The sequence below is a fragment of the Pagrus pagrus genome (assembly GCF_965226575.1).
Source record: "Pagrus pagrus genome assembly, chromosome: 11".
Taxonomy (NCBI): domain Eukaryota; kingdom Metazoa; phylum Chordata; class Actinopteri; order Spariformes; family Sparidae; genus Pagrus; species Pagrus pagrus.
Genome location: NC_140195.1, coordinates 26689160 through 26833338, shown reverse-complemented (window position 1 = coordinate 26833338; position 144179 = coordinate 26689160).

Below are 144179 nucleotides of genomic sequence, written 5' to 3'. Positions count from 1 at the left end.
TAGTCTTTCCTGTCAGTCTGTAAAGCTAGCTCAAGCTGCTACAGCGGCGAGATGTAGGCAGAAATATCTCTTTATTTTAATACGCGTTACTAAATTATAGCAACACTCGTCTTTTTTTCCATATCAAAGTGAAGTTGAGCACTCACTTGATGTTTTCTGTTACACTAATTGGAATATTTTAATAACGTATCATTTAAATAACCCAAGAAATGAGGCGCGCGAAAGGAGGCTACATCTGTTGTTTCAGCTTATCAGCAGCATATTTAACAAACACTAGATGTTTTTGTGCTGCTCAGATCTCAGGTTGTTGCTACAGGTTGTGAATGTTAATTAGGCCACGACCAAAAACTGTAATTTCTCCGTCTGCTCAGCTAGCACAAGCTGGTTATGGTTCTCTGCTGAAAGTGGATGGCTTCAAATTAAATATGAGGACAGTGTCGAAAAACTATATCATTTGTTTCTTCAATGATACATTTAATGTCTGACGCTTTTACTCGACCCTCACTCCTTAGCTTATCAAATGACACAGCAGGCTCACAGCTGTTGGCAAGACAGCTAGTTCCTGTTAGCTACAACAACCAAAGAGTGTTTTTGTTTCCTCTCTGTTAAGACAAATAAAGCCTTGTTAAGACAAATAAAAGGCACCCTTGGTGTATGTGCAAGTCTGACAAGTCACTGCAGCATTAAAATGATTTTGAAGCTGCTATTTAAGTAAGGTAAAATACTTATAGAACATTGCTTTTTTTGTGACTTCCACAAAAAACAACTCTGTCATGGTGTGATGGAAATAATGATTTCCTCTTAATTTTCGAATAAAATGACAAAAATCACATATTATTTAGATAATTTCCTCACAGCCACGATCAGAGACATTTCTGAACATGATAGAATAAATAAACATACCAATATATTTCTGTGTTAAACTTTTATAAACGTTTCCAGACCAAAATGGACCAGAGTTGAACAAATACCCTCACAGTTAAAGGTGCAATATGTAAGAACTGGCCACGTGTTGAATTCATACTCAAAACAAATACGGGGCAGCATATCAAAGCAAAACACTAGCTGCTGCCAACTATAGCTGCTATTCGCTAGTTAGCTATGTTAGCTGTGCAGCTAGCAGTCCAGACTGGGAGCTTCCATGTAAGTGTAGATGTTATGCTAGCACAGGCACCTTTGGACCGAGACAGGCTGTGGCTAGCTGGTTTGGCATGCTAACATGATTAGCAACACAATACATGGATACCATGATGTCAAAACTGTTAGTTGAGTTGAGTTTTGACTTTACTATTACTTACATACCGCACCTTTAAAGATTTTTGCTGCAGAAACCTGTATTATAAAAGTACCCAAACTAAACTTCAGAGATCACTTTCGAACTTTATCCTGTTGACCCCGTCTACCTGCGTTCGAACATAGACATAGTTTTGATAAAAGGAGAATGCAGAAAAGCAGGGCTCAGTTACAGGTGCAATGAAGAAAAGTAAGGTCAAAAACTGTCATAATACTTGGCAAACAACATGACCAGAGATGTTAGATGAAGGATAATGGCGGTCTGAATGGAAAAGGTAAACTGGAGCTCAAAGGAGGGCAGAGGGAAACAAAGAAGGGAAGAGAAAAATAACTGACAGCAGCGAACTGTTTGAGTTTACTTCACATCAACAAGCACTCGCACACACAAACACACACAGAAGAGACAGTATACACTAGCTGTCTGATGTTGAGGAGTGTTTGTATGTTGGGTCACGCTGAGTCTGAGTGCTGCAGGTGTTATTTACCCATGTCTGTATGGCCCGCCAATACGCCATGTAAAAAGCACTGATGGGCTGGTTTCAAAGAGCCTTACCTGCTCTTTCAGCATCAAAAAGTGCACTTAGGAGCCTCTGTAATTTTCCATCCCTTTCCTCAGCTGAGGCTGGGTTATATTATGATGAGCAATAGTCTCTCTCTCTATCTGTCTCTCTCTCTCATCCTCTCTCCAGCCACTAGTCTTTCATCCTCACCTCCCCCACTCCCCCAGTCTGCCTCTGTGCTGACGGTTTCACATACAACACCGAAGCTTTGTTGCATTAATAACAAGCACTGACTTTTACACACACAGAAAAATGTACGATTTGACTTTAAACTCAGTGTGCTCCTGGTGGTGGTTCGACTGTAATCAGAATTTTATGCAAAAATGCATTAGATTAAGGTGTTAATGTGCGGCAGACGTATTTAAGATGTAATCATTCAAAGCTTCTCTGTAGGTGGTCTGAAATGCATTTGGGCACATTAAAAACAAGCTGTATGTGCAGTGTGCGGCCAATCAACATAGCGCTATGATTACATTTAGTAGATAATGCTTCGCATGTGGATCTAATCAAAATCACACGTGGCTCAGATACAAAGTGGATTGTAAAGGCTTTCCACTCACTCATAGGGGACCTTACAAAGGCTTTATAGAATAAATCCTTTAATGTTATACTTCGGTGAAAAGAGTCCAAGTTCCCTCCCCTGTAAAAAGAAAGCTGGTACAAGGTAATTTATTTATTATTTTACAACACAGTTTTGCATAATGAAATGGAAGTTCATAAACTGCTTCATGTTACATAATGAGTATATACTGTATACAGTTATTTCTATACAAATACACAAACACACAGTGCATCTTTTGAATTTGCTTCTGGGTTAATGTAAACAGAATCAATATGATGGTGATGATATAGTCGGCATCTTTCATATCAAAAGTTCAACATCTGGGAAACACTGTCCATCAACATTGATTGTGTGTGAGCACCCAGCATCAGTGCTGTAAACACAGAGTCCACCTCTCCTTGTCCTGCTGTACTCTGGCACTCTGTCAGCTCCGAAGACGGCCCACCCGCCGAGCGCAACAGCTTGACCCCAGATGTTGCTGTGCAGACAGGTCCCTCAGGACACAGAAGCCTCTGATTTCCCGTTGCTTGGCCAGCCTCAGTCCCATCTGTCCATTTCTGTTTCCGACCAGACATTAGCACGGCTCTTATTCCGTCTCTCGTCCTCTCTGGAGCGGTCCAGCTGGTCAGGTTGGATTGAAAAATGCCATGAGCTGTCTCGAACACCACTGCTCCTAATACTGGACTCAGACGAAACTATGGTTTCTTATGATGTTATGATTTTACATGCATTCTCACTCAAGAAGCAGTAAATATGGTGAAGTTGGTTCTGCTACAGTACAGCACTCTGTCCAGCAGAACCAACTTCACCCCAGACCACATTTGTGCCCTACTTGACCTCTGTCTGACAACCACCTACTTCCAGTACAGTGAAGGTTTCTACAGACAGAAGCACGGCTGTGCCATGGGCTCACCGGTGTCCCTAATAGTGGCCAACCTCTACATGGAAGAAGTTGAGAGCAGAGCCTTCATTACCTTCACAGGAACTGCTCCAAGCCACTGGTTCAGGTATGTGGATGACACCTGGGTCAAAAATCAGAGCAAGAGAAGTGGAATCCTTCACAGAACATATAAATGCTTCAAGTTCACACGGGAAGATGTCAGAGGAGACAGTCTGCCCTTCTTGGACTGTGCAGTACACATTGAAGAAGACAGAAGCTTCAACATTGAGGTGTACAGAAAACCTACATGAACAGATCAATACTTGCTGTTCGACTCTCATCACCTGCTGGAACACAAGCTGGGGTCATCAGAACCCTAAACCATTGGGCTGAGACCGTGCCCACAAAGACAGAGGGGAAGGAGAAGGAACAGAAACACATCAGGGAGCACTTAAAACCTATGGCTACCCAAACTGGACCTTTATCAAAACCTCTAAATGATGCTGAGCAGACAGAGAGGAGGAGACGAGAAAACGTAACAACGTCATCATTCCCTATGCTGCAGGATTATCTGGATTATCATATCCCGGTTCACTTCAAACCTAGCAACACGCTGAGGCAGAACGTTGTCCATCCTAAGGACAAAACACCCAGTCATAAACAGAGTAATGTAGTTTTTGCTGTTCAGTGCAGCCAGGACTGCACAGATTTGTACATTGGGGAAACAAAACAACCTCTCCATAAATGAATGGGACAACACAGGAGCGCCAACTCCTCAGGTCAAGACTCTGCTGTCCACTTACATTTGGAGGCGAAACATCATTCCTTTAGGACAACAATGTAAACATCTTGGCCAGAGAAGACAGATGGTTTGAAAGAAGAGTAAAAGAATCCATCTATGTCAAACTGGACCGTCTTTGAACAGAGGAGGTGGCCTGATACATTACTTATCACCCACCTACAATGCAGTACTGAGTTCCCTCCCCAGACTGCTTAACAACCATTCACACCTGGGCTCACCTAGCCCTAGCAACCCACATGAAGGCCGGTTGGGTCAACGACCCACAAGAGGCCCTAACGACTCTGAAACTCAGAGCTCACACCTGTCCTTAACGCCTCTGTCAGGACACTCCCACACAGTTTTAAAGCCTGCAACTCCTCCAGTTAGTTAGAACTGAAGAAGCCACTTGGATGAGAGGTGAAAGGTCTTCAAGAAACTGAAAGTCCAGTTGCCTACGATGTAGCACTAAGAATCACCATGACCTGGATGACTGAGAACCAACACTAATTTCCACAGCATTGATACTGATACCAGCTGTACTTTCTCGCTCTCTCTTGTTTCTGACCCCGAGTTGACACACACACCTGCAGTGTCCCCACTGGCCCGCCTCCTCCCACTCTTCTCACCATGGTCAGAAGTAATTGATCTTAAATGCTGTTGCGCTTAACGCTCAGTACACAAGCCTTGTTGCATGTATCTTCTATTAAAAGTAAAATTGCGAGTTAGTTAGAAATTCCAGTATCGTCACAACAGCAGTAGTAACTGCCTGGATGTAACTCCAGATCTGTCTGAGGTGGTGTGTAACCACAGACACAAAATATACTGTTGATACAACAATTCAACCTTAAGTTGATCAGAAATAAAGTTTAGACATCATTAAAGTGTAAAATGTTGAGCAGGACATGGCTGATCTTGAATGGAATATCTACGCAGGTATATAAAGGACCATCACTCCTGTGGTCTAAAGGCAAATCATGTTCGCTACTCCAAGTTTGTTTTGTTAAAAGTTGTTAATTGATCATTCACCCAATCACAAATTGTTAAGAGCATAAACAAAAAAAAGTAGTTTTTCTTGTTTATTCCATCACTGTCTTGGTCGTGGAGGCATGAAAATGCCAATATTTCAGGCAGTAAACAACAACAGTAAATTTCAGACATTAATTGCTTAATTGCTGAGAGTATTTTATCCACCATATTAACATAAGCATTTCCTTGGAAGGATAGTGCTAGCATAGCAGAAAATTGGCCTGCGGGGCTTAGGGGAATTAGAAAGGCAGATTGCATGACGTGGTGGAGGGAGCAGTCTAAGCTAGCGGAACCGACATTTGAAGCTTTTTTCCCCCTAATTATGATCCTTCTGTGCAATTTTTAGTCCGCTCCCTTTCCCTCAAAACTCTTTCAGAGCTCATTTCATTCACTTGGAAGGCATTTGTCATCTTTGATTTGTTTTTCTTTATTATTATTTATTGTGTTCTGATGAAGACACATCCCTTTTTAAATGAAATGTAAGTTTCTCTCTCAACTTAAAGTCTGCTTTTGAGCACAAGGAATCCCGTTTTAATAGTTTTATTTTAAAGTTCAAGGTCAAAGATGTACGACACATACTGTATTTTTGCGCCTCATTTCGCATTTCCCTCCCAGCTTGATTCATTCATTATTTAAGATTTGCCTCAGTCTAATGGTACATGCATAATTCTTGTGCTTCCCAGACATTCTTCAATCCTCGCTGTTTACTTTTTGTATTTATCTCTCACTCCTGTTCCTCTTCCTTCATTTCCCTCCAAACATTGCCCACCCATCCAGCGTGAAACAAAGAATAAAACCTCCTAAACGAGATCACCCACCATGTAATCTAGCCAAACAAATGACGAACGCCCGCTGTTTTAGCGAAACGCTGGCCGCCGACGGCTCCCGCTGTCCGTGATGGCAGCTTGTGTGCACGACTAAATGCACCACGCTGATGGCAGCCGCAGCACGGCGAGACGCTCCGCTTTCATTTCCATTTACCCTGCGCTGTTTGCTGACTCCGGAGATGCTTGTATTAATGGGAAATAGGAGGTAATGAAATGCTGAAGGAAATAAAACTCACCCCTCCTCCCTCCCCTCTCTCCTCGCTGCTCTATCTTCCCGTACCTGCTGCTGCGAACATGCACATTATCACACCGTCCTGCAAAGCTCGCCCCTTGTCCATTCTGGCTCATTACAATGATAAAGGTCCGTGAAAAAGTCCCAATCTTTCATTTCACAAGCTCGGTACCGTCAGCACTTTCCCCCGCGATATTGTTGGGGGGAAATCTGCCGACATTTTCTCCCTCGTCTGATGTAAGTTGACCTCTGTCTGTTCGTCTTCATGGTAGTCAAAGGCCACAATAAGAGCAGCTGTATTACAAGTGATTCTGACTCCAGACTTTAATCTGCCTGCTGGAGCTACAACTGCTGCTTCTTCACTGTCTCACTTTTAGAGCCTTATCTCTCTCTCTCTGCCAAACTCTCTCTGATTTCTTTCCTTTTCCATAATTATCCATCTTCTCCTTTCCCCAACTCATCACTTCCCGCTGTTTATTTCTGTTTGGTGACTGTTTAGCTGATCTGCAGGAGCAATTACCTGGTTTTTAAAAAGGAAATTCCATAAAACTAACACATTTTTCTCTAAAGACTGATACTGGTACGCTGGGAGCAGAGTTTGTTATATCCACGAGTACTGCCAGTACAACAGATAATACGTTGGCAGCTTGATGGCTTTATGTTCACTTCATTTTGTTGAATTGTACTGTGAAATATTTTATAAAACCTAAGTGTGAAGCTCTTTACACAGGATTACTGATGTGGGTAAGTTATCTGTAATTATTACCATCATTTGCACTAACCAACTTGATACAACTGGTATCTCTATTACAAACCCAATGGGATAGTATGGGCTCAGTCTTATCTCCACAGGAGAAAATGTTTGCTCTCATACTGTATGTATGTAAAATAGTTATCAGCGAAAAGAGCTCCAACTGAACAATCATGACGTGTAGTCCTGTATGTGCAGTTCGCTGTATTGTGTATTTCTGCAAGGAAATTAGAAACTCCTGGTGTGATCTCTTGATAGGGGTTTAACAATCCATCGATCTGTAATCAATGACCCAATGTCATTGATGCAAAGTGCCTCTGTTTCCATTCGAGTGCACATTCAAACAGTATATACAATATGCTAACGTTCGTTATCTGTCACTGGTTCTTCTTCAGTTTTACTGAAAACAAAAAAACTCTTCTGATGGTCTAACTGAGTTGAATTTACTCGGCAAAACTACTTTGTTGCTGCAGGAAGTTAGATTTTTTCCCCTCGTTCTCAACAACAACAAAACTGCGAGTCAGAAAAAAGCTCAACTTTATTGTTTGCCTTGTGAGAAGATAGGTAGCGATCAACCAGGCAGCAGGAGAGTGAGCAATGATTTTCTGTTTCACATAGACAGCCCTGTTGGACTGCTGGGAATTGACTGGGACCTGTTATTATTGCTCATATTTGAGAGTGTCGAGCCAAATGTGATTTCGATTTCAAAATAACTCACAGACCATTAAACGGAGGTGGAGGGCCGCACGTGGCCCTCAGGGCGTAGTTTGGACACCCCTATTCTATAAGCATATGGAGCCCCTTGAACAGAGATTCGCCTGTTCTGCCGTACTCTGAACAAGATTGTGTGGTGTCCTTAAATTGCCACAGTCTACCAGTCTACCTGCAATCCAAACTTTTTTTCATCCTGGTTAGCAGATGACAGCCTCTGCAAAAGGGCAGCCCTGTAACTACCAACAACAGTTCACAGGGGGAACAGCAGTATTGATCGAGCAGAGACTCATCACTCCCAGCTATCTTCTCCACAAATCTGATGTTATGACATTTAAGACTTGATGCCAGAAGGAAAAAACAGTTGCCCATAGACAGCCAAGTGACCGCAGATGATACTGTAGGTGGCACACACAGAGTGTTGATTGACACAGAGCCATGGCCCTGGTGTGGAAGACTTAAGCTGTTAATACGCCTGATAAATCTCCCACTCCATTAAAGCTATAGGCGGCGGAGGCCTTGTTAATTGCTGTGTTGACACATGACTGCTCTAATTTTAGTTCAAGTTATTTTCATTTTCCTCATCAGGTGTAATTTTCCTGCCCTGCTTAGAATATTAACCACTTTCAGAGTTTACTCCTGAAACATTCCTGTACAGGGTTATGTGCCATAGACAAAGCAGGTTGTGAGGGGTTAACCCTTTAATGCAAACTAAATATAAAAGAAAACACCTTCAGTATTGGCTCTAAAATAAGTAAGTGGACTTTTCTGGTCTACCAACCACTCATGTGCTTTACCACACGTCACATTCACCCATACACATACACATTAATGCACTGAAGGCAGAGAATGCCACGAGGGTTGCCGACCTGCATTATGAGCGACACAGCGCTGTAATATTTCTACTATACGCAGCCATTCACACATCAGTGTATACACCAATCGGGAGATTTGGGGGATCAAAAAAAACAACCCTACGAATAGAGGACGACCCGCTCCAGTCAACACATTGAAGGAATCCAGTGATGGTGTCCATACACAATCGAAGTCCAACACCGAGCTAAGTGCACAGCAGGCAACACAAGAAGAAGTCGTGGCCAGTGTAATTGATGCTGTCAGGGAACACGTGAGAAAACTGTGGAAAGTGAACAGAGCTCACTGGGGTTCAGGTAAGGAACGCTCTCTAGTTGTTGGCGACCGAGGCATTCGGTGTATGTTGTGGTAATTAAATCCTCTTGACCAAGCAACAAATTATTTTCCCAGTACTCCCTGTGCTGTAAGATGACCCTTTAACATTATCAGTTCCTCCAGCAGAATATGTGCTGCTACTTAAATGCACTGAGATCAGAGCCTTCTCTGACAAACCACGTAGCTATTTGCTATAAATGGTCAACTCCGTTGACGTTAAGTGTCTCTGACTCGACTGAATTTATTTGCCAAAATCGCCAGCAGCGTTTTGCCAGCATGTCCCCTCAAGCTCAAATTACACTCTCGCATCTGCATGGCCATGAGGGTCCCACGTGACGTGAACTTCATCATCCGACTGTCTCAGCAGGGGGGTCTTGTATGTAGTCAGACAGCCCACGTAATATAAACAGAACCGTTTTGGACTATATCCAGAGCCTCAGGGTGCAAGCAGTGTGAGTGAGATGAATATGATACAAGAAGCCACTGCAACTGGACCGCTGTTCAGCTGAATGATCGGACTGAAAACAGAACTGCGTTAAAACTGCACGCTAACAGTTTGAGCTTTGCAGTGAAGATTTTGGCTAAAGCAGTGTAAATAATGTCTTTTCATTACCACTGTAGACTTTGGTTATGTCAAGGGAGCTTTTATTATTTTTTCACATTTTAAAACAAGTCCCCATCTGCTTCAGTTGTTTAGGAGAATGCTGCAACACTGTTTTGCTGCGAAGGTCCAGAAATGTTCTGGGGACTAGGAAACCCGGCTTTCCATCAGCATAGGAGTGAGTAGATAGTGACTGAATTTTCCTTTTTGGGTGAACTGATGCAAGGGCTCTACGTTGCTTCAGGTTCTATTGTGATGATTAAGTCTTATCATTCTCTCCTTTGTCTCCATGGTTGCTCGGTAAGCGGCAGAATTACACTGTTCACATGGCAAAGAAATCTAGCAGGATGTGTGCTTGCACTCATTTGACTGACTTATTCAATGCATTGTAGCTTTGTGTTATGGCAAAGGTTGAGTCAGTCTCTACATTTTTGCTGGACGACCCTCATGTTCGGCCGGAGCCCTCTGCTTTTGCACCCCATCACAGTGGCCTCATTAAAGTGAATGTGGGGGCTGCAGTAATGTCTGTCTGGCCTTAAGTAGGCTTCAACTGAAGTGCTCGTCAGACGGTTGAACAACATCTGAAACACACCTCCTCCTACACCTTTCTGACATCAGAACTACAACCCACGTACCTGACGAAATACTTGCTTTTTGTTTCTTTACAGAAGGAATGATTTATATACAAAGATGAGCCCATATCCCAATCTTTTTGATATACAAAGATACCCCAAAGCAAAGTTAAAATCTCAAAGCTTTGTCAAAATAATAGAGGAGAATACCATTCTGACATTACCAAGATTAGGGGTTCAGTTGGCACTCGGGCCACCTGTGCTGAAAATATATGCACTCATGATGCTGCATGGCACTTTTGGTAAAAGCAGCCGTCAAATGGCATGTTATTAGTTTCACCTATTAGACCCATTTCTGTCATGAATAGGAAATGCAGCTGGAGCAGGGACAGGATATACTGTAGAGGGACTATTTAATCCATGAAAGTGAGACATGGATTGTGCTAATGGCTATTTTGCAGCACTTGTCATATTTTGGTACACTTTATATCCAGATATGGCGTGATTAAAGCCCTCACCTTCACACGGAATTACATTTCTGCCGATCATCTCTCTTGAAGCACTTAGCGACTGTCACACTGTCTCGTGCTGGAATCCATCAATCTGATTTTTTTTTTGAGGGACCTGCGATTGATGTCGATGGAATGAAACTGCGGACAAAAATAAAACATCTCCGCAGTGACAGATATGCACAAACTGGAACGGGTCGAAATTAGTCACAATATGATGCCGTGGCAGCTATTTTTGATTCAAAGGGCTCCATCTCTGTCTTTTCATGTGCACTTTGTGTGTGAGGAAAAGTTTTACGACAAAGAAAAAGATGTCAGTGACGCTTAAAGAGAGAACAGTACAAAATCAGATTCACAACCGAAACATGAAAGCAGTTTCCTCTTTGATTTGGCTATCTATCCAGCCATTATCTTATTTTGAAATATTTGGATGTTAAATTCCCAAATATTGATTTTGTCCCTGCAGTAGTAAGTTGTAGTTTTGACCGTGTCCTCCAATGATATTTTCCATCTGTTTTCTTCCATCATTCATCACAGCTCGAATAGAGAGAGAGAGAGAGAAAGGGGGATGGGGGGGAGGTATTCATTTGAAACGAGGGAGACCTCACACACCTCCATTATCACAGAATTTGTTTTGGTGTTTTAATACTTATACAGTGGTAAATTCAAAATTAATTATGCATGAATTTGATGCATAAATTACCGGTTGAGACACGGGGAAGCAAAACCCAGATGAAAATGGAAATCGGAAGCTATCAAAAGACAATGTCAAAAAATATTTCACTGTGTGCAGAAGATGGGAAAATAAATGTTTATCTCCGGGTCACTGGGGGTGTTAATTAGAATAGCGTTTTTTTTTTTTTCTTCCCTGTCTTTCTCCCGAGCATGAATGGCGCTGGGCTCGGAGCTGAATGGGATTGCCGTCGCAAGGCCGTCTCTGATGCATTGTAAATGACGGCTCGTCAACTTAAAGGACATTTCCAATGACAGGTTGCCTGTTCCTCTGAAGATCACATTGTCCGACCTGATGGCTCCAAGGAGACGTGATTGCGGCACGATTAGGGTGTACGCTACACATTAACCGGCGTTTACACTGATTGGATATGCAGGGACGATGCTTTAATAGCAGCGTGGTGCTCTTACATCTATGAACGTAAGCACTGCGGCATATTTCTTTCCATGTTAAGCTGCTAAAGCGAAAAATTAGTAGGAAAAGAAATCACAGAGGAGTTTGCAGATTGTTGTATTGGTTAAAGCCTTCATGCATAGTGAATGATTGCATAGCTCCATATTGTGTGTGTGTGTGTGTGTGTGTGTGTGTGTGTGTGTGTGTGTGTGTGTATGTTCCTAAATGGCCGCTTTATTTCAATTTCCATCAGAGGCTCTGATTGCAGCCATAACCTCTCAACGAGCATCCGAGGAGAACGCTCCCTCCCTGTTTGTCAGCTCCCAAATGTGCACTCCATCTGACAAACTGCTCACAGCAGCATTTTCACCAAACATGATGGTAATCAGACAACGTGTGTTTTCCACCGCTATGGCTCTCGCTTTTGCACCTGTAAAGAGATTTCAGATGTGCACCAAACCTCGGCTTTCCTGAGGAGGATGGAGGGAGCGCGTGTGTGTATGTGTGTGTGTGTGTGTGTTTGCTGTGTGTGGAGGACTGTAAACATGATTCACCGCAGGGGTCTGATCAAATCTCTACCGCAGTGTGGAAAGGAGGGGGAGAGGGCTTCTTTATACCGGCCAAAGAAGAACTACAGGGCAACAGAAGTCTCTCCTCTGCCTGCGACGAACGGTTAAAGTGCAGCATTTCTACGGGTGAATGCAAGCCAGGTCTTTACATGGTTGGTTAATCCAGTATACCTGCAAAGAATGATTTATCGAAGAGAAGAGCTTCAGTTACTCACCTATGCTTCAAGTGTTTCAGTGTAGCGGTCTTCCACCAACTGCTGGTCCATGGACCGTGTTGTGTTTAGAGTGCGCCTGCAGATTCACCATCTGTTTCAAATCTGCACTCTGTCGAAAGCATTAAATAGGCTGATTATAGACATTATCAGTAAGTGCCACCCATTGTGACAACAGATGTAAAACACGTTAGCAATGCTGCTGTAAAACGGTTCACTCTTTCATTCGGAAATCCAGTTCAGTTGGAAGTGAATGAATGTGAACACGTGCGTTATCATCTGGAGCATCCGTCAGCTGAACAGATGAGGAATAACAGCACACAATACATAAGCTGTTATTGTAAAGCGGACTTTAAAGCAGACAGAACAGCTCTCATTCTGACTTTCAGAATCAATGCATTTACTACAGGGAAAGAAAAACACGCCGCAGTGTGTATCTCCATCCTTTTCGTCGGGGAACATTGATTCAGCCACCTATCCCTTTCCCAGACACCTTAAACTAATTAGGCCCTCATAGTAGAGCAGGAGCAAAGTATCCGACAATTAACTCCAGCACTGTGCTCCTATGGCATTTAGTTTTCAACGTGTTCCATTGTTAGCTATTGACTAAATGCCACACGGGCATCGATCCCCCTCGACCATTAGCATGCCTCTGATTCTCATCTCATAATGCTGGTTAGATCGTGTTTACAGTCAGAACTCTTGTTGCACGCCTGCTGTTTGTCAGGGCGGACGGAATGATGATGTCTCAGCACCGCTGGAATGTTAAGTGTCTCTCCGACATTGCAGAAGACCCCCACGATGCCACCTTCATTTATTGGTAATGAGCGAATCGACTGTCACACAAATGCTGTCTGTGTGTCAAATAAAGTGGACTGCTGCAGATAATTCACTGCACTGATTTCTACCTAAACTGAAATAACCTCGGACACACACGACAGACTGCTAGTGATATTTTTCTTAGAGGCTAATGCAGTGAGACAGTTTGTCTTACAGATGCATTTCAACTGATCTCCCTTTAAATCAGGCCGATGCAATGACTATAGGCGGTCGGTTAAATACCATGGAACTCTGTGAGAGCCAAAAGTAAAAATCTCATTTATATAAAATACTGTACTTTGAATAATAATTTGTGTCTGCTATGGTTTTTCAACAAGTGTTCAATTCATTGTTAATGAATGAACATATAATTGTATATATAAATGATATCTATCCCTTCTCCCTAACATAAAATTCCAGAATATATGAATATGCAATTATTTTTCTTTGTTTAATTGTTGGAAACAAGATGTTTCCTGCTGAATGTAAAGTCTATTCAAGTTCCCACATCACAATTGTGCTGAATACTGGACCGGGATTGGCTCCCAAAATATTTGCAATGTCACAAATCATACTATTAAAGTGATAGTTGCGGTCTTTTGATGTGGGGTTGTATGAGGTATGAGGAACTGATCCCTTGTCAGTGTATCACCTGCATTAATGACCATCAGCTCTCCCCCTGTGAAGAGAAGCAGCGTGTAGCATCAACAGGGAAGCAGAGCATTGTACTGCTAAACTGTACTGACAGCAAGACGCATTTTAGCCACCTTGAAAGAAGGTTTGGTTTAAGTTTACACTATATAAATTTAGGTGCTTTACTTTGCTGGTAGACAGCAGGCACAGCTGTGCTTGCACGTACCAATATGTATGTTGTGTGGCTGAGGAAATGTAGAAAGGAAAGGTCTGTCTGACAGCTTTGTAAAGTGCAAAAAATGTTTGAAATAAAGTGTACACTTAAACGGATATATTTTTTTAGGTGGGCCTTCTCGTACGTCTTGCTGTCGGTGCCGTTTAGCAGTACAATGCTCTGCTTCCTGAGGGATAAGTACCTCATACGACCCGACACCAAAAGACCTCAGCTATCAATATAAAGTCCATTCTTAATGCATGTGCACTGGAGGCTTTGAGTTTACGCACCGCGTTGTATACGCTGAATATTGGACCAGGATTGGCTTCCAAACTATATGTGATGTCAGAAATCATGCTCAGAGACCCGCCCCTTAAAATCAGCACAGACATCAGAGAAAATGTACACGTTCAGCAATGAATGTGAAAACTAGTGTCAAACTCTGCACATACATCATTCTGCACAGTGAGGCTCAAACATTCAAACAGCTGTCGGGGAAGGAAAACATATTTTTGACTGGGGGGAGCGCAGAAACGAATAACAATATGCAGGCCAAAATCAACCATGTCACAGTTGTTCACAACACATCACAGTTAAAACACACACTGACAACTGTTAAATGCCATGCGATGTAAAATCACAATCTTTAAAATGTCAAAATTAGCATTATAATAAACTATTACTTTTGGTTAGATAAACATTTTGAAAGGCTATGTGTGGTATGATAAAAAGATATAGTCGAGCCTCTCAGGGGTTCTTCCCCCCTCTGGAAGATGCACATGTTCAGTCCAGTCCAGCAGTAGATTTCCACACTTTGTTGCTGCGTCAGCGCCAGACAAAGGAGCTCACTGGACTGCATCTCCCAGTCAGCACTGATGAAGTTCAAGGTGCAGTTAGCTTTTGTTTGTGAGAACTAATGTTTGCTCCTATGCTCCGGCTAGCTTGACATTCAGCCCCTGCTTGTCCATGTGTTAGTCGCACTCGCTCCCGATGGCTTAATGTACTTGGGCTTGAGGTACCGGACTATCCCTTTGAATCCCCCACTCTCTCCCTCACTGATGGGCAGCGTGATGCACTGTTCTCCCTGTATGAGCACATCACACTGTCTCTCACAATGCGGCAAAGCGTAGCGCTATAGTACGACCACTAAACCGAAGAGAAGCATCACACATTTTAACTTAAATTTGACTTTGCTGCCTTTCTGGAGGAAATGTTCCCACACGGAGCATCTTAACTGTTTACCTCAGGCCATGCTATCGAAGCGTTACCACACAGTGTGTCTGTATGCAAAAATAACCTTTAGACCAACATGCGTAACCGTTTAAAGATGATCTCGGCATCTAAAAGTTACAGAATCTGCCCACCAGCACGACTATAACTCACTAATTAACATGGAATATCTCGTTTGTTAAATCCATACACAACACTGTAAAATTTGTGGTTTTACTAACTGGACTCTTTGCTGGTTGCACCACATGACAGCACTGGTTCAAATGGGATGGCAGGAATGGAAGTGGTGGGATTTCTCAAATACATTCTTCTTCACCTGCAGTGATCACCACCAGCACTCATATATACACACACACCTAAATAGTGTCTGTATTATGTTGGTGCACGCACATAGTGCACATGCTCTCGCTGTCTTTTGCTACCATTTCCATGCACACGGATGCACATAAACAACTCGCAGCCAATTATTCTCTCTTTAATTATTTTGCATGCTGCCCTTTGTGGTGATTACCGTGACCTTTCCCTCCAGAGCATCTCCTCCACTCTGCCTCTGCCAGCCCACCATCTTGGAGGCTTTTAGCCCCCATGTTTCAAACGCGCTCCGACAAAGCCGGCCCCCGTAATCGACCAAGCGAAAGACTGAGACCAATTAAAAGTATTTTACCCAGCACTTAAGGTTGACAGGAGCTGGCGCACTCAGCTCAGCAAATGCCATTTTAACTGCAAATTCATGAATGTGTAATTGTTGGGCTAATGAACCTGATGGTTTGAGTGTTGTAATAGAGGGACCCCCCACCTGGGCCGTCTCTCACACACACACACACGCACACACACACTAGACGCAGGCATTTCTGCTGTTTTTATTCATTAGACCTGTTTATTCGGCTCGCGGGAACATCAAGCCAGCGCCTAATCATTCTGAGATCCTTTAACAGGGTTTGAATAGCTCTTTCTCCCGAGAAGAGAATTGTATAGAAGAGAAACAAACATACATTTAGTGCCCATATGCTCAATGTACATTTTGCATTGAAATCCACTGCACTGCTGCAACAACAGCTGCAACCAAATTGACCGTTTTCTCCACCCTTCCCCCCTTTTTCCTGTTGCTACACCTGTCAACATTTCTATTCCTGCATGCCACACGTGCACTTTACCCTGATAATGATGTAGTAGTAATTTTTGAAACAATGTGTCCCTTGATTGCAGGCAGAGTTTCACAAAAGAAGGCTTCTTCATTTCCAGCCGCCCACTGTCAATTCTACCTGCTGAAATTACAACTCTTGTTAGATATTATGCTTGCAGATATTATCAACTAAGGCTAGCTAGCAGGTCTGCCTAGCATTATCTTAATTAATTGAAACCGTCTCCAACCGACTCCTCAGTGTTTCCAGCAGACTTGTTTTCAAAGAATCCTATATACATATGTACTGTATATATATACATATATATGTATATATGTATGTATGTATGTATGTGTATATATATATTATCCTTACCATTATTTATTAGGCTTTGTTAGCTGTTGTATATTCCGGTGTCAAAACAAATTGAGAGGTTAAGTTGTTTTTGGCAAACATAATGCTATCTTGGATGACGTTATCTTAAGTTACTGCAGTGCAACTTCCCAATATTTTATGCAGGACAAACTTGTGAACATTAAACTAAACTGTGACAAAATACTCAGAGAAAGTTGCTTTTTTAACTCAGCCTCTAATCCAACAAACTAATTTAATCAGTTAATGCACTTTTTGGCCTGGGAAGTGACGCTTGCTTATACTGTAGGTGGCAGTTAGTCCGACATGCTTACGAATGCTGCTTACGTTAGAGCAGACAAGTGCAGTGTTTTATCTGTTGCTTTACAGCTTTGCTTTTGTGCTTTTGGCTTTGGGAAAAGCAACAGAAAGACCACATTTGTTTTTGGAGAGTGAGGTTTGACTTTGTAGAAATCTCATTCCCAGAAATTTCAATCCCATTTAATTTTTCAGAGTAAATACAACATAGATACCTCAATATTGGGGATTTGAAAAAGTTCTAATAAATATTGCAACATTTGGTTACATTTGTTTAAATTCTTGCAATCTCATCAGGTTTGTCTTGTTGGATGTGTAAAACAGCAACACAGTTATTAGCCTCAGCAGAGGCTCTGCAGAAAATTAACATACAACCCTCCCACCAGAGCTCATATGAGTGACAAAGGTCACGGCACCTGCATACGTTTGTAATAGAGTTGGTAGACGGTTAAACTCACTCCCATGGTGGAAATTCTAAATGCCACCTAATTTGAGAGCACATTCAAATTAGCTTGAATGCTGGTGTGGCTATCGATCATGCTGCCAGGAGGAGGACAAATGGGTTCAACAGTGGAGAAGTTAGCCATGGAAAGGTACTGTAAGGCTACACATAGATGCAGTGCAAAGACATTGTGAAAATGCAGAATTCTGTTTAATATTTTTGCCTCGTTTGTATTATATGTATGAGGGAAACTTCTCTTTTTACACTTCTAAAACACAATGCCTATGAGAGGGGATCAGTCAGTGCAGAAAGTCCATGTCCACCTTTCTTTCCCTCTCTTCAGCTGTGTGTTGTCCCTTCCTGTGGTTATTACACGGGCCTCCACCAGGCTTTGTTTGGCCTTCCACGAGGCTCCAGCGGGACCTAATGACTTTCATTATCAGATGGGGGAATTTAATTTGAGCTGCACCGCTGTCAGAGATGAGTAGCTCGATACGGAGCCACGCAGGAGAAAATAAAAGAGTGAGTAATTACTCTTTAGGGGTGTGGGTGGGGTGGGTGCAGTTTGTGGGTGAAGAGAGCACAGCGGGTCGGGACACTGAGAGAAAGAGCGGGAGCCAGGGAAAGAGAGACGCCGAGCGTGGTTTATGAAAGAAATCAATAGTGAGTCGCCACCGTCAGGTTATGAGATTTGAGTTGGGATCCGTTTCCTCATTGTGACCGGAGCAATGGTCCACGTTATTATCCACGAGTCCACTAGACGGGTTAGCAAACAAAAGGGGAGGCTGGGTGAGCGTGAGGAGCTGTTTGTGGGGACACGAGAGCGAGGCCAGATTAGTAATGTGTGATTAGGAAGCTATTCACTTGCGGAATTACTGCCTTCTACCTCTTGACAAACACCCCACCCCTCCCCCATGCAACACAAACCTGATGAGACTGGCTCATTTCTGAAACAGACTGAAGAGAGAAATGATGGCAGAAGATAAATATTCATCAATTTCATTTCATTTCAATTTCCCAAACAGTTTTATACATAAAAGCTATGGCTGTATATATGAAGACGTTTGCAAAATGTGCAAGATAAAATAACTGGCAGTTGATTGCGATGCACGCAGATAAAACTGCCGCCATTGCCACGCGGTTCACAGTCAAAGCAGATGTTGTGACATTGTCTTTCTCATCTCACTCGCAGCTCACTTTGGCAGCAGAAAAGTGACACCATTGCGCCAACCTTGATGAAGACAAGAAGCCTGTAGTAAATGGGGATCTCTCTGAGGTGTGCCATTGCCAGCTCCGCTCCCTGCTCTTCCAGCATTTGTAAATCTCCCATCTGTCTCCACAGGTCTCTCCAATAGCAGGATGCCTGCTCTGCTGCAAAGCATCAGTGTGGTAGCTTGTGCTTATAAGCCAAGTATCATAGGCTGCCAAACAACATGGGATGAAGGAAGCTTATAGCGTACAGCTCGTCGCAGCACATGCAGGCATGCGCTACTATTAAAGTCAAACTGAAATTATTATTGTTATTATTTTAGAAAGAAATCAGTAGATCCTTGTTGTTTGTTTTGGCATGCGTGGTCAGAATTGTAATTACCAAAAGAAAAGAAACTTCATTTTCAATATTTTTTCTGCAGTGCCTCTAACATTAGTGTCGTCCAGGGGGGGTGAATGTGGTGCCAACTGACAATGTACATTACTATGTGTTGTAATTCAAATCACAGTTTATTTCAAAGCACTGAGGTTGGCGTGCAGGCAGGCCGTCATCAGAAAAACAACCACATAGGTCAACTGTGAAAGCAGCTTATAATTACCCATATTTACATTTCCTGTGAGGCAGTAACCTCTTGTGGCCATAGTTAGTATTGCAGTAACAAAGCAGGAAGTCACATAGAGATGAAGTTGGGGATGGATTATTGGGTCAAAGAAGCACAGGACTTCACCCAGGAGACCAATGTTCATGTCCAGTGTGAGAGCAAAAGTCAGTGGTGAGGTATTTTAACCTGCTAATATAGTTAAGTTACATTTGTAACGTTGGTAAGTTTGTATCTGAAGTTACTTAAAGCTCTGGTCTACGATCTGAGAAAGGTTTGAAAAAAGCATCCCCCCCCCACACACCCCTCCCCTCTGTGCTCCTTAACCCCTCCCCTCCGAGCTTGTATCGCTCTCCCCTCGGAGTCCCGCGACACACCCCCTCCGGCTACAAGCTTTTTTTTTTTTTTTCTCATCAACGAACTTTATACGTCCCGCAACAAGCTTTTTTTTTTTTTTTTTTTCTCTTCAACGAACTTTATACGTCCCGCAACAAGCACCAAGAGCAACTAGCCGGCAGAAACCAAATACAGCCCAGCTTTGAATGCGGAGTAACGATGTCGGATTCACAGATAAAGTTATTACAGTGCACGTTGAAACTCACGTAAATCTTGTAAGTCATTACAATGTCCACAGCTAAGCTCCACAGCCAAGCTAGCGTAACGTCATTAGCATGCTACAGCTACGTTACCTTACAGCTACGTAATAAGTTACAACAGCTAAGTTAGCCACTTCTAAAAGTTACTGCGGGCCAAGAGACTAACAGATGCTGCCGTCAGCTTTCATCACAACGATCGCTTCCACATTGTGGCTGAAAAACAAACCTGTGTGTGTCCCAGCTGCTGTTCGGTGCTACTCAGACTTGTTGTTAGCTTACAATGCTAGCATAGAGGCTAACGTCTCCGTCGAACAAGTAAACAATTGTTGACAATACTGCAGCGACAGGCACGTCTAATAACAGAAACAAACTAAGGGCAGCTCTCACAGTCATAAGCAGCATCAGCATGAAAGTTATCTGTGTCACAACATCCACAATAAAGACGAAGGTTACCTGCTCAACAGAAACGCCGCTGTATCAGCACCGGGTCCATATCTTCACGGACCTTTCGCCACCGTTCAAACGATGACCCGATGTTTATTCTGTTTGAGTCCTCTTTGTTTCACATCTCGCTTTGTGTCTTTTCAGTGACAGACTTTCTTTCTTTGACTCTTTGTGGTTGGGCGAGCAGAGGCAGCTGAACTGCTCAGGGCAAAACAAACCTCTTGTCCGCTCGTAGTTTCAAATGCGGAAGTGGGTCGGGACCAGACGTGAGCAGGAGCAGGAGAGTGAGCGAGGATTGGATCGGAAAATTGATCCAATAGGAGCCATCCGGGCCGGATGGTTCCTATTGGTCCATTTCTTTTCAGTTTTACAGACACTAGAGAGAATGGATTTTTTTGGTTCCTTTTACTCTCCACATTGTGTAGGTGGTACTACTGGGTCATAACCACCATCTAAATGATGTTAATAATAATAACAAATCTTTCAAATCGTAGACCATAGCTTTAAGTAACATAGTTATTTTAATCCAAACCACAATGTTTTTCTAAACAAAACCAAGTACTTTTAGTACCTAAACCTAACCAAGTTGTTATCTAAACTTAACCAAGTATTTTTCTAAAGCTCACATGTAATATCTGGTTTGTTAAATCCATACACAACTCTAGTTTTGGGGATGGATGGTTGGTTTCTTGCCAAATGCTAATCAAGTGGTTTTCTTTCCTAAACCGGACCAAGTAGTTTCCATGCCCTAACTCTAACCAAACTGCAAGCATACGAGGAGTCCACCTGTTGCTGGTATGCTGCAAGGGTTATGACGTTTTGGAATGGTGATATATGGCAACTGACCTATTCAGTCATTAAAGTATAAGGATTCACCACTGGATCCACAAAACAGAAAATACTAAAGCCAGAAAGACACCTTGTATAATGTGAGAAGAACATGTCTCTATGTGGAAAATGCTTGAGATTCAGCAGGGGTTGAAATAACATGCACAAAAAGTATCCCCTAGTGTGAGTCATTGTTAACGTTAGCAGGCTAGGTAAGCTAGCATCCACATTTAGAGCTGAATACAAATGTAACAGCACAGAAGGTAGTCCCTATGTTGAATGTTGTGGGAGAGAGTTGAAAGACGTCCTAAAAACTTGTTGTATCAGCTTTGGATGGCCTTCAATGCTGAAATAGGACCTGATCCAGTCAGGAGCACACCACAAAAGTTGACAGTGCGTCTCCTAGCAACACTGGGTCTCGACTGTCAGTCAACCACTGCCCACACAGGGGCCTGAAGCTTAGACACTGTTTCCACAAAATGTCCAAAAACAGCCTTATCCTCTAAATATGATTAATATGCACAATAGCAGTAGTACCAGTGTCGTTCATGTTTCCCAGCTCAAAAAGTGAAGGTAATTCAAATTCACATTGTATTTATATATTAATAACAGCGACAAAGTTATTGTTGCATGAGAATGAAGCATTGATTCATGTAGATCAAAGCAAAGGGGAGAACCATCATTTAATCATTTATGGAAAACTTCTAATATGCTGTATTCTGCAAATTAATACATGTTGATCAAACGGCATCATCATTGCAGGTAATGTTCGGTCCACTTTGAAACCCTTCAGAGCCACGACAGCTGGGTTTGTTAGAATTTGTCAGGAGAGAATTTAAACTAACCCTTACAACAACAGTCACTGCAGTAGATGTTCATGCCTGACCCAAAGCAAAGTGACACAGAAGCTCAAATATGTGAATTTTCGCCTGGAGGAGGCTGAGCGCAATGCCTGTTCCACCCCCCCATCGCTCCACCACCGCCTTCAGCTGGTCCACTTCCTGCTCCAACACTTGTCAATCATTTTGATGAGCTGTCTACCTTGATACGGCATTTAGCCGGAGGCTGAGGAAACCTGTAAGTGTAAATCCAGCACAGGCATCGAAGAAGTTGACAGTGAATGCACCCAATGTGCAATAACAAAACCAAGAGCCACATGCTGGGAGATATACACATGAACCTATATCCATAAATTAAATATTTATTGTCATTTTAATGTGAATATCTTAAGTTTGGGAGGATCAATTCCTAAAATTCCAGTTGAAATGTACCCACTTTCTCTCCAGCTCCAGATGTTCAGATGGTAATAGCTTCATTTATATGGCCAGCAGAGAGCAGCATTGCTATCTGTTTAACACGAGTGAGGAATTTGTGTACAGCACCCTCTCACACTGTCTGTTACCTGCTACCGAGGCAGTCGTGGTGGTGTGTTGCTGGGTGGGGGGTGTCTAAACGAGGAGTTCTGGAAGAGGGAGAAGAGCGACAGGAGGGCGGATAACAGGAAGAAAGAGAATAAAGCAACAGTGACTGACAGATGGGAGAGAGGGGGGGAAACTTAAACATTATAATTCACTGCAGATCTGATGGGAGTCAGAAGATTAAAATCGAAATGCCTAATTTAATTTGTGTTACATTCACAGTCACTTTGCAGTGTGTTTCATTATCAGAGTGCCACATTCCCCAGTATGAGAGCTATCACCGCCATCACCTTCTTCACACATCAGCACATCCTTCCCGATCATATTTCAGTCTTTAATGGTGAGAAAAAGAAACGAGTGATTCATGCATTGAAACTCAAAAATAGTAAAGTTTTAAAATTGTTAACTTATATTTAACAGAATATACTTTCACTGTATTTCCTTAACTGACTTGTGAAAAGAACATTGAATGTCATCTTTTTAATTGCTGAGTGCATACTATAATACTGTGCAGCACCTAATTATGTACAATTTCTATCTGTATTAAGCCCGTAAAGGTCTTGTTTGACCTTTGTTCTGCTCTCCAACATCGCCATGAATCCATACGTACAAAAAGATGAAAGCTCTCACGTGGATTCGATGAGTCCTTCTATTCCATGAAAAGAGTAGGTGGTTCTAATAACTTGCAGTCAGTCTGTTCTGCAAATTGGCCGTGTGCCTGAGTACTGTACATCAATGGGAAAAAGCATGACGCACTGCCTGAATTGGGGCTGATTCTCACTTAGAGCACCGTATGAAAAACAAAAAAGTGGGCAACGGATATCTGTGTCCTCTTTTGAACCGAGTACTGGCTGCACATTTATTTTCAGCAACCGTGAAACCATGGTGGGTTGCTGAACATGCTTATAATGAGCGAGTGTTATGTCTTAACTGAATTGTCAGTCATATTCAAGGATGTCTGGGTAGTTTATTCCACCAGCTGAGACTCGAGTGGCTTGTGAAAACAAATCTAAAAAGATAGTGAAAACCATCTGAAAATTCCACCGAAGTGTGGTGATTTTGTTTTAGAATCTTAAACCGAATCAACAATAAATAAAATGGTACATGATGCAGAGTACGAGATTTTGGATCTGATCCGAAAAGCTACCTACTGTAATTAAATGGGCATGGATTTTCAAGATTCAAAATGGACCCAAGAATTAGTCAGGCCAGTATCCCTTGGAATTATGTCTGTGTTGGATGATTACTTTCATCACAATTTACGTCAAGCGCCATTACAGGAAGTAGTCTGCCATAAATGTAATAAAGTGGAGAATAAAGGTGCAGATGTTGCTACTGCCTCCAAATTGTTTCTTTATTGGCACAATGACAGTGGTGAGAGAGAAGGCAGGTGTTGCTGTCCAGCCCGTTCTCACTCCAAAATGCATCAAATACAGCAGCCTGGTCAGTGGCCCGATGCATCTAACTTCGACACCAGGTACCCCTCTAGCGCCCCTTTAGTGCTTATAAGGAGTGAGAAAAGTCAGATTTGGGGACTTTAACTCTGCAGGCTGGGGTTTGCGATCGAGACTTAAGAGTGATTTGTGTTTACGTTTTAGGTTAACATACATAAATAGATATATAGATATAAATACAAGTTATGTTATGCAAGTGATGAACGTGTTACATCACTTACTTAACTTACGTTACTGAAAGTTACAAGACGGAACGTAATTATTTGAACCCGAATTATGATCTTTTCCAAAACCTAACCACGTAGTTTTGGTGCCTAAATCTAATTGGCAATGTTATTGACAGTCCACAAGATATAACTTGTCAGAATATGTGACCTGTTAGTCTGCAAGCTTTATTTTGATAGGTAGGTATGTAGGTAGAGCGTCATAGTTTGAAGCTTAAGGCCCCTGACCAAGCTGTCGTACTTGATGACTTGAGTAAAAACATGTTGCACTGTCATGCATGTGCATCAGTATTTGTCTCTACCATCTGAGTTGATGGTGGTTCGACTTTTTCAATGTCCCCACAGTTCACCATATCACCATGGCAACCACAAAAACCACACCATGGGAAAAGATGCAGTCTAGTGCTAGATGCTAGTCTTATTCTGCTTTTGCTCCAACTGATTACCAGGCCTGGCCAATAAAGTTAGCAAATCTTACTGTAACAACCACGTAACAATTGCTTACAACATTCTCTATTTAAAAATATAATATGTAACAATTGCAATAAAATATCTAAAAATGACCAGACCTCTGTTTTATATTTTGTTAAGTGGTGTACTTACAGTCTCCCAAATGTTTCTAACAATGTTAAAACCCAGAAAAATCTGTGATTTTATTCAAGTTAATGGTGAGTTTAATTTACTCACCTGTTGCCGTGACTTCTGGGAGAATGAGAGTGAGGAAGTAAGCTGGTGAACATAACTAAACAGAACTTTTAAACATTACCTTCATTACCGTGAATAGTTGTGCCTGAATCACATGTAGATTTTCATCAGCAATGCTGGTTGTTTAACAATGAACACAACAACTCCTATGATCCCATGCTGCTTAAGTCTTTTGTGTTATTTGGATTGAGACATAATATGCGTTTAAAGCTACAGCCCATGATATGGCTGTGGTACGTGATGACATTTGAGCAGGTGGACATCAGCAACCCATTGTGCATTAGTATACCTGCCAACACTCCCAGTTTTCTTGGGAGTCTCCATATTTTTAACCCCCTTTTTCCTGCTTCCATTTTACTTTCAAATTCTTGTATTTACTCTATCAAACTGTGGTGCAGGGTTATATACAGTAGGTGCCCGGGAGTTTGCTGATAACCCTCCCTCCTTTACTCAGTCTAACATTGGCAGGTATGTATTAGTACAATTGCAGATATTGACTTATCTGATAATATTGGGATAATGAGGCCCATTATGGGGAAAGAGCACCAACACTGGCAAGGGAATGATGTGCCACCAATTAGAGAGCGTCCTTGGTCAAAAAGGAGAACGAGCGATCCATCTCATCTTTCTTGCACTTCAAAGTTACCTCTCTGCGTTTCAGGTCAAAAAACAGATCTGTGATGATGAAACAGATCCATTCAGACAGGAGGAGATGTGCTGCAGGAGAATGGAACCACTACCAACCAAACCCCAGCCAACTGGACTGAATACAGTTTGGACTGACTTGAGTGATTAGACCCATGAAGACCTCTACTGTATGAGGAGCCGACTGTAAGTGTGATTACTCACTGACACAGAAAAAGACTACTTTTCTTTCCTTTTTTCTGTGGCATAAAACATATTTTCTATACTTCCCCCCGCACTTTAGAATCTTGCAGCTGAACCGAGGGTCACTGCAGATAGCTCTGTGATGTATAATGTGAATGCAGAAAAGTTGTCATTCATTGCACACTGCGCGGTATAATATGACCTTGTTTGAGAGTTGTGTGTGAAGCCGAGATCAACAGTGCAACAGAGGCAACCCAGACTCGAGACTAGACATCACGTCAAACCTCCTTTTGACTTTTTCCCTTTTTTTTCCTTCCCTCTGCTCCTTGTCTACTTATTTATTCCAATCTCAGAACACCATGTTCCCAGAGAATATTTCACTTGAATATTTCACTACACGCTCTCTCTCTCTCTCTCTCTCTCTCTCTCTCTCTCTCTCTCTCTCTCTCTCTCTCTCTCTCTCCACCCCCCCTTCCCTCACTCTCTGTCTGCACGTTATAATACTTATTTATTTCAGGAATAATTTTTTGGCGAATTACAGCAAAATGGCTACAGCTGTAATCAGAGGATAAGTAGCAGCCGACATGGCAGGTGTTTGAGGGGAGATAAGGCGAGAACCATTGTGAGACCGTGCCTCACTTCCATTTAAATGTTTTGGGGCTTCGACTTCCTTGTTTGATTTGTTACCTACAGCTTCCCTGTGAGCTGTCAGGAGGGAGATAGCGAGAGTTTCTCCTTAATGTTGTTTCTTGGGCTGCCGTGTTTGTGCCGTCCTTCAGATGTACGGGGTTAGATTTTGGGCACGGCTGCAGCGGTGGGACTCAGATGAGTACATGTCATTGGCGGGGTTCATTATTAGATTACAATGCATCCTGGTTTAAGTCGTGTTTGCCCTCAACTTCAAAAGCAGGAGGAAATACAGGCTGCTGCACATGTGCGCATGCATGTGCAGAGGGGATGGGGTGTGTCAAGGACCATGCCCACACTCATGCAACTGTACACTCAGATATAGACTCTCATATATATATATATATATATATTACACCCACACTGACACACAGACATCGCACACACATACACACACACAAACTTGTCTCACAGGAGGCAGTTGTTAATTTTATCCCTGTGCTGTTTTTGTTCCACCAAGTCCTCCAGAGAAGCTAAAGCCAACGCGTTCATGTTTGATTTTTGGCTCCAGCACTCACAGAGACAAAACTGTTTCCACCATGCCCTTAGTCCTCTATTATTAAGCCAATAAAGAAGCATACAATGCTATGTGAGTGTGTTGGGGGTGGTGGTGGTAGCGGTGGTGGTGTTGGTGGGGGGGATCCTCTGCTGAAGCTGCAACTGCACAGCAGTCTCATTTTTATTAGCTCCCAGGACACAATGGACGCCAAGAGAAAACATCAGAGCCCGCACTGTCCTCCTCGCTTCCTTTCTTCTAAATTAAAGTGATATCTCATTGCTGTACAATAGACTAGCTGTCTAACAGCTGGGAAATGGAGAAGAATGATAGTGATGCCTGCCATCATTGAAAAGATGTGTCTCCTTTGTTTCAAGACATTTGTTTTGTGAGGAAGCGTACATGGGGATTTGGGGGAGGTGGATGAATGTTACTGGACAGTGCAGCTCAAAGTTGGAGCCATAATTACTTTGAGTTTAAAATCAAAACGCTGGCACATCACACTTACTGATGGAACCATTACAGAGATCAGTTACAAACTAATGCATTCTCCATGCATTACTGCAGCAAAGTGTGACTTACTTTTGGAAGAGTGGGTGTTGACATTTTCCCCAGCAGACTTCCTGGAGCCTTACAAACCTGCTGCACAGGACATTCACTTCTACCATTGGTTTTAATGCAGCAAAAGCCTGTCCAGACCATACCGCCTCTTAAAAGAGTTCTCTCTCCTGATTGGATAAAGTGGGCAGGGATACCAGAAAATGTATTTTCTCTTTCAATGCATGAGCCAGGGGAGGAGAGACATGGGCTACTGACCAAACACTCTATAACAGTGATTACTGTTAGATATAGAGCTATTTAATACACATTTTAATAAAAATACATAATTTACAGCAGAATTAAGCACATCTCCTAATTTGAGACACCAGTGTGTAGGTTTTAGTGACATCTAGTGGTGTTAGCGGCTCCCCTCGCCTTCCAAACGTGTAGGAGAAACTGCCACCAGAGAATTGGTCGCTAAAAATGAGAAAGACCGTTTCTAGAGCCAGTGTGTGGTTTGCCCCATTGAAGAGGGCCTGCTTCCTCTGTTCTAAGGTAACAAAAACACAATGATTCTTAGTTTTAGGTGATTATACGAGAAAAACTGTGATTATTACATTTCATTTCTGCCGGCTTAATTGGACACACTTGACCTTTAACCTCTCTGATAAACAAGACAAAGGCTTACCTTATATACTCAATATAAGGGTGTTAACATGCTGATGTTGAGCAGTTATAAGGTTTACGATGATCACCATCTTAGTTAAGCATGGTAGCATGTTAATATTTGCTAATTAGCGCGTATAACAAAGTACAGCTGAGGCTAGTGGCTATGTCTTTGGTTTTGCAGTTATTCATGAATTCATATCATATCAGTTCATAATACACAAAATATTGGCACGGTGATGGCAGCTGATGAAAAGTCAGGGGATCACTATGTAACTGGTGGAGAATTATGTACCAAATTTCAATGCAATCCATCACATGGTCATTTCACTTTGAACAAAAGATGCTAACTTCCTGGTGTTGGTCCTCCCGACTAGCAGGTTAACATTTTTTTATTTTTCCTTTTCCCAGAACTTTGCGGAATCTATTATGAGACATCATCTGGCCACCATCGATGTCTGTCCCTAATTTTGTGCCAATCCAATGGAGTAGATACAAGATATTTTACTGGGTGATTGAAAACTCTGACCTGATGATGGTGCTAGATGACAGACATGGATTCAGTCAAGTCATGAGGATTCATCCTCTGGTGGCCTTGAATATCTGTACAAATGGCAAATGACATGGCAATCCAATTGTCACAATCACTTCAGTCTGGACCAAGGTGGTGGAATAACCCAGACCAAGTCAACTCTTATTCAAGCCTGACATGCAACTACTCATATATAAATCATCTTACTCTGAGTCCAACAACATCTCCTGACCAGTTGCCCTCCCTCACCCACTCATGGCTACAGTGCATCACACTGCCAGTGATGGAAGCATTAAAACATTTATTCAGTGTTGCAAAACAATGTATTCTGAGTACATTACTATAGAAATGTGTGGCTTACTTTTGGAGGAGTGGGTGGAGACATTTTCCCACTGGAGTTCCTGAAGCTGTGCAAGCTTGTTGCTCAGAACGTTCACTTCTACTATCGGTTGTACTGCAGACAAAGCCTGGGTTCATCTGTGCTACGAGCATTCTTTATACAAATAAACCTGGAGGCACAGGTAATGCTTGTGCTACTGTTTTGTTTACTTAAAGGTGCTCTATGTAGATTTGGTGAAGACATTTTAATCAGAAGAGAAAGAGCTTCATGGACTGTTTGTTTATGCCTTAACAAACTAAACAAACTCTTTGTTTTCATGACTGAATACACAAACTGACCTTTAAGGACAACACAATTTCACACTGTTTTACTTTGTTTATATTTTGCGGACCCACCTTTCTAGCTTCAAACAGTGTTCTGGTGACTGCAGCTTGTTTATTCACTTATGGAAAAAAGTTTGTATTATTACCTCATTAATACTGTAACTTTTAAAATTCTGCATTTGAATGTATTCCTTTATTTGCATTTGAATCCCCAAAACCACATCGTGCAACTTTAATGGTTAAATGTCTCTTGATAGCCAATCTGTAGTTATCTAGTACAGATAATGGTTAATTATAAAATCATAATGATGTTTGTAGAAATTTTATTAAGGTCGATATCAATTTTGTTGAGTCACATTTCATAGTATGCCATCTCTATAATGTATGTATGAAGTGAGTATTTTCTCGTCAAAGACACTGAATGTAGGTGAAGCAAGCTCTTCAAGATTCAAGATTAATATAATTGTCATTATGCAACACAAGATTATATAATGATACAAACATTATAATGTAATAATCAAGCCACAAAAGTAAAGAGTGTTGAGGAGTGAAGCTGCTCTGTAGTCTGGTGCTACGGCAGCAGGTACTTCTGTATCTTTTGTCAGATTGCATCAGGGTGAACAGACTGTGGCTGGGTGTCTGTTGTCTTTTAGTATCCTCTGGGCTCTGTGCAGATGCCTCACTATCACTGATGATCTGTAGGTTGGTACTACTACTACGATGTTCTGGGTGGTTTTAATCACATGCTGCAGAGAACTTCCTGGCCTGGGCCGTTCACTAACCATGCCAGTTTGCGATTTTTCCAATCAGGATGCTATCTCTTGAATATTTATCTTGAATGTAAGTCATAAGTCACCAACATTTACAACTTAATTTAATGGTAGGACAATGAATAATATTTATTTTTTTATCTTGCTTTCTTGGTATCTTCAAGGCTTTCCTCTCTTTCATGGGACTACTTGTTTTGCTCTCTGGCTGCTTCCATTTATTCCAGTATTGGCAAAGATAATTTCATGAGGGAGTTTCCATTCAAAGAGTCTATTATCATAATGCATTATATACAGTATTTGTATTCCAATTGCAGGCAAAGTGCCAAGAAGAACAGTTTTCTGCTGGCCCCTAAAATGTAAAAATACTCCTCTCTGCTATAGTCATTTGATGTGAAAAAAATAAACAGGCCTTTGTGCTGAAATGTTTTAAATTGGAATAAGTTGCAGACAACAGAACCAGAATCAAAATCAAATCAAATCGACTGCTGACCTTTATTTGCTGCATCAAAGCAACTTCTTCAGACTATGGTTAAAAGAAAGACAAAGGCAGATGAGGACATTGAAAAGAAAAAAAAAATCCAATATCTCCCCAGTCTTCTGTTGCAATTATCTTTAATTTGCTGCAGGCTGTTGTGGTACATACTTTGTCATCTGTTGTCTGGCGATCACTGTGAGAGTTAACCAAAAACTAAGTTGGGAATTATTTCCTCACATGCTTGTCCTCTCAGCCAGTTCCCATTGGATCAAAACAGAGCTATTGTCTATTGTCTTTTCAACTCTTTGTAGCTCGGTTGTGACCTTTCTGGAACGTCTGAACGAGGATAAAAGATGTCTAAACGCTGCACTCGCAAAGTGCTAAAAAGAACGCTTGACAGTGTTGCCGCACTACAAACAAATCACAAGTGTCAGCGATGCTTGCCATGCAAATCTAACATGCATCCCCCCCTTTTGTCTTCCTCTCGTTCCTGTAATCCTCGCACCTCTGAAGTTGGAGCTTGAAAAGACAAAGGTTTGTTTTTCGTTGGCGGGGCTTCCTGATCTGCTGCCGCTAATTGACACTCACAAGATTTTGTAAGTCAGAGCGGAGGCAAACATGTCATAAAACTTTCATGATCAAACAATGTTGGCTTTGCCGTCTGACAGTTCAATGTGACGGAACTGCGACTACGCTGTGAGGCTCAGGTTCACAACTTTGCTGTTATAATTACTGTTTACTATTTTGCCTATAAGGCTGTACGGGAGTTAAGCAGGGAGTTTAGGAGATGTGTGCACACAGTATGTGCGTGCATGTAGAGGTAATCCTCTGTATCCTCTGTAATCCTGTGTCTTTAAAATGGTTCTCCCTCAGCCAAAACTGCTTGAGTCAAAAGAAATGTTTGCTCTGGTCTGTTCAGGTGTGTGTGTGTTAGTGTGTGTGTGTGTGTGTGTAGTAGCAGAGGAGGGTCCCTTCTGCACTAACCCCAAAAAGTCATCTTCACTGAGGCATCTACTCCTGATGAAGGGGAGCCAGATTTTGTTCCACGCCACCAGTCTCTTGCTTTTTCTCCCCTCTCCATCTAACCTGCTCTCGTACTTGTTCTCCACCTTTGGCTCTTCTCTCCTCCTCTCTCTCTCTCACCTGCTTCAGCTCTCACTCTCTGAAACCTCTTTGGACTCCCCTCTGAAGAAGCTCATCTGAGAGCGAGAAAACTAGATCCTTTTTCTGTGGTCAGGGGAGAGAGGGGGAGACTCTTTTGAGGCTCTTTGATGCAAAACTTTACATCTTCTCCCTTCACAGAAAGTTAGAGTACACTTCCATGGAAGCTGTCTGGAGCTGGGCGAGTAATTCTTTGGAGACTCATCTTTGGTGGAGGACTATCAAAGCGAGAGTCTTCAAAAACAGATATGATTATGTGTTGGATTTCACCGCGGCGCGACGCGCACAGATGTCGTTTTTTTTTTTACCCTGTAGCGAGTACGATGGACGGCCGTGCAGCGGCAGTAAGACAGACAGTGATGTATATATCATCAAGTCTGCTGTTTCTGTTTTTTTTCTTCTGTGTCGCATTTGTCATTTTGAATGCACCAAATAAACAGGGAAGAGTAGAAAGCAGCAGATCAGATACACTTCACCAGACTACATCCAGGAGACACAATTGGCAATAGAAATGGTCCTCCAGTGCCAACATTGGTGTTTTATGCTGTGATGTAATCTTCAAATGCACCATATCCCTGGAGCTGTACATCGTAAGATTAAAAAGTTGTGTAAGTAAGTCAACAGACAACAGAAAATGATAAAAGTATTTCAATTAAGTTTAAATACACTTAAGAATAAATGTTTAAATTTAAGAATATATAAAAATGGGCCAATTTTATTCAATAATAATCCCAAAGATTTCTGAATGCAGAAACATCATCGGAATTTTTCTAAACACTCCACAACTTATTTAAAGCATGTACAAATTTTGGTTTTGGAAATGTGTTCATTTTTAACAGCATTAGCATAGTTTTTTTCAGAACCACAGACTTTGGAGGAGCTAAAAGTGGTCTGATTTCAAGCAAGAGGCCGAAAGACCCACCTCTGTGCACAGTAAGAGTGTGCGAGCTACTATAGGAGGAGAGGGGATGCCCGTGCACTCTCTCCACTTGATGAGCGGTTATCATCTTGGGCCAGAACATCAGTACAGTCCTTGACAACTCGCTCTAGCCTAAACTGTGCATTGGCAACACCAAAGCAGCTGTTGTATCGTGTGGCACAGTTACGGACGGCTACAGCCCTTATAGTGCCGGTTACACCTGAAAGTTTCTTACTCCCGAATTATACAGGAAAGTAATCTTTATTTACTTATATAAAGATCATGTATTTATTTGTTTATTTAGCTAAGGATCATTATCATATAATTATCATAATGCACACTGACAAACATATTTACAGAAGACAGTAAAAACAAGGGTAAAAAATTTGTGCATCACTGTTTGATCATAGTGAAGGGTTTTTAAACTATAAATGTAATCCTGTAACACAATTCAGTGAAAAAAGTAGCTTTAAATAAAATGTCAACTTAATTCACACTTTTCAACTAATTGTTTGCCAACTTTCACCAACCATCACAATAATCAGACTGAAAAGACTGCGTGCATGGTACGCATGATGTTAAAGATGTGTACCAGTACGCACAGTCTCACCACTCGTAGATTTTTATACATTTGGAAACTTCTTGGAAAGTGGCTTAAGTACATTTTTAGCGTGCATGCATGGTTTATACAGTACCTTTGGCCCTAGGTCTGCACTGTCTGGATCAGATGTTGTGGCACCTCTGGTAATGATAAGCAATAAGCGAACCTCGGTTCGCTTGCCAACCTCTGATTGAGAAAGAGACGACTGTTCTGCATCTCACAGCTGTTGTGTTATTCTTTGTTGTTTGTTAAGCTTATCTTCTTTCCCTTTTACTAAACTACATACACACACATATCCACATATTCGGGGTGACGAACACACACAATCTTATGAGCGACTTGTTGGAGACTTATGGTTAATGACCTCGTTATAACATTAGATACGTGTCTCGTGGTATCTACCTTTATAACTTTAGATGCAGATGGCTCGTGGTAGCATGGCTACCTTTCTGAAACAATGTGTTACTGTTCCTCCCAATCCATCATGTGCACATGAAGTCAACGGTGTTGTAACCATTGCTGTTGTTCAAATCTTGCGCGTTTGTCCAAGTGACTACCTTTGGTTGACGTGTTCATGTCCACCATTTTTTAATTCAAGGTACATGATTCAACAATATCATTAGCATCATCTCTGAGTTCTTATCCGTACATGACTTCTCCAAGTCACGCCTGCCATTTTTGTAGTCTTACGAATGTGACTTCTCCAAATTATGTCTGCCATTTTTGTAGTCTTATGAACGTGACCACACCAAGTCATGTCTGCCATTTTTGTAGTCTTATGACGTGATTTCCCCAAATTACATCCACCATTTTTGTAGTCTTGCGAACGTCACTTCACCAGGTCACGTCCGCCATTTTTGTAGTCTTATGACATGACTTCACCAAGTCACGTCTGCCATTTTCGACACGCTGACAAGCTTTAATAAACACTGTTGATTATAACTGAGCAGTTTTCTGTGATTATTTTGCAAAATCTAATGTTAAAATAACACCTGGTTGAGACGGTCAGTGCTTGGATTTACGGCTTCTCTAATTATCGATATTTCTGTAATATTAACAATTTTTGATAAACTTCAGGCCTTGAGACTAAAAGCACATCACTTGATTATTGATCTCTGATTCCAGGGTGGTGCTCCGGTGATTATTAATGAATAGTAATAACATACATTTCATTGACATTAACATTAATAACTTAATTAATAGTCAATAATCAATTAATATTCCCCATTGATTTCAACAAAGGGATAGTTCAGGTCTGTTGATGTGGGATGTATGAGGTACTTATCCCTACAGTCAGTGTATTACCTGCAGAAGTATTTTAAACATTTTTGGTGCTTTACATTGCAGACTTGTCTGCAGCATAAATAGGAATACAGTCATTGTATGGCTGAAAGAATGTATTGCCAAAGTAAAAGTAACTAACTCTAAAGCTCAGACATCAACATGCGTCACTGCAGTGTTTAAATTAGGACAAAATGACACACTCCAATCTCTTAGCTTTGCAGGGTAAGAACTAACGTTAATGCTACACACATTAAGTGCCAATTAACATCATTCTCTAAAACAAAAACAGAAATAACGACTCAGCTAATGAGCACGAACTCGCTTAAATTCCTCCACGTTACAATACCTTAATTTGCTGAAAACCTGCTTTTAGTATTGTGTAAAAAAGATTCCTTGCACTGTGTTAAAACAGTCATTAGGAGCTGCAAATTAAACAAAGCAAAAATAGCACTCATCCAGTAAATTGGCCTGAAATGATGCAGCCAATGTTTCTCTCCCTCCACTTTCTTGCAGCAGGCAAACAAGTATGGGCAAATCTAGCCTTACTCAGCTTTTAAAGGATACTTACTAAATTTACAAGCCGCACTAACACCACTCTTGTTGAGCGGAGAAATGTCCATACAATAATGAGTTTAGACAGATTTCTGCATTTTAGTTGGACAGACTTCTTAAAATAAGATCAACTGGCTGAAACATGTACATGTAACAAACTTACCTTCTTATGTAGAAAAGGCTCTCAATTTCAAGCGTTACAAACTAACCCCATGAATATTTTTTATTACCTCTGCCAAAGAGGTTGTTTTTTTCCCCCCGTGTCTGTTTGTTGTTGGTTGGTTTGCCGGTCAGCCGGATTACACAAAAAACACTGAACAGATTTTCACGAAACTTGGATTTTCACGAAAAACGAAAGTTTAAGTCTCAGCTCAGAATAGACCCCCATAACCTTTGGTGCCGATCCAAATAAAGGGACGGATCTCATTATTTATAACATTGTGAGAAAAGATGTTTTTTGATGTTTTCATTAATTTCTCAGGGAGTAATGCATGGATCTTGATGAAAAAAATCAGACATATTTATGTGTCTATCTATGAGTGAGTAGAATTTGTTGCTGAATAAAAATCTGGATCTTGCGGATTTAAATATGATGGATATTGAATTAGGGTTGATAGAATCAAAAGGGATTGTTGGGCATTGGTGGAGGTATGCGCTCTTCTGAGAGCCATTATAGTTTTAGATTGACTTAAACCAGATCATGTCAACATTATTGTCACGGTGCCAGGTGAGGTCTTTTTTCATAGGAATACATTTGTTTTCAAAAGTCTTCATAATGATGATGACAGGATTAGCTAAGTAGTGAGACATCTTGTTTATTTCTCATCTCTGTTGAGAGTTGCACATGCGCAGTTCCAGTCGGGCAGCTGTGAACGATCAGGTGTTGGTCTAAAAGGAAGCCACTGACACTGGTTACTTTTCAGATATCCTTTACTTCCACACTCAGTCATGACTGAGCGACGTTCGAGTGCTGCTCAACATCCAACGCACATCATAGTGTCGCACCTGAGAAGGGGTGAAAATTAGTGTGTCCACCCAGATGTTGTGTTCACATGACAGTTTATCAGCGCTGAAGCCGATACACACCTGTGACTACTGCAGAGTGATTTGAAGCAGACATTGTACCCATTCACATTAAAGACATAAGCCAGGTGTTGGTGGGTTTTTTGTCCAGTGTGAAAGGGGTATTGTTGACATGAAACAGACAAATGCTATAACACACACACACACACAGACACTGAGCCGACCTGCATGGGGCTCAACAGCAGCACCGGAGCTCGACTGTGCAGGAATGTTTCTAATTGGAAAGCCTGTATCCAGAATTCTAATGATCCTGAAAGCCTTTTAACATGTGCTTGATATTCAAAGTGTCTCTCTGTAGGTGTTACCAAGCTGGGTTTCAAAACACCACCTATCTCTCTGCGTCTTTTGAAGAAATTATTGTCATTTGACGGATATTACTCTGTGAAAATCACAGAGGGAACATTAGGAGCCGTGTGGCTCGAGTCCACCTGCCTACCCGCTGACGAGAAACATTTTAGCATATCTGAAGGTTCAGTGAATGCAACGTGGGAGCTTTGGGTCTGTGTGATACAATATTATTTTTTTCACATTAAAGCCCAATCAGTCTGGTACTGAGCCCGGCTAACGGTATGTTGCTCACCGTGACGCTCTTCTTTCACACTCCACAGTGACCTTCCTCGCTAAAGGTCTCCACGCTCTCTTCTTTCAACTCTTTCTTTGAGCGTTTAAAGATGTTTTTCCAAGCGAGAGCTCCTCTTAACTTGGCATGCCACCATCCCCCCGCGCTCCCACGCTGTCCACACACACCTCCGCGCTGCATTTATTTGGCTTCTTTAGCTGTTTTAATTAGTGGCTTGTGTATAAGCGTTTGGATGCCGACGAACATCTGTCAAAGGTAAAAAGATGTGTGGGACGTGGTGTCGATGGCGCTCTCCTCTCCTGCGTCGAGAGGTGAGACAAAACAGATGCAGCGACAGAGAGGAAAGAACCAAGTAGAAGATGTAACTGTAAATTTGCAAGAGAAAGAGAGGAATCACTCAGGTTTCATTTGTTGGAGAGTCTGTGCACCTGTCGAGCGTTCGCAATTAGCCGTCAATTACCAGCGGTTGTTGTTTGGCCATCTGTCCATAAACGCTGCATCTCCCCTATTATTAGAGCAGACAATGTAGCGACAGGATGAAGTAATTCTATGTGCACACAGCCACACACACACACAGGGACACTCACTTTCCTGTTCTTTTCTGACCTCAGCAGGAGTGACAGTTTAACTGGCATAGATGTTGGTTTAACACACACCAGGGATGTTGCAAACGGAGAAGGGATGAGGGAGGCAGGGATGTCGGGGTCAGGCCTGCCTCCTCTCCAGTTAATTGGCCGAGCTTGTAGCGTGCGCTTGACAGATTGAATTATCAAGCTGCCTCCACGGTCTGAAATCCCCCCGCGGTACATCCTGGTTGACTATTAATGACCAGCTACAGCAGCCTCCTCTGTTCTGCCCGGCGCTGCGACTGTTCTCTCCGTTCTGCTCTCGCCCCCCTGCGCTCCGTTATTTAAAACCTTAAGCAGAGAATTTCTCTGCGTCCATGCCGCTGGATGCCCTTTGGTATTTCAAATTCGTTTTTCTCAAAGAAAAATAAAGTTTCAAATCAAAAACTTTTTGAATGCAGAAAAGTTGCATTCTGCAACTCGGAAGCTTAATTGCCTCCACACAGCCGCCCCCCCTCTGCTTTGCTCTGCAGATAGCCGAGTCTTGATGAGAAGGTATGGCCGGTGCGATGGAGCAGATAATGATAAACAGCAGAAACAGGACGGAGGTTGAGCTCTTCTCACTCCGCATTCTTTTGTACGGACAACTCTAATGAAGAATCAGCCAGGGTGAAATAGAAACGGCAGAACAAAGTTGCGACGTAGAGTTCATTACGATCCGTGTCCTAAAGGTTGTTACACTGATCAACCACAAACACAGGCCCACAATGGTTCATTTAAAGTGCACATTTGCTGCCTGACTGGTTTACTCCTTTGTATTTTTTTTTTTTTTTTTTTACAACTTCTGTCTTTCTTTTTGTTTGAGATTTGTTTTAAAACATTTTACTCTCTTTTTGTTATGTAGTTAACAATTGACACAGGACGGTACGTTTTAATTTTGGTAGTTTTAATCTCTAGTATCATTTTTACAATAAAATTAGCGTGTAAGTGCGCATTTAAAAAAACAAAACTTCATTCTTCAGGTGACCAGAAAAACATCCACAGACTGATGATGACATCGTTCCCTAACTGCTGGATATGGTAAATAAGCAGTTGCTCACCAAGAACGTTTGCCATTTTGAAAGGTGACAATGTGTGGATGATTTTGTCACTGCTGGTTAAAACTGCTCTGCTATTGGAGAAAACCTCCAAGCAACAAATTCTACATCAGTCTCAACTCACACACTTTCCTGTCAGCAGAAAGCAGTTGGAATGATTTTCTCTTGCTGATTTTCTCTTGCTGTGTTCGAGCTCTTTATCCTGACGTTCTGTGGTACCGGTAATTCCTGGCTGTGTGACGGACGACTCAGTCCCCTGTCCATTAGTGTTGTCAAGACATCAGGAAATGCTTGTGACTTGTTTTGGCTCATCAGAATTTTTTTTCCCCTCTGAGGCAGAAAAGCACATCACACAGGCAACAGAGTTCAAGAAAGTCAACAGTCAATAACATTTAAGCTTCAGTCAACATGTAAACCACATATTATGTAACACTCTGTGTGGAGGCCAGTGTTACTCCTGTGAGCACAGAATTGTCTGATGACTAATATAATTAGATTCCTGCTTTTCAATAGTAATTTCCATTCAAAATATTGTTTTGTATTTGAGCCAATAAAGGATGTTGATTTTTATTCATGGACTGTGACACAGGAAAAACAAATCATAAACATGTATCACAGCACATCATGTAAAGTACTGAGGAATCTGAAATTATTGTCAGGGAATTTTTTGGTGATTTCATTTGTTTCAATATTCAGAAGTCCTGCTATCAAAATTTGCATTATTCATAATTTTTTCATTCTAATCCAGTTCAGAATTTCATGCTGGAGTTCCCCAAAATAATTGCTGAGATCTGAAAAACAATCCTGTTTGTCAGTTCATTCAAATTAACCAGCTGTTCTGGGTGAATAGATTGGTTCTCGGATTGATTTTCAACACCAGCACATGACCTGTTGACTGTGGGCCAAAGACCCGGGTAAAGAAAAAAACAAAAACAGAAAGGACAATTTAAGAGTCTTGGACTGTAAATTTTATGTCTTTAATCCAACTCTCACTTGGATTTTTTATTAAGTTATATTTTAATATCTGAAAGAAAAATAAATAAAAAACAAGAATGATTCTTTTTTATGTCTCAGCTTATCATAATTAAAACTGTAGACAAGTCAACTTATAAAAGACATGCTGGTGTTGAGTTCTTTTTATAATAATTCAGTGCTTTGAGGACCAGAAATGAAATTCTATTCACTTCTATTGTGTCTCAGTATAGTTGATACACTGGCCCTGACAGCTCAACACTCTCTGACTAAAGAAAAAAAAATGTAAACAGACAAAGGAAAGCCAAATGAAAAAAAGTGCTGCAAATACAGACAACAGACGAGCTGCAAACTGATGAACATGCCCAGACACACGAGTTGTTGCCATGGTTATGGCTCATGGAGTTATGTCCATGCCTCTTTCACACATACAGTCTTTCTCTGAAATGATCAGGAACATTTCCTGTTTGGGTTCATGTGTGTTCCCACCTCAAGACCTCGTAAAATTTCAGGGAAAATGTTGGTCATTGAATATAAAATACATTAAAACAACTCTGACACGGGTCAAAAACAGCTCCCCAGCAGCCATGTTCCTCTGCCTTGCTCCATCTTCCTCTTCTTATCTTGAATTTTATGGCGATTGGCAACCGTAAGTGTTGTGTTATCACCATAAGATGCACTGTCCTCTGCCCCATGAGTCCTGCCAGAAATGTTCCTGAATGTAGCTGCATGTGTGAGTGGTGAGAATCACTTGTGGTATCTAAAAGATCATCCCCTTAGTTTACCAGGAATTTAAAGCTGATCTAATCTTAAGCCTCCTGAACTGCTCACAGATTCATCGGCAATGCCTCGATAATATCAAACATGTTTGATATTTACGATTTCAAATCTGGAGGATTACATCGGTTCTTCTCAAGTCAGACCACAACAATCAATGAGAGAAGCATCCCAGAGCAGCAGAACATTCTAGCCCTCAAGGCTAACAGTAGTTAGCATACTAGGGTTGACAGAAACTTAAAATGTCACCTCCAGTTCTTGTTGAAGAATAGAAAACCCTTGCCGACCGCGTCTCCCCACTCATCCAGACTGATTTAACCTTCTGCTCTTGTTTTATTCTAAGTTGTTTCACCACGCTAATCTCCGATTTGTTTAAGTCTGCTTCCCCATGAGGCCACGGGAGGTGGTGCATTGATGATGCCCTTTATGATTCCTGACCCTCCTCTTGGTTGTCCAAATTGGACACTGCACTTCCTTGGGTCCTCAGCAACACACCTGCCATATGAGAAGTGGATCAGATGAACGGTTCTTGAGATATGCGAATAACAGACAGACAGACAGAAACTCCTTGCTTTATAGTTAGATTTACATTTGCTATACTAGGTAAATAGCAGATGCCTGGGATGGTATCTGAATCATGAAGTCAGAGAGTTAAAACTGAATAAACTAAACTAAAATAAAAATAGTTTTCTCATTTTCCAACACCACTGATGGGTGGTCAGTGGTGGTGGAGATAGCATTAGGGCCATCGTAAGTGGAAACCAACAACCTTGTGAAATAAAAGCTACATGGCTACAAAGTGTTAAGTGCTCTTATTTGATTTCTGGGAACTAGCTCTATATCTGATGTCAACTCCTCTGTGTTTTTATACAGCTCACCCTGGCAATTAAATAGGAGTGAAATGCTTTTTACAGACAGTCTGGGGTTCCCTCAGAATAAAATAAAATAGGAAAGACACTCTTTTGTCCAGACTGGCATATTTCTCAGTTTGAAACTGAGGCTGTTATAATGGTGATGATGGTGCCACCTCCCGCTGTGGCTAAAACCAGGCTGCCTGCTGGCTTCCTGACAACCCTAGCATTACTGTATAATCAGTGCTTACCATCGCTTGCACCAGGCAGATACACACAAACACACATGCATGCACGCACACTCGCGGATATAAACAAAAATACATAAATAGTTACTTGCGTACAGTACGTGCACGCACACGCCGTCTCCAGCCCGAACATACAAACACACATCGCACCACATGAGCCCAACACAAGCTCAACCTGAGCCGATACACACACACACTCACACTTGCAGCCTGTGTGTGGGCCATTGTGAGTGACAGTGAGTAGTAGCGGCAGTTATCTGTGTATGCACCACGGTCGGTGTGTGTCGTCTTAAAATGCCATCCGTGGGCGTCTTACTTGAAGATAAGATATTTAGAGATGTGAAGGCAAGGCTTGCAGACCAACTTGGGTACACACTTGGTGCATCAAGATAAAAGTGCAGAAGAAGTGTGTGTGTGTGTGTGTGTGTGTGTGTGTGTGACCAAAAAGATGAGAGAGGAAAATGCAGGAGGAGAGAGAGAGAGAGAGAGAGAGAGAGAGAGAGAGAGAGAATCCCATTCCAATTATCTCTCCAGGCCTACCCCTGTGACAAATGTCAGATAAGACTTTTGCGGTGATAAAACCCACCTGACCCTCGGGACTTTTGACCCTTCTCAGACTTGGTAGCACTAAGACTCTTGTTACATCGCCTCTCCTGATAGGCCACTGCGCCCAAAGGGGAAATGGGATTTCTCTCTCAGCTGCATTAATTCAATAAAATAAAGCTTTTCTTTTTGGACCTCTGTCTATCTCTTCCTCTGTGTTTCTGTATTTGAGGGATGGCAGAGGTGGCGGTGGGGGCAGTTCGGAACATCCAACCTGTTGAGGTGCTTTTGAGCAATGCCAGATTCATGCACTCGCAAATTGTGGCCATATTTTCCATCCAATTTAAAATTGACATAAATTGACATGTGGTTCACTGAGGCAGCGAATAGAATGCGACGAGTAATCACATTTTAAACTGAAAGAGGGGCCAAAGGTGAAGTCCACTTGTTAAAGCTGTGGTAGATGAAGCCTCGCATGAGCGAAAAAAAGAAAGAAAATCCAAATCGAATGAAATCAAATGATTAAATAACGAACAACGTGCTGAAGTATTTTTACAAGGCCGCCATCGACATTCAGCGATGAAAAGAGGCCTTTCTATTCTACTGGTATAATTAATGCATATGAGTCACTAAATAAAACTTTTGAGGGAAGTAAAAAGCAATGGAATGAAATAAAAAGCGAAAAGGTTGCATATAAAAGCCAAGAACAGGACCATCTGATAACTTAATGAAATCCCATTTTAATTAGGGCTTCTTGGAGCCTAATGTGAACTGCAAGACATTTCTGTAAAATGTTTAATTAAAGAAGGTGCATTCAGCACAGTCAGTGCATGAGTCATTTACTGATGGGCCATGCAAGGTGTGCTTCAGACGACTGGTGGACTGCTCTCTCCGGTCAGTTGGACCAACACCATGCATGTCTCTGAGGAAAGAATTCACCTGGAATGTAGGTGAGCCGGTCCTGGGACTCTACACGCTCCAGTTAACCAGCGCTTGGATTCAACATGGTGCCAACTCATTCCACAGGGATCCAGCCACATCCTGATCTGATTACAGATTACAGGCATCATATTTATTTTGAAACATGTATTACTGCACACTGTGTCCCGTATTTGCTTGACAGAAACTGCAGCAGTGTTATGCCAACCCATCGCATGTCTGTGAGGTATTTCTGCACATCGTTGTTACACTGAGCAGCTGCTTGCACCAGGGGTGGGACAAAATATTGATGCTAGTCTAATCGCCAGCGTACACAATTGGCCCACGCAACGTGACGCTGGGCCGTGTTTCTCAGAAAGTTGAGTCCGTTTTAAATTTTTAGCTGCAAGGGGCTGCGTTCTTTTTCCAACCCCCCGCTGTGGTCTGCACCACTGCAGCCTAAACACACTACCCTCATTCAAATGAATGACAGGACCTGTGTGTGTGTGTGTTTCTAGAAGCACCTGCATCTGTTGTTGCAATTCTAGCTAGAGCGGCAAACAAAGAAACACACAGAGAGAAAAATCCAGTTACCTTATTGGATAGTGATCCAACAGTGTAAGGTTGAATAGATTGAATATTGTAGAAGCACTTAAAGTTTCTTAAAGTCCTCAGAAAGACATTCTGACTTGCCAAAGATGCACAAAGAATCAATTGGGGCTAGCTTTTATCATCCAGAGATGGAAGACCTCATGGGGAGCTTTATTAAAACAGTGAAAACACGATTCATAAGTCCAATGTCTGGGCAGTTATGATTGAGATAAATGGCTTAATTGTTTGCATTGCAGGAGTTTGTCCAGACTATCACTAGATATTTTCTCTTTGAAATGCTGTTTGCCGGGGAATTGGAGCTGTTTGGACTTGAAAGGCTTCCAGTGGCGAGCCTCTCCTCATTTATACGCATAATCTTTTTGCTTCCAAACTGATGCACTGACAGGAGGTCTTTGGGTTGGTTGGACCCCCTGGTGTGTACATCCACCGGGGTTGGCTGGATGGATCCCCAGCCTCTTTTGGTTTAGTAAAGCAGTGCTTGGAACTGAATGTGGAGTTTGGTTTGGTTTTGTAATCACAGCTGGCTCAAGTGAAGTCAGTCAGTGGTTTCTAAAGATATAATCTGTCTCCAGCAGAGAGGCAGGGACAGAGCCATATTCACAAAACCACAAAGTTAGTGTATAATGAAAACTGTGGTTTAAGTTTGTTAAAAAAAACAACAACTGCTAAGTTGTACATTCAAACCTGTCATCAAGCTGTCTAATTTCTACCAGGCATCTCATCACTGGTGCTGCTTTCTATACCATGTGTCAAACTTTGCTTGCTCAGAACTATAACTTCACACTGCTAGCAAACACTGAGTTTCTGAGTTGCCCATTTGCGGGAGAGTTACCCCGACAGGTTGGCAGCAGATACTGCAGTGATGATGTTTCCACCTCCCTGTCCCTTCTTGCTTCTTTCCCCATCTTTCTCTCTTTATGTGACTCTTCTATCTTTGTCTTTATTATTGGAAAAGATCCCACCGGAGTCGACAGCCGAGTACAAGTGAAACTGCAATGTGCAAACACTATGAGTTACTCATGCGCTGCCTCAGAAATGCTGATATATATATATATATATATATATATACACACACACATACATACTGTATTTCCACTGAGGTGAACAGTGGGAGCCACAGATAGAGGAGGAAAAGGTAGTAACAAGCCTAGATTTTTTTGTCTGATTATTAAAAAGGGTCTTTGGTCCTGTTAAAGGCCATGAAGAGTCGAATCTTACAAGCAACTGAATAAGTATCCAATATCATAATAATTAATAGTTAATTATCAATTTATCCAATGCTGAATTCCTTAACACACTTTAAACATGTAAATACTACTGCATTAAGATATTTCACTATGGAAATCATATATTTGAATTTCCAGTAGGTACTTGATCATAACATTTTTTTAAATGATTGAGTTTGCATGAGTTTTACCCTTTAAAAGTTGAGTTTATTAATTGTATATATATTCCAAACCACTAAAGTTGCTCAGATTTAACTGGTTATTTTGGTCCTATAAAAATAAAGTCAAGTATTATTGGTAGTATATAATTCTTACCAAGGATGGATTTGACCTCTTTCCTGTCAGAAGACATTCTATCAGTTAGTTAGTTCAGATACATGACCAGAAACCTACAAGACAATTTCCTTACTGGATTGGTAAACTAGAAAAATCATATATTTGAATCTTTAATACTTGAAATTACTTACAGAACATTTCAGAGAGAAATTCCACTGAAAGTAAAACATTTTAAAGAGGCTCTGTAGAATTACTCTGTTTTGCTGGAAGCTGGTTGTTAGTTTTTAAGGTATCCAGACTCCATTTCTAAACTAACGTTAGCTACTGTTGCTGTCTGTTAGCAGAGCGGAGAGAGGCACTGAGAGGAAGCACTCAAGAAGGTGCATTGAACTGCTGTCGGGAAATCTGACCAGAGTCCTTCACAAAGAAATCCACAGTCCAGCAGCTTTAAACAACTGAAACAAATCGTCCACAGGCTTGTAAAGGCAACTGAGAGAGGTTTTCATGCCATATTACAATCCACTCATATGGCCAGAAAAAAAAAAAAAGGAGTAATACATATAGTTTGCTATAATTTAAATAACCAAGTAGCTAGTTGTGGTTAATTCAGGATTAGGTATTCGTAGCCTGGCAGGAAACGTAGGAAAGAATTGAACACAAATTGACTCAGCAAATGTTTCATGATTTCATGTGTCAGACGTCAGGGATTCACAGTGAGATTTGGAGAGAAACACTGAATGTAAATATAATTGAGTCTACACCTGCAGGACTTCCCTCTGCACCACCTGTTACCAAACTACTGTGAAGCTGCCTGCCTGCAATCCACCACAACCGTCACATAGCAACAAATGACTTCTGAGACTATATTGAAAAGCTGCAAAAGGTGACAAGGTGACGAAAGGCTTGATCCATCACATATGGTGGTGTTTATACAATCATTTCTCAGTGTATTTACATGCATTACTACACTCGTACATGTGGGCACAGACACAAATAAACAGAGGTGCAAAACACCCTCAGAGGGGCTCGATCACCCTTCAGTGCCTCTAATGCTGAGTAAGGCCGGCGACACTGTTGACAGAACTTGTCACAGGTGCTTGTATCATTCCTTCAGTCACAGCCCAAAGCATGTGGGTGACCATAAGCAAGGACTGTGATGCAGATGAAGCATGCATTAATGCGCCTGCCTCACTGCAGCTGATGCACCTGCAGCACAGAGGATCAGTCTCACAATCCCTCTTACCCTCAACTTGTGAATATGTCCATGAATCTACATTGGTCAGCTTCTCTTAGCTGCTTCATGTGACTTCAAAGTTTGATGCACACACACACACACACACACACACACACACACACACACACACAAGTAGGACAGGAGAGCACGAGGCCCCCGTTTCTTATTATGCAGGCAGTTCCCAGACCCCAGCAATTGTGTTCAGAGCACCCAAGGGACCCTATTACCAGTGACACCAGCAGACTCCACAACCCTAGAGCAACACACAGTGACAGAGAGGGAGGGACAGAGAGAGAGAGCATTACAGAGAAAAAGACAAAACGCGAAGCAGAAAGAAAGAGGAAGCAAGGAGAATGAGCAGAGAAATGGCAAAAAAGGATGTGCCGGTGTGACAAACAGGGAGGGAAATGAAGAAAAGAAGCTGGTGGAGGACTCATGAAGTGAAAAAAAACAATAGGAATAGAAGAGAGAGACAGTGAGAGCATGAAGAAGGGTCAGAAAAAAAGACGTAATGGTTCCTGAAAAACATTTTCTCTCTGTGCGGAATAATTCCAGACATTACTTTTGTGGGAAATGGCTTGAACTCTCCTTTAAACCGTCTGAAATGTCGTCATATTCCTTAAGTGCAGAGCATAGAACTATTTCCCTCTTCTTTCCTCCGCTTTTTCTAAAGCCATCTCCATGTCATTAAATGGATGGCTCAGCTCTCTCACGTGCTTTAATTGATGATAACTCTGATATTTTCTGCTATTCGTCCTAATTTCCACACAGATCAGCGCGCTGTAATTACTGTATTTCTTCCCATTTCTTTCACTGTCCTATAATTGGCTTTCTGACACACAGAAGCCCTAATAGCTTGTGTGAGTCGGGGTATATATATATATATATAAATTTATGTGTGTGTGTGTGTGTGTAAGCCAGTGTATAATTGCATTCTCTTTCACTTCTGTAGCCGTGTGTGTCCTTAAATCTGTCTGAGTACTTGTACTTGTAGAAAAACGTGTGTGTTTCCGCGTGTGTGTGTGCTGTATGACTAGTGCGGCGGCGGCTGCAGCAGTCGTTTTTCCTCCTCATAATTGTGTACAGTTGTTGAGACAGTCATTACTGTGACAGATGAGCCGGAGCTTGTCGTAGTTTTTCTCTTCTCTCAACAGGCAGATGTCTCCTCTTGATCTCCGTCTGTCGCCTTTTGTCTCGCCACGCAAAGCGTTTGGCGGGATATTTTCCGAGTCAATTAGCTAACGAGCAGCTAACGAGTAGATAAGCCCAATTAAGATAATAGTGATTGTGATGATGGTAATTATGACAATGAGATCGGTGAGCCACCAGGTCAGCTTCAGGGAGAGGCAAAGTAGGCACGGATAGGAAGCACGGGGAAAAAAAACACAACACACCTACCACCTCCTCCTTTAGAAATAACTTGTTTAATTGCAGTGGGATGCAATTAAGAAGCGACGTCGAACATCTTTTGAGCGTTTGAAGAGCTTGTGCTGTTTCGCGTTAACTAACACATCCACTTTGATGGGAAAGAGCCGCATGCGTTTCGCGCCTGGTGACAGATTTCAGGCCGCAGAAAAACAAAGCTGAGCAATTAGCCCGAAAATGTGTGCAAACAAAAAACACACATTGTTAAAACTAATCAGGCGTTTGATAATCAGTCAGTTCAGTCTTATGGGGAGGAGGAGTTCGTCATTCTAAGTTCTCACTTCGCTGTGACTGACAGTACTGGTCCATGCCATCAGTCTGGTTTTAAGAGCTTGTAATGGTGATGGAGGTGCTAAAGCGCCTAAGGAGAGGCTGGGAGGGGAGGGGAGTGTGTGTGTGTGTGTGTGTGTGTGTGTGTGTGTGTTTGTGTGCCTGGGGGCATTAAATGTGCTCCCCCCAGAGGGTAACAAATGTGAAATGATCATTTCTATCCTACACACACACACACACACACACACACGCACACACACAACCATATAAAAAGCTCTACCAGAGAATAAACAACCCCCCTGTGAGATGGCCACATTCAAATAGTAAAAGCTTATTTAAACAACATATTCAATACAAAAAATCTTTTATTATCTGGCTCCGGCTCCGTCGCTTTGAGCGCAGGCAGCCACACACACACACACACACGCACACACACACACACACACACACACACACACACACACACACACACACAGATCTGTTATGCCATAACCTCCCATCTAACCCCTCCCAGCTACACAAAGACACAGTAAGTGTCTCAGGTTAGAAATTGGATATGTCAGATGCTCACTCTAGCGTGAAATACATAATAGTGAGAAATTTTCCTCTTTCCTTTTCTTCTTGTTTGTTTTCTTACCACACCTTCCTCTGGTTTGGTACGGCAAACTTCCCCCCATGCTGCAGTCCTGGTAACCCCTGGGTCATCATCCGTTTCGCCTCACCATGCTGATACCACTTTCAAACATCAGACAGAAAACCCTCTAACGCCCACGAACATCTGGCTTTTGTCTTCTGTATGAATGGGTACAATCGGCATTCACACCTGCGTCAAAAGACAGAAGCCGGGGAACCCATTAGCTCAGTTGGTAGAGCAGGCGTCCCATGTACAGAGGCCTTGTCGTCACTGCAGCGGCCCGGGGTTCGAGTCCAACCTGAGGCCCTTTGCTGCGTGTCACCCCCCCTCTCTCATCCTGTTTCCTGTCATCTCTGAAGCTGTCCTATTAATAAAGCCATTAAAAAGGCCAAAAAACAGCACATCACCGCTTGTAGGGAGCGATGCTTTGACTTGTGTTTAAGTTAAAGGAGACATATTATGCTCAGTTTCAATTTAGGTTACTACTAGAAAAGGTTTACAAGCTTTAATGCTCAAAAAACATCAGTTTTCTCAGACTGTCCAGTGCTGCAGCACTTTATTCCTCCTCTGTCTAAGACGCTCCTGTCTCTTTAAAGCCCCCCTCCCAGATACCCAGTCTCCTCTGATTGGTCAGCTCACACACGCCTGAGCCAGCACAGCTTCCAGTTGGCTTCACTTTTACCATGAATATAGGCATACGCTCAAACATGTAATATGGTGATGTAGTGTGATGTCACAAAAGTCACAGAATTAAAGGCAGGACTCAACAGAGATGAGAAAGAAGCAAGACGTCTCACTCCTTAGCATCTTTTGTTATCAGCTTCAGGAAAACTGATGTGTCTAATTCAGAATGTTAATGATCAAGACTTTTCTTTTTAAAACAAGGTTTAATCCCTTCTTCATGTAGTCTGATGGGGTATGTGATCGGCTGCTTCAAGTGTTCCTTGTTGTTCTGGCACGTCCCTGATGACAAACACGGCACACGAAAAAACACAAAAAAACAACAGAAAGGTTAAAAAAACCTGCATATATACAATCATTTTGGTGTGAAAGTGGTGTAACAGTAGTACCAGCCAATAGGTGCCACTACTCCAGTGACATGATGGTGATCCCTCATTGGCTTCCCACTCACTGCCATTTGAGCTAATTAGAATAAACAGAACTGTAGTGAAATAACATTAATCTTTGGCATTTACTGTTTGTCAGTTACTGGTTTCTTTAAAGTGTATTTAAATCCTGAGAGGTGTCATTACCTTTAGCTTTTGCAATCAGTCTAAATGCCAATGGTTGCATTGCCATGCAAGTTAAATTGGAGATAGGGAACAGCAAATTGCAGATTGCAGGGTGTTAATTTACCAGGTAATTAAAGCTGTGATTAGAAGTAGTAGATAAATCATGAGAAATCTTATTTTGATTATTAAACATCTCCTCAGCTTGTAGGCTAAAGATGATAAACAGGGGCGGTGTGAAGGGAAATCAACTCCCAACTCTGCAGCAATGTGGGATGCTGTTTCAAAGCTTTGTCTCCTTGAATGTTATTTTTTTATATACTCTTTAATTAAATTAAAACAAGGACTCTACTCTCTTGTTCTTAAGTTCCATTTTTATCACATGATCCGATCCATCTGTTAATATGTACATAATTCAGTCTCCCTTAAGCTGCTGCTTCTCTGACACACGGGCCAGGTGTTTCTGTACTCGTCGCTGAGGGAAGCAGGGATGTATCCTGCAAGATAAAATCATGAGAGAACTAAAGTGGGACTGAACACTGGGAAAATTAAGATTAAGGTTATTTTAATTTACAACAATGCTTTTGAGGATAAAAGGTTTTGTAGGCAAAATGAAATATGGTGTGATGGGGATTTGTTTTGTGGTGGAATAAAAATATAAAACCTGAAAATACAAGATATTAAAACACGGATCATCTTGCAGGCCAAGATGACTTCTCATCTCCAAAAACACTGGATGCGACTTTTTTTCATTGTTTTTTTTAATTAGACCCTCCCTGCATAGAACACTTCTTTGAAACTACCAAGTACCAATACGGTATTAAATGGGCGAAGACTGCAGTGTTGATATGCTCCAACTTTAACAGTTCCTTTATAAGTTCCTTTGTAGCCACGATGTTGCTGCCTCTCCTCACTCTCTCTCACACACACTCACACTCACACACACACACACACACACACACACACACACACACACACACACACACACACACACACACACACACACACAGCTCAGCAAACAGCACAGCAGAGAGGCAGCAGAGAGCAGAAGGAAGTGAACCAGGTGAAGATAACATGGATTTTACTTGTGTTGACAACAACAACATGGGATGGGAGGGGAGGGGGGAGACTGATACTGACTGACATCTGTGTTCACTCTCTTAACTTTACTCTGTTTTGTTTGTCAGAAACATTATTTATTTTATTGACATTCTAGACGTATTTCCAGTGAGATATTATTGTTTTTTTAGTGATTTTGCTTGTGTGAGCATTACTGCTGCTGCCCTTATAAAAAACAGGTATAAAGATGGTTACATTTAAAAACATTCAATTCTATAAATTGATTATTTTGTTGTTTAAAAAGTGATTACTTCTCTCAAGCCCAAGCAGAGAAAACACTGATGACATCATCAGGGTCACTTTTAAAAGCTCTTCCATAACCACAGGAGACATAATACAACTGTAGTTAGAGGCTGAGTGGTTGTCCCTGGGACAAGAAAACTGATCTTCATGTGTAAAATCAGCGTGCTGCTCATTTCAAATGGTCATGCATGTATTATCATGTTCATGTGACCATTTTTTATCCATGTGTGTTGATAGCTTCAGTTAGGAGCTACTTACAGATTGCATGAGGACACGGATTTCATAAGGATCATATTGCAGAGATCCATGCATTACTGCCTGAGAAATGAACAAAAATGACTACAAATGCCTTGCAGTTTTAAAGAAAACAAGAAAATAGTTCTGGATCCGTCCCTTTCTCCAGAACCGCACCAAAATGTAATGGGGCCTAGTTTCATGGGAATCCATTCAGTAGTTAGTTTGTGTTATCCTGCTGACAAACCAACCAACAGATAAACGAACGGAAAACAACATTCTTGGCAGAGGAAATTCATTTATTTAATCTGCAATCAGATTATATTTGGCCAGTACATGTACTACATATTTTTTACTTTTGGTTTTGATACTTAAATGCATTTATTGCCAGAACATTACATTGATACTGAAGTAAGGTACAGAGTACAGATAAATAGCACATTTCAAAAACTTTAGAGTACTTTTTTCACAATACTGCATAAAGGAAACTACAGTATGCGCTGAATAACACTAAATGTCCCATTGAGCCAAGAGAGACTGAACAGTCAGGCGCTAATTCTCTGTGGTTTCAACACTTCCAGTGTCATTTGATTGATTGTTAACATATTAATAAATCCACCTTTGAGGAGGTGTGCAGACAAGTAGTGGAGACCAAGCTGGAAATAATGTACATGTCTGATGAACACAACTCTAATTTGAATTGCAACATAAAAGATTTGCTTGATGAAGCTTCAACAATCAAGCCATTTATTTCAGGTTTGCACTCTTCTTCCCTTTTCAGCTCTCTTTTATTTTTGTGAACAAAGAAATGTGCAAGTGCAAACACATCACCTTCAGATTACCCCCCGTGAACTCACTCACCTTCTGTGCGATCAGTGAGGCAGGAGTGTGTCAGAACCAAAGCGGAGCTGTTTTATTCATAGTTTATATATCCGTCGAACATATGAGACACCTATGACACGTCTCCGTTGTCTTTACACGTTGTCTCTATTTTCGGCTGCCTCAGTAAGGTGTGTAATTTACCTTACTGTCTTGTGAATGCACTGAAACATGTAAGTGACATGTGAGAAAAACACCTAAAATAAAATATTAACAGCATAAAGCAGACAAAAAGATGGCAGTAGATGGTATCAATGGCAAATCACAAGCATCAGTGGCCCTACTTCACAAACAAACTTGAGTGTCATGACAGGGCACCATGCTTCTATACAACATCTAGCATAGTTGTACAGAATTTGTCATAAACAATTATCCTGTCTTGCCTGTATGCACATTTGAAATGTTTTCTTTGCTGTTTTTTTTCATGGAAACAATACAGCAGCCAAATTAAATCCAGGATGAATGTCAGGCAACAGAGAAGTACTCTGAGATCGGTGCTCGCCTGTGATGCCACATCTAGTTAACAACTGTGCAGCAGTACAGTTGCCAGTAATAAATTGGATGAATCGTTTTGTGCTTGATGACACAGAAAGAATACAATAACAGCCCCCCAAAAAACAAGCTAACATGCTGTCAAACACACAAGAATCAAGAGGCCTCGTAAAGGTTTCCAAAGATAAGTGAGACGAGACAGGGTGGCTTTAATTTCCTGATGCTCGGAGAAGACTGGAGAGATTTAGAGGAATTCATGTAAATGTATTCATAAAGTGGATTCATGTAAGATGAGGGGGAAATGTAAGGATTTGCAGGTAAAAAGAGCCACGGCATAAGCAGCAGCTGGCGAACGTCCAATAAATGTGAAAAAGGTAAAGTTCGACTCCTGCAGGTGCCGTTCCTCCACAGCGATTATCATCCTCCACCACGCTCTGATGGCAGGAGCAGATAGACAGCCTCTGCCTTGTATGTTTACTGCCAATATTGCTTTTAAGAGACGCCGTCCTTCAAGGCTCCTGAGGACGGCCCTGACATTTCAAGGGAACATTCCATGAAAGGTGGCGTCTTTATTGTGATGTCTATTGAAAATGACAACAACAGCTCGCGTTTACCAGCCTTCTCCTTACTATCTGACTTTGGTGCTGACAGATGTGTTTGTGTTGGACCTGTTGTACTTTACGTCCAGCCCGGATCCTAAAAAGGAAAAGTTCACCCCAAAATGAAAATTCAGTCATTATTTACTCACTCAACCTGAGCGATCCATCACAGATGGAAAGCTGGATGAAGTTTTGTCGTCCACAAACCATTTCACATCAAAATTGCAGTGCAGCATTCTCCTGAACAACTGAAGTAGATGGGGACTTGTTTAAAAACAACCAAAAAAATAACACAAAATGGCTCCTTACATTTAATTCAGCATAATCCAAGTCTCCTGAAGTCAATTCATTTTTAAAAAGCTGTTATTTTGAGTATGTGCAGCCACTACAGGCACGATACAAAGCATGCTAATGCTTTTAGCTTAGCAGCGACAGTGTAGACTTTGGTTCAGAAAAGGGTCTAAACAATGTCTTTTTTCAATATATTTGGGATCCTCTGGCTTCTGGAGACTCAGAGTATGTAGGATGAGCTTTATAGAGCCATTTTATGTTTATCTATTTCAGTCGTTTTGGAGAATGCTAATGCTAATGCTGTTTTGCTGAGAAGCTCCAGAAATGTTTTTTGGACACCAGAACCTCGCGCAACTTTCCATCTGCATTGGGGTGAGTAGATAATGGCTGAATTTTCATCTTTGGGTTAACTTATCCTTCAAGATTTAAGAACATTTCTTTGCCTAGTGAGAGTAGAAATTTGGCGGGAAATAACTCGGTGAAGAAGGAATGTTATTGTTAAATAGCGAACAGCAAATTAAGCTATATTTTGTGAGACCTTCAGTGTATTGCATTACACTGTATGTATTACACCCATTAACTGTAAAAAGAAAACAGAACATCTGGAGAAAAATCATGACATGGGCTGTGGGCTTTTCCCCCCCACGTGTGCCATTTGGCATCCCCAAATCAATCACAGGTAACCCTTGCTTCAGTTCATCAAAAGTGTCAGCGAGAAATTAGCCGCACAGGGGAGCTAATACTCCAAGGAAGAGCAAATGACAGCAATTTACCTTCCACCTTCCTATCATACAACAAACTCCCCGCTCTCCTCACTGTTCCTCTGCTCATTCTGGAGCAAATAGACTCTAAAGACAAGCTCTTATCTCATCCTTTAAAACCTCGGTGTAATTGTCCTCCTTTGCTCTAAGATGGGAGTTTGCACCTCTTCCTCCACATCTTGGTCCTTTTATGTGTCTGATGTAGTGGTGAATCACACTCAGCCATCTTTTATGCCCCCTTTAATAGACACTCACGGTAATTGCGCCGTTAACTTTGGGGACTTCTGGCACGGATGCTTGTGATAGAACGGGCCTGTGTTTTGGGGGATTGGATGAGATTGGATGGTGCGGCTATTTTTGGGCTTCAACTGCTGTAATAATCATATGCAGGGGAGGGGAGCTTGGTGTTGCATATATTGCACGATAGTTTCCAGTTTCGGTGCTGTCACATAACTGCATTCACCGAGAAATAGATACAGACTTTAGAGGTTTTTGCATAAATTCAGATGAGGCAGCTAGACACTAGCTTTATCATGGACTCAAATGACATAAATCTGAAAGGAAATATAAGGATGCCAACATTCCAGAAAGGCAATGAAAGCAGTATCCTCTGGCATCCAGAGTGTTCAGAGCTCACAGACAGCGAGCCCAGTCCTGCTACGTGACAGTAACAGGCACCCTGGAATACCAAACAGGCTTTGATTTAAACAGCAAGTTTCTTTAACTCAACGTGAAGCGTCCAATCTCCGACCCCTGTGCCCCTGCTTTTCTGCCCCATGTGGAGGGTTAAATGGCTTTAACTCGAGGGGCAAAACGGCAGGATGGACGTGAGGTGAGTCGGAGGGGTCCGAGGGATTATTGGCAAGGAGCCCGGGGATGTGGAAGGGAGGAGGGGGCAGTTGAGGGGGTGGTGTAGAGGGTAAAGCACCGGCCAAGCACTGCTGCCTGGTTGTCTGGAGTGACCCACCGCCACGGACCGTCCACCGCAGGCTAATTTCATCCTCCACTGAGCAGGGGAGCAAAGGGGAGCCGGCTGTCCTCCGAGGCTCCCGTCAAGCCCCCTCTTATAGGCTTGGGATTGACATGGTTCCCTGAGGGGCGTCGGGTGCTGGTGGTGGTGGAGGGGGTGGAGGTGATGAAGCAACGTGGAGGGCTGGGAGCTCCGAGGAGGCGCAGAGGAGCATGATAACGCGTAGAGGTTGATGAGAGAGGCTGACTCACTGAGACTGACTGACTCTGTGGAGGCGACAGCTGATAGATACCTGGGAATAAGAGTGTGTTTCAGTGGAGGAGGAGGATGGTAGTCAGAGGAGTGAAGAAACATGGATTAAAAGGGATGATGGATACAGGGGGAGATCTTTTTCTACTCTGACTAGGCTTGTCATTCAGCTGCTACTCCATCAATGCTTTAGGTGAAGGAAGAAGGATATGAGCCTGTGCTGTAAAAATCTGAAAATAGTTTTCAAGTTAGAAAAATCCAAATTCAAGTGTCTTGTCTTCAAGGTATTCTCTTATATATAATAAATCCTGAAATACTGTTTGAGCTGATATTGAAATAACTACCCAACTGCCAGAATAAAAAGTTTTCGATGTACATTTCTACAAACTTTTGTTTCGTAACGTTGCAGCTGTATGTTTTTTATTTTTTATTTTCAGTTTTACATTGTAGCAATGTTGTGCTTATGGTCTGGATAGGTTTAGACACAAAAACCACTTGGTTAGGGTTAGGAAAACATCTTGTTTGGGCGCAACATACCTGGTTCTGTCACCACAAACATGGCTGGAAAATAGGCCATTACAATAAAACCTGGATACAGTGTTGGAGGCGGATCCCCATACATTCCTATGAGAGCATGATGATACGGTTTAAGGCGAAAATATAGTGAGGAGCCAAATGCAAAACACCATCAAGGGGAGGCAGGATAGAGAACAAAAAACGAGCTTTATTAACTGAGACATCAAGAATCTAAAAAACAACCAAGAAGAGAAAATCCCAAAAAAAAAAACAAAGTAGAAAACACAAAAGCTAACACAAAGTCACAACCAAAAGGAGCAAAGTACAACTCAGGAAAAAAAAGGGGGAAAAAAAACAGAAACATAGCACGGGGGAACGTAGGAAGACAGGAACGGGCTCAGGTGGAACTGAAGTGGATGACGCAGGTGAAACACAGAGGAACACAGGAACTGACAAGGACAAGAGGGAGCACACAGACTACACACACACACACACACAAGGCTGATTGCAGACAAGACACAGGTGGACACAGAAAAAGGGCGGGAAATCTAACAATGGGAGAAAATAAAAAGCAAAACATGACACATGAGGGTAAAAAAGCTCGACTTCCTGCCTATAAAAATACCCAGATGTTCCGCTTTGTGGGACCACGAGCTAGAGACTTCCAGTGCAGCGCCTGGCTAACTCGACAGAGATGTAATAATTTCATTTTGTGGCCCCTCTAGATTTTCCAAATTTTATTGGACTGAATGGCTCAAATTATGACAGTCAAACTTTTTTTTTGCAAGGGTTCTGATGCTGAAAAAAAAAATATCCACCATTTTACAGCTACTTCTTTCAAAATGAAGGTTATGGGAAAAAGTCATGACACTGTGTGTGCGTTTACCTGAATGTATGCCTGTGGGCTAGTAGAGCGCGAGAGAGAGAGGGCTAACACTCGCAGCAAGGAGGGAGAAACAGCCGTGCAGACACAATACTCGCCTTCCTATCACTCCGCGGCCGGTGAACGAACTCAGGCTTGAATCACATTCGGCTGATCCTTAATTGGAGCGCAGTTTGCTGTACGATCAAGTGCCGGCAAAGCTAACACTTTAGCTCCACAGAGTAGAGAGGCTCGAACCAGCTCGTGATGAGCACAAATAAAAAGCAAGCAACAAACCAGCAGTATAGAACCAGCAGCAAATAGGACTCAGTGGTCCACAAACTTACAAACAATGTAGCTTACAAGCATACAATACAAGCTAATGTCTAGTTTCTGCACAGACACTAAATAAGCCTCACTTATGTGTGCGCTGTTGGCAGCTTAGCAGGTGTCTGTCTTCCTCCTTGATCCAGCTCGCTTCCTGGGCATGGATTGAAGCATGGGCCGGCTACATCGTCCGGAGGGGACGTCTTCCTTCTGCAGGGATGAGAGAGGCTGGTTGTGCAGCGTCTTCTCTGGATCTGGAAAGTGTTTGGTAAACACAGGGGAGTCTTGGCTCGTCCAGCGAAGTAAAAGACTGAGGCCTAGGCCTTTGTTTACTAGGCTTTGTAAGCGCAAGGAGGCCGCATTTAGGCTTTAGTCTACACGCAGGCCGCTCTATTGTTAAAACCATGTGGTGAGGGTCCCAACACCTGAAAGCAACCAGTGACTGCTGCGTACTGTAGCTACTGCTCTGCTAGATGATTCTGCTCGGAGTAAGGCCAGGGCGTTTACACCACTATCACAGCAGCTTGGCACCACCAGGAGGAGGTTTCCAGGTCTCGGGCAGGAATGGGCACTGGAAGTGGAGCTGGGGGTGCGGGCAACAAAACTGAGCTCAGCAGCCTCTATAGACATCATGATAGGGGTGAAGGGACCAAAGAGGACGTTGATTGGGCAAGCTAAGAAGACAGAGCAAGAGGCAAGAGACAAGAGTCTCAGACTGGCTTTTAGTCACTGGAGACAGTTTTGCTAAATAAAGGCTGCAGATAGTCGCCGAGCCGGTTGTTGCTGCTGAAAAGTAAATGATAGTTGGTTTGCTAAGTCTTGCTTGATGTTTGGCTGTTAGCAAGTTGTCAACTCACGATTAAAAAAAAAATCAAAAGTCAAGTTAGCCCATTACCTGGCAGCACGTTACAGCCAGGGGTTATTGTCTCTGGTTCGCGCAACGTTAGCTTGATGTGCCGTTACTGTTGTGTGCAACACTGATGCAAACGTTGACTGCTGCATGGCGGGGCCTGAGCCTGCATGTTTAGCTCAAGACGGACGTTTTCAAGACATAACATTGTCTTGACTTGCACGGTGTTGTTTGTAGTTAGCTCGTAACGTTACATTACATCGGACAAATGTGTTACAGAAACCTTTGTATATGAGAGTTGTGTTGCACTCAGGAATACAAATCTCTACATAATGTTGCCTTTAACACTGAATAAAATGAGCATGGTGAGTACACAAGTGCATTTTTAAGCCACAATTTGAGAATCTATGTTTCTCTTAAATACTTGTTTTTCTCATTGACTTTATTCATTAAAATTTTACAGCTTCACTAGGGAGGCCTGGATGAAATAACACGGCATCACTGAAACCACTGAGGTGTCAAGCCTGGTTGAATGAATTTGAGGTTCTTATCTGTTTTACCTGAGAGCCAGATTCAAGCACGAGCCGTCATTATCGGCGTTATTAACCACAGTCAGAAAACCTCTTAGCCACATCGACCTGTCCACATGGATCTCACATTGCAAATTGGAAATATATCGTGTTCATCAGCCGTTAGCCCCGATCCATTGTGGCAGCCGCGTTTACAACCATTTCATATTTATAAATAACACAATTAGGTGGATAACCTTGAGAGGAGCTCTTGCCATTGTTTTTTATGATAGCCATCCACGGTAATTACACATTGATTGAGTCTCTTGACAAATAGATCAGTCGAATGAGAGACAAAGGCCTATCTCTTCGTCTCTCTCCCCCATTATGAGTGATAAGTGAAAGGCCCTGCTGCTGTGTTCTGGTCCAAGATGACCCCAGTGAGAGAGTAGGAGGCGTTAAAAAAGGGGTATAGCGGGGCGAAAAAAAGACATATTTCATTATCACTTCACATCGTTAGTTGCAGATACACAGTGACAAGACTGGTAGCAGATAAATCAGATACCGAGGTGACGACAGGAGCTAATAGGGGTTTGATGGTTAACTAACAGCCTGGATTTATTAAACTTCGAGATAACGACCTGCCTGCTCGCATCCTCAGTTCATAAACTTCAGTGAAAAATTATAAGCAGAGGAAGATCTGAAGAAACCCTCACGCAGGGAAGACACTGAGAGCCAATTCTCACCTGTTAAGAGTAAGTCATGAAATTTGCAATAACAATTTCATACCTACATTACATTGGTACACATAATAAATAGCTTTAAAGGAGCATTTTATAAGATATGGCCAGAATTTTAGTTTAAAACATAAAAACTGAACTAACATTATCAATGGATGTTGTTTGTATTACTACATCATCAATATTGTAAATATTAAAATTCAGAGTTTTCTTCTGAATTTCCTCTCTAAAGCAACATAATGCCTCTTTAAAGCACTTATACTCTTATTATAAACGGAGGAGAATTACAACATACTCAAGCACTTGAATGTGACGGTTCATGCTGTGCTCTTTTATCAAATAATATCAATATTTTTTTCTTAAGACCAGTGTAAACTCATGAGTCATAGAGGAAAGTGCTTTATAAATAAGGTTTATTAGTACTGGTAAAATTAAAACTAGCCTATAGAGCCTGTGCCCTGAATGCACAAGAGACTTAACATGATTCATAGCTGCATATCGATACAAATGCATTTGTAATCGTTGTTACTATTACTGACCCTAACCCTAAAGTGCCTTTGCTCTAGTGCTTTCAGCCACTTGGTGAAGGATCAATATAGAAGCTATTCGATCAATACAGGGGTTTTATTGAAAGGGTTTACCAAATGGACATATACTGACTACTGTACCATTAAAAGAAGCTTTTGTTTTTCTAAATTTAATTGAAAATACAGTCCCTAAATATTAACGTTATGAAAATAACTAAACAAACATTTTATTATTCGTCACAAACAGTCCTCACATGCATTCCGCCGATAATCGGTGCTTTAAGGCAGGAAATCTAGTCCATATCTGTCACTAGCAATTGATTAGTATAGACAATATAGATCACATATACAAAGTTTGAGGCTACAAAGCAACATCTGACCCAAAACTGTATGACATTTCAGTCCAAAGGTCGAGGAGCATTTCCGCAAACCACCGTCCTTATCTGATCCTCAACCAGTGACCGTAATGCGAAGTGTCAGCGTGGGGTTGAAGGCCGCGACACTGTTTGCAGAGATGTCACCTTTGATTCACACAAGCACACTGGTACACACATATAAATGTCAACACACAAGCATTTATACCCACTACTTAATTAGACTTTATGAACATAATGCACAGGTACAAATGCTCATACTTTTAAGCACATTTTCAAATATTTTGGAATATGTATTTCATTCAGGTTTTTAATCTACAGACGCACATACGCTCACACACCAACATACACTTTCTATTATCTGTAGGACATTTTTGCTTGTGGTAAAATGACCCTGTTGTCATTCATCTTTACATCTCTTCCCTTGAGGCTGGCTCGAGAGAGGAAGAAAGGGAGAGAGAGAGAGAGAGCATGAGAGGAGAAAAAGAAAGTGCCTAAGACTGCAAATCCGTTACAAAGGCGAGTCATTGATTCTGGGATGGGGAATTAATGAAGCCTCGGCCGGATATGACAGTACAGTGTCAGACGGTGAAGAGTTATGCAGGCCGTTGGGCTCTGGCAGCCATTAGCTTACAGATAGTGTGTGTGTGAGAGGATGACAAAAGAAGAAGCAGAACAAGTTAAAAAGGCATTCATAAAAAAAAATAAAAAAATAAAAGCCAATTCTCCGGTGCGATGTAGGCGCATCTTTAGGCATAGCTGTCGCTCTTAATGGCAGTTTTCACTCAAAGCTGCTCAGTCTGCTCTTATCTCAAACAAACCCTCTGTGCTGTCGTTTTCATTTCTGATGAGTCACGGTCGTAATAAATCAAGTAAAATGTGCTTGATTTTTCCAGATAGGAGTGTGTGTTTCAGGCTCAATCTAATGTTCTTTTATCTCAATGATTAAAAACAGATTAAATATGACCATTTCTGCTGTACCAATCTAATATCACTTACTGTGTGTGCATCCAGTTAAATCTATGTACACTTCTGTGTGGAGTATAAACGGAAGATTTAAGAATGCCTTAAAATGAGTTAAACAAAGATATAAAGTGAAATACAATACACATAACTATACTTAATTGTATCTGTGCATTTACTGTATCATTAAACATGTGTCTTAAGTTAGAAAATCATATTAAATCATTGTTATTGCCACATTAAAGTCAAATCTCAACAGAGAAACAAAGGGAACAGATAGATTATTAAAACTATTTATTGTGGGCGAGCCGGCTGCAGGGACAATAAAACTGACTGTACATTTAGCTGTGTTTTTGAACCACTGTCTGCAGTTTTAAAGGATGGACTGGTCTGCGGGAAGCTATACAAACACACACCTGGAGGAATTCTTTGTAAGTGTTGGCAGCTACGATATTTAGTGCTGGCAAGCTAGCAGCAGCTCAGGACGAACATGTTAGGCTACGCATGAGGGCTGGCTCGCATATCTCGAGTCCGTTTGAAGCGGCGTTTGGGCACGTCCTCAGTGTATATCTACAGAGGGGGCGGGTCTGCTTCAAAGAAGTCCACCATGTTGCACCGCCATGTTTCTACAGTAGCCCTGAAATGACAAGCACTGGCTCCAGAGGGGGACTTTTGAAGGGGAGGGTCAAGTTTGAGGTATTCAGTTGGTTGTTATCTGAAATCTCACCAGTAGAGGCCACTCAATCCTACACATTGAGGGTTTGCAAGAAAAATGATGTTTTGTACATGAGAATAAAAAGCTGTAGAATGGTTCAACAAGACTGACATGACAAGACAAAGAAAGAGACATCTGAGCAACAGTTACATACGAATATAAGAAATCACCAGTCATTGGTAAAGTAAATGGGAGCTTGGCATCATTAATGACAGTAATAAGTTGGATGATAGAAGTAAAGGTGTGTTGCTTTTGCAAAGCAAATTTTAAAACTTCAAAATTGAAATACAAATGTTAGTCTTGGATGAACACTTGGAATTGAATCATGGAATAGCAGATGAATATACAATGGACTGACAAATCACAGTTTTAAAATCATTTCAAACCTAATTGCACCATCGTGGTTCAGTGATGATCTTGGGTCATTTACGCTTTTCTGGACTGTAGAAAAGCGTAATTGATCCGCCTGCATGGCTTTGATTTGTTGTTTTTTGGGGGGGTTTTTTAGGCATCACAGATCTTCCATATGTGTATCAGAAGTGTGAACATTTGTGCGATCCAGCCTGTTGTGAGTTTGCACGCCTGCATATGGGTGTGCCTTTATCTCTGCTTGTCATACTCAGTTACTGGCCAGAGATAAATAATAGCACAAAGCCTCGAAGCAGCACCGGCGCACATTAACCGATAGATCTGAAGTGACAAGTGTTGAGGGCAGATTCATCGCAAACACACTCGTGTGACAGCCAGCGGGCGTGTTGGAGATTCACTAACAGACTCGAAAGTTAGCAGAAGACATCTCAAAAGAGAACAAAGCGCCTGCACGGCTTTTGATTTTGCTCTGATATTAATGCCAATATTTCATTAATGGCCTCTTTTAGAAGTTACAACATCTGAGCTGTGAAAAGGGTGCTGCGATTTCAGTTCAGAGCCCCATACGGCTGTGGGATGGCTTCACACCGGAGCCAAAATTTCGACTAGTTGATCTGAAACCGCTCCACTTTGGAGTTTAAATAATGACACACAACAAATACTGAGAAAACTGTGGAATCAAGGTTTCTTTTTTTGCTCTTTTATTCTCAAGGGCTGTGTTGTTGAGCAAATGATGAAGTCTCCATTTTCTCTTTCTCTGCCACATGAAGGCGTAAGCGATCCAGCCAGTCAATCATCATTTCCAGGTAATATCTCAGCCACTTTATCACTGGAGGATATCTGCTATGATTTAAACTCAGGAGCAATTTAAAGGGAAGTTTGCTAACAGTCTAATCTTAGTCGAGATGAAAAATGTCAATATTCATCGCTGTCAAGGAAATATATGACACCTGAGATTCCCTGGGGAGGTGTGAGGGACTGGACACGCAAGCATTGTTCAGCACACACACACACACACACACTGATCTTTTTGCGCACAACGCAGAACCTTTTTCAAGCCATGATGGAGGCTCATTGAGGGAAGGTGGCAGCGCTGATTATCTGGAGGTATTCCTGTCTGACCTGGATTCAAGGGTTATTAGGGTGAAGTGGTCCGACCGCCTGGTGCCTCTCCCCCCCCCCTCCCCCCTCTCTCCTTCATCGCGAGCCATTAATGCCGAAGCATAGCTGCGCCCGCATCTAAATGTTTCATTATGGCAAGAGTGGAGATACCAATTTCTTTGCCCGTCTCTCCCTCACTTCTCCCGATGCACTCCTCCTCAACCCACCCTCCACCTCGCACCGAGGGAGGAGAGCAAAGCATGACAAATTGAAATAAATGAGAGAGGAGAAAAAGGTGGTGTGGGGACAATGCCGGCGCCCGGCTCCTCCTGTGGTTCGAAAAAGGGGGGAAAGACGGCGGAGAGAGGAAAAGGCTTGTGAGAGGAGAGGGACGAGGAGGGGGACTGAGTTATGTTGCGAAAGACAGATTATTTATCCAAGTATTATTATCATTTCACCAGCAGCTGTCCTCTCTGAGCCCACTGTTTCATCCTCCGCTCCCCTCTCTCTGCTCTGAGTAATGACTGGCAGTAATTGGTGGATCTTATTGACCTTTTCCAGCTCTTCATTTCAACGCGTGCGTATCTGCATGCGCGTGTGTGCGCCGCAGGTTCCCGCTCAGGTTATGTACATTACAATATTCCCTCTCATTCGATCTGGCTCAGAAGGCGTTCTTAACAGTGTTTTGCTATGTAATGTGACAAATTGGGCCGACCCTGTCAGAGGAGAGGATATAGGCAATAATGGTGTCTAGTCAAACAGGGCTGCTCGTGTCAAAACAATTCCACTGTGGTCAGCTTTACCTCGTGCTCGTTAAGAAAACTTTGTATAAAATGAGATTTAGACTTTTTTAATGGTAATTCCCTGTGTGAAGGTTGATTCCTCTGTTTTTTTTCCCCCCCACATTGTGATTTTTATTGAATCTAATTGCCCTGCTTGTCTGCTGTAAATTGAGTTTCTTTGCAAAGTCAAATGAACAAAAACCTGAAAATGATGAAACATCACAGCAACGTAAAATATTGTCAACCAACATGATAAATTTGACCCAATTGGACAAGTTTCTGTCTGCTGGTTGATAAAATATTTGATCATGATGTTTTTAAAAAAGGAGATTAAGACATCTTTTGTATTTCTGAACAAAAAGCAACGTCTTTAGAAGCAATTTCTGGTTCTGATGCAGTCCAGCTCACTTGCTGTAAGCTTAACACCATCTCTTTATTTGATAGAAACCTGCTTTTTGCACCGCGGACATCTGACGTGTTTTCAAGAGAGGCTTTCATTTCGCTTTGTGAAGTGAGAGAAATGTACAGACGAGCGTTCCAGCCTTGGGAAACAGAGCTGACTTCAAACCGACTGTGCAAAGCGAGAAGTCAGACTTTGATATTCAAATCATCTGGGCGCTTAGAGAAACAGCCTGTATCAGATTTGTTTTCATCATTATTGTCCTAACCATACCATATGAAACAAATATATTCTGGGGTTAATACTTGCTGCGCTGTTCAAAACGCCTCAGCACAATTTGATCTTTAGCAATCTATATTTGTACAGTTGTGAACAGTTCTACAAGGTTGATAAGTTGAAAATGATCAAGATAGATAGATAGATATTTATGGTATGGAGTCTTATTGGACACTTTGAAGATAAAAAGTACTTCATAAAAGCAAGTTAAAGGAAGAATGACATTCTGAGACACCATATTTCTTGCTTGACAAATGATGCTGTCCCTTTCATTTCTGTGGTAAAGATGTCAGGTGACACAGCTAACTTGAGTCAACAGAAATACTACCGTTTAAGCTGGTTGGCAGCCTGGTCAGTGGCCTTACGCTTCTAAGTGTGGCGCTGTTGGGACCCCGCTAGCATCACTTCTTGATGCACCTCTCTAGTGCAGTAGTATAAAGGGCGAGAAAAGTCCAAGTCGAGGAGTGGTCGGGGTGGTTTGTAACCAAGAGTCAAGATTGATTTGTTTTTAAGTTATGCAATGTAAGTAAGCTAACATACTGTACGTAACATTAATTAATTAACTTACGTTACGGAAGTGACGTGAGTGATGTGCGCACGTTACCTAACTTACTAACTTACTTAAACTTACTAAATTACAAGACTGAACGTAGTTATTTTAACAAAAGTATTACATTTTCCTAAACCTAACCAAGTTGTTTATGTTTTTGTTTGACATTTATCACAGTCCAAAAGTTATGTTATGTGAACCGTTTGTTGCCTTATTTTGAAAATTTTAACTTTGCCGTGGAGCCCTTCACATCCAAAACTTTTCCTGGATAATTCTAAAGCAGATTGGAGGCATTTTTTGGCTGCAAAACAACAAACCACAAACCTTTAGAAAGTCAAGAACCGGCTTTGGTTTGTGGGTTTTAGTGTCCGCTCCCCAAAAAGTGATTTCTCTTGAGATAGTACTTTGCCATTAGACCTGACCCAACCCATGCGTGCAGGGTGGGTGGGCTTGTGCTGCCCATTTGACATATGGATGAATTATTAAAAAGCATGAATAAAATAAAGTGTTATTGCACCAGCAGAGGGCACACTTAGCCAGCAGGGACCAACAGGTTTGAAGTAACTAACTTGAGCTAAGTCAGTAAGTAAGGGTGGAAGGAAGGAAAAGAAAGATTTGAAAGCCGTCCAGAGGTGCCTCTCCCTAGCCGTGCACACAGTGCACTGACTCTGTCTCACCTGCTTTCAAAGCCTCCCATCCCATTGATCAAAAAAGATCAGTGACCTGACAGCATTTCAATTAGGAGAGACTTCATTCTTTCAATTAATAAATGTATTGTATGTATTGCAATGTGCACATTAGATGAGAAATAACAGTCTTTGGCGATTAGGCCCCATCCTGACGTCCATTGTATTTTAAGAGGAAGGGTGAAGCCGTGAGCAGTATAGGACACCCCACTGATGGTGGTGATGGGGTGGAGAGAATGGCTGAAGATCCAGATGTGATGAGGTGGACCTGGGCACTGAATATATATATATATATATATACACAAATATATACATTCGATTAAAAAAATTAATCTAATTAATTAGAGGCTTTGTAATTAATTAATCGAAATTAATCGCAATTATCGCATATAAATATTTGACCTGAGAACAGTGAGAAGCAATTTTTTTCATATGGGTTTTAGTATACCATTGAATAATGACTGAATACATAAGCTTCAGCTACAAAACATTGTTGTTGTTTTTTTTCAAGGTGGTACTTAACCAAGACCAACAGACTAGGGATGCAAATTATCGAGTAATTCATTAATCGTTAGTTGATGGACCTTATCGATCGATTAACGATTACCTGATAAGATGCGATTTTCCTGAGAACCTAAATTTAAGGGGAAAATTTAAGCTGAACATTCTGCAGGACTCTACAATAGTTTGTTAGTTTATTTTTAGAGCACAGCACAATGAAAAATGTTTAAGTAACACGTTATTTGGTAAATGGTCTTTCCTGCCACTACACTATGATGATTACTGTATTTAACTACTTAAATCGCAGTAGCATAAACTGATTTGTTGAACTCAGCCTGATGTCAACATTAATAAAACACAGGCAGCTCTATGTTTTCCCTGTGTGATGTTCAGGGACAGGTCAGGACAGTCTGAAAACAGAGAGCTCTGAGGTTGAAGTCTTATGCACCATGAGACAGTGACAGGTCTGTAGGCTACCTACGTCTTGACCACATGCCAGCTGTTCAGCTGCAGCAGAGGAAACTCTGCTGTTCTCAGCTCCACTGTGACGAGCGCTTTTTAAAACACAGTAAAACGGCGCGGATCAGGTGTGTTTATCAAAGCTTGGTCGCAGTGCTGAGGCACCGGGTCGGTTTGAGCTGCGTTCAGGCTACATTAAAACTTTATAGATCCATGGGCAGTGATCAGTGCCGGCGTCTTTTTAAACTCGTTAAATAATTGTGCTCCAGTATAATCGGTACGCCTGAAACTCATCCAGTGAGAAACGTTCCGCGGTGCAAAAATAAGTGCGATTAAAATGCGTTAATTTTTTATATATATATATATATATATATATGTTTACGATCAGCTACTCGCAAGCCTCCCCTCTCACATGTCACTGGCTGCCACCCTTTTCTTTGCTTTTGTTCTGTTGTGATCATCTTCATTTTACACTTCCACAGCTCACTTTCACACATGCACTCACGCATCCCTGATCCACCAGTTGGTGTGTTAGTATATTTTGTTACAGTTTCTGTAAATAAAGTTCACACAAGCCTCATGACAGCTACAGGATTCAGTCAGACAGCTGTTGCCGAATTCTAAATTCAACCAGTCTCATCTACAAGTAAGAGTAACGTCAGCAAAACTCAAAAAGTTTTCCATTTGATTTTTTCTTTCCAGCATTTTCTTACAGCTGCTATAAATGACATTTTTCTAACAAAAATGTATCAAATGACAATGAGGTGAGCTCTGCTTCGCAGCTTCTTTGAGGAACATAAAGTAGGGGGGACCCGGAAAGTTTCCCTTTCAGCATCCATAACAAGCTGATGTTATGTGTTATAGCTCTCAAATTTTGACACCAAATACTTTGACTTAGGCTTCTACAAATAGCAATGTTTCCAACTTTTAGTTTAGTTCTATTTTTCGCACAATTTAAAACAAAATACACAAGAATGAGGACGATAAACAGTTTGGGAGAGGCAGAAACCCAGTCTGTTTATCTAGGGCCTCCACCTAAATAATGTAAGCATTTTACAAAGTTAAAGAAAGCACAACATACAGAAAACAATATAACCACATACAAGTGATGGCACATACTATACATAGTATGGGATGTTTTGGTGTGTGTAAATGCATCACTCTCTATATCGGTTGTTTATCATGAGAGCATTTGGAATGTTCTGGCACTAATTGCATTAAGGAAGCAGTTATTTTTAAACCAAACCATGATCCTGTCCTAAACCCAACCTGTGTAAGTGTTGCATCTTTGTTATTACTAATTTGACAACAGAATGAGGCTGTGTTGTTTTCACGGGTCTGCGGTGGATCTTTTACACTGTTCGACATGATACCAGTGTGGCATCTCTCATGTAATATTGAATTACATGGAACAATCTAACTGACCTTATCTTCAAGTGGTGGAGGCACAGTCAGGAATGTATGATTTCATTTCTCAGTTTCTCACTTCCTGGGACTATAAAGACAAAATACCTGTTTTTTTCTTATAAGACATAAAAACATCACATTTAGTTTATTACAAAACAGTTCAGGGTGAAGTTGGTTTCTATTAAAGGAACAATTGCTGAGTTTCTTTTAGTGCAAGGAGAGAATTAATTCAAGTGACATTTTTAACCAGTAATTGATTACGGTGACATTTTATACATGCATGCAAACTGATCTTCTTCTGAAATGTTGGATTCAGTGTATCATGCTGCATTGCTATTTTTGTCTGGCTCAGGTTCTCGCACACATCACTGCAGGATGAATGAGAAAGAAAGTTCTACTTTGTACAATCGTAGATTGGAGCATTGGTACATTTTTCTTTATAAGGCAACCTTTGGTCATGTGTATGTCATTCCTTGAACCCACACTGCTTTTAAAGTTTTTGAGTTACAGAGAGACCTTAAACTTGATTATGATGATAAAAGTTGGATTAAGGGCTGTTTGAGCAGAGACTGAACACTGGTAAATTCATAGCCTTGATGTAATTTGCTGATTATTTTAAGTCAATTACTTCCTTTTATGTGAGACTTTATTATGCTGCTGTCTTGGCCGAGTCTCCCGAATAAAAGAGATTCTGAATCTCAATGGGAATATTCCTGGTAAAATAAAGGTTAAAAAATGATTTGGCAGAAGATACACATTATTAACTTAAAACACTGTAGACGGACAGGTGGAAGCTCTTAAGCCTGTCAACATTACAGTATGTCGACAAACGAGCCATGATACACAACCTTTTTCATGGCTTACTTTGCAGCACAAGCAGTACTCTGTCTACTCAAACTGAACATCTGCAGCTATGAATATATACAGAAACTGTCTAATCCGAAAAAATAATAAGCCTTTGCTTTTTATTTGTTCCTCTTTCTGGTACATAAAAATAAGACAGTGTAAATTTTTATATTTAAGACACACTGATAATGACAGTTGTGATGCCGCAGCGTTATCAGTGTCTATATTCTGTATTCTGTATATAACAGGCTACAAGAGGGTGATAGCAACCTGTCTCTAGGAAATAGCCCCAACCTGAGTCATTTATTGCACCATCCCCTTCTCTTTTCTTCTTACGGTACATCTGAGTTCCCTGCAGTGACAGCTGGAGCACTGGGAGGACTGGTGTGAATGTGGAATGTGTGCAAGTACCTGTCTTCTCATGCTACTACTGCACTCCCCAGGCCCTCGCTGCCAGGCAGAAGTTGAACTGAATAGGGGTAAAGGTCTTTTTGATCCAAACAAGAAACATCTTGAGTTTTCCTGCATTAGGTTCAGTTAAATATCCACGTTCTCTGTTTCTGATGTCACCATGTACCAAGTTAATTTATCTATGATCCCTGAGGCTTGAAGACGTTGGCCAGCTGTTGCTTTGACAGTGGGCAGCTGTAGGCAAGAAGAGAGTGGGCGGATAATATATGTGTTTTACATGCGAGAACCTGTTTTCTGCTCCTTATGTAGGTCCTGTTGTGACAAATGATCCCAAGCATATGGCCATTCTTAACTATACTATTTCTGAATTAAGCTGTAATCAGTACAGTGTCACTCTTCATCATGCTCTTACAACTGATGTTTGCCTCAGGGCTCCACATTACTGTTCACACACTCCAACTGCCTGTGTGTGTCTGTGTGTGTGGGTGGGTGTGTGGTCTACAGTATTTGTCCATTTTTGTGAGATCCCAAAAATGGGAGCCCACTAACAATGTGGGCTCCAACAGATTTGTGAGGACCAAAATGCTGGACATTATCTGTAAAAGATTCAAGTTTAGGGTGAAGACTAGGGTCGATGTCAGAGTAAGCGCTAGGGTTAGACAAGTAGTTGTTAGGGTTAGGTTGATGTCAAAGTCAAATTATAAAGACTCAACTTCCATTTAGAGACACTAAGCAGTTCATCACAAGGTAAACCATTACAGGGATAAACTAGTACTCACCAATATAAATGCTGACCTCTCAGAATATGGAGACGTTCATAGAAATATGTCCAGCAAAAACAGCCAGTGAGACAATCAGACAGGGTTGTAAACCAGCCAACAGTGTAGTCGAGCTTACTTGGAGGAGAGGCGAAGAAAAAAATTATTTTCAAGAGTGTCTGGTTGTAAACATCCAACACGGTTCAAAGACTAACTTCCTAGTTCAATGACCCTGCCGTAGTTGTGTGCACTGACAGTTTCCCAGTGGATAAAGGCATTATTAGCATCATGAAGGCTGGCTTCACATATTCATATTTAGTTTATGGGTTTCTTTCTTTTTCTTTCTCTCCATGTCTTTTCAAACAACGTCTCCTATGACCACAAACACACTCACACACACACACACACACACACACACACACACAAAGTGATTTGTAAAGGTTATCCACGGCAACAACCCACCAAAACTCACACCACACCATCCCACTGGGTTGAAGACTCACGATTTTGGCACGAGACACCCTCTTTCAGGCTCTGTCTCTCGCTCTCACTCTGGCCAAAAACAAAAAAATCTCACACCAAATACAAAAGAAGATATAAAGCCACTGCTTGATGAGAAATATAACTGTTTATGTTACACAGATGGAACAAAGTCTGATCACCAGGCTGTTCTCCGTGTTTCAGCCCTTGAATTGGTCCATAAAGATTACAGAGAATGCAAAAGCCACAAATAATTGGCGGAGCTACACAAGCAGATACCTCTCCTCTACTGTATGTTGAGATTTTCTAATAAAGCAGAGCCTGTAATAGGTTGGATCCACGACACTTACTAACAATGGTCACATGTCACAGAACGTAATACATTGTTTACAGAAACACCAATCCTGATTTTGTGTAAGTTGCTCAAATCTATAGTATTGTAATGCTCTGTCCTTTCAGTTTACAAACTAATCATGTGGCACATCAGTTGTAATTTAACAAGAATTACTCAAATCTCCCGATATGGCGACATGATTTGTTGGGATTAGGGATGGGAGTCAAAAACTGGTTCCAGTTGAGAACTGGTTCCAAAATATCTGATCCATTGGAATGCCGTGCCACTGAATTTATCAATCTATTTTCTCGATGCTGGCACGCTTTTCTGACGGTTGCGCATTACAAAGAAATGATGTGAAACTTGCAGGCTGGACACACTGCCTGCGTGAGCAACGCACGTGTGTGGCGGAACTTCTTGCTTTTTCATTTCGATGTCCATGTTTACAGGTAAGAGCAGCTACACTGGTGACTTGAGTCGCATTTGTCACGCACGTGTCAAGGGAGGCTACGGGGGGAGTCATCTGGAGAGTCAGAGTCTATTTTTACCGCGACATGCGCACCGTTCTTTGCAAAAATAGATCTGAAAACGACCTGTAGACAGTCATATCGACGTCATACCAGTGTTTTCTACAGTTTTACAGTTTTCAGTGTGGACCACGAGTCAGACATCTAAACTAACGCATCCTCACAGCTAAACGACTGATTAGGTCAATTGTCAGCATCTCCTGAAACAATAATGACAGTGTTCCCAAAGACAGCTGCAGCGTTACTGTCCAGACCTTCGTCATATGGTCGCAGATTTGGGAGGCTTAAGCAGGATGAGTACTTGGTTAGGTCTACTGGCACTAAAACTACTTTTAGGTTTTCAGGTTGCTGAAAACATTGTGGTTTGGATTGAAATTATTATGTTTACAATCTTCTGTTACAAATGTACCTGTTACCTTATTAACTTATGTAAGTGACATCACAATATTAGTTAGTTAAAAGAACTCACTGTTGACGTCATCACCATTCATGACCCAGCATCCACCCTTGATCACCTCCCTATATGGACTTTTCACTCTTTATATTACTTCTCCTCACTTCCTCCTTTACAGCTGTAATAACTACAGCCACTAGAGAGCGCCCCCACACAACAACACACCAAAAATATGGTTCTGGCTGCTTTCAGTTTCTGTTGAGGACAGGCTCATCTATGCTGCTGGAGACTCTCAACTATGAGGCGAAAAGGAAGAAATGGTCCAAAGCATGGCTTCATTTCACAGAGAAAGATGACAAGAGATGATTTTAATAATAATAAACATCCTTCTACACAACATGGGATTAAATTCCAGGAATGCCAATGCACCTGAAACTTTACGCTTGAGTGCCCATGCATCCCAACCCTGCAGCACTTCCCTTACCAAGGCTAAATATCAGATGATATAACCCAAATAAAAATGAAAGCTGTACAGATATATGGGATAGGAATCGAGAACCGCTTCTGTGGAGCTTTTGACTTTTTGCACATTCATGCCTTTTTTCCATTCCGATCCTGCACTGTCTTCACAATCAGAGATAACAAAGCAGTTGCGTTGATGCTAAAAACTGCACAGGGCTACTTTTTTCCACACACAAGATCGATCAGGAATCAAAAAGCGACTGTTTTTAAGTCCTGGTTCTGGTGGGCCCGCTGCCCTGCATGCTAGATGCTTCCCCTTCCATGCTTCCCCCACACCTGATTCAAATGGTTAGCTCGCCATCAAGCTCTGCTGAAGCTTGATAACAACCCCTTCATCTGAATCAGGTGTGTTGGGTCATGGAAACATCAATGACCTGTCCACATGTACATGGGTATTTCTTAAAACAAAGCTTTTTCTCAGCGTTATGACCTTTTGTACACATGTAAAAACAGTGTTTCAGGTCACTGAAAACAAAACTCCTGCCAGGGTGAAGGTTCAGAAATGCCATTTTCACCATTTACGTCTGGACGGGCAGAAAAGGAGACTTTTGGAAGTGATGACGAAGAAACACACATTTATCAGTGTTAGTAGCATCATTGGCAAATGTGAACTCTGAGTATGTGTTATGCTTTTGGAGTATTTGAGTTTGTAAAGTGCCGTAATGGATGTTATATTGTTTAAGGTTACAATTATGAGAGACACATACTGACAATGATGATGCAATGATGGAGAACAGAGACAAAATCAGCAGCTTAAAATGTTTTGTTGACAAATTATCCAAGAAGATTCTGTGAAGAGCAGTTACGTTTCACTGAGTTTTTTTCTGTAGCTAACCTGCAGCCCAGAGTATACAATCTGCACGCGTGCATGCCAACTGTACGTGAATGGGCGTGGGATATGTGTTGTCAGGTGTGTTGTATGGATGGAGGATTATTTCTGTAATATATTTATTAATATTTCTGTCCAAAATGACGTGTGTACATGTGAAATAGACCTAAAACATGCAGGGCAGGAGGCCCCAGGACCAGGATTGAAGAAACACTGCTATAAAGAATCGGGCTGATAAGCAGATTCAAAACTGGCTTTAGTATCAATATATTTGTATCTAGATCGACCAGATCATTTGTAACACAGCAGCCTTCCTCAGGATGACTTCAGCTACATCAGAGCTGTGGGGATTTTTTTATTAGAAGTCCTCCAGAGAGCCAAATTTTTTTTCTGTCCTGTAAAATATATTATTATAGTACATATACCAAACAACATTTCTCTGACGTTCAAACACATTTTATTGGACCTTTAGTTACTGTAGTTGTTGCCTGGAAACCTGGACCAATAAAACAACTTACAGCCACTGTATTTCATATCAGAGCTGACAAAAACAAATAAGTGCATGCGTGCCGATACATTTAGACCCACATATACTTTCTCCACAGACATCTTCTGTGCAGATTGTGGTTTTAGTTTCGCAAGCGTTTCTAGCCAGAGCTCTGGAGGCAGAAATGATCTCATTGCTTGTGTTACACCTCAGTGGGGGTGCCAAGGAATAACAGATTTTCAAAGTGCAAATTAGGCAAACTTGCACGGGATAGAAGAAACCGTGGTCATAGCGTAAAGAAGAAAACTATAGCAGGCATTAATTTTGCTCTGGCTGCATTTTTAGTAGTGCAGTGTCAAGACTAAAAAGATTTTTTATTAACTTTCCCTACCTACTACTTCTGTCCTCTTTCCTCTCCCTTTCTCTTCACGCCTCCATCGTTACCCGCTGCCCTCTCTCACTCCCTCCTCATCTTCTGTTCCTTCTCATCCATCCCTCCATGTTGCCCTCATTACTTCACTACAGTCTTCCTCTCTCTTCACAACTTTCTCTTCCAGACTCGCCACCTTTTCTCCAGCCTTCCATTTCCATCACAAAACCACAACTCTCCCCCGTCCTCGGTCTCACCCATTCATCTCCACCACTCTTGAAACCTCAGTCCACTTCTCCCCTCACCTATGATCCACTTTTGTGAAGCGCTCTGATTTCTTTGCCATCACTTTTCTTCACCCGCCCAAAGAATCTTTCATTCCCCTCTTCTACTTATTCATCTCCATCCCTTTTATTATCACGATCTGGTTCATCCGCCCCTACACTTTTCTTTTGGTACGGCAGAAAAGCAGAAAGTATTCGAGTTTAATTCACACTTTAAAACACCCTCCATCAATATGCAGCAAAGGATCAGGGCCGTTACACCAATGAAGCAAATCCTGATAATAATTCCTTTTCTTACAAAGGTAAAAGCAGAGCCAACATAATTGTTAACCGTGGGATTAAAGTCCTGAAAAAAAAAAAACCCTGATTCATTGTTAAAAGTTTTCTGTAATGCAGAAGAAGCCAAATAACTTTTTGGAACATTTTGGTGACTCAACACTCAAAAAACCAAGAACCAGACTGGCCAACCTCCATTCAATCGCACGGCTTGACTCAGTTTGAATCAGAACATCAGCCCAGCACAGCAGGAATTTGCAATTCCATTACAACAGGGCTACCTGCTCTGAAGGTCTTTAACCAATGACATGCCTCTGTGGAGAAGAGGTTAAATGTAAATACGGTAAATACTCTGCACTCTGTCAAAGAATAGCTGCTAGCAAAGCTCCGCTAATTTGCTTACCCGTTTAATTTACCATACATTTTTCACAATAAAAGTCCCCCATTATTTAATTATTTAAAAGAAAATGTATTATGAAGCAGCAAAATATGGGAAATGTTTGGTTTCACCAGCAGTAACTTGACAGGCCTGCCAAACAGCTGCGAGCGAACAAGATGAAACAGTAAAATACAGCAGATATCTAAGAGCAGAAACAGGGTAGCCCAGTGGCGGCTGTAGTTCAGCCAGAACATCACAAAGACATGTGGAAAACGTGAAGATATGAGGACTTGTTGACCCACCGTGCACTTCACTGGCTACAAAACACATTTCTGAGTTGCTGAGAACACACAAGGTCATGTGTTTGGCCTTGTGGATTTCTAACCAACATGTTCTTTGGTACTTGCCGACTAGCGTAGCTGATGACCTTACTTAACGTTCTCTATTTGAAGTAATAACATAATTATATAACCATGGCCCCCTGATTATCAATAGACATTTAAAAGCGAGGCATGAAAAGAATATCGTGTTTCCTTTCTGTTTATCAGTTTCTTCAAAGCCTTTCTTAAGAGAGTTAAAAGTTCAGCATTTCTTTTTACAAGGGATGTCTGCTCAAACTTCAAGAAGTTAGCAAAGTTCATTAAAAAGCAGATCATAGACTCCCTCACGCAGGAGTTTGTTGGTAAGACCAGCTGAGCTCATAAGATTGTCTGACAACCAGACACCACAAGCGAAGGACGATAAAATACTTGCAGTAGCAGCTTCTCCCATGTGGGCAATCACCACCACCTGTCGACTTGTCTTTTTTTTTTAAGTGTAACAGCTCTCTGTGACCCGAGTCAGCCTACTCACCAAATAGCCACAGTTTTCCCGTGGGTGACTGCACTGATGGGACTGTTATTTCAGTTCCCTTTGTGTCTGCAGAATAAACCGTTTCATACCTCATTTACATGTAGGCGCTTCATGTGTCCTCTATGCATTGAATAGCTGATACCAAGACTGATTTAATGGTAAAAATGCATTCAGCCCAGTCTGTCTGTGCAAGATACAAATGTTATCTTTTCTCTTACCACTTGTAATCATGGCACTGGGTGGTCTGGAGAATACTACTTTCAAAGGGTCTGTCCTCTGCGACAATGGCAGCTATAGTGACACTGATAAAAAAAGAATACAAAACTCATATAAAGTGACAGGAAAGTGACAGTTACAAAGGAGTAATTTGCTATCCCTGATCAATTTAACCATTGAATGAAAAGTGTGGGTGAGGGAGCGGCGTGCTTCACAGTCCAAAACTTTTGTCTAGCTGGAAGTCCATGCATGTGTCATCCATGTGGTTGTATAACTTGTTGTATTTATCTCCTGGGGTTGTTTTTAGCTGTTACCAGTTTCAGGCGCCTTACCACCACCACTGGACTGGAGAAATGTGGCAGTTCTAGGGTCAGTGGAGGTCCAGCGCTTGGCCTTGAAATCTTCGAATGAGTCTAAGGTCACAAATTGTGTTTACTTGACTGTCATGACCCTAAAGGTAGTCACTGGAAAGTGATGGGCTGGGTGAAAATATGACACTGACTGAGGGGGTAGGGCTTTGTTTTCTGGTCTGACAGCATTTCCCTCCATTTAAAACACATGGGTTCCTACACAGGTACAATCTGCACTTAATACAAAAAATGCCTCAGAGATTTTCTAAAAACATTCGGGGTCCGCTAACCCATTCCTTGTGGCACCCATGCACGAGAAGGGCTTGCCCTGATTAGCTCAGAAAAACACAGATTGCTGACACATCAGCTTGTGGTATGTCCAACAGAGACATATATTTGGGCAAAAGTGGATTAAGTTTAGCAGCATATGAGAATGACAGATGAACGTCAGGCCTTAGTTAAAGTGAATACAGACAATATTCCCCCCAAGTGGTGCCACAGTCCCAAAGACAACTGGCTCGCTTTCGACAAAACGTGAGTTTATTTATTCATATGTGAAAGCAGATGGAAATGGTGCCAGGCTGCCAGCCTGACTGGATCGCTCGTCAGCCTTTATTTTCCCAGGAGATTTTGTGCCCGCCGGCAGTCAATATTGTATAGTGAAAGTGAGGTTTAGAGGGAAACTATCTAAATGCTGATGGTGTCATTATTCTGTAGTCATTACATTGTACAATTCATTTACTTCATAATGATACGTTAAAGCGAAGGACATGTCTATTTGACAGTTTAATTATTCTATATTTAATGATTTGTAATGATTTGCCCCCTGTGCATTATGTAAGGTTAACTACAACTGAATAGCAAAAGAAAAAAACCTTCCTTTTGTGGTGACTCTTAGTCAGTTAGTTAGTTTTCACTATTTAAATGTCATCAGCACTCCAACAATTCCTTATTGTCTTGTAGCAGAACTTTATTCAGTTCTTATGCAAACAAATATCTTTTTTTCCAGAACACCTTAACCCCACAGAACATGTTTGAGTGTGGATCGTCAATGTGACTTGCAGCAGACGCACAGGGAGTACTGAGGTGCAGTGAGGGGGCGGTAGGGACAGATCAATACAAAGACAGACAGCCATCCTGATGTTGTCCATCAATTCAGAGGACTCTTTGTGACGATGTATTCATCCTTGCTCAAGGTTTTAAAACGACCTCAAAGGACAACTTTTATGACAAAGTCAAAATGAATACAAGAAATACTTCACTTCGTTCCACTCAAGGAGAGCTCTCTTCATCTAAACCCATTTCTCAGTCTCAGTCATTTTCACCCTTGTCAGGAACTGGCGTAGATTGTGAACCATGACTATAGTGGAAGTTCAGACTGTCTAAACACTGTGTTTAAACTGTGAAATTGTTGCTAAAAGTTTTAAACCTTGATTTTGCCGAAAGAAACAGCTTTAATCAAGACTAATGGTGTGTACCTACAGAAAGGGAAGCAAATGTTTCACATGTCTAGATTACATGCATAATCTTTTATTACATGCAAAGGCGTTCACGAGTGTTCAAGCCAGGTGGAGCGAATGATGTGGCGCAAAATTGCATTATTTGCATATTTGTGTTGAAAATATAAACAATTTTAGTGAAAAATGTGCATGTCGCAGGGCTTTTTCATGTGTTGTGTGGGGAAAACCAGGCAGGGCAGAGAGGGGAAGCCACTGCTTAGAGCCAGCCACCTCTCGAGGAGAGAGTCATCTGCAGAGCCAAATCTGATGGAGGAAAAAACACCTGGAGTCACATCGAATTCTGCTCTGATCTGGAGCTGTTTACCTACAGGAGGAAGGCTCAGAGATAACTTTTTAATTTTGGGATTAAAAATGGGATTTATCTTCACTCCTGTTTATCAACCTGACTGCAGCAGCGAACTTGTTAGGTGTTAATGAGCTATGTTGACTGATCACCGGAGCTGAGGGGGAATTGCACTTTATGTTATGTTATGAATGTACAGAGGGAAGAGGAAAACGATGAGAGAGAACTGCAGTCTCTGGTGAGTACTTAGTCAATTGAGAGGCTCAAATAATTCAAACACATACACACCCTCGATGCGTGCCATTGCTCAGTAGCATACAGCTAATGCACAGTAAAGTATTATAGCTGTTTAGGGCTATCAAACTCATGCAAGTAATGCAAGGCGAAAATTTGCTTTGTGTTCGCTGTGAACACACAGCAAGAGTCTAGAGTCATGCTAGCAGCTCTGTGAGGCTTGACTTAGGTACAACAGTCCTTTGTGCTAAATGCGAATTCTAGCATAGCAACACGTTTCCAACGACAATGCTAACATGCAGATTTTTAATGTTAAACAGCTTTAATGTTTTATCATCTTCATCGTTTAAGCATGTTAAAATTAGCTAATTAGCACTTAACACCGAGTACAGCCGAGGCCAATGGGGCTGTCAGTAGTTCTGCAGGTATTTGTTCATTTGGTCATCACCAAATCTGTTGGAAAAATTAAGATTTTGAGCTGTTGATGAGGCAAGATCAAAAGTTTAAGGGATCATTAATGATATTACAATTGATCCTGTGTTGAGCACAGATATCTTATTTGATGGCATCTATCTAGGAAGATTCAGGAGATCAGCAAAGTTGGCAGGCTTCATCCTCTTGGGACCATGAATAGGACATTTCATGGGAATCCATCCAATAATTGTTGAGATATTTCAATCTGGACCTAAGTGTTGGACCGACCCAACATTCCCATCATAGAGTTATGCCACTTTCACATTTAAAAAGGAGAAACAGATGCATTACTTTGAAGGTTAAAAGAATGAGGTAAACAGAGGATACTGACTTTGTTTCTTTGGGCCTGATGAGGAAAAAAACACTATTACAGATTTTAACCCTCAACCAATACATATACCTACATTCACAATGACTCAATGCACATTTCTGACCCTTTGACCACTTTGGTGGAATTCTAACATGGCTCAAGGAGATACAGAGCACACTCCACAATACCTTGAACAAACAAACTTGTAACCAGAAAATGTTCAGGTTTAAATCCACAAGCAGCCATCCATCCATCCTGTCAAACTTTCTTTAATAAGAAGCACTCTCAACCTGCTTCACTCTAAACAGCTTTGGATAAAAGCATCAACAAAACACCTAAACAGAGCGAAAAAGTAAATCCTAATATAATTTAGTTTCCATTCAGCCTGTTTGTATTGGCTCAATTATATATGTCCCGAGGGAAATATGTAGATGCTGTGCAGACCTGGAGTGTATACATTTATGAATTGTTATCAAGAATACTTTGTTAAGAAAATAATTTGAAATCGCATTGCATGTAAAGCACTTCTTACCAGGTTCGAAGCAGGGGTTCCAGCTATGTAGAGCAATCCTCACCTCTCCTGAAACGTTTATTGCTATGCCAGCTGCTGATAATAAAAAACATCTCTGAATAATGTGTTTGTATTATGGTGCTGTATGTTCCATCATGCTGAAAAAGACTGACAGCACATATTGAAGGCCATATTACTTAAGGATGGCTCTGAGTGCAAATCAGTAATGATTTTGTACTCTCAGACACAAACAAACACCAGCCAACATATTACAGGTCTGTTTTCCTTAAAAGACAGAAAGCACATTGAGATTGTGTCTATGCTACAGAACACATTTACAATGTACTTGTCATGTGCTTTATTGCATCAGTATCATATATACCAGGTGTGGACATCTACATATATAAAAGTTTTTCTGTTTATTCAAGTGTTAAGTGTTGCACACCTTTTATTGAGGATAAAAGGATGCTAACATTTACTTAATGCACTTTGATAATTGTGCTGATTTTATCTTCACAAAAAGTAAATGAAAATGTACCAACATGTATCTATATGTGTATAGTTCGATGACAGAAGCAGGTACAAGAAATGAACTGGAGCTGATTTAAGTAATCAATACAAGAAAACAAGTATTAACACTAACAAGTGGGGCCTGGGGTGGCACTGGCCAACCCTGAAATCTGATTGGCTACCCTAAGAGTCTCCCTATTATTCTAAAGTTTGTTTGTCTGCACGGTGAGAGACGGGATCTTAATTCGAACCAGATGTTTTTGACAAGTTTTTTTTCTGAAGAATGGAATGGAAGCTTCACTATATATTTGTTTGATCCCACTCTGTTATGTTGTGATTGACGGGACTATTTATCTTTTAAAATGCACTTATTGGAAGTCACTGTGTAAAAGCATCAGCTAAGTGAATGTAATGTAAAAAAAAAATAAAAAAAAAATGTAAACACTGAAATGTAAGAAACTGTGAGACACTGTAGTGTTGGTAATTAAAGCCTATGGGAATGGATGCAGAGTGCATAATGAACACAAGTAATTTATCATAATTAACATAAGAAACTAAACAATAAACAGTTAAATAAGTTGTGTACCACTGACATCAGTGGTGTAAATGTGGATGAGTGGAGAGATGAACAATAGTTTAAACACAACAAGAAAAGGTGCAGGCGATGGGAGAAAAGCACGAGAGACCAGCCCAGTTAGAGGCCGGACTTTTACATCCCCCAGAGCACTGAGACCAGGTGCTCCAGATCAGGCTGCTACTGCAATCACCCTCCTCTGGTGACCTCAGAGAGAGAGAGAGAGACAGGGAGAAGGGTTACAATGACCAACCTGCACAAACACTCGACCAGTATCAGCACCCATTAGTTTTAATCAGGCAACATTTATTCATTCCAACAACATGACGGCTATGGTTACTGTAGTTACTTTTAAGATTCCAGACAGACAAGCTATGATGAGTTTATAAAAAGATACATCTGTAAGGCTTAAACTATAAGAGGCTAAAATTTGCAATTCCCTGACCTGTTACATAAGAGTAATATAATATATGGTAATATAATAGCAAAAGGGGGCATTCTGCTGCAAGTACATTTGATACTTGAAAGTAGGACTTTTAGCTCAGTGTGGTACTACTTTCACATAGCAAAGGTATGAGGTGAGGAAAATATGTCTTGCAGGACCAACAGAAAGTTAACCCAATTAACAGTTACACAGTTTAGACTTGTTATTTTAAACGAGAGCACAAATCATTTGATTAATTTAGGTGAGTATGATATAATGTTAACAGTTAACATTTCTGCAAACCACAGTTAAATCCAAGTTTGACATCTGTACCAAACGTGACATATCACCTTCACATTATATGTTTATTAGCTGACTTGCGCTCACTCACATGTCAAACAGGCAGCTGCAGTTTGAGCCTGTGGGAACATTTCCAGACGTATTTTCGTGGCGACCAAAACAGCCTTTTGTTCACAGGAAGCCAGAGCATCTCGTCTTTTTTTTTAATGGCAACCAGAACAGGTATTTTTAGCCAAACCATGATGTTTTCCTAATCCTAACCGAATGGTTTTAGTGCCTAAACCTAAGCAGACGCAGCATTGTGACGAGAGAGAGAAAAGAAAATTGCAACAGAAAGAAACATTTAAGTTTGAACTTATCTGTGGTTTTTCAGAAACGTACGTAGCTAACATTTATTCTGACGATTGGGTTGCAATTGAAAGCAATTTAACACAGAAAAGAAAGACTATAAACAGAAACTGTAGTTTTCCATTACAACACTAGAGACAATAACTTAACCCACAGCAGAAAAAGTCATTTGACTCCTCTGGTATCAATAACTTTTATTCATAATATTGCATCTCATCCATATTGCCAGATTTTTTTATATTTCAATGCTCAACATTAGAATAATTTAGTCATCACTCCAGCTGCCTATCAGACCTTGCAGCCAGCGGTCCCAGTCAGTTTTGTTTTCTGAAGTTCAGTGTATCGCTCTCTCTCTTTGTGTGGCTCGCTATCATGTATTCAGTATCTTGTGTTATCTCACCACATGCAGCGGCGCGCAGAGGCTGCTCCCTGCTACGAGCAGACACTCACAGAGGGGTACCTCGGGGTGAGTGCCAGAGAATTAGCCTTTGCGAATATGCATAAAATCTCTTCAATAGACCGAAAGGGAAGGAGAGAGGGAGACAAAGACATTATCTGCGTAGCTGGCGTAGATTTCCTCGGATAAGTCCGTCTGTAGACTTTTGTTTGAAGGTTTAGACTGTGGGTGTTTGGGGAAGCAATCATACCAATTACTCTGTGTGTGTGTCTTTGTGTGTGCGTTATAATGAACCCGTTTGTCTTAAATCTTTTTGCTCGTTCATAAAATATAGATGCTACAGATTCCCATTAGAATTGCAATGGTTATTTATTATTTCTGGGGGATGAATAATTCAGTGTTCGTTTTTGCAAATGCAGCACTCAAAAAAGATGAGAAGATAATACTCGTCATTAACAGACACTCTCTCTCTCCCTCACTCCCTCTCGCTCTCGCTCTCGTTGCTGATGTGACACAAAATACTTTGTATTTCCATCACTTCCACTGGCCAGGGCCCAGTTCTGCATCACCCAGTGGAAATTTTACAAATGGAAGAAAAAAATTGGGCCATTTTGGTACAGAACCTAATTACATCCACTTTAAACAAATTGCACTCATTTGGCTCTGTGCAAGAACTGTTCCATGGCAAATTTTTAGTGTATAAGAAAGTGACTATTTAATCAATAAAACATAATCCAGTCATATTTGTATACATATTTACTCTTACACTGATGTTAGGGTTTTCCTTTCACCTTATACTTGCATGTTTTTGGGAGGGAAGGAGCACAAGACTTGAACTCAGCTACTCAAGATCTCACTCAGAATTACATTTTTTTGCTCTGCTTAAGGGAACAATTTAACAGTTCAGGAATGAGAGCGAGATCAGAGGACTGATATTAACATGATGCCTGCCCATTAAGTACAGGGCAGGGTTTAAGACATGGTTAGCCTGGTTAGACTGGAAGCAGGGGAAAACAGTCAAATTGGCTTCCTCCAAAGTTCAGAAATATTCCCTACAAGAACCTCTACAGCTGTCCGAAAGACTCACTGCATGTCTTTAGTGCATCAATGAGCAGCAAGGGAAAGAAATTGTGATTCTGGATTCTGTATGTTGGAATATTTCTTGAGGAACAATGTTTATCTATCAGCCCAGCTCTTCTGTGCAGCATCTCTGCCTACAACTTAGTTTGCCACAGATTTTGGGGTTGACCCCCTCACTGTGGGATTCAAATAATCACATTTAACTTGAGGAGGTCCGGTTCCAGAAAATGTTCCCAAGTAAACGCAGAGGACATCAGAATTTCTGGGTTTTTTTTTTTGCCCAAACATGCTCTGTGCTGTCTGGTAGTGACGCATCACATTGCCAATTTTAGCAATCACTGATTTTGAGCTGCCCGTTGGAAGAATGAACATGTAAGAGTCCAATCTTGATTAACAGCTCTGTTTTAGCTGGGTTTGTTCTCCAACTGTTGTCTTGTCTTGGTATGTGTGTGTGTGTGTGTGTGTGTGTCTGTGTGTGTGTTTGACTCAAATCACCAAGCTAAATGCAGAACACAGATTTGATTCATTGTTAGACTTTGTGTAAGTTCTGCAGTGGACGCCAATTTGTCTTAGAATATGGACAGTAATCCCCAGAAAAATGAGAAAATTACAGAGGCTATGCCGTCTTTGTAATTCCATCTTTGTAGCATGTAACTTCATATAAACTTAAGTGTTATTTATACTTTTGCATTAACAGGCCACACAAACAAGGTACATTTTGAGAGTTTACGGGGACCATGGTTTGGACAGAGGTTAGTTGTTTCTCCCTAACTCCAGTCCTAATATTTAACCAGATGTCAGCTCTGTATTTACCACACAGACATGAGAATGATATCATTCTTCTCAATAACTGTATTTCCCTAAATGTTAAAACAATTTGTTTGATAAGCTGCCACGTATTAGTCGAAGGATGGAAGTCTAAACAAGTCTGATTCAAAAGGCTTTTTGCTTCCAGCCTGGTAAGTTATGACCTTTCAAAGTGTGTGTGGGCTTTTGATACCCACGGTGTGTCATGATCCTTTCTCTTTGCTGCACCTTTCCTTTCCTTTTCAGCACAGTGTTAATGAAAAACAGAAATTCAAAATGCCACAAAAATCACCTTTAAAAAGGCAAGATGAAAGGCTATTGCCAGTTTGAACTCTGATGCTGTGACAGTCGCGGTGACAGACGCTTCGCTCGTACTCTAACAAGGAGTGCCAACAAAGACAGATCAGAGATGGTAACACGGCATCAGTAACTTCTGAGTGATTTTCCCTTTTGTTATTCTTCTTCCGTCTACCCAAATCTCTCTCACGTCTTGTTTTTTTTTTTGGTAACCTATCTAATTTTTCATTCCCTGCCGTTCTTTCCGCCCTCGCTTTGCGTCTGTGTACGAAAGGTGAGTGGAGAATTGGAAATGGGGATGTCTCAAAGAGGCCAGCTCTGACTCTGGAGGTTGAATACTAACAACACAGTCTGTCTCCACATCTCTGCCACTCTTAACTTTTTTTGTTTTCCTGTCTCATCTCTTCTTCTCCCACGGTCACTTAAACAGCTACTAAAAGGGTCTGACATGGAGTCTCTGAAGTAACTAGTGTTAATCAGTTGCACATTCAATGCTTAAAAAAAGAGCTCCATATTTGATGAAGTGAATTGGGAAAGTGATGCTACAAGAAAGTATGGTCCAATTTATGGCTGGACAATATACAGTATATTTTATATTTAAGTCAATGTCATAAAGATATAACACTGGATATAGTACAAATTCAATGTCTGTGCCTTATTTTTGCAGAGTGTGCTGCTGAGACAGAAACAGGTCTCAGAAATGTTGAATGAATTTGACTTGTGAAAAATGGGTCTAATATTGACTGTGGTAACTATGGCACAAAATGATCGGTCTAAATCCGTGCTCATGTTCACTTTTCCCACTGGAGTGAACAGACTCATGACCTGCTGCAAGTCTCCTAAAGGACCAGGGAAAATGGTGAAACCCACATGACACAGATACAGGACACTACTCTTGAGTGCACCATTTTGTTTCTGAACCGTCTTCACGGCACTTAAAGGCTGCATGTTTTTCTATTACTAAAGTAAAAAATTCAAAGGTCAAATATAAGGAGTCCATTAAATCTTGTTTTTTTGCTCCAATGTATGCCACTAATGTTAGCAACCACTCTGCTTTAGGAGCAATCTAGCATTACCTCCAAGGTAAAGCGTTAGCATACCATTCGCTACGTTATAATGCTATCCTGTATGTAAACGTCAAATGCATATGTAAGAGCCTTTTGTATGCTTCTCATTTTTACACAGCTCAGTCAGAAAAATTAAAAAGCCAAGCGGAGACAGAGTCTTCAGCCACCTCACAGAGTTCATGTTTATTAGCTAGCTAGCTAGCCACAGCTAATGAAATCTGCCGGTAAAAGCTTTCATTCCATCCTGGATTTTTTGCTTTATGAAGTCGATCGCTAAATCATGCTGAACAATTTCTGCAAAAAACAGGCACCATAATGAACATTTTTGTTTTTTTCCCTTGTTTACAGGAAGTCTCAAAAAACTAATCTTTAAAATCTCCCTTTTCTTCACCAACTGTTGTGTATCCAGTCTTTATTTGTGTTATTTGGCCTTTGATTACGTGTCCGCTGTGGTTGCTATGAAACCAGTGATGTATCTGTAAAGCCTCTGTGAGTTCTGCTCTTCATTCAGCTGCCAGATTTTGTGAGGGCTATTGAGTTTTGTGTTGTACAAAACTGGCTGTACTGTATTGCATCCAAGAGGGAATTGTAAGCAATGGTAATGTAGGACAAAAGTACAGGCAGTCACTGGCAAAAGATGCCTGTGTGGGTTATTTCTTTATTTATCCCCCTCCGATGTCACTCTGTAAGAGTTCGGATGGAATAGTGAACTTTAGAAATGTTTGCATCACAGGTCAATGTAAAGATACAAGTGGACCCAAACAGACAAGAAGTCACACAATAAGGTTCAAGCAGACCGTTGACTAAACTCCTTCCCAACCAGCAGTTGTCCAGTCTTAGATTAGCAGCCTTACAGAATATCTTCAACAGTGAGTTTATCTGCTCTAGCTTAAAATGCTATTGTTAGCATGTCCAATCTTACTAGCTTGCTCCTACAGTAGCTCTATAGCCAGACGGGACTCTAAGGGGTGAATCTTTAATCTTCTACTCACCCTCACGCCGTACAGCTTTGCAGCATCTCCTACTCAACTCTGGTGACTTGTTTTCAAACATGAAGAAACAACCAAAAAACCCCTAAATTGATTCGAAAAGATGTTATTTTACATCCTTTTATAAGCTGAAACCTGAAATCTTCACTGTAACCGCTAAGCTAAATGTGCTAGCGTGGCCCCATCTGAAGTGGGTCCACGAGCTCCGCCTCACGTCAAGGGTGAAAATATTGTCTTTTCAAATCCATTGGGTTCTTGGGGCTTCTGGAGACCTCAGTGACACCAGGTGAGGTATATGGAGCCATGCTTTTAAATGTTTTTCTTAACTTCAGATCACGTTTGATGATGACTTTTCTACACTTGTTTAGGAGAATGGTGCAACGCTGTTTTGCTGCAAAGTTTCAGAAAATGTTCATTTTTGGGTGAACTTTTCATTCAAGGATACATTACTTTGGAATGTTAAAGGCTGTACTTAAAAAAGCCCCATTCGTGACTACAACAGCCACTAAAAGCCGCCCTGTATGATATGAGAGTTTAAATCATGGGGCACACATAAGCTGGAAGATAGATTTTTCAAGGAGATAAAATCAGAGAAGACTGATATATATGTATCATATATATATATATGATGGCCAGTAAGTGGCTACAGTCACTGACATTAACAGGTGTTAGGGTCTGTTGGTTTCCAGCCTGTCCTCCAATCTCTGTTTCTTTCACTCTCTGTCGGACTGAAGAGCATGAAACTATCCTTCTCTCTAGGACAGTGACAACAAAGGACATGATGCTTCCAGCGACGTGAGTGAATGATGCATACTGTAGTATGTTAAAGGTTAATAGACCGAGCCAATGGATCCACGGTTGCACATCATAAAAAACAATAAGGACATTACTGTGGTTGCGGTTTGTCAAGGACAGGCTGATCGCACAAACACACAGGACATCACAGGAGGGAAACTTTATCATTAAGACAGAAAATAATCTGAATATTATGGTAATTTTCAACTTGTATGTTTGTGATAATTACCTGTTTTCATCTTTAAAAAAGTTAGGTTTTCATCTACAGTAAGAGTTCACTGTCTCTCTCTCTGTGTGTGTGTGTGTGTGTGTGTTTGTGTGTGTTTGAGGGAGGGTGTGTGTGAGAGAGAGAGACAGCGTGAAAATACCCTGTAAGTTTCACTCCAGCGCCTCTCATCCTGTCAGCCCTCTGCAAGGCCGGGTCAACTCAGGGTCAGCCCATTTCTGATTATCCCAGATGATTGGCGGCTCTGTCTGTGGCCATGGGTGAGCGCCTTGCTGTGACATGAAGCCTTATTGGAGGAGACCTGAGTTCAGGGGCGGGGTCAGAGGTGACAAAAGACTAGAGGAGGGAGATGTTACCTTATGATTGGTTTATGAGTGACAGCGAGACACAGGCAGGCAGACAGAAGAAGAGAGGAACAAGAGGTCAAGGTATCACTTGCCTGTTGTATTGGATTAGTTGCCTTGGCGATGATAATAAGGTTAGTTTAGATTAGCATTAGCATCAGACTTCAATTTGTGTACGTGGAAGGACAATGCTTTGTGAAGATGCTGCTGGAAAATATCAAATATCTTTATTATGATGAACAAGTGGGTAAAATACATATTTCTATTTTTTTAGCTGTACTGCACAAACATGACAATTCAGTTAATACCAAACAAAGTAGAGGTTGTTTATCACAGCAGACAAACTGCTTTAACTTAAAATCTACTATCAGGTAGCCGTCACTGAAGTTACTGTGTTTCATCAGACCATCTTTTTAGTCAAAGAAAAAGAGAGTTAAAATTACCTCATGTGCACACACTCATATCAAATAATGATATTTGATTTTTTGCTTTTATGAGGAAAAATAACAGGAAATGGAATATGGAATATTTTTATTATTTGACAAATTACAAATTACTGGATTATGGGAGTCCTGGGTCCAGTAGTAAAATAAATATTTGTTTATCAAATTAAGATTTTATTTCGGTGTATGTATAAATTAAAGGTACAATGTGCTGCCTTACACTGAAACTGGAACCAGTTAAAATTGAATTATAAACTATACTAGCCTAGTTAAAGTAAGCAAGTAAGTAAATTGTTATTATCAATCATCAGACTGAAAATTATTTCTCATTGTTTAACTTTTCTTCTGGCAGCTAATTTGCATTATCAAACATAAAAAAAGTTAAAAACATAAACATTAATGAACTGTTGCACAGCAGATCTTTTGACTTGTCAGAGTACAATAAGCACAGGTTGTACTAATGGCATTAACAATGGCTTTGTTGCCTGCCCTGCACTGTGTTACACTGCAGATCAGCTGTTTGAGCAGCTGTCGGACAGCAACGTAAACGCCAAAAAGGTTCAAAATAAAGTGTACACTTAAATGGATATAAATATTTTTAGGTGGCTAAAATATGTCTTGCTGTTGATACCTTTTAGCAGTACAATGTTCTGCTTCCCTGTCCATGCTACGCGCTGCTTCTCCACATGATACATTTTTTTTTTAAATCATCAACTCACAATCATAATAATGTTTAAAAGGAAAATAAATACTTTTATTCTGAAAGGTTCTGCAAGCTCTCTAGATGTATTCTTTTTTATTTTTGCCTACATTACGATTTTATCAACAAGATCTTTAAATTCCCAAATGGACTTTTCTGCTAATTTGACAGTTCATTCACTTTTCATTTCATATCATCTGAAATGAAAATGAACATGAAACTATGAGCAAACAAATGTAAAATTCAATCAGATGAAATTACATCCTTGTAATATTGGTACCCTGGACCTCCATACAGGAGAAGGACACAAACTACTGTAAAAGTGTCCTTGAGCATGACACTCAAACTTATAAAAGCTGCTTCTATAAAGCTGCACAAACCAGTCAAACAAACTATCGGTAAGGAAACTTTCACACAGGTTTGTGCAATACAAGTAACTGACACGTTAATTAATATTTTGCAAATACACTTAAAAACCAAAAAACTTCCAGTGGCTAACATTAGAAGACTGCACATTTAGAGACTATCACCAGTGTTTGAATTTGCAGGATGGTGTCGAATACATTTAGATAAATAAAGGTAATCTAAACCGTAATATTTTACCAGTGTAAGTCGGCTTCAACAGTACTTACAGAGCAGCAAACAAGTGGTGCAGCTGCCTCTCCTTACTCAACTCGCTCTCTTGTACTCTTAACTGCTGTTCTCAGTTCATCCTCCCTTTCTTAATCACTCCTGCACTTCACCCCTCCTTTGATACGCTGCCTCAGATCTCCACCTCTGCCCACGCTCCTCTCCTTTAAAGCCTTCATCCTCGGGTTCGTCTCTCTGTCTCTGCTCAGACTTATCCCCTTTTCCGCCTTTCTCGCCGTCTCCTCCTCTCCCTCTCTCTGTCCATCTTCGTCTCAGTGCACTATCTCTCTCTCTCTCCCTCTCTCTCTACCCTCTCTCAACCTCTCACTAATCAGTGTCTCATCCTTAAAAGCTACTTGTTACAGCTGAAAAAAAAAAAAGCTTCAGTGGAGAGTGAACATGAGGCCAATCATCTCCACTCTCTGTCTCCATGGTCCATCTCAGGTAAGAGTTCAAGTGCTGCTAAGGGCTCTTCAGATCACATCAAATCCACATCTAACTTCACCCCAGGGACTATTTGAAATAGTAAGATTCTTATTAAAACTGCCTGAGCAGACCGTCAAATGTCAGAGCCCTGAGTCTGCAAAACTTTAGCACCGAATCCTCTGTCCGTATTATAGGCTGACACCAGAATGTCAGGGTGAAAGATTAGATGGATTATTGACCTCCATTTACAGCACCCATTTCAGCCAGAAGATGTAAATGTCATGTAAGAGTGTTTTTAGGACCGCCTTAGCGGCCTTGATACTTATACAGCAAGTATGGCATCCAATTAAAAACTATTCTTTTAAGATGAAAGGATGATTGAACACTGTGACCATATTAACAAGACTAAAATGTATTATTAAAGCACACGTTATGCTCATTTTCAGGGTCATCATTTTATTTTGGGTTACTACTAGAATAGGTTTACATGTTTCAGTGCTCAAAAAGAAAACATCAGTTTCCTCGTACTGTGCTGCAGCTCTGTATTCCCCCTCTGTCTGAAACTAGCTCCTGTCTCTTTAAGGCCCCTCCTCCAGCAACCCAGTCTCCTCTGATTGGTCAATTCACATACGCCTGAGCCAGTAACCGCTAACAACAAAAGAGCAGCTGTGCTAAATCAATTGTTACATAGCAATCTAGCTGTATGGCATAAATTACGCAAATGTGTGACGTGGCGATGTAGTGTGATGTCACAGAGTCACTGAATTAAAGGCGGGACTACTGACGAGGCATTTCAGGAGCAGTGTTTTCTGTGGTAGAGAGGAGCTTCTGAAGGTGAGGACTTTTTTCACCATTTTATCTTTTAAGATCTTTTACATGCACAGGAACATACAGCATGTAAAACACTGAAGGGAAGGAAAACAAAGGGGAAAAAGTAAAGTGGGTCTAGTTTGAAGATAAAAACTCAAACCCAAACTCTCTCTTCATTTTCATTGATCAAAAAAGAGCAGAAAGTTATAGACTGTTTTTTTTCCAATGGAGCGGTTTCATTTCCTCTGTACTACATGTTCCATCAGGACTACACCCTCAGCACACAGCTGTTTTTTTTTTTCTTGTCAAGACTTTGCTGGACAATACAGGCTACACTTACAAACTGACGGTTTTTGCAGCAGCACAGCACAGAGTAGAATCCACTCATAATGTAGGGAGTGTAAAGAGTTCCGCGACAAGATGATGGTCGGTGATTTGTTGTGGAAGCAAAATTTGGGGATATTTTGGATTGAAACTGATGCTAATAGCGAGGCGAAGTCCTGTCTCTTCAATTGTGAACTGTGGGATCTTATTTCAGAAAAAAACTGCACAGTAATAAATGGCGAGAGACAAATACATTTTTGCTTCTGTCTGAATTGTGCCATGAATTACACAAATGATGTTTGTCAATTTAAAAGATAATTTTGAAAGTCAAGGACATAATAGTTATTTCATAACGGGGTTCATAACGGTTGAGTTAAAAAAGTGAGTTTGTTAAAGGCAGAAAAACAAACGCTAAGAATGTCAGCACATGGCCATGTCATTGTTGAATAGCTGGAACTGGACTCAACCTCTACAAACACCTCTGCAGTTACACTGTATAATGATTATTTTGTGCTCCGAGACAATAGCCCTTAGAAATCGTACTTTCTGCTCCTTCACGCCGTAACACCTCCGATTGAAGTGGCCTCCACTTTTATAAACTTCTCCTGTGTGTCTGCCTGCATAGATGAGAGGCAGGTTTGCTGGAAACAAGCAGCACTCAGCAGAACTTCTTGGAGTAAATAAAACATGAAAATTGATTTTCTGTCTCCTAAAGTGCAAAACTAGTCAAATTCCACAATATCTGACCATGTTTCTATCAAACTAATTTGCTTTAATAAAAATAGTAGTTCTGGAGAAATGGATGTTCATCCTTTTGTTGCTATTTTTTTGTTGATGTTTACACAAATGTGACTGTATAGCCAGCAAATCAAAACACTCGGATTACATAAATGTTCATAAATCAAAATAATTATTTTGCTAATGCATCAACAGTCAATGTCCCCTTTGGGATGAATCAGTTTGGGCCTCAGGGTTGTAATCATACAGGCTGCATTTGTAGCAGCAGGTGATGCCTTTGGTAGTTGTTTTAAATGAGTTTGAAGCACTTTGAATTCTGCTGTATCGCTGCAGGTGCTTCTCATTTATCCACTTGCGTCGCCGACTTGTGGACTCCATGTTGGAAACAGTCGTGCCTTGGTGGTCTCTAAGCAGAACATGACCTTACTTGACTGTTCTTGTTCAGTCAGATGAACCTAGATGCAGAGGAGAGGTTGCCTGTTGGCTGTTTCAGAAATAGACACATGATACAATAGAGCGTTAAGTTGAGAAGATGTTACATTTCTTCTTAAGTTATCTAATTACTTTACTTGTTTTCTTTACTTACTAAGTGATTGACGGCAGCTGACTTTGCCTTGTTGCTTAGCAACACCAACAGGATACTTGAAGCACCTCTGTCTGTGCAGGCTTTTCAGAATCAAGGCCTTCAAAACACGCTCTGCCTATTGTGTCGAGTCCTGAATGAAATAAAGCAACCCACTGGCCGAACCGTTGCGTAAAGGAAAGAAAAGGTGGAATGAATGCAAGACTTGAATATGAGGGACGACCTTCACTCCGCATGGTCTCATCTCATTTTAAAAACGGAGAATTTCTAATAAATATGTTGCTCGTCTCTCACACTGCAGGGCTTTAGCCGGGAAATGTCAGCTCACAGCTCACAGGATGGTCAATATCTGATAACCTTTTTATTTTATGCTCGATCAGAATGTTTAACAGCGACGACCGGGTTAGGTAGTGCTTAAAGCAACACTTCAAAAGCTTTTAAAAACAAATATTAAACACCCCCGCCCTGTAGATGTGAAGGTTGGCAGTAGCCGTGGTCGCCGGTGACCCAGTTTAATGCTGATAAAAAGTGTCATTTTAGAAAGTTCTCAAACAGTCCTTAAGCATAACCCACTCCACAGCTCTTCATATATGCTCAGTGTATTTCAAACACCTTTTGCCAAAATGACTAAAAGCTTTGGGTGGTCGCTTATGCAATGTTCTGCGAACGTTACGTGCTCGCAACCAACCAGAAGCTAGTCAGAGACACTGAGACCAATGAAATGAAGGCTCCACAGACTCTGAATCCGAGAAGTCATTCAATCTATAACAGATATATGTGTTGTTGTACACCTGCATGAATATGATTGGACGAGGGTGAGAGGAATACTTCTTCCGAACTCTATGGTCGTGGTTTGAGTTTGTTGTTTCCTGTTTTATTTTGCAGTTTATATCCTCATGTGTCACTTTCCACGTCCTCCACTGTCTGTTTTCCCGCCCTTTTCCTGTGTACACCTGTGTCTCATTAGTGTATCACCCCCTGTGTATTTAAGTGTTTTCCCCTCACTCTTCGTTGGTCATCTGTTTTGCTCCTGTGTTTCCTTTGTTGCCTGGTCCTCTCTTCTAATTATGCTTTCCTGCATTTGCTTCCTGACTCCTCAGGTTATTGCTGGTTTGTACTTTGTTTCACTTTTCACTCTTGAATAGCTCGTTTTTTGTTGTCTGCCTTTAGTTACTCTTTTTTTGTGGACTGTCAGCATCGTTAGTTAAGCTTGCTTTCAGTTTTCAACCGGCCTGGTTTTTTGGTGTGAGTATATTTTTGAGCCAGTAATCTACTTTTTACTTTACTACATTAATCATTTATACCTTAGTCTGTTCTAATTGCCAGGGATGTGTGAAGATGCCAAGTTGCCAGCTCCCTGGACAAAAATCAAGCCCCACCACAATGTACTGTAGTGATGATGCATTAAACCCAGAACAAGAGGCAGTTTGGGCTGTTGACTGAACTAAGGAGAAACCTTATGTAAACAATTCTCCAAATTCTGATTAAGTTGCCTCGTGGAATTAAGCCTCCATTTAGCACACCCTGCAGTCTCCACACTGCATCATTCTAAACAGCAAGGGAGAGGTGCCTATACTTTAAAGCGAGTGTGTCACATTGCCCCCTCGCTCTGTGTCAGTGATCCCAAACGGCTGGTGCTGGTAGATGTAGCCTCAGTGTTCAAGACACTGAACAGAAGGACTGCCTGTGCATCCACACACACTCCGGGAGCATTATCAGGAACAATGTTGCTCCTACTCCTCCCTTGTGTTGTAGTTATCTCCTCCCCACAGAGCATGAGTGTGAAAATGACCCTGACATGGGTTGTGATGGAACAAAGGGCGTGCACATGTGTTTCTGTGTGTGGGTTAAGTGGAGGCACAGGGCACTAAGGGCAGCAGAATACCTCCAAAGATAATGCAATCTGAGTGCAAAGCTAGATGGAGGCAAAGTGAGACCTGATGAGCCAATCTGGTGATGAAAACTGGACAAAATGAAAATGTGAGGCTGAGAAAATTAGACGAGGACACTGGCTTTTTCATGTTTTGGATGTATCTGCTCAGAACAGTCTGTCAGATTTGAGAAAGAAATGACTGTGAAGTGAAGCTAAGAGGCGTGAAAAGTGATGGTAGTTAACTGGACCAACTGGGGGGAATCCAAGTCTGGTCCAAGACAAACAGGCTGACCAAACTACGTCACAGCTTTTAATCAAAGGTCGTTTTTCCACAGGCTGGCTACAGCCTGTTTTTAACTGCACTGTGCTGACCAAGCCCTGAACACATGCCACATCACCTGTGCACCCTGAAACTAAAGCCAAGTCTTGCCCTACACTGATCGATGTGTGGCTGTTTCTTTATAAATCTGTGCTCAGCTCTCAGGACTTTATTAGCTTGCAATTGAATCTCTGTGGTTTGGAGTTTATTTTTACTCCTACAGTATACAGTTCATACATTCAGTTATCATTATTTGCTATTTAGTGATCACATTCAGCTGCATCAGAGCTGTATTTTAGCTCTGCTTACCTATTGCTAATGCTGCTGCTTTACATGAAGGTTTACCACTGACAAACAAGCAGGAGCCTTCATTATGAAGCAGCTATAGGAGATATAATGTATGAAGAAAGAGGTTTAACATGCTTCAACGGCTTCAAAAGAGATGCTCTCAGAGATGGGCAATCTAGTATCAGGAGAAACCTCAGGAATGCAGCTCGATGTGTACTGGAGCACACGGATTTAGGCAACAAACTTTATCATCCTTAACTTTACCCTCCATATTGTGCGCTCACGTCTAGGGGGAGGGTGTCCTGATTCTTGTTGGGATAGAGGGGTAGGGCGAAGTGTTCTCCAAATGGAGATTTTTCAGATGAACTCTGTCGTTTCACTGTATTGTAGTCCTTTTCTTTATAACAAGCATAAAACAATCACTACTAGTTTGTGGATGTCTCAGAAGCTAGCCATCTGGCTAGCTAACGTTACATTGTTAGTGCTTATTAGTGCATGTTAGTCCCGCATTTTGACAGATTTCAAAGTCGCACTTCCCTGTTTGACCACAGTAACACAAGAGAAATCACCACAGTGTAATACGCCATATTGGAAAGTCCGGTCGTAATGTAGGGGGAGATTTAAACCACTACTCTTATAACTCTGCTCTACGGGGCAAGGGGTTCAAACGAGGGGTAGTAAGGCAGTAGTATAGGGGTAAAATTTGGACATGGGATCGGGCCTAAATCGCTCCTGTCCCTCCTGATATTAGGAAATAGGGTTGTCACAAGAACCGATACTTCGGTACCAATTCGATGCCGACACGAAAAAAATAATACGATACTTGCTTTTTTCTGGTAACGTCAGAACCGAATATACAACTTTTCACTCGGCGAGCCGTGTCGATTCTTGGCAGAACTGACGGGGGCAGTATACGCGTGTGAGCCGCACAGAGCAGTCAGCGGCGCTGAAGAAGGAAACCTGCCGTCTTAGAAAAAATGGCTTCAGCAAGTGAGAGTGAAAGCACAACACGTCGGCTCGTCGACAAGACAGGTACTAAGAGTCGCGTGTGGAAATATTTTGCATTCGAGGCGGATGAATACGGAGCAATTCTAATTCTAATTTTCAAACGAAAGGAGGAAGCACGTCAAACATGGCCAAACACCTCAAAGACAGGCACCCCGACTTGTTTAGAGAATTCAAGTGAGTTTCGAGTGAGTTTGCGTTTACTATCACTGTTGTGTCACGTCATACGTTAACCCGAATATGCCTACGTTCCGTCATCTGGGCATGAGAGTCAGCTGGGGAGAAGGCTTCTACTCTCGCTCAGTCGCTCCCTCATGTAGATGTTTAACGTAATGTAACGGTACGGTCTGCGTCATTATACGTAAGGTGACATGATGAGATACTGTCTGACAGTCTCTTACCTTATGTTATTTAAACTAAAAGTACCTTTTGGCAGTTGGCAGCTGGTACTGCAATTTAAATTCTGTGCAAAAAGATGTTGAAGCACAGTGGTGTTAAATACTTGACAGTTTGAAGCAGTTTTCAATAAATTAGTGAATTTAAAAGTACATGGGTTCTGTTGTTTTTTTTAAAATTGTGGTATCGAATTAGTATCGAGAATCGTGGAAATTCACAGGTATTGGTATCGACTACTGAAATTCTGGTATCGTGACAACCCTATTAGGAAACAGACATGCTCGGCACTGTTTAGTCAGGAGGTCGGTTAAATATTGGGAGGAATGTTACTAGAAGAAAACCCCAGCAGTGAAGACGTTCGATGAGGAGCTACATGCAACGAGCACATATCAAAACATCATTAGTGCCTTTTACCTTGCTGTGGTGTCCTGTGGAGAAACACTCATGCCATGTCAGCATGACTTGAATGGTAACAGTTGCTTGCAGTTTAGCGTGGTGCGATTGCCCCATATTAAAAAAAACAAAACGGCATAAGTCCTGAATATTTTCCAGTAATGAGTAGAGTAAAAAGTGCAGTTTTATTTTTGGGAATCATTAAAGTGAAATTATAGCACTGGTGTTATATTGTATCAGCCTCAGCCACTCCACCCTCCTATGGCTTGTTTCTGCACTATGTAACTAAGTTGACTGGTTGGATTACAGTGCCTAACGCTTCATGGATGTTCATCACACACATATACAACTATAACTTATTTTAACGAAACTGGTGTTCTGGTTTTCTCTCGGATGTCCTGCGACTGCTCTGCCTCAACTCTGTGATTCACGGCGTTGTCAGCAACCTGTAACCTGCTGCTGTGTACTGTAGCTACAAATTAGCTCTGCTAACTGAGAGCGCTTTTCAAAAGAGCTTTGTACCGCTGGAATGTGCACCACAATTGGAGCCAGACAAGTGGGCAATGGAACCGGGCTCAGTGGCCTTGAGGGACATCACGACAGAGGTGAATAGACTCAAGACGGAAGAAAATAAAAAGAGAAAAAGAGACAGTGACCATGACAGTGGCGCCATATAAAAGGCTGCACGACAGATGCCGAGCTGGACTTGTTGTGCCGAATAGTAAGTGCTAGAGGTCGGTGGATCGATCCAAAGATATCAATACTACTAATGCTATGTAATCCTTTTGTAGTTCGGTTCAAGCGTCAATTAGATCGATACAAAGGGATCAGTATCAGTTTTACTTTTCTATGTTGTGCTCATTTATTTATATTTCATCAACCAGTAGTCTCTTTGCTCCACTGCTGTGCTGTGGTCCTGTCGTGTGCACTACTGCACCCCGGCACGCACCCTGACCACTAGTTTCATCCGACATGCAGTGATGGCTGAATGCAAGAGGAGCATCGTTTGGAGCTATTTCACAGCTGTAAATGAAAACGTTGCACACTGTGATGTGTGTAGGAAGGCTGTTCACCACTGTGGCAACACCACACACTTATTTAAACACATAAAAACAAACACGAGAAAGAGATCATGGAGCTGCAGCAGAGAAGAAAGGAGGAGGAGGAGGAGGAGGAGGGAAATGCCTCATCAGCACCCAGACCCCTGACACTGAGACAGAGTTCACTGGCAGAGTCTTGGCCTGGCAAGGAATATCCAGGTATGTACAGTAAAATGTCACGATTTGGATTTTGTGGTGGCCTTTTTTCGTGGTGTTTCTGTGCTTGTGTGTTTTGCAGAGGTGCTCTAGAGAGGCTGGACGTGGTCCTCCTGATGGACACAGAGCTGCTGACGCAGCTGAAGTTTTGTTTGTAGTTTACATGTAATGTTACAAAAACCTGGGATCTTTATCTGTGACAGTGATTTGTATTAATGACAGTTGTGAAGTTGGGGGCAAAATGGAAAAACTGCTAATTCCTACATAATGCTGCTTTAAATCTGAGACGAGACAAATTTACCTAAATATCTATCTTCTTTTACAGGAATATTACTTTTTCCATTTTCCGGTCTTGAACAGTTCATCCCATTTATTCACACAACCATGAACATCAACACTGTGATTTCCTTATAGTTCAAAATGGCTGATTTCGAAGGTAAGACAAGGTGGTCATGCAGGAGTCAGTACAGCGTCCTACAAAGCTTTAAAAAAACTCCTCGTCCAGCCTGTACAGTCCTAGCTATATATACACACATAAATATGAGCATGCACTGTAAGCACATTAATCCTCCTTCCTTCCCTCTCTCACTCACACAAACACACTAGTAAAAACACTTCCCTGTCCACTAACTAATGCATGCTGTGAGGGCCTCTCCTCTCCCTCTCCATCATTAATGCTCATCTGATGTCTGATGCTCAGTGACTGATCAATCCCAGCGTGTCAGAAGCTCCACAGATATGTCTGATTAGCACATACGCGCATACACAATCTCACACCCCGTGATTGACATTTTACTGAGGCTAATGAAGGAGACATCTCAGTGGCGGGGGCTAATAAACTCATTGACAGGGGTAGCATGATGAGTTACTTAACACCTCTGATCTCGCTGAGTGGGCCGACGGCGGTTCAGGATCAGGATGATGATTATTTTGGATACATGTCGAGTTCAAATGGAAGTCTGAAGACAACACCACATATTTTCCTAAAAAGTCAGCTTTTGAGGAATGTTTTTTTAAAACAATTTTGTCCATCATTTACTAGTCCAAGCAGCCAGATGGCCAGACAGATTTTAACTCTCGCACCCAATAATACTTTTTACTTCCTTCATTTTTAAAGTTTTTAGCTACGTCATTTAAAGTCATAGCGAGGCACTCCATACATTAAGTAAATGGGTATGATAGGATACTCAGAAATGCCATGACTTTGTATCTAAGAGGTACAAGTCACAGGACAGCTCTACTATAAAAACGTTGGGTAAAAAAGTTTTACCCAATTGTTTAAAGGCCCTGAAAACTTTTCTCAATCAGCATCTCAGCATCTATGAGTGATGGGGTAACAATAAGTTTTGGTTTCATTACCGAGTTGACAGCAGAGAGGTGACAGGAAATGAGGGAAGAGAAAAATGGGGCATGACTTGGAGATCCAAGGAAAGGACTCGAACCAGGAAGCTGAGTTTCATGGTCAACCTTGGGGATTCAAAATTGATTGATCGAAATTAGCTGTCTGTTTCAATCAGCAAATTCAAAGGCAGTATTGGCAATTCCGAAATCGCTAGCAGCTAGCTTACTGGTATCCTGCAGTTGCACCTCCAGACACTTATCCTGTGTGCACGGAGATGATAGACTGACTGCCACAAGAGGTAACTTGTTTCAGAGATCCTTTATTTATTTGTTTAAGAAGAGAGTTTATTCGTGGGAGAAGAACTGAACTGAAGAGAACTGATATCCTTGCCAGAGATCCTGTATTGATTTGTTTGGGAAGAGGTTACTCTGGACAGATTTGAGAAACCAAACTTTGTAACAAAAAGAATTTCTGTCTTTTGTTGAGTATTGCTGATTCCCCAGGGTGCTGTTTTTTTGTTGAACTCAAGGATCTTTATTGTTGGTGGATATTGTGTTTGAGCTTGTCTAACCCTAACATGCAAAAATCTACCAGGAGAAAGTAAAAAGTAGTAAAAATAGTCAGGTAAGATACTCATTTGTTGTTACATTCAAAATGTAAAGTAATTCTCAGGGCATAGTAACAATGATCTTAACAAATCCAGATGTGACAGTCTAACAATGGTACTGCAGAAAAACTAATTTCAATCGAAAATTGATCAAAATCGTGACCACAAGTTATCTTAAATCGTGGATTAGTAGAATTGTGACGCAACTGTATAACGGTGGATACAATTTTTAGAGCGTCACAACCGCCACAAAATGACTTGTTTTACTCTCATTATTTGAACCATTCGGTCCACTAAGATTTGGAAAGTCTAACAGAACGGCTGCAAGATAAATCATTATAGCTCTTTTCAAGTGAGTTTGGGACTAAACCGGAAGTTGTGGCTCAATTGGCGGAAGTCTCTAGTACGCATGCTTTATCGGCCCCCATCGCAGAAGATCTGGGTCTTTTAATACTCAGGAAGTCAAGCTTGTTTAGCTTCATGCCCCACTGAGCAGCTTTCATAGGAATGAACAGGGGGCCATCTCCAATGCTGTATCCAGATTTTAATTGTTAGATCCACGCCACTGCCATTTGAAGAAAACCTTCACGGCTGTGTTCCCATGGAAACTGCACTCACACAGGTCCTGAAAAAAATGACAGCTTGGAAAATAGCAACATGGGGCACTGAGTTTGATGAATTTACTGTTTATCAGACCACAAATAAGAAAAACATTAGCTAGCTAACATGCTATTTCCTAACTGTATGTTCAGTGAATATCTGCTATTGAGCAAGTTGAGTTATTTCTGTAGAGTTAACAGTTTGAGTCAAGCGCATAGGCTGTATGTGATTTAATCATTGTACAGAAGGAGACTTTCCTCTACTCATAGACGAGAAGCTAGCTAACTTAGCTCGCTAAAGTTACATTAGCCAAAGAGGACACCATTAATGTTTACATCCTGTCATGGTTTTGGTTTTTGGTTAGGTATTTCCTACTTTATTTTGTAGTTTTATCCTCTGGTGTTTTGTTGTCACTTTCTACTTCCTGCTCACCTGTGTTCCTAGTGTTCTGTTTCTTTCCTGTGTCCCTGTGCTCCTCCACAGCCTGATTTCCCCCCATGCCCGTCTCACATCAGTCTTGTTAGCACTGTTCCCCTCATTAGTTTAGTTTGTATTTAAGTATATAATAAGTGTATAATAAGTGTTGATCTCTCACTCTTTGTTGCCTTTTCTTGTCCAAGCGTCTGTCCTGTTTTCGACCCTCTTGTGTTCCTGATTAGTTCCCTGTGGTTTTCTTGTTTGTCCTTAGTTTTTATATTACATTGGTATTTTGCTTTGCCTGCTTTTTTGTAGCTAGTTTCTGTTGCCTGCCCTTTGGTTACGTGGATTTTGGACTTTGGGTATCAGCATTAAAGCTCACTTTAGCCTCTGTGTGTGTATTGCATTTGGGTGTGATATATCCCACACTGTCACAGGCACAAGCCTTTCGTCCATGAGTAGATGCAAGGCGAAACAAAATAGTTCCTACATGTAACTGCTCACAACAAGGTGTTTGGATTATCTTGACTTCTGGGATGAGACATTGCTGTTGTGCTTTTCATATGTTTTTTGTTTGGCGCTTTGTGGAGCACAAGCCGAGTACCATCTATTTCCATTATATTGGAGAGAAGACAGACTCTCCATGGCTGATATCTCCAAAACCTGGCAACTCACGCCGAAACAATCTAGATGGATTAAAAGCACTCCAAGTAAGAGGAAAGGTGAATTGTCCCTTCAATGAGTCATTGAAAACTTGTTTTGTTTTAGTTTTTTTGGCTAACCTTGTTGTATCAATGTCACCATGTTCCCAGATTAATTAATTTAGAGAGTACAATGTTGTCCTAAAAAACAGAAATAACCAAGCTGCACTAAACCTGAATTAGTTTTGAACAAAAGCCGATGCAATGAATTTACGTCGGGTTACTACCCTAATGTCTATCTGCTGATCCAGCTCCAGAGACAGAACTTTACCAACTTGTTTTAGCTCAGAGGAAGAGGTGAGGAAGAAGGAGATGGTGGCTATTAAATATGAATACCCCCCTCCCTTTTTCACCCGTCGTTTCCCTCCCCTCTTCTCTGTCCATCCATGAATCCATTTCTCATCCAGTCCACCATACTGTTACAAGCCCTAAACATCCGATGCATAATTCACCTCCCTCCTCAACACACATTTAAGAAAGTAACCGCTTTGAAATTCCAATATAGGATTAAACCTGGGAATGTATTTCCTTACAGTTGTTCAAAGTCTGGAGCATGTTTCACTGTGGAGAGCTGCTATATAGGGCACGGCTGTTATCATCATACAGCGGGTTAATACTTCATAGAGTCTGTATTTTTTTATGACATGACATGAAATCGGATGTAATTCTCTGATATTTACCTTGAAGATACTGTAAAAAAAAAAATAATAAAATCCTCCTTCTGGAAGGCTTATGATCTGCTTGTTACGCATCATGCTACACTTCAAGTAAAGTGTGACTGAATTGTGTGTATGCTGCGTGTTGGATTTATGCGTCGGGAACAACTCACGTCGTTAGAACAATGACAGCTCGCATGGTGACATCATGTTGGGAGAGGTTTCATAAAGAGAGCCCGACGAGCGGCTGGTGGAACGAGAGAAAAGGTTCGTGATAAAGGGAGCATAAACGAGGCGGAAGGACGGGGGAGAGTCATAGAAATGGAGAAGAGAGGAGAGAAAGAGAGGGCAGATCAAAGCTGTTTTTCTCGCTTTTTGCAGCTCTTGATTCGGAGCAGCGGGAGGTTGTGCGATGCGAGCGGCTTCATCCCCAGTTGTAGCTCTCTGGCTTTGGTGTCGTTCAGGGAGATTCACTGTCCCCCCTGGGCTGTATACATGCCAGCCAGGCAGGCAGGCCTGCACAACCAGGCCACGCAGAAGAGGAAGAGACACACACAGGGAGAGAAAAGTTTCTCATCCTACAGTGTCTCGCTTGCTCTCTCTGACTCCTCTTTCTGATGTCTCTAATAGTTTATCCCACTTCTCAGTACTCCCTTTTTTCTCGCTCTCCTCTCCTCTCTCTCTCTGAACTTTCATATCTTGAAATCAATTTTTTTCCCTTCTTGCTTTTTTTTCCCCGTCAGGAGAACTTTTTGTCCTCCTAGGACAAGAGCACAGCACACTTGCAAAACTTTATGCGCAGCCAGGCAGTTTGCAGCACAGCGGAGGTGGTAGCGTTTGTTATAAAACTTTTAGGTGTGTGGGGGGTGATTAAAGCCAGGTTGGCTTCTATGCTTCGCTGAGCTCCTCTCCTCTTTGCTTCTTTTTTTTTCAACCCTTCCCCGCCTTTCATTCCCCCTTTCTTTTCTTCTCTTGTTGCCACAACATACATCGGGCCGTGAAACTGGAGGGATTTTCTCTCTTGTGTTCTTCAAAAAGAGCAATTGGGGGCAGCCAACAAAAGGGGCCTCTAATAAGCTGCCTACATATCACAGCGGAGGGTGAGTCCCATGTTGCGTTGGCAGAATGATTAAAAGTTACCTGTGCCAAATGATTACTGCTGCGGTGCCCCGGGTTCAGCCGCGCTGAACGCGAGGCAGCCTTTTACGTAGCCAGCACTGTTTAATTAAAACACAGTCAAATGAGATTTTGCCACAATAAGGGACGATAATGGGTCAGCTAACTGATAGGGAGAGCTTTATCCGTTCTCATTAACCACTCCCTTGATAGCATTCATGTAATGGAGGAGTCCATCACCCCATCTCATTTGGGAAAGAAAGGAAGGAGCGGGGGAGTGGGGGGAGGGAGGGCAGCATGTTGGAAATAATACAATTAAGAAAATGCTAACACTTTGAGAGTTATTATCCCTGTAGGCAAACGTCATGGGGCGCAGCACAGTAGTTCTGAGCACCACCAAAGCTGTAATTGCTATCATACATTCAGCTGGACTCCCGATCTGCTGACACTGATAGGCCCCAAAGTCATTGTCTGTCCAGTTGTCACTTAACATAACCCAATCTGACCCAATTACTACACACAGTAATTGTACGTCAGGAGAAGCACAACGTGTCATAGGGAGAGGAGAGGCACCAGTTTGACTTTTCTCGACCAGCACAGATCCTGCAGCCTGCCACCTCTGGGGATTATGTCCATATCGGACCATCCTGCGACTCACAATCTAAGTCCAATTTAAATCAGTGCAGATATGGCAGGTAGCATATGTAGCGAGGTGGAAATGAAGTGTGTAGGACCCGTTCATTTGCATCAGGTGTGTTGGAGCAGGGAAACAACTAAAACATGCTGGTCAGGGAGCCCCCCCGAGGACCAGGATTGAAGAACACCGGTTCAAGGCACATGTCCTCATAAAATGCTTGCAAAGCTGATATTTTGAATATTTTAAATCCTGCATTGTTTACATTCATATTTGCCAGCTTGCAGCGTTCTTCACTGTCAATCAGCAGAATAGTGTACAACTGCTGCAGGAATGTGAATTGCATCATCTGCATGTTTGCAGCCATTTGTGTACATCCATGTGCACAACATAAACAAAACGTGGACCTTCTCAGAAAACAATTGCTCTCTAGCAGCTACTAGTGATAAAAAGCCCCATCGAGGTAGTTTTAACTTTCATCATTTTACTAAAGGTAACCACCATCCTTCCCTAACCATAACAAAGTGTTTTTGTATGTAACTACCCCATAACTGTAGTTTGTTTGTCATAACCTCTCCATAAACTTAGCCATGCTGTAGTTGCCATGTGCAGCAAGTGTGTTGTAGAAAATCAGAACTGTAAAAAAAACATGGCAATGTATGTGAAAAAACCTCGTGACTGAAAGTAATCCAACCCAATTGCCAGAATTAATGTTGGCAACGTATGTTTCTGCAAACCACTTTCTTTAGATTGAATTTGATATTTTTGTTGTGATGTTGCACTTATACTCTGGTTAGGTTTAGGTACATAAACCACTTGGTTAGAGTTAGGAAAACATCATGTTTTTGCTTAAAATACCTCTTTTTGTAGCCACAAACTTGACTGGCAATTGTCCCAATGCCTCCCTAAAAATATCCAATGGTGTCACACCTACAAATGTTGAAATGCAGTCTTGAACTGTGGTCACTGGCTTGGCAGCCTTCTCGCTGGTATATCCCTACACCATCGCCTTTACCGCCGGACTACGCAACAGAAACATGATACAACACTTTTTAAAGAAATGTCACAATAGTATGTAGCCTAGGAGACATATCAATTTTGAATGTATTAGTAGGTTGCAGAAAGGTTACCATTATTTTTGTCCTGGTGACTGGGCTGATGTAGTCTGAGGTTTTGCTAAATCGTCCAACATCAGTGTCCTTGTGCAGTGATAGGGTTGTGATCTCGATACCCAAATCAAGGTATCGGATATTAAATACCAAAACAACAACAGTGCACCTTTTCCTAAAATTGATGATTTGATTTTAAATTCAGGAATTGCCTCCCAAAACTTGAAAATTTGAATACCTAGTTAGTCTCAGTTGCTAAAAGTTCATTGTCAATAATATTTAATGTCACTCTCCTTCGTCAAGCTTTGTAAAACATGCAATAAAGTGTATTTCTGCTGTGAAATGTTTCAAAACACATCCTGACAAAAAGGACCGCAGCAAATGACAGAGACAGAACAGAAAATTGGAGTCATTGTGGACCAGCAGTCTGGCTGAATAAGATACGTTTCTGTGCTGGTAGTGATCCAACACATTGGAACAGTGCATCTCCAACAGTGTCAGATGTTGTTAAAAGAAATATGCATTTGATGACCAGTAGCTGCCACTGATGACACAGAGTGCACATCCTCTGAGTATTTTAAGAATTTGTGTTTTAGCAACAAATGGGAATTATATAATACAGTGAGAAAGAGAAAAAAAAGGAAACAAACAAACAAAAAGTATATTGTTGGCATATTATGGGCTGATTTGAGTATTTAAGAAGAGACTACACATTATTTTTACCTTTACATAAACTAAATAAATATCCAGTGTTCCTCAGCAGCGTTCTATCTCAGGCTTGTATTAGCAGGCTTTAAACTGACTTGTCTGTGTTGGGTCTAAGAGTAGCTTATGTATCAACATAAAGCAGGAGGTGAAGGTTCAGCTTTATCGTCATTATAAAATATAGGATTACACAATGTACAGCAGATAATGATTTAATGGAATAAACAAAATACGGCAACTTCAAATAATCAAGACAAATTTCCCTTAATTTTGTTGTTTCTTGTCAAACTGTGAGGAGTGGTGAGTTATGTTTTGGTGGGACCACGCATGCCCTCGGCATATCTCAGCAAATCCTGCCTAAAGCAGTGTTAATGGCCTTGAAGGTAAATGCTGGATTAATTCCCTGAAAGCAGCACACGCAGGTCAGAGGTAAGATAGCATTTGTTGAAAAGCTTTGTTAAGTTTGCAAGAACTTTATAATGAGAGTTAAAAAAAAAAAAAAAAAGGTTTTGTGTCTCACTTCTGTGGTCTTAAATCTGTTTCTCAGTGGGAGTGAAGTTAGCACCTCAAATAGCAAAACTCACACTTTAAACCAACCCGAAACATCATGAGTCCTTGGCACTGACACTGCCAACACAGAACAAAACACTTTGTCTTTTCAGAACATCGGATGACCATAGAGAGTGCACTTGGCGTCAGCCTTCGTACGCCTCTAATTCATGAAACGGCTCATTGTGTACACATGGAGGGTCACTTATGACTCTGACCTTGAGAGAATGCTGTGAAAAGGGACAAATGAATTGAGAAGGAGCTGTTTGTGGTTTTGTAATTGACAAAAGAAAAAAACACAAAGATTTTGAGGATAGGGAGGATGTAAAGAGAGTGGAGTAAGTGGAGGAGGCAGCCTTGGACTTGAGTCCTTAATAGAAAGAGAAAAATGTACCCAGTAGAAAATCCAACCATATAGTCCTGGAGTCAGTGTGAGGTTCTTTTACTTGTTTCAGGTTAATTTTTTCACAAATCTTTATCAAAAGAAAATCACACTGAATTAAGTTGTTCTGTAATCAAACCACTGATGAAGCCCAGTGCAGACAAAAGATTTGCGACGCAACAAAACCGTTGCAGGGGAAAGTTGCAGCAGTGCAAACAGACCCGTTTGTGTTGCCTGGGACTCAGCTTGTGTAGTCGCCAGTGGCTGGTTTTAGAACATAATGCATGTAATCAATGTAATCAGCACCTACTGCTTAATTGACAACTTCACTGCTTTTCCTCTGCACCGCTCGCATTCACAGCCACTCTGCACAGCTCGCCCTCTCTCAATCAACCATACCTCTGTCCACCGCACTCTCTCTGTCTCTCCTACACACTCAAATTGCGATGCACACACCTTTTTGTAGCAAGTCTCTCGCTATCACAATGTGCACATTCATATTTTAAGCATTACAAATCATATCCAACTATATAAAAGCCTGAAAAGCTGGCGGTTAACACAGAAGTACAGAGAGTTTTTGCACTTGAGATGATACACCGTCTTGTCTGGTCTCACTGGTGTGAACTGGCAGGTTTTAATAACTTTGCAGGCCGGCACATTGCAAGAAGTTGCAAGTTTCAACATGTTTACAACCTGACGTTCAAATCTGGAGATGGAGGGGATGGTGGAGTCACAGACAAGACGGCTGCCGAGCCAGTAACCACTGTTCATGACTATGTTTCAACAATTGTAAGGGCCAAACCGCCGGCTAGTTTTTGCTGTGGGACCACTTTGTTTCAAAATTTGTAAGCATGGCACCATTGGATGTATAGTTAAGGACACCTCGGTACACTTTCCAGCTGTGCATGTGGTGACAAAATCTGGTGCTTTTGATGATACGTCGGGGCGTCTCCGGCTTTTTGTGGCAACCAAAGCAGGTAATTTAAGCCAAAACATGATATTTTCCTAACCCCAACCAATTGGTTTTTGTGGCTAAACCTAACCTGAGCATATGTAACATGTTGTTACCACACAAAATTAAAAACTGAGCCTAAGTTTCAACATATCCGTGGTTTGCAGACACCGCCAATTGCCAATAATAACTCGGGCAATTGAGTTGCAACTCCTGTAAGCTACAAAGAGTCTGTTGTTTTTTCTTCAGAGCCAATAGTGACTGTAGTCAGTTTGAAAAAGTTTTTTCTAAAAGGTTTTTGAAAACTATCAAAAGCTAACACAGACCGAGACATACACACACACACAAACACCTTTCTGGGATCACACAGACTGTTACACTGTTATAAACTCATCCTACTCACTAAGTAGTTCCATCTAATCTGTATTTTGAACACAAGGAGTTTTCAGTACAATCTGCAAAATAAAATTGTGAGAAAAAGCCACATAAAACCTCTCCTCTCCTCTGCTGAAGCTCGTAAAATGAGACGTGACTAACACGGTCCTTGAGTCAGGGCTCCGCTGTTTCGTTTATTCAAGGCCACACCAAGAGAACAAGTGTTCTATGAGTGCACACTAAATTACCATTCTTTGTGAGCTGTGGTATTTTAGAGCTAATTGTTTGTACTAATTCTCTTTCTAATTCGCCACCTCCCCCTGCCTGTTATTATCAGAATCATTAGGCAGAATCATTAAGCGTTCAGGAGCAGCATGCCTATTCTACCTTTGTGCGAAACAACTGCACTGAACTGCACTAAAAATCTACTCAGTTGCTTCAGAGTCAGTCAAGTGATTTTCAAATTAAAGGACAAAAGGTTGATGAGAGGGAGGTGTTTATGTTCTGATGATCTGCTGCTCACTTGTCTCCTTGAAAAAATCTATGCTTATTTTGCAGCGTTTTGCCAATGTAATAAATTAATTCCACTTGTTTCCACTGCAGTTTAATTCCTATATTATCAAGCAGCATCGATGTAATGTCACTTGATTAACAATAAATTGTTTCTCAGGCATCTTCGCATAAATGAATTCTAAACTTAAAAATAAACTGTTTTTCTTACTATTTTAATGAAACAGATTTGAACAGATTGACTCTAATACTTTGTATTTTATCTGCTGCCTTGTCTTTATCTTTCAGTGTGTGACAGTTTCCCTCTACTAGCCTACATAATGATCTCTGTGGGGAGATTTCTTGATAGAGCGAGACAAGAGGGTATAAATAAAGCCACAAAGGAAAAACTAGTTCAGTCTTATTTAGGATTACAGACATATATGGGATGTTTGACAACTTAACATGTGCTATGCCAATCTATGAAAAATACATAGGATTACAAGAAAGAGCTCCATACAATATGTTGTTGGTACAACTTTCAGAGGCATAAAAAAAATTAAGATATATAAGTTGTCATCAAAGTTATACACAATACCCAATCATTATGTTTATGTAAGGGGTGAGGTGTCCGTTATCAGGAATTCATGGACAACATGGAGTGTCAGAGGGTTCTGGCCGTCACTTGCCAAAGACAATAAAAAGACCAATTAATTCATACTTGCATGTGTTTTGCGATCAAAATAATAAGTACTATACAGCAAAAAATCTGTTTTCCTGGCAACAACTGAGGGTTTGACTTTAAACCGAATCACAATGTTTGTTAATAATAATGTCCCAGTAGAAAACCCCTGCATCACGCATTAGCTTACATACAGTACAATTTAATTGTCTTTTCCATGATGTTATTTTAAAAGTGAATACACATAATTCATCCCAAATGCATGTCTGATGCTTTCGTGTGCCATTAATAACAAATCTTTCAATAACATTGGAGAACTAATTTACCTGAAAAGGAAAATGTCAACTTGAGTGTACCCAAAATCTGAGATGTTTCATAGATATCAAGACGTAAAGCAAAGCAACACGGGGAGGAGCAGGTAATGCACACCAAGCCTCAATGCGAGTCCATTGTGTGTGACTTAAATGTGAATATATGTACCTTGTGTGTGGTTAGTAAAGCTATATCATGTACGGTGTGTTATTTTCAAGTCTGAGGTGTTATTCAAACATGAGGGGAAACAAATGCGGGGGACATGTCACCCTTATCCAACGCAACATGGCAGCTGCGCTGAAAACACTGTCAAACATCTCCCACCATCCATCAGAATGACTTTAATGAATATGAGGTGAGAAAAGCAGAGTTTTCGAGTGGATTTTTAAGACCTTAATTTTGCAGCAAGAACCGAGGTAACAAGATGTAGTCTGGCTGGTTTCCCTCCTTTGGCTGCTTAATGACTTTGTGGCTTGGTATGAGTTATAGTTCCGAGTTTAAAATACTGGAAATGTGACATCTGCTAGTTAAATCTGATCCTTGAATACAGGAACTCTTTGATTATATACAATAGAGTTTGTACAATCAGAGTCATAGTGATGCTGTACAGTGAGTTGATGGGTTAAGTACTAAGTGGGTAAATGGAGCAGACTCATTAGTGATCCTCCTCCCACTGTGGCTGTCTCAACTAGTCAATTAACGCTGACGGCTCAGGCCTGGACTCCCCAGTCAGGTGTCTGCAGATAATATCTACAGGGAGCTACTGTAACAAACACACACACACACACACACACACACACACACACACACACACATACCAATATGCATATTCACACACAGGCTTTCAAAAGGCTATATCACAGTAATATATCCAATCCCTCCCACATACAGTATATGTATTATCACACATGTTGTAGGACGCCCTCAGGGATATTGTGCCAGTTACTCTAGAACGGACTTTAATGCACTATGTTAATTACAAACAATATAATGAGGGAACTGCAACAGCAGATAAATTCACAGGTACCAAGAGAATATTTATCATATACCGTTGCATTAATTTGGTAGTTTGAAATCTGTTCTCGTATAATGTGGTGTATCAGCCAAGTCACCTGAATAAAATGTTGCCATTGTTTCTGCAGACTTCCACTACATACATTTGTAAGATTCATAGGTATAATATAAACAATTATACAATTGTATATGAGTTGACTGTCATGTAAACTGGATGAGGGGATGGTAGTAGCGTGACAGCTAGGCGAGATGGCTGTGATTTGAGTGACCACTTTTCGGGTGGTTGTGGCTTTACTTTGAGTGTGTCACCAACAAAGAACTTAATACAGACAGAGACAAGAAAGCAGGCAAGAATGCAATGTAATGTCTTGTTTATACAATTGAATGATGAAATGTAAAGTTTCAACATATTCATATAATACATTTTGTAGAAACGTTGATAATGATAGGTATGACAAGCATTTCATGGTTTGCAGAAACATACAATGCCAACATTTATTCTTGCGACTGGGTTGGTATACAGTCGTTGATTCTGAAACAATCATGGAGTACTTGTGTCATTAGTTAGACGGTAGTTGATGATTACTTCCTGACTTTGTTTCTTTGTAACATATCACAACTTTGAGTACAGTATGGGGAAGTTTTACCAATGCTAACACATCCTCATACCTACAGTACATAAGACTGAATAGGTTGATTGGCAGTGACTCCCAAAATGACATATATCACTGTTCCCAAAACAACATGAGCATTGCAGCAAGAGTACCAGCAACAGGTGAACCAGACCTTCATCATACTCTCACAGTTTGGTTAGGTTTAGGCAAGAAAACTACTTTGTTAGGTTTAGGAAAACATCATGGTTTGGGTTGAAACATCTACATTGCTTATATAATTTTAGTAACAAATATGATTGTCACGTATGTAACTTCAATTACGTTTTGGTTACGCTGTTGACACAAACAGCAGTTGCCCAGGTCCTGTGCTTCTGCCTCCTACCACGACCTTCTCCCTACGCAGATGTTCTTGCTCTGTATACTACCTCACCTGACATCTTCCTCTGCTGCCATAATAATTACAGAGGCCACTAGAGGTTGCTGGCTAACAAGAAATGTTAATATGGGCCATAATAAGCTGCTTTCAAAGTCGACACATAGTGTTTTTTTTCTGATGAGGACCAGCTGACCAATGCCGAAGGTTTAAAAATCTAATGACCTGTAGAAATACTGAATGTGCTCTGAGACACCAGCCTTTACTGTGGTCCTAGTATTAATAACCTCACTGACACACTCGACACTATCCAGACCAGGTTGTACCATCAGAACTCGCTTTAAATACCAAAAGGGGAGCGTTACATCAGATTCTGTCTGTGGGTAAATGTCACAGTGCCAACAGATTTGTCAAACACTGAGTTTAGGAGAAGACATATGTAGTACGACTGTAAATAAGCCTTTAACAAGCTGACAGGGCTGGCTACTGCTGCTGCTGCTTATTAGATTCACATTAATTAGATTTTTAATTAACTGTACCTCTGACTGTAATTCACTGCCAACACTTACACATTGAAGTAGTCAGCTGAAAACCACGTATCTCCAAAAAGTCGGCATCCAGGGAGCTGTGTAAAGGTTGATGACGATACACTTTTGGAACTTCCAACAGGTTTTATGAGCCTCAGAGGTCGTATTTCTTTTAACTCATAGCAGACCAGGTTGTCCTTCAACTTATTTGAAGCCATACTACACATGGACATACAAGGTTTTCACTCACGAGACACTGAGATTCAGTGTACGCATATGTACACTTGATTACTCTTCCCACATAGTCACAGTAACAAGCCCATGACACACGCTCACACTGCAGTTTGCCAGCTGGATGAGTTACATCTTAAGTTTTACAGAGGCCTCACAAAAGTTGCCCTACAACTTCTATGTTTCAGTGTCAGCACATTTCTTTATAGCGGGAGACGACAGGACAGCCAGAGGGCCGTCAGCTGCTTCATTAAGGATCTCAGCATATCCAATTACAGAGTTACGACTGTTTGGTTAAGGGACAGAAAGCTTGAGAGAAAAAGACTACCATAAAATGAGAGAGAGGAAGTCAGGGTCAGAGAATGTGTGAATGCAGAGAGCAAAGGAAAGTGAGGATGAAAAAACAGAAAGTGACAGAAAGCAGAGAGCTGCAAGGAGAGAGAAGGTAACTGAAAATAAGTGAATTCAACATTCAAAATATTTCAATCTCATATTTCTGAAATTAATTAAAGCCACTTTGGAGAAGCAGCCAAAATACTTTGCAGTAGCCTTGGTAGAATACATGGCTTTCAGAACTCAAAGTATCTCCAAAAACTTTCTGGTGTTTGTGGAATAATATTTGCCATTTTACTGTATCCTTGCCTCCAGTTGGCTGTCAGTTAGCCCACATGAATTCAAAGAGTCAAGTCAGTAAGGGATGTTCAGTAATCTCTGCTGGCCAACTCTGACAAAATCTGCTCCCACTATTGATGCTGTTAGGAGATAAAGTGATCTCAAGACAATACATTCCTTATCTGAACCATAGTAGCAGGTCTAATAGCTGTGCAGTCAGGTTTGAGTGCAACAGCTTGATCCGTGAAGTTGCGTTGGAGACGGGTCTCTGTGGGCACAACAGTTAAACAGCCTCTTTTTGTCCATTTCCTTTTCCTTGGACTGGACATCAGCCAGGAGCAGCCTTAACACAAGCTGGATTAGCATGGCTCTTACTCTGACTCTCTTCCTTTCCTGGAGTGGTCCGGCTGGTCAGGATGACCGAAAGACCGGCGATGGACTCAAAGTCCACTGATTCTTCTCTATGACAATATTTCATACTGCCATAGGCATTTGTACGAATATTGATGCGACTCATGTCCATCCATTCAATATGAAGCTGCAGCCAGTAGCTGGTTAGATTAGCTTAGCAATAAGACAAGAAACCAGTGATAGCTACTCTTGCTCTGTCTGAAAGTGACAAAATCCACATCCCTGCACCCAGTGTGCGAACTACCCGTCAATATTCGGGGGGGTCCCCATCTCCCGATTGTTGCGCAATACCGAAATAAATGTTCTCAATATGCAGTAGGCCTATAACATTACAATATTTCATGGATGCAAGCCAAGACAATCGGTCTATAGCCTACATGACAACCAGGGGCGCCGCCAGGGATTTTGGGCCCCATGAAAAGAAATCTAATTGGGCCCTTGTATAGGCCGGCGAAAAAATGTGATGCTGTTTTATGTAAAACTATGCATTTTATATTATCATTAAATAATATAATGATAATAATATCATTCCCATATTTGTGAAAAGAACAACATGACAGTTACTTGGTTACTGCTCACTGTCTCCCTTGTAGTCCCACATGCAGGTCTAATTTATCTCCACAACTGTAGACTCACAGGTGGTGGTGTTGGATTTGGGGTGTAAAAATACATGTATGGGGCTATATGGTCGTTGCAATTTAATCTTCTGATTTCCAGAAAATACAAACATTTCTCTGATTGTATTGAGAGTTGTATTGAGTCACACAGTCTGCATGTGCATGTCTATCTCCCTGGCTGTCTCTGAAACTGAGGGTCTTGTAGTTCATGATGTTTAGCTTTGCTAGGTAATACTGATAGATAATGTTACATGACATTGTTGCTATGATGCTGATTAATTCATGTTATGCAAAAATACATGCTCCAAGCTATCCTGGTTGACTGCCTCCAAAGCAACATACCAATATTATTTTAAACCAGTCTTAAACAGTGTTAGCAAGCTGTGATACAGGATTGGCATAACCTCTTAGCCTGCTTATAATATAACATATAGACCTTGATTATGAGACACCCCCCTTTTTCTCTTTTTGAAACATTTTTTTGAAGACTAAATCTTATTTTTTATAAAGAAAAGAATTAAATCTGACTAGAATGCACCAGTAATAGTAGCACCAGAAATTAAACTGCAGCCTAATGGTAGGTCTATTTTCTAACATAATTTCCAAATGTGAAAAACAGAACGACATGTTTATTTTAATTATACTCTGCCTCATTGATCACCATGATCTTAAAGTTGGAATTATTCTCCACCTCAGTTCTTGGCTTTCTTGGTCTACTTTTAACCCTCTGAAAATGATGGTGGATCATCTGGCATTACCATTACTGTCTTCTGAAGGCTGTCGCAGGCTTAGTTTTTAAGATTTTTTTAAGCCATGAGCGTCATAGAAATCTTGAAATTGAAATGAATCCGCTGATACCAAACATGTCATGCTAGCTTACTGGGAAAGGAGCTAAATATGCTCCAAATTTGAACTGTTTTTACCGCGAGGTCCGCGACCTCAATGTGAAACGATTACTGTAATAATAACTTTCAGTCACCACTTAATGCGGGATGAGATGAGGATGAGGAACCTGCTGCTGCTGAAACTGAGCTAGATAAAACCAGCCAAACAGCACCACGGCGGGTGCTCTCTCTAAGACCACAACCAACCACAGGGCCTACATAACCTGCGGACTTTCCATTGACCCACCTGCTTCTAGTCCAACCAGCCGCAGGTCACCTGTGCTAGCAGCAGTAGCAGCTAACGTTACCTCAGCACCTGCTGCGTCTTCGGAGCACTCGGCCTCAACTTCACGTTGTTCTCCTGGGGAGTCACTGGGTGGGAGAGGGTCCTGTTCTGGTACCGAGTGGGCCCACTGTGCTAGCTGCACCGGCATCGTCTTTCGGTGCCTCTTCATCTCTGAGTGCCGCCTTTTTGGATGTGAACCCAAAGTGTGTGAGTGATACACTCTGGTTTAGCTTTAGCTTGCTAGCCATGTTTAGCATGACTTGTCAGTTACGTCTTTCTTCTGTTTGTCGCGCATGGCTAATTTGCATACGTGCGCAGGACCGGCTGCTCCGCTTGGCAACAAATACAACATATTTGTGAATACATGTTTTGGATTCTGAATACTAAACACATTTTAGTGACCATAAGTGACAATAATAATATTTTATTTTTTATTTTTTTGACAAAATTTGAGACCCCCTTCAAATGTTGCTTTTGAGGCTTTCAGGGGGTCTCATGGGTTAATTGAACCCCCGTATTTCGCACACTGCCTGCACCAAATGTTGATGGAGGTAAAGTTTGTCCCATGGCGACGTTTTTCAGAAGAAACTAAATTGTTGTTACATGACCCACTCTGTTGCTGAGAATAATTTACAAAAACCTTTAGTGCTAGTGTTTATCTCTGCATAGCCTTTACACTTGATATATCTGTGAAAGACATGTCCACACATTTATTTTGTTAACAAGACTATATCTATTACTTCAACATCGGCACACAAAGGCAGCAGTTGAGTTGGCTGATGTATACACTGAGCAAGAAGCTTCAAACTTTGTATCAGAAATGCATCAGAAGACTAAAACTTTTGAAAACACGTATTGATTTAAAGCTGCTCTAATCAATATTTTATATTAACAACAGATGAAATAAGTATGTGAAAGTGGTTGTTAGCTGTAATGAACCCACAGAGAATTATCACTTAACTCTGCAGGGGTTGACAGAGTCTACAGAAAAACAGAGACAAAATAACAGAAAAAATCAATGATAAGAAATAGCAGGAAAGGTTTGTTCACAAGCTCATCACAAAAAAATGACCTCATACACGCCAACCCAAATGTTGGACAAACTTCCAGAAAAACTTAATCTGTGGGAGTTTTGAGGGACTGAACAAAACTAAAAAAACACAAGTATGCACACATAGCCCGGGGCTGTCCGCTCTCACAGCACGTAAAGATGGTGTACCGGTCTACAACTTACACCATTCATATTCAGCCAACAGACAACATTGATATGCAGCTAATTTGCATCCGACTACTTCTTGCAGTGTCAATGCAAGAAGTAGTGGGATGTTAATAAAATGTATGTATAAGTAAGGTGGTGGAGGTCAGGGAGCTGGATGGCTGCACATCAAGAAATCTTCCACACCAGCAGCGAAGTCACTGACATTTTTATCATTGCATCATTGGTCATGGTCTTTTCTCAACCTTAACCAAGTCTGTTTAGCTTCCCTGTCTTAAAGCAATTTTTAGATTGCCGTCACAACAGAACTGGAGGAACAATGTAAAAAAATAAATAACGTTTTTTTCATCTCTACCTTAAAGCAACATCAACATTATTAGCAACATTTTAACAGCTTCAAAATCTTGTAACAGGGTGAATGGTGTCTCTGTCTCTGCACTGTGTAACTTCAGTGAGAGGGTAGGATCACAGCGTTACATACAAGTTTTCAGCACATACCATTGTTAAGATGTAATGAGTTTTGTTTGTAGTTAGAACATTACATCTGACAAACTGTTACAGACCTGGGATTTCTATTTACCCCAGCGGTATTGCACTCAGAAAAAAATCACACAAAATGCCAATTTCTATATAACGTTGCTTGAAAATATTAGGTCAGAGACATGAACTACACTAGGCGAGAGCAATTTTAACAATAATTAGGATGACACCAGCTGCGACACCCATCAACATGTTGATGTTCCGACCAATAACGACTTAGTAGTCATTATTATTACACGAGTACTCAGTACTCATTTTGATCTCATCTACAAACTTCTTATGTCTGCATCAACACAAATGTTGGCCAGGGGTGTAAAGTGTGAGGGGGCCACCACCCTAATTTCCACCTCCTTGCTCAGACCACGACCATCATTTTGATCTCAACTACACACCTGTAGAGTTTTGTGAGTACTTAATGCACTATAGTGATGCTATCATGCTGACAAGATCTGTCAGCAGAAAGACATATAAACACCTCGCAAAGTACTCAAAACCACTTTCGTGATAGTTCAGACTACATTTTTCCATGATGACACACACACACGCACGCACACACACACACACACACACACACACACACACACACACACACACACAGACTCACAAGGTGAAAACATTACCAGTTATGGAAGGTAATAAATATGGACTAGCTTTGAGGGATGGAGGCAGATGAATGTGTAATGTACGTGCGGTCTGTTTACAATTAGATGCTAGAATGCTAACAACCTGAACTTAAATGGTGAAAATGGTAAACATCATACCTGCAAAACTTCATCATGTTAGCACTGTAGTTATGACCATGATATCATGCTGGATACGTTAACATGCTAACTGCCTCAGATAGCTGCCTTTGACTCTAAGTATTATTATAATTGATTAATACATCGTCAGTCAGTGTCACGAGCAAATCCTGCTTATATAAAACTAAAGATTGAAGACATTTAATAAATGCCTAGATAAGTGTCCTTATTAAGGCAGACAAAATGTTCTTTATCTTCATGAGGACAGCATTTTCCAAACCACGTGTCAATTGCTGCTCTTAAGTTACATCATGTACAACATTAAGCAATATTCTAAAGGCTTTAACAAAGCAAACATGAATTCAGAGCCCATGAAATGGAGATGAAATGAAAAATATCAAGAAAATACATTGTTACTTGGGATAAAAATGTTTCAAACACTGTTTCTTTCCACTGCCAGGGGTCATTACATTATTGTATTGTTTCACTGAGGAGCACATACATGATGGTATCAGTCTCTTCAGATGGTGGTGTCGTCAGGTGTCTGGAGTCAAACTAATGACACTCCAGGGCCTGTTAAGAACATCCTGGAAATGTGCTTTAATTTTCTCTTATTTTCTTTATTTACAAAACTCCAATTTACAAGTGCATATATTTATTTATAGGCTCGAGATTTGAGGTTTGAATTTGTTGTTATTTTGGCACCTACCTGCATATAGTGCATTTTTTCACAGTAGCATCCACAGGTTAATGTGGTGACTGAAGCCGATGGCCAGTGCCAGTACGCTGGCAGTGAATTTCCAATCGGGCCTGGCAGAGAGCCTAGTGTTGGCAGCGTGCCTTACCTGGCCGGCACAGCAGAGCAATGTGGTCCAAATACCCACGGAGCCCTGAGCAGCTCAACCTCACATTAGCAGCCAGCTGATTAGCATAGACGCTTTGATATAAATAAGCACACAGTGTTGTGCCACCGTCCCATTCACTCTGCTACTTGATTTTAGTCGGTCCAAATTCTCCATTTGGTTCAATAGAAGAGGGCTGTGAGAGTAACATGGTACAAACTGAGTGAGGTAATGTTGAGTTATTTGGTCATTTTTGACCATTGATTAGTTAGTCTGCCTCTGATAACTTTATTGAGCCACTGGTTTTGTTATACTGGGACAGATTACTGGGAAAACAATCATGGAGAATTGAGCATTAAGTAACACTACACTAGACTTAAATAACTGCACAGCATCTGATTTTGTTAACTGCAGGAAATTATCCTAGACGTCAACAAGTCATTTGATTAAATCTTTTTGGTTATAGTCAGAATGCCAATCAACTTTCTTGAAGTAAATGCATACAGGTGTAGTATTCCATCATAATTCCAAACATGATCATGAGATTTTGCCAATATATCAATATATGTCTGTTGATGTCGTCCTAAAATATGTCTATAAAAATGAGGTTCCAACACTTGAGGTAGCACATTTCAAGTGTCTGGTATCTGGATAAAGTCACAATGAGACAAAAACCACTTTCATTTACACATCGTCGCATATATCATTCACTTTGGTTAGCCAGATGACACATCTGATTGCAAACAGTTACAATAAATTAATATTAATAATAATAATAATCCTCATCATTTGCTTTTTAAGCTTATGAGTGATGTGTGTGTTGATCCATAACCTGCAGGTTGGGTTGGATCGGGCCAGCTATATGAAATATAATGGGTTCAAGCGGGAGAGTCAAAAAGTGACAAAATTCAAAGTATGTTATTAATAACTTAAAGCTCTGGTCTACGATCTGAGAAAGGTTTGAAAAAAGCATCACCCCCCACACACACCCCTCCCCTCTGTGCTCCTTAACCCCTCCCCTCCGAGCTTGTACCGCTCTCCCCTCGGAGTCCCGCGACACACCCCCTCCGGCTACAAGCTTTTTTTTTCTCTTCAACGATCTTTATACGTCCCGCAACAAGCACCAAGAGCAACAAGCCGGCAGAAACCAAATACAGCCCAGCTTTGAATGCGGAGTAACGATGTCGGATTCACAGATAAAGTTATTACAATGCACGTTGAAACTCACGTAAATCTTGTAAGTCATTACAATGTCCACAGCTAAGCTCCACAGCCAAGCTAGCGTAACGTCATTAGCATGCTACAGCTACGTTACCTTACAGCTACGTAATCAGCTACAACAGCTAAGTTAGCCACTTCTAAAAGTTACTGAGGGCCAAGAGACTAACAGATGCTGCCGTCAGCTTTCATCACAACGATCGCTTCCACATTGTGGCTGAAAAACAAACCTGTTTGAGTCTCAGAGCAACTGTGTGTGTCCCAGCTGCTGTCTGAGTAGCACCAAACAGCAGCTAGGACACACACTCACACAGACCGCGACACAAACGTGTCCGTAAACCGTAATCTCTTGTTTGTGACAGATAAGACACACAAATACACACATCGTAACGCGTCTATGATAATCCATCATATTGATTTAGCAAAGGCTTCGTTGAAAACAAACGGACAAGACCGGGAGGAGGGTTAGCATAACAGTTGAGCAGTGACCGGGCGAGAGGTTGTTATGGAGAAATAAATCCGGACAAATAAGATAAAAATCCGGAAATAAATCCGAAACCCCTCCGCTTCGCGTTGGGATTTCATCCATCCCTTCATTCATCTTACTTGCTGCTTCATTTAGCTGCCACGAGCAAATAAATAGGCTGATTTGGTGTAATCATGTTAGCAATGTTAGCTTGTTGTTAGCTTACAATGCTAGCATAGAGGCTAACGTCTCCGTCGAACAAGTAAACAAGTGTTGACAACACTGCAGAGACAGACACCGTCTAATAACAGAAACAAACTAACGGCAGCTTTCACAGTCATCAGCAGCATCGGCATGAAACTTCTCTGTGTCACAACATCCACAATAAAGACGAAGGTTACCTGCTCAACAGAAACGCCGCTGTATCAGCACCGGGTCCATATCTTCACGGACCTTTCGCCACCGTTCAAACGATGACCCGATGTTTACTCGGTTTGAGCCCTCTTTGTTTCACATGTCCGGTTTGTGTCTTTTCAGTGACAGACTTTCTTTCTTTGACTCTGTCAGTGGGGCAAGCAGAGGCAGCTGAACTGCTCAGGGCAAAACAAACCTCTTGTCTGCTTGTAGTTTCAAATGCGGAAGTGGGTCGGGACCAGACGTGAGCAGGAGCAGGAGAGTGAGCGAGGATTGGATCGGAAAATTGATCCAATAGGAGCCATCCGGGCCGGATGGTTCCTATTGGTCAATTTCTTTTCAGTTTTACAGACACTAGAGAGAATGGATTTTTTTGGTTCCTTTTACTCTTCACATTGCGTGGGTGGTACTATTGGGTCATAACCACCATCTAAATGATGTTAATAATAATAACAAATCTTTCAAATCGTAGACCATAGCTTTAAACAATAACTTACAGAAACATATTGCGTGCTGTAGTCTACTTCCTTTTCTCCTTTCCGTCACTCCTTGTCTCTCAATCACAAGCACACACACACAAAGCTGTATTATCATTAGTGTGAGGCTTTAGTATGAGTTTTTTTCCCCTAATATCATGAACAAGGAAAAGTTGACTTATTAATTGGAAATGAGGAGCTATCTATACAATATGAACTCATTTTACAACAAAAAGCTAAATAAGGTACCAGCTGGCTGGAGAGAGCTCTCTACTTGCCGTTGGCTATATTGTATGTAATTTCCTGTAGAGAAACATCTAAATATTACAGCGTGTGTTTGCTGTACAAACGTAGGAAGATTGTCAATGTTATCAAAAGAGGACCCAAATGCAGAACTCTGAGGCAGGCGGGGTGAAAACTAAAAGCTAGTTTTAAAAATAGCCCAGTCCAAAATGCGAAATCCAATAATCCAAAACAAAAGGCAGGCAAAACGCCTGCCAACAAAACAACGAGTGATCCACGAGCAAAAAACAAAACTAAGTACAAACCAAAAACAAAGAAGAAATCAGAATAACACAAGGATGCAAATGTAGGTAAAATATAACGGGAAGACAAGACTGAGAAACACAGAAGATGCAGGAGATACAGGAAGAAAACAGACAAAACAAACACACACTGAAGTAACGACTGCGCTATCATACAAAGTCATCTAATGAGGGGATGAGGTGCAGGTGGAGAGAGGTGGAGCAACACAGGTGAGGGCAGCTGATAGGCTGGAAAAAACACAAGGAACAGGTCTGGGCTAGCGAAGGTGATGCAGAGCAGGTGTGGAGGGAAAGCAGACGGGAGGAACACAGGTGAGCAGGATGAAGAGGAAATGGGGAAACAGACAAAGACAGGAAGTGGAAAGTAACACATGACACAAGAGGGTATAATCTACAAAATAAAACAGGAAATGACAAACCAAACACCAAAACTGTGACAAAGCCAATTTTAGCAAACTCGCCCATCTTTTATGCAGTGATGGAATGTAACTAAGTACATTTACTCAAGTACTGTGCTTACTGTTCCACATTTTGAGGTACTTGTACTTTACTGAGTATTTAATTTTTTCTTCTACTTTATACTTCAACTCCACTACATTCTGGCAGCAAATATTGTACTTTTACTCTCCTACATATTTTTTTTAATAACTTTAATTACTAGTTACTTTGCAGGTTGGTGCTGTATCAAAGTAGTACATTTTTTTATTTTTTTTATTTTATTGGCAATCTGATTAAATAAAAAAAAAACAGATTCCGATAATCAGAAAAATGCTGAATACTGGATACAATAATCAGCCGACCCTATACATGCAGTACATGTAAATATATGTATAATTTACTTTTACTTGTACTTGTGATACTTTGTGATACTGTGACTTTCACTTTTACCAAAGTAATATTTTATTACGTTTACCTTTACTTGATTATGACTTGTGGGTACTTTATACAACACTGCTTTTACATTAGTGGTTAAGTCTCTTATCTCCAGCACACAGCTGTGTACGTGCTGTGTTTACATGTTGTAACAGAATGCATATTTATCAGGTTTCAGTGTGGACATTGAGCGTCTCACATTGCTTCAGATCAGATGCTTTCATGCAGTTAGGACACGCTGTGGCATCCGTGGCCTTCTTTTTGTTGTTTATATTAACTTGTTTGTATTAATTTGTCTTTTTATTGAGCCTAGATCTTCTCATTACTGTGAGCGGGTGAGAAAGAAGAAAGGAGATGAAGACTCCACTGCTCCCAGCAGCACTATCAGCACCATGGAGAGCGCCATGCTGCTCAAGTCTTGTCCTTTGTCCCCTCAGTCCTGACAATTGTGCTGATATAATGCATAAAGTTGGTTTGTGGGTCAGGTGGTCGCAGCTATTACAAAAGCCCTAACCCCTGCACAACTAAAACCTTTTGCTTTGAGTTATGGTAATAACTGAAAACAATATTTAGAGATTTCAATTAGAAAATGAACCTAAAGCAATAAAAGTAAGATGGACAAAGACAAGATTCTGAAAATTGAGGACATGTTCTCCCCCATCCCTTGATAAAACTAATTAATCTTCCCACAGATAAAATGAAAAAGGGATTGTCTTAGTTATTTTTCCTGGACTGGACTGGCATTTACTGTACCCCTCCACACCACAAACAGTAGGCGAGTACGTATTGTGCTTTTAAATCTCGCCCACTTAATTCAGATCACATGTGAGGCATTAAAACCTTCCTTGTAATGAACGAACCTCCTGTCCTTGTCTGTGCCTCTGATTGTCTGCGAGAGATAAAAGCTGCATGAGTGACAGAATCAGCAGCACAGCCGTCAGCATCATTACGACTCTCTCAACCCGCCTGTGCTCCCGCTCTTTAAATCTGAGCTCCGGCAAAGACTGATGTCTCCTTAATTATTTGGCAAACAAACAAGTTGCTTGTCATCTCGTCTCAGTCTATCTCTTCATCTCCTTCTTCTTCTTTATTCTCTGCTCTGCTGGCAGATTGCTGAATAATGGAGTGGCTCAGTGCAGTAGCCTGTGTGTGGGTTTAGTGGTCATGCTAACATTTATATTATGTGTGTGTGTAGTGTGTGGTAGATGGTGGTGTGCGTGTGTGGAGTTGATGCCTGAGGGGTGTCCTGGAGCTGATCTCTAGTGACCTGCTCACATGCCCACACACACACACACACACACACACACACACACACACTTCTCCTGCCATAGACCTGGGCAGTGACAGAGTGAGAAAGAAAGATGGAGAAAAGAGAAAGAGGATGTCAATCCCGCAATACTCTGCAGTATTTTATTTACTGTAGCTCCTCTGTCACCATCAACACTGGATTGTCAGCAACATCAGTATAGTGATCATCTGCTAATTTAAGACCCTGCTGTTGTAGAGCACACATTTCCTGACTGATATTAAAGGTCATATTGACATTTTTATGTAGACAAATCTTTTTTTATTATTATTATTTTTTTCAATAAAACATCTACAGAGCTTGTAGGAAGGTGCAAAACAGAAGTATTTCCTTTCCTTAAATACATTATAATGATTGTGAATTAATACGTCTACAGTGTCCACAAATGATTGTTTGGTTGATGTCTGTGTAAGAATTCTGACGGTTGGTTCCAGCTTCTAACAAGGTTTGTGAGCCATTAGTATAACGCCGCTGATATCACATGGTATCTTTGTCTTGTCATTGGTCAACGGTCTTGGTAGTTGGCAACAAACTGTCTGCTCAATAACAACTTTTAATTTTTTTCGGTGCCATGCTGTTCTCCTGGGGGTCCGATATTCCATCTAAACCCTAACACTATCCAAGCAACGGTCACTAGCCAATCAGATCACTGGGCAGGCTTTTTTAAACACTTTTTGGACTATTGGAGTTTTAGAATAATGGGCCTTCAGAACAATGTGCAGTCCCGATTTATTCGCCATAATATGTCAGTGTTGTGTTCATTTTGCTGCCCACGTGGACAAGAAACAATAACATAGTATACGGCTAAATAATGCCAAAAGAACTCTACCTAATTAGAATATAATCCAAAGAGTATACAAGCGTAATTATCCGACCAAGCGATACCAACTTGATCCTTGACATCCTTCAATACTCACTGCAAGGAACGTATTTTTCAGAGGTTTAATGTCCAGCCCTATTCAGCAGACAATACAAATAACACCTGTCAGCCTGAGCTGTTAGTTGTGTCTTGTTATGTGACCCTCTTGGTCATAACTCATCAAATACTGACGCTTTGTGATTGTCGGCCACCATCCCAGAGCATCAGTTATTGATGAGCTGGGAATGAGACTCAAACATCAACTTTTATTACAATTAAGACTTTTAATTTCCTTATATTAGAAACACCACTTGCATGCATATAGACGTGTGGTTTTTCAGCTTATTTGATGTTGTGATCAAATGATTTGCGCTGCATCACTCGTGCAACCTGAAATTCTCTATAGATCTATTCCCTCATGTTCTGTGAGCATAAAGAAAGAATATTCCTCGCTACGTTTTATTTTTATGATGCTAAATTCAGTGCCTTTGTGGATTTTTGCATCATGACCGTGAACAAATATCTACTTAGTGTTGCATAGGCTCCTCAGGAAGGCACCAGCGTCACTGAATGACTGGACAGATCTGGCCAGCTTCTACCATGGCAGATCTTTTGTCTCGGCCTTCTCGGTATCACATGTGGGATATGCAGATTACACTCCGCCGAACGTTCCTTTTAATGACCACAACAACTAAATGTGCATCGTTTTGTAAGCGTATGTAAATGATCAGTTGACTCACTTGTTTCTCTTTCCACAGCTGTCACTGATTCATCGTGGAAGTCAGGGAAATTTCACTTGTGGTGGGAGAAAGTGAATCACACGTGAAATGTGTGAGGAGCGTTTCCACGCCACTTCATGTGCTCTTTACCACATTAGTGCAATGAGGGCTACTTATTTGATACTACTGAAGTGAAAGGTTAAGGGCAAATAAGTTGAAAAGCAGGTGCATGTGGAAACTTTACACATTAACTGCATAAAGGGAGAGAGGGATGTATGGACAATGCTTTGAGGATGAGATATTGTCACTCCTGTTTTATGCGATATGAGTCATGTGGTGGCAGTGAAATAACTTATTTTTTTATTCCTAACCGCCCACAATGTAGCCTTGAAAAAGTTGAAGCATGTCAGCTGCTCTATCACCTACAGCCCACACATGAAAGCCGTGCCGTTTCAATGGCAACCTCATTCAGTTACATTTCATTTAAAAACCCAGCAAACTGATATAAAAAAATGAGAAATGTCATTAAATGTCATTAAAAGCAGGTGTTTGACTCTTTATTTGCAGAAAATGCGCTTTCCTTCCCCACCTCCTTTTCTTGTTGCTTTTACCTCCACGTCTTTGGTTTGGATTTCTAAAGAGCTGCCCTCAAGACATCAGACATCATTTTACTGTTTACAACTTCAGAGGCAGAGCAGCGTTTCAGCCGCTCCTTGCATGCTGTTGATTATTCATATCAACTCTGTGGAAACGAAGAAAGAAAAAGTCAAGTGAGATGGCATGGTGATGAAAGAGGATGAAACAGCGAGATTAGAGGAGGGAAATATTGGTAGAGAGAGAAAAATAAAGTTCAGAGGAAAGAGAAAGGAGAAATACGAGGGGAATGTGAGGACTGAATCGAGGGGAAAAAGAGAGAAAATGGATAAAGAAAGCATGAGGAGTGTACCTGTCAGCCCTGTGCCACTCATCCTCAGGCCATCTGCTCCACTACATCAAGGGCTTTGCATTGATTAGCATGCCATTACATCCCGCACATGGTGTGTGTTTGTGTGTTCATCCATACACACTAAAGCGATTGCGTGTGTGTCTTCATATGCTTGAGTGAGTGTGATGTATTAATGTGTGTGCATCTTGCGTTCATTCACAGATTCGAGCTCCGGTGTGTTCTCGTTTGTGTCTGGCCGTGCCGGTCCTGTGTGTACATATGGGACTTGTTTGGCCATAATTACGCCGGTGCATTGAGGTTTCCAGTTGAATGCTAGTGGGAGGTGGGTGACAGTCTGAGTGGAATAACCGGGGTTACAGATCAGCAGGGTTTCTCCCCTGGGCCCTCACCCTGATTATGGCTAGACGTGTGAGAGATGGCAGACTGAGGCTGCCTGGCACTGTTTTAACTGTGGCTTTAGAAAATTATTTCAGCCACTTGCAACACTTTACAGAATCTGACTGCCTTGAGCCAATCATGGTCAGGGCTGGGAACCTCAATATATTTTGTTAAGAACCGAAACGTGGCTGTGATGGACACAATTATAGAAAACTGAAAAGACTGGATTTTGCAAAGATTCTCGTCCAGCTGCTTTTGTTTAAACGAGATTAAGGTTTGAGAACATTTGCCTGTTCAATGTTAAATGAAGAAAATTGAGTCTACAGCCATTCCACCCACCATGTTCTTAATCTTAGTTTAGCATGTTAGGATGCTAACATTTCCTCATTGACACTTAATGTTAACCCAAAGTACAACTGAGACTGATAGAGATGAAAATGAAAGCTGCAAAACCATCAAAGTCAGTACAATGGAGTCCATCCATCCAACAATGTTTAGATATTTTACCGTATAACTGGAAACAATGACCTGCTGGTGGCGCTAGAGGAAAGGTCAGGGGATAACCAAAGTCCTTAGAATTCATCCTCTGGGAAGCTGCTAAAGGCAAACTATTGGATTATGTATTGCAATTCAACCAAAATGTGTTCCTGGAGACACCTTTTGTAGTGGGAACTACCACAGAGACAGCTTTGAGCACTTTGCTGAGGGTTTATACTGTCTGTCTGACTGTCTGTCTGTCTGTCTGTCTGACTGTCTGTCTGTCTGTCTGTCTGACTGTCTGTCTGTCTGTCTGGGAACAGATTTTGTCAGCAGGATAGCGCCACAGCAGTGCAAGATGCAGTCAGGAGTCTTTACAGGCGTGTAGCTGAGATCAGAGTTCAAAGATGGATGAGGTCTGAGCCAAATGTTTATCATCTCGCAGCATTGTGAGATGGTCTCTAGTTAATACGGCAGCAAAGGAGGAAGTCAGATGATGCTGCCCACAGAGCGACAAAGTCTGCATAAAGTGGAGTTTGGGATGGACGGCTGGCTCAAACAAACACAGGACGTTCACCCAGATGACCCTAACCCGCCATTAACAAAGCAACGTAACTTAAGTTACATAACAAACATACTGAAATATGTAAGTTAGATGAGCCACGTATTTATTTGAACAACCAGATTTTCTTAAACCAAATCAAAGCGAAAGTTCAGACAGGAAGACAGAAGTGACACACCTTCATTGTTAGTCTATCATATTGCTGCTGTCTTTCTAAATACGATTGTCTCCTGCCTCCTCATTCGTGCCTAGCTCATTCATGCTGCTGTTTTGCGAGTGCATCCCACCTCCCCATTTCCACACAGTCTTGGCAGATTCACCAGCTTCATCCTTTCATCAGCCGCCACCACCACCACCAGCAGTGTCTGGACTCCATGGGAGGGATTCTTCTTGCTGCTGCTGCTCAGGACAGACGCTCTTCTATCACGAAATCTCCCTGCAGAGTCTAAGCGTCAAAGACTTTCTGACACGGACTCATTATTATTATTTGCTGTAATATATCACAAATCATCTGCTGTAATATAGATTTTCTTGACTCCATTCACTAGTCTCGTACAGTATGACAGGTCCGGTGCGCCTGCTGCTGGTATGCTGCAACAGTCATCTCCTTTTGGGAGTCGTTGTTAATCGACCTACTCAGTCGTTTAGGCAGCAGGATGTGTTGGGTAAAGTTGCTGCGAGGCTGCTGAGTTGTTAAAAGGCAGAAGCATTAACTTTTTCCATCTGGTGCTGAATCTGAAACACTTCTCAGATGGTTTGGTGATTATTCTTTTAGCAAGGCTCGCTATTTTCCTCTACTTTGCTTTGAGAGCAAAGAGAATAACAATGGCCTAATTTAGTGATAGGTCGACGGGGCATGCAGCGGAGAGAAGATTGCAGTGCATTTCTATAAAGGCTCTACTGGAGTACAAGGCTTTACCTGTCGTACACGTTGTGAATTTTTGAATTTTGGTCAGATATTTGCAGACTGAAGGTTCATCATCTTCCCCATGATTGAATTTTGAATGAAAGTACCCGGTCCTTATCATGACATGATGACAGTTTCCTTGTAAAATGAAGTCTTGGGACAAAATCTATACGAGCGACACTTTCCAAGGTCACATGTGTGAAGCTGCTGTGAGACATACTGTAGCGAACACTCCTGTATGCTTTATGGCTGGAATAAAAACTGTCCAGTGTTTAACTATCCTGTCCAAAAAAAAAAAGAAAAAGATCCAGCTGAGGAAAAGCGCTGGGTATTTTATTACATAATTAATATTTTGAAGTATAATTTGGTCACAGCTCTGAGTACTCAGCCCGTCACTGCGACAGTGGGAACAGAGGGTTCACCCACGTCATTGCGAACTAATTTTTATATAACTGTAAAACTTCTCCTCAGAGCTGTGATTGAAGAGGGGCTCCTACTCCCAAATTATACCCACTTAATGAAATGGAATTATGTATCATCCGAACACTAAGTAATGCTATAATTCTCTGTCCTTGTTAAGTCATCACAACACCTAATATATGCATCCGAGAAAATGCATATTTAGAGCTATTACCGCGAGCAATCTAGCAGGAGGAATTCTTGTAAATGGATCACACTTTTATTAGAAGCAGAGTATTATTTAGATCCAAGCTTTTATTCACAGTGCTCATTATGCCATCATGCCTTAATTCTATTAGAAATGACTGTGTGGGCATCATTTTGATTCAAAAGTGAGACAAAATAACTGGCTGGTGGATGATTTATATACTTTGTTGCATCGCTGCACTGTGGAGTTACTTTCACACGGCAGACCTCAAATGTTTGATGCTCTGAATATTTGATAGTGAAATAAATCCCTCGGTGCTGCTGGTGGTTGGTAGTTTTTGTCTTCTGAGCGCGCGCGTGTGTGTGTGTCAGTAGTGAAAGCACACACTGGTGCAGCAGTAGGTGTTCTTCTGTTTTATTTTTTCGTCTAGATGTGAAGCAGCTCCGATCACACACAGAGACACACGCGGCTGGCAGTAGACAGCTTGCCAGCACGGCAGCTGTAGCATGAGGCTCCAGATCCATCTAAAGCCAACAGGATCAGAGCAGCAGGCCTGCGTTCTCTCTCGTGACGACAGACACACACACACACGCACACACACACACACACACACACACACACACACTCAGAGGGGCTGAGAGCGATACCTTTAGCTGCTGCGCTGTTGGGTCGCTGCGAGGTTCATGCATGAGATATCGACACAGGCCACAGGGGAAAGGCGAGACAGAATCAAGCAGGCGTGGGGTTGAGAGCACGGTCCGTGATTGCAATATGGTGCTCCCATTTTAAGCTCCCGCCTACTGCTGTCTCTAGTGGGGTCAAAGGTGGGGATGGATCCATTGGCCCGCAGCTTGAGGGGGGCCCGCAAGAGTTCCAGCGGGTTGTGGGAATTAATGAGGGAATCCAAGTAGGATGTTGCTCAGTTGGTAACAGACTTGGAGATTACTTTCAGTGAACTACAAAAATGCGATGCCTTGTTGTTGTGACTGCACAAAGTAACAATTTAAAAGAGGCACGGAAACTGAGTAAAATGGAAAACGTTGATGAGACGGTGGATGAAGGGGGACGTAGCTGTGGGTCTGCACTAAAACCTGAATGAGCTACATTATATTTAACATTTTCCTGGTTTCCAACCAATTTATGCAAATGTTTTAATATGATTTCCCCTCTTCGGCTCATACTTAGATCTTTCATCTGATCATTCCCCAGATATCGTTTCTCAGAGACAGGTACACAGTACCTATCCAATCTCTTTCTCTCTCTTTTAAAAAACAGGGAAAATCTGTAAAATCTGTTAACCTTTTTGTGTCAAACTGCTTGAGATATGTGAAAGCTAGTGAGGGTGGAACTACAGATTGACTGTCCCGTTATTTCTGTCTTGTATGTGTTTTCTGTGTTTTTCTGGTGTCTTTACCTTGTTTCCAGTGTCCTGTTCCCCTCCTGTGTTCCTGTGCTCCTCCCCAGTCTGCTTTTCCTCCACACCCGCACCTCATCCCCTCGTTAGTTTAGCCTGCTGTCTCTTTTGCATTTGGGTTCACCTTCTTCTGCTCTCAGTGTGGCACAGATAACATGTTAGCTAGAAGTGACGATTTTCGAATGTACTCACTGCTGGAGGATTACTGTATCAGCTGCCACATCTCTCCTTTACATGCCAAACCTGTTTCATCTGTTCCAGATTTGTTCCCTAGTTCCATTATTACATCATCACTGAAAAATAATACATTATCAGTTTAAAATGCATGACTTAGCTTACTGCTGCACATGAAGAGAGAGAGAAACAGAACACTGTATTAAAGGAGACCCAAAAATCCTTTTTCATTTTTTCCTTTCCTCCAGTGTGTTATATATGTTCTCGTGCATTGAACGGTCTTGAAAGTTAAAAAAGGCCAAAGTCCGCCACAACAGAAGCTCCCTTCTCCTACAGAAAACATAACACTGTAACCCTAACACTCCTGAAACATCGCCATACGCCTCGTCCCAAACGTATGCCTAGCAGCTAATTTGGCATGCAAGAATTGATTTTGCTCTGTTGTTGTTAGGGGTGCTGGCTCAGGCGTGTGTGAGCTGACCAATCTGATCAGACAGGGTATTCAGAAGAAGGGCCTTAAAGAGACCGGAGCTAAAACAGAGAAAACTGATGTGTTTTTTGAGCATTAAAGCATGTAAACCTATTCTAGTAGTAACCCAAAATTAAATTATGAACCTGAAACTGATCATATTATGTCTCCTTTAAATATCAGTGAGTGATGATTGGCCAAATTGTGAACCGCTTGATTTACTATTGGCACCAATGGTGGTCCAAAGGATCTCAATGAACGGGATTTCAATCATAAAAACCACGTTTAAAATAACCTTAATGGGGATCAACAATAATCAGAAAGCAAACGATGAGAATCATTAAAGACCACACACTGTGAGGCTGTATCAGCCACCAATGGACGAAGATAATTTGGTCCTTAAGTCATGATGTCTAAATCAAAGACATAGTAACCTCAGCAATCATAATTTTGACCTATTTCCTGGGACCCAGAGTTCCTGAACCCACTGAGTTACATAAACAGGCCTGGATTGTATCTTGTTTTCTTATTCATCCCCCATACTTCACATTTAATGATCGCACATGTGACCTAACTGATGATCAGACAAGAGGGCCAGCGAACATAATGATGTGCTGGACAAGGCACTGAATCGCCTGGAGGCTAATAGAACCTTGTACTAAACAGTTACTATTGATTAAGTCTTAGCCTCTAAATGAGTTGTTGTAATAAGATCAATCTTAATTTTATCTGGAGACATCGGCCCCCTGCACTCCATCAGCGTGAGCTTGATATGGTAATTTTCTTTGTTTAGAACGAATCTGAGACACTGGCAAGAGAAGGTTTGACATCTAACAGAACAAAACAAATAAAATGCTTTCTTTTTACATTATTTAACCTCTGTAAATCGTAACAAAAACAACTCATATGCTCGCCGTGTGGGAGTCCTTATTATAATATATCTCTTTTAAGTTTAGTTGACCATTTTTATTTTAATGACATAATTTAGATGGATAGAAGGAGCATAAATAAATTGCATTGTTAGTCTGTTACAGGAAAAATAAATACAATTATTTTATTTGTAATTCTTGTTTATTTTTTGTCCATGTTCACGCTCACTCACTCACTCACTCTCAACTCGTTAAAATACAGCAGCTCACTCAGGGGCCTTAAGCTTTAAACTATGAAGCTCTACTAACATCTCTCACATCAGTTTTGCACTTGAAGGACCTCCTGGACTTCCACAATTATATTACAAACATTTCACATATTATGACATATTATGACTTTTGGACTTTTATAATCTTCACATTGTGAATGGCTGCAGTTTGGTTAGGTTAAAGAAAAGATCAGCTTTAGGTTAAAATGACTACGTTGCTTAAGTTCAGTCACGTCACTTACGTAAGTTACCTGACTTGCACGACCTAACTTCCAACCAAAGTTAACCTTGCCACTTGCTGATAAAATACACAAGGCTGCCAAGTGGGTGACCATAGTTTGACTGTGTGGGGTCATCTCCAGCCATTACTTTGGCAACCAAAAACAGGTATTTTAAGCCTAACCATGATGTTTTCCTAACCCTAACCAAGTGTTTTTTGTGCTAAAACTTGCACAGCAATGCGACAAGAAAGAAATAGAAAATTGAACCTGAACAAATTTCAAGTTGCAACATAAAGAAAAGTTAAGTTTAAACTTATCTGGGGTTTTGCAGAAACGTACTTGGCTAATAATGTTTCTGCCGATTTGGTTGACAGGGCCTTTTCATGCATTGGGATTGAGATCCAGTATTGCCAGGTGGGAAATGATAAACCATTGTCCTGGAGGCTTAAAATGATTGTATTAGGGGAAATTATTGTCATAACCATTTGTCCACATGTCACAACTATGGGAACAAATAAGCACAAATGTGTCATTTTGCGGAACATGTAAATGAATAAATTGGCTTACTGGTGCATTCAAAACAACTGGACTTGAACACAGCATACCTTAGTGAGAAAGTCCAAGCTCCACCTGCAAGCGGCAGGATGATAACAACAGGTATTCTTATGAATCACAATTCATCATCATAGTCTACACCAAGCATGATTGGCTGAAATAGGTCACATGAGACCTAGGATCCTTATTTTGCTATTCTGATCATGTCAGGAAATGAATTAAAATGAGACAGCATAGACTAAAACTAACTGTAACTGTAACTCTTATGTAAGAGTCACAATGGTCAAATTACCGTACATTATGGCATATGATTATAATCTTTTGTAGATGCCACTGTATCACTGAGTTACATATGACTGAACAATATTAGAAAAATAAATACCTTAGTCACAGGGATCATCAGGGTGCAGCTCTGTAACATGATACTCCACACTATGGGGTGGCTGTATGGAACAACTAAATGACTACAAGAGACAAACACACACATATAAGCTGTAAACTTATTTTTTTAAAAGTTCAAGTTTCAACTGCAGTCTGGCCTTGACGGTGGACTGCACACGCTGGTCGTCGAGAGCTGAGATGTTGAGTGTTTTTTTCTCAGTAAATACGGCATGTCACAGAGGTTAAATACCACCTTAAGGAACAATGGAATTGAAAGTGAAGGCAATTAGCAAATCAATAGCTGTTTAGAGCTGGCGGTTTCTAGGGAGGTTAAACATCATCATTCTAGAAGTGGGGTTGGTGATGTTGTTTTTTTCTCCCTCTCTTCATTCAGAAACTTTTTTCTTTTTCTTTGCTACTGCTAATTAGCAATAAAATGCAACCCTCCAAAAGCACTTCAGTGGAAAATGGAACATTGATTTTATTTATGTTTGTATCAAGCTGCTTTATAAAATATTGAGGTGTGGGAAAAATGCTGTGAATTGATTTAGGCAAACGGGGAGGAAGAAGTTTGACAATCTAAATTATAAAGTAGAGGTTGCTCCTCCTAAAACTTTTGCATAAAGGCTTTTAATCTATCACTCTGAATGCATCAAAGCTGAGGATTCTCAAGGAGAGCATTGATTTTTCAAGGTAATTGCTCTCCTTCCAATTCATGTAAAAGTAATCTAGCTTGTGCAAAGAGCACTCCTAACATTTTTACTGTGACAAATCTTGACAGTGTGAACATGCTGGGGAGTTTTATATAGCTCATAAGACTCACTAAGACTGGTAAGTAGGCTTCATTAGATTATAGCAACATACAACAGGCTATATTCACATGGTGGCCATTTTCCTCCCTTACGCTCAGGTTAGGAAGCTCTAATGCTGGGATAATGTTGTGCTACTGTCTTCCAGGTTGAAAGTCTTATAAACAGGACTTCTGACAAATGTATAATTTCACTGCTTCTTAAGAAAATCTGGTGGTACATTGTGCCATATTTCAAGGCAAAACAATATATTCGACAACCAAAAAGCTAATGTTAGCATTCAACCACTTCCGAGTTAACATTACTCTTTGATTACATCCGGTGTGTCACTTCCAGGTGCAAATAAATGTGTCCAAGATATGTGTTCATATTTTTGGAAATAATTTGTGCCTGTCATAGCATATCGGTTAATATTAGACAGTAATAATAGCCAAGAAGTGGTTGAATGCTAACGTTAGCTGTTGTCTAGGGAGCATGCCTATGTTCCCTCAGCCCTATGTTCCTACCCTAACCACTTCCTCTTCCCTAACCTCTTCCCCTTCCCTAACCCTAACCACTTCCTCTTCCCTAACCCTAACCACTTCCTCTTCCCTAACCCTAACCTCTTCCCCTTCCCTAAACCCAACTCTTCCCCTTCCCTAACCCAAAATTCTTAGAAGTGTGGGAACATAGGGCTGTGGGAACATAGGCATGACCCCCTTGTGGGGATGGGAGTTGATCAAAAACTGTTGTTTTACTTAGAAATATGACCTGTAGTCCATCCAGATTTCCACTATTCATTATCTTCTTAGTTGCTGATCATAGAGAGGGTGAAATGATAAAAAGTTGTCAGATTCCCTATGTCTTTACAACTTGCAACCTGGAACACAGCTTTATGACATTTGAGCTTCCCGAGCATGAAATCAGAGGAAAATGCCATTGTGAGAATATGGTCTATAATTGTGCCGCAGCTATTTAACTTTGAAGGTATAATTTGTAAGAATTGGCCAGAATTCGAAGGTAGCTTCGAAACTATAGGGGGCAACATACCCACTTACTGCTGCTCAGTATACTCTATGCTGTAGAGAGGAGCTCCCATTAGCAAGTAGCTCAGTAAGCATTGGAGCTAAGTGGCCCTAAAACTTGACCGGAGTCTGCTTGGATCGCTACCTCAGATGACAGGATGAGTCACCACAAGCAACGGAGCTCAGTCAACTGGCCTGACTGGGGCTGAACACAGCCCCTGAGACCAACAGACTAAGACATGGGATGCGGTACAGAGGTGATTTACAGCAGGACTGTGACTTTGTGAATGTTTTACTATGAGCTAACGAGGCGATTTAGCTCCTATTAGATGGGAAAACGATGGACTACGGTTGGCTTTTAGGTTTAGTAAGGGAAATTTTAGTTTATTTTGCTTACTTGCAGACTTACCTATGGGGTTAATCTGACTGTCGCCTCCTGAGGTATAAAGTGTTATTACGTGGCAGGATTGGTCAGAGTTTGCTGGTTAACATGCAAACTTCAGCAGAAATCCCTGCAACACAGTACATAGATGTCTTGACATAATTTCAACACTGTTACAGTACTTACAGTTTTTTCTTCTACAACATACTGTACAAAATGGTGGCTCTGTTGTGATATTCAGCCTCAGACTACAAGAACAGTGCTCTGTATCTTCAACCAAAGGGACTACAGTGTATAGCTGTCACCAGACTTGGTCGGACATGACAGGCCGGCGGGATGTTGCCCATTGGTGCTGCTCTGTGAGGATGCCGTTGGGTTGACGTTGGGCCGACACCTCATCCATCTCAGCCTCTGTGAGCCACCTGAGTCTGCCCCTAACAAGCAGCTGGGGGAATCAGGAGATGGGAGGGGGTTGTAAGGAATGTACGTGGGGGAAAGGGGTGAAGGGGAAGGCAGGAAAGGACGTAAGGAGAAGAGAGGTCAAGAGAAAGTGAGGCGGCCCTTAGGAGAAAAAAGGGAGTGTTCTTCAAAATAAAAAATATATATAGGAGACTGGGGGTGGGGTTTGGTAGAGCAGAAAGGCGAGAGGAGAAAAGGTAGAAGGAGAACAATTCCCTGGTCAGCAGGCTTGCTTGAGGGGCTGTCATTATAGTAAAGTTCCCAAAGGCGTACCTTCAGAAATGGCAAGGTGACTTACTGTGCTCAGGCAACGGAACAAACCAACTGTCAATTAGTGTTATCACCCACTAGTGGCCTTAGCAAGTTGAGTTGATGGGGCCACCATGCTCGCCTTTTTCTCTAACACCATGTCAGATCTCCTCTGCTTTGTCACTTCATGGCATTTGGACATGATCTTTGCTTTACACTTTGTCGGAGATACGGAAGACCTATGACCATATGTTTTACAAAGGAATAAAATACTTCATCTTTAAACTATTAATTTTCATTTTCATATGTATTGGTACATGGACAATTTAATGACTAAATTTAAATTTAGACGTTTTGTCTCTGTCCAGTTGTCCTTGATGATATTATATATACATACTATGATCTTGAACATTTTAAGTGACTCAAAATTCAATGCAGAAAGAATGCTGAAACTATAAATTGTATTGGAAAAGTTGAGACAGTAAAAGGTGGTCTTCCTTACTTTTCTGGGTAAGTGTTGATATTACCAAGATGAGTCTGCTTCCTGATTCTGATTATATATGACAGTCCATCCCAATGGTATTTACCGCCAGTGTGTGCACCACCTTGGTATCATATGGAAGAATATCTATATTCGCCTGTACCTCTGGCTAGAAGCTTTACTGGATCACTTCCCAATTCTCTTAGAATGTATCCCATCTTATCCCATTCCATCCGTCACATTCTTCACTTTAAGCTGTATCTGAACTCAAGATCTGAATTTGTTGGAACCCAGAACTACACCTGAGGCATGCGTCCCTTCCTAGGGAGATTTGCTGGTGAGGGTTACTTCTGAATGTTCTTGTTTGGTCAAAACATTTCATAATATTGTTTACTTGTTGTTTATGTATTTTTTTTTTTGTCTTTCGTTCCTCCAAGGTCTTTAGGTGTACATGCACTCATGCATGTAAGTAGATGTGTTGGGAATAAATTGCCCTGTTTTGTCCAGGCACTGTGGACTAAGGTCAAACATCCCTGCTTTTCCATGCACACAGCCATGCATATGTATGTCTATTTATTTTTGTCTATATATTTATTGACTTATTCATTTATTCACATTTGTTAAATTGTCTTCTCCCAAGTTTCATTTTCTCTTATTCCAAGGTCCACTGGTGTACATACATCTAAACTCGAGAAGACGTGCTGGGAACAACATGCAATGTACTGTGCTGATATATTTTATACAGGGGATTTCTGTTGTACATGCTTGCATGCAAAGAAGTTTTTTCTGTCCACGGACACTGTGAATGCATAGATGTACAATGTGGGAGTACATGTGTAGAATATTGTAAGTGCATTGGTGCCTGCACAACTTTATGCCTGTATAAGGTTTGTGTGGGTGAATCCTCTAGGTCTTTCTGTTGGGGTGGTGGGTAGGAGGGACATTTAAGAATGTGCGTTGCTGCTATGTTCTGCTGGATATACATCATTGACATGGTCCCACCACTTCAAATAGATGGACCTGGAACGTGGACTGGAAAAATGACAATGGCTACATGCTAGGTTATTGGCTGTTAAGGTCTAACATTAAGCAGTAGCATGTAAATCATCATATTCACTTAATTTCATACCAAAGAAATGCATTCATTATGACTTTTGTGTGTTTTGCAAATTGGTAAGGCCTCATATCAAGGTCCTTGTAATAAGTGTAATAAGTAGGTTATAATGCTTTTATAAATCTTATAGGATAATAATAAGACTATCTAAACATTAATAGCAACATATTGTTAGATTTTAAGACATTTATGAGCACTTAGAAGAAACGAGTTAACAATGTATAGACTACTCAAGAAAGTTTACAAAAAGCTAATTCTACTTTTAACAGTTTCTAACAGCATAACAAACATTTATTGAGTTTAATCAACATACCTATTATGTAATTGTCAAAGCTTTACTATGCTTTTTTGTTGCTTTAAGATTTATACTGAGTTAGCAGCACTTAGTGGTAACTTGGTGATAGGCTGCCCTCTATTTGTTTGGAGTGGCCTTGGACATGTGGCTAATTCTTACATATTGCACCTTTAACCATGCGTGTGCAGCTGGCGGATCTAATGTGAGAACAATGCCTTAATCTTAATAAAGCAAAAAAACAAAGCTTGGTTTAACAACGGAATAATTGGTAAGTCAGGAGACCTAAGCTTTTTTTAAGCTTTTTTTGTTTTTGTTTCTTTTCTTCAGTGTGTCGTACTGTATATGTACTTGCTATTTTAAAGATCTTGAAAGTTAAACAGGTCAAAGTCTGCACCAACAGAAGCTCCTCTCTCCCACATAAATCACTGTTCCTGAAATGCCTCGTCAGCACTCCCGCCTTTAATTTTGTGACTTTGTGACATCAGCTACGTTACATTTGCATAATGCATGCCTATAAATCTCTCATGATCTAACAATAAACATGTTTATGATACCATTAGTTACTCTTATAGTCTCATTAATCCTAAAAAGCATCTTATAAGGACTTACTTATAAAGGCCTTTTTACTGATTAACTGACACTTAGTACAACAACCTTAATATACAGCGTGACCTGCAAGGCTAAAGGTAGGGCAAAAATGTCATGCAAAATGTTTACCCATTTAGCCCGACACAATGATGTGGGTCAAACCCATGTTGGCAGTCTATCCGAAAGCGTTGACCCGCGTCGACCGACCCTCCATTATGATCCTCTTCACTGTGATCACTATCCAGAGTTGTTAAGTCCTGTATTAAGCATTAGAAATGGCTGTGCAGTGTATTCCAGTCTTAAACACCTTCAATCTTGGTCTCTACGCTCTTATAACATCTTCTCACCACTACATGTATTAGCGTCTGCACACCACTGCAGACACAGATGTGTTCAGCCTTTTTACCTCTCAGTTGTACAATAACATCAGAACATCAGCACAAGTGAACCTATAAAGTAAACCAAAGTATATAATTTGAAATCATTAAGCATCCTCTCCAACTGCAGGGCCGAACTGAATCCACTTCAGCCCTGCCTCTGTATGATTTGACTCCAGAGAGTCCACTATTCTCAAGAATCTTATCTCCACTCTCCTTTAAAAAACTCCCCCCCCTCCAAAAAAGCAAAAAAAGGAACCCGAGTCACTAAAAAGCCCTTCCACTATCATTAATTAATGCAGAGTTGATTAGTTTTCCCCACTTGCCGCTTCAGAGCCTGGTTGACTTTTTCCACACGCTTATAAAATAGAGAGGAGCAGCGGTGCGGTGTTGAAATGTGGTCGATCACTGCTGGAAATTAAAGTCCAATGAAAAGCGGACTGAGTGGGTTCAGTGGTGCGTAGGGGAAAAGGAAGCCTGAAGGGTGTGTATGTGTGTGTGTGTCTATCTGTTAGTGTGTTGTAGCGGGAGTTGTGTGTTAATGCATAAAGTATCTACATAGAGAGAGGGGAGGGGTGCAATAAAAGAAACATCTGTACAGTGTGATGCTATTAAGTAGCTGTGCTGGAAGCTTATAATGTTCCATTTCTGTGGTGACTGTCAGAGAGGAGTGGATTCAACCCTGCTTTTTCTTTGCTCTTTGCTTCAATATAAACTGATTACAAAGGCTTGGATGACGATATATCGTGCAGGTGTTGCTTTTATTGTGTTTAAAGCCCGCAGATGCCTCTTGTCTCAGAGTTGTGCTCTTGCATACCTGTGTCTTCGCACATGCATGTGGGAGAGCTGGAGGGAAACACAGCGCAGGTGAGAGGGATGAGTGAGCGAGCGGGAGACGGAGGGAGGGAGATCTCATAGTCAACACGCAGCCTGGAGCTCATTAAAAGTGTCTCTCGGAGGGCTTCAGAGTTGGACTCCGAGTGTAGCCCTTGTCCTCCCAGCTCCATACTAAACAGCCTAATTAGACTTAGATTCTCCTGAGCTCCCCTAACGATGGCGCTTCACAAAGACAACATAAGGAAAATACAGCACATCGGGAGCCTTAATCTGACGTTCACACTGTGGTTATGCCCGCTCTCCCCTCTCTCTCACATCAATAATGTCAGTTTATTCACTTGTTCCTTTTGCCGCAGTGGAATTGTGATTGTGTTCAGGGGATTGAGCGGTTCAACCGTTAACGCTTGTTGTTTTTATGCTGCTTTAATGCTCGGCAAATTGACTACACGGCTACAGAAAGAGCAGCGTTTTTTGGAACATGATGACTGTACAAATAACTTGGAGCCCAATAAACATTTTTCAAATTAATAAAGGCCCCGCACACTTAATCCTGGCTAATCCGTCCCATGCTGTTTCTGCTTGATGTTCATCCTCTTTATTTGCAGGGTTATGGCATATTCATTACATATCTAAGATAGATATGTGATACCTGTGAAAAAATATATTTTATTTGCAATTATTTGTATTTGTGTGCTGTATGTCAGAGGGTTTTCAACACACTTCAAACATTTGTATGTGAAAGTGTCAGTGATTCAGGGATACCACTCCCCAGACCTCGTTATTGTCAAACAATGTATGACGTGGTTCTAGTTACGAAAAACACAAGCACATCTTTATGGCTGTCACTGCTGTGATTTTACTTTTCTGCAGATGTTTTCTCTCGTTATGCTTTGCGTGATGCAAACATGTAGGATTGTACGGTATGGTCTGAGTCTGAACTCCTTCTCTTTTAGTACACTACATTGTGCAGACGATCATCTGCCACTACTTCCTCAAAACAAATCCAATATTAGAATGAAGACACAGTGTCCATCCAGGTATTTTTATACCCAGGATGTATATGGCTTCACTGAGCAGCTCTCATAGGAACACACGGAGCGCCGTCTCCAATGCTGCATCCAGATTTTCATTGTAGGATCCATTATCACAACCAAATGAACAAACAAAGAGATTGTTGTAGTGTCTAACAGTTTGTGAAACACTGTATTAATTTCTTGACTTTTTCTGTTAATCAACTGTCATGAGCATTTAATGCACCAGCTGGCCTGGTAAGAGGAGGTGAGAATGCAAGCAGGGTTTGAACTCTCTTAAACTCTCTCTTGACTTTCTTCACACACTAGTTATGTGAATGTCAACACCATGAATGCCTTTGAGGAGAGACTGTCCAAAATTGCATGCAGTTATCCCAATGTGGGTGATTAATTAGGTTTTGGGGGATTTGGGGATTTTAAGTAATTTGATCGCGGAGGGCAGAGTAACACTTAGCAAAAAGTCGGTCAATTAAGGGAACTTGGTATTCTAGTACTATTTTGCATCTTAGCAATTCAAGTTTGCTGTTAGCCTGTACAGCCCTCCATTACCTTTCAGTTTTGGTCCTCCAAGGGAAAAAGTTTGTACACCATTAATACATTTTTTTTTCTCCAGAATTATATATGAAATATGTTTGAGTCTTGGTAAGGATTGCAACTTTTTCTTCTCAATGAAAATATAATAACATTCAATCTCAACTTCTCCAAACCCCATGGTGGCACTTTAAAACATCCGTTTGTTCAACCAGAAGTCCAGAAACACAGATATTCAGGTTACACTAAATATAACATAAAAGCAGCAAACATCTCATTAGAGAAGATTTTTTTTAGGTATTTTATCTTGAAAAATAAAAAAGTTACGAAACAAATTGTTTGTCTTATTTTTTTCTATCGATCGATTAATCGACTAATCATTTAGCTCGAGTTATGACAAGTCATTTGCTGAGGTGCTAAGGATTAGTTCAGCCTGCTGTCTATTCATGTGTGTAAATCGTGTCGGCAGCGGTATGCATGGCTGATTATGCGAGGGATTTAAAGTGATCATCTGTATTTTCAAAAATCCTGTGTGGTGAGAGTGCCATTGTGTACTTTTCACTCCCCTCAAATGACTTGCAAATGATTCTGTCCAGAAATGCGACTCTTATCTTACTTCAACTTTCTAAAGTTGGCTTCTTCTTTTCTGTAAAGCCACTACAGGGTAATCACCTCCTCTGCAAACTATCTAGTGCTTCTATTTTAGTTCATGAGCATTCATATGAAAATGTCAAATGCGCCTCTTTATGTTCTAATTACTGTTTTTTGTATGAAACGCTCATAATGACACGAGTGCAGTAAAAGATAATAACATACAGGCAGAGGGAGTGAATCACTGACAATAAGTCAACTATAAGAAGGCAGCAACAAACAGAGGTTTCAATATTTGTCCTTTATCCTTATCACACTAGCAGTCACCCTCTTTTATTTGTGTCTTCATGCTCTGCAGCTGCGAGGAAGAACTGAAACATGAGCTGAGACAGACGAGGGGAAGAGATGAGGAGATGAAGAGGAGAGAGGTGAAGGGGGGGTGAGGAGGAGAGCAGAAAATTGAACCATCAGCTAACAGGCTTTGTCGAAACACAGCTTGCTGGGGGCATCGTAGGCGACGGGGGAGGGGGGGAGGGGGGAGACGATGAGAGCAGGGTCCCACAAACAGACAATAAACACTGTAACCCCGAAGGGAGAAACAGGAAAATGAGGATGTGACAAGAGTTCTGATATCCTGCGCTCGCTCTCACAGCTGCAGCAACACACTCAAACACATACAATTTACACATACGTGTAAACACACGTGTATTGGTATCAGCCCGGACACACTTTCATACAGGGGCCCATGGTGCTTCGCTCCTCTGCAGCCTCTCTCTGACATGCAGGATTACAGTGATTTGCTGTGATTAAGCAGCCGCCAGTTAAGTTCAAGCAGGTTTTTGTAATAGTTTAATTCATGGGCAAGGAGACGGGCTTAAATGAGATTGCAGAGTGTGGTCGATTAAGCTCATTAGGCGTTTTGAAGAGGGCAGCCTTTCTCGCATCCCTCTTTTCCTGCAATCAGATCCGGGATGAAAATGGGAATTAATTAGGAAGAGAGGCTCCTGCTGTCCTGTCCTAATGTGTTCCACTGTGTGTGTGGCCTTAAGGCTTGCTGCTTTATCAGGCTCAGGCCAATCTTGTACTAAATCCCCATTTATACCTGTCTGGCTAATTTGGGTCCACACCAGTGGCTGCTGGTGGCTCAAAAAATTGGGAAGGACAGGAGGAAAACCAACCCATCGTGTTATATTATTCCACTTGGCTACTTGTCTTTACTTTGTAATGTTCAACGAAAAATAAAGTTGTAAACAATGTCAATGTAATTTTTTTAAATCCTGTTATTTCCAGATTAAATATACAGGCCTGATGCAGAAGGTAGTATTCATCAA